Source organism: Hesperophylax consimilis, chromosome 27 (genome assembly GCF_061612785.1).
Source record: "Hesperophylax consimilis isolate HC1 chromosome 27, BYU_Hcon_1.0, whole genome shotgun sequence".
NCBI lineage: Eukaryota > Metazoa > Arthropoda > Insecta > Trichoptera > Limnephilidae > Hesperophylax > Hesperophylax consimilis.
Window position 1 is genome coordinate 10,448,316 of NC_142862.1, and position 122,613 is coordinate 10,570,928.

General features: G+C 34.8%; 5 protein-coding genes across 6 annotated transcripts; 2 read left to right on the forward strand and 3 right to left on the reverse strand.

Moving 5' to 3' along the window:
* Positions 1-7,240: 7,240 nt before the first annotated feature.
* On the forward strand, positions 7,241-52,991 carry LOC149410567 (uncharacterized). Its single transcript, XM_089648197.1, has 8 exons — positions 7,241-7,493; positions 19,694-19,818; positions 21,952-22,118; positions 23,785-23,886; positions 26,622-26,717; positions 51,337-51,508; positions 52,473-52,580; positions 52,750-52,991. The coding sequence occupies exons 1-8, from the start codon at positions 7,350-7,352 to the stop codon at positions 52,859-52,861; spliced, it is 1,026 nt and encodes a 341-aa protein (XP_089504323.1). The 5' UTR covers positions 7,241-7,349; the 3' UTR covers positions 52,862-52,991.
* LOC149410568 (odorant receptor Or1-like) lies at positions 32,266-43,845 on the reverse strand. The gene is made up of 8 exons (XM_089648236.1): positions 43,532-43,845; positions 41,689-41,829; positions 39,421-39,589; positions 37,894-38,087; positions 37,432-37,531; positions 35,482-35,586; positions 33,985-34,140; positions 32,266-32,322 (listed from the first exon to the last, which is right to left on the reverse strand). Exons 1-8 carry the CDS (start codon positions 43,819-43,821, stop codon positions 32,266-32,268), a joined length of 1,212 nt encoding a protein of 403 aa, XP_089504362.1. The 5' UTR covers positions 43,822-43,845.
* Positions 52,992-55,887: 2,896 nt separating the features above from the next.
* On the reverse strand, positions 55,888-81,335 carry LOC149410569 (uncharacterized). The gene is made up of 12 exons (XM_089648289.1): positions 81,239-81,335; positions 79,756-79,870; positions 77,541-77,668; positions 77,361-77,454; positions 75,296-75,302; positions 74,412-74,633; positions 71,569-71,677; positions 69,619-69,689; positions 67,607-67,828; positions 64,764-64,872; positions 56,782-56,966; positions 55,888-56,085 (listed from the first exon to the last, which is right to left on the reverse strand). Exons 1-12 carry the CDS (start codon positions 81,333-81,335, stop codon positions 55,888-55,890), a joined length of 1,557 nt encoding a protein of 518 aa, XP_089504415.1.
* A 4,486-nt stretch (positions 81,336-85,821) lies between these two features.
* Lac (septate junction protein lachesin) lies at positions 85,822-107,982 on the reverse strand. The gene is made up of 10 exons (XM_089647746.1): positions 107,847-107,982; positions 102,718-102,836; positions 99,991-100,113; positions 99,414-99,570; positions 98,010-98,109; positions 96,279-96,435; positions 95,486-95,592; positions 94,512-94,651; positions 92,569-92,710; positions 85,822-89,814 (listed from the first exon to the last, which is right to left on the reverse strand). The coding sequence occupies exons 1-10, from the start codon at positions 107,899-107,901 to the stop codon at positions 89,793-89,795; spliced, it is 1,122 nt and encodes a 373-aa protein (XP_089503872.1). The 5' UTR covers positions 107,902-107,982; the 3' UTR covers positions 85,822-89,792.
* A 4,124-nt stretch (positions 107,983-112,106) lies between these two features.
* On the forward strand, positions 112,107-117,488 carry LOC149410571 (small integral membrane protein 12-A). 2 transcript variants are annotated; one of them, XM_089647755.1, is made up of 3 exons: positions 112,107-112,222; positions 114,744-114,873; positions 115,039-117,488. In XM_089647755.1, exons 2-3 carry the CDS (start codon positions 114,744-114,746, stop codon positions 115,200-115,202), a joined length of 294 nt encoding a protein of 97 aa, XP_089503881.1. In that variant the 5' UTR covers positions 112,107-112,222; the 3' UTR covers positions 115,203-117,488. The 2 variants fall into 2 exon arrangements, with proteins under 2 accessions (XP_089503881.1, XP_089503882.1); XM_089647756.1 differs by lacking the exon at positions 112,107-112,222 and adding an exon at positions 114,157-114,202.
* The last annotated feature ends 5,125 nt before the right edge of the window (positions 117,489-122,613 follow it).

A 122,613-nucleotide genomic window follows, 5' to 3' on the forward strand; every position in this document is an offset into this window, starting at 1 on the left:
TACTTTCGACGGCGATTACGAGTGACGGCGACTGGAGAATCGCTACCCTGTTCTGATATTGTGACTTTATTAAGGCGATCCACTAGTCCAAAATTATTTCGAAATCGGGAGGAGCCTTGCATTTTATGAGGGATTATAAAATACAAATTTGTAAAAAGCATAAACTTTTTGGCTCGCCATATTTTACAATAGAAACAAATACATTTGTTTATGACCATTTTATATATTTTAAAATTTATATATTAAAAATTAATAAATAAAATATTCACTAACAAATTTGTGTAGTTATTTTGTAGATTATAAAATACTTGATAAGTGACCTGCGACTTGAGGAGATTTAACAACCAATAAAAATTTACTTGACTTTGACTTAATTTATTTTTCAGAGTACCTAAACCTAAGTTTACTTGCTCTAACGTAATTATAAAAGGATTATCAAATGATGCTTTACTTGATTCTTAATGTATTTGGAGTGTTTTACTAGAGAACTTAAAAACTATACTGCGACTGTATGCAGGAAAATTCTGTACGATTTATTTTTACGCCTTTAACCGCACACTGGTAAAATTTGTCTAAAATAAAAATAAAATAAGTATATTAAATAGTTACTAAGGATTTTCAAAATATTATTATAATATAAAACTTATTTAAGATTCGTGGATCCCTTATCAGGCATAACCAATGATGATCTAAATTGTAATATTGTTAAATATTTATGTATCTATATTCCTTATATTACAATATATATTTGTTAATTACTAACAATAAGGTTTATGTAATATATTGCTACCCAGACTTATAATATATTAGAATTATAGTAGATTAAGGAAAAGTGAGATACTGGATTTAATAGGACTAAATTCTAAATAAATATTTTTTTTAAAACACAATAATCTTCCTTCCTGCATAACGCTCTTCGGCAACAGTGTCCTTTATTACATCTACAAAAGTATCTTCCCAGTGCGTATAATTAGATTAAATAATATTACTAGAAATTCCAAAGCCCCTAAACACTCTAAGAATATTATGTATGAGATGATGCATGAATGTGAGGAGTCCTATATACACACCGCGCTCCTAATTTCCGAGGCAGTTCCCAACCAACAAATATTTATTTAACAATCAAATCATTTTTATTTCTTCTTTATTCTTTTTATTTTTTTTTTTTTTTTGTCTTCTGCTTTCTACTTTAACATTTTTATATTTTCTATTTCCATTATAATTCATTCTAATATAATCTTTCATACTTTAAACATGTATAAATATTTAATTCATATGTTAACACTAGACCTCACATACTAACTATATACCATTGGTCGCCACGAGACAGGCAGTCGCCTAGTGTGGTGATTTAATGTATCACATGTAAGAAAATGTATTATTGTATTATCATGTATTCTATAAATAAAAAATAAATAAAAAGGGGTAAATTTTAAAAACACGTCTAATTATTTTTTGAGCACATTTTAAATAATATATATTGTCTAATTAATAACATTTATACATACATATCAATCATAATATGTTGAAATTTACCTATCATTGATTTTTATATAATTATGTGGACGTTAAAAATAATTTCATATATCGGCGGAATTTAAAAAAATCACATTAATTATTTGGAAAATAAAATGAACTAATAATAATTTAAGATTTCTTAAAATTTGACCTCTGTGCGTCGATTTTGTAATTCGAAACAGAATTAATTCAGACAGAGCGATTTTAGTTGAACGACAAAAATTGAACAAGAGTTCGTTCAGACGTGTTAGTTTAACTCGAACCTATATTGTAAATCAAAATGGCGTCAAGTGAAGTTATCGCTGCGTGCGTCCCTACAATTTCTTACCTTTTACGGAACGAACTTGGGAATACGGAAAAGCGCAAAAAACTTAGTATGTGGGCCAGAAAATGGATTATAAGGAGAAACGAATTGGGTGCTTCTAACACTTCATCGCACTTAAAATTTTTCAAACACATGTTTGCTGACAAAATGCACAATTTCCTTCTAGAAAACTTTAAAGTTCTTACTGAACGTGTTTTCATAATAAAAAGAATAAAAGCATAATACAAAATTTAAGAGTTTAACGTTGGTTTTTTAATTGTTATGTTTACTGTGTTTTTTTTTTTTAATATCAATAAACTCCTTTTAAAAATTCAATGAATGTTTCCTTTTATTGAAATTACCTTCGCAAAAACTCTGATTTCATAACAAAATTATTTCCAACATAAAAATCAATAAAAAATAATATAAATTTTAATTATTTTGCGGATTCAGCTTATTTCTTGTAATTTTATTGCTTTTTTCTAAATTTTTTTTTATTTTTCGTCAAGTTTTAGCGCATTTAAAGGCGCGTATTTTTGTTCCTAGCATTTTATCCGCTGTTTTAATAATATACAAAATTCTACATCGCAAAATCTGTTGATTATGAAATAAACGTTAAAAAAATAATGTAACCTTGTAATGTACCTACATAGTGATAATGATGATGAGAATTGAAAAAAAACATAAAAATATTGATAAAAGTGAACCGCTTAAAGGTAGAAACACACTGAGTCTACGTAAGCAATGCATCACGATATCTGGACTAATTACAATCCACACATTTTCTATAGAAATAGGTGCTTAAGAAACACACTTGTCACACACAACGCAAAATCACGCTTCCATCGCTGCGCTGATACAAGCTGTCCAGATCGGCGTGAGACTTGTAAGATAGAGGGGGTGGCGTCCGCCTCCAACGAGTTGAATTCACATCTAAGAGTTTTATTATCTATGCATCTACCATTATGTTTGGCATATCTATGGTTATTTGTATGACAGTACAGTTGACTTGAAATAATAAACTATGTATATAGTCCTCAAATTCACTCTCCGAATGGCAAGACTTGACAAAACTACGAATTGCGTCTGCTGACAAGTGAAACAAATAAACACAACCTAAAAAATAAACATCACATCAACCGACTGCCTAAGAACCAGAGACCACTTGTCACGTGGTCACAAGCGTTGCATCCGACACTTGGGAACGTAGTAATGCGTGTATCGCGTACGTCGTCCCAGCGTGTTCTACCTTTAATAAGAGAAAATAGCGGTCACGCACCCAAAAGAGAATTATATGCCTGCTATTTGATAATATAGATATGAACTACTTAATTCCTTGCATAATAATATATTGATAATAATATGTTATTATCTCTAAAATACATATATTGTATGACTGTTATCATTTTTCCGTATTTTGGTAGGTAGTATTTAGTATGATTTAAAAGGAATATTCCAATAATAAACCTTATCTCTTATCGCCAAATAATCGACTTTGTAGATACCTACCCAAAATATAATAAATATTTTGCAAGTACCTACCTAGCAAATAATAAACCCTGTTTTGGGTAGATTGCAAATTCAATATTATTGCCAATTGTTGTGTCCGATAAAAATTTACAATAATGTATTGCCGACATAAGAATTTTTTGCTCCACGTCAATATTATTCGACCACATCATAATTAAAATCGCTGTTTAAAAATCGAAACTTTCAAACCATCTTATGTGGTTATTTTTTATGCTTAATTTTTCGGTACATTATTAAATTCCAAGGAGTACTAGATAACCGGACATCAATGTGGAAAGAATGCCAGATGACCGGACACCAATTTGGAAAGAGTGCCAGATGACCGGACACAAATTTGTAAAGTGTGCCAGATGACCGGACACCAATTTGGAAAGTGTGCCAGATGCCCGGACACAAATGTGAAAAGAGTGCCAGATGACCGGACACCAATTTGGAAAGTGTGCCAGATGCCCGGACACAAATGTGGAAAGAGTGCCAGATGACCGGACACCAATTTGGAATGTGTGCCGGATGTCCGGACACCAATTTGGAAAGTGTATCAGATGACCCCACACCAATTTGTAAAGAGTGCCAGATGACCAGAAACCGATGTGGAAAGAATGCTAGATGACTGGACACCAATATGGAAAGAATTTATTTATTTTAATATCAAAGATATAAAATATACCATATACGGTTCCATGATAACTCAACACAGTGACAATTCAACATACTTTTAAAAAGTGATATAAAGTCATTAGAAACGATGAAAAAAAATTAAACCTAACCTAACCTAACCTACTTAACACGGTTAATAAAGTTTTTGTTTCATCACTTTCCATGACTTTATATAACTTTTTAATTATGTGATGAATTATCATTGTGATGATTTATCCGGTAACCACCATATACGATAAATTATAAACAGTGACATCAGAAAATATACAATTAACAGAAACTCTAGATGGATATAAAAAGTTAGAGATACAATTACATGCAAAACTTATAGGTAGACTAGGTTAGATTAGTATTGATTGAAATATATAATAATAATAATAATAATAATAATAATTGGATAATTTGTAGAGCGCCGTTTTTGTGAAAAATCACCTCAAGGGCGTATGTCATATGTTAGTATATATACATGATATAATATATTACAATAGCTAAAATGTATGCATTTATTTTCAGGTTTTGGTTGAAAGTAGGTAAGTGCCAATCATGCTGTTGGTTCACCTTATTGACTATTATTATTGACCCAAGTTTCCTCAGTTGCCCCAGGCAGTTCATTTTATATACATATTTATTTGACTTTTTACGTAAGTGTGAGTAGACATTTACATTTTATTGGTCATGATTTAAAAGATATGATATTAAAGCCTTTTTGTACCTAGCTTCTGTGCAGTTAAACAGATCCGCTACATCTGCGTACCTATTACTAATTTCATGTAATCTAGGTACAAGCGAGTGTTTTGAAATGTTCAGTCTTAGAATTGTTACAATTAAACAGGGTTTTAGAACGAGTAGCTCTTATGGGTACATGAAATGCAATGAGGTTAATTAAATCAAGGCTGTCTACACTACCATTTACAGTTTTGAACATAAATATTAAGTCCGATATAATTCTTCGATCTGAGAGTTTTAATAAATTTAATTTTTTCATTAAGTAATTATAGTTTATACTTTCAATGGGAATACCGAGATTAAGTTAATGTGTCTTAGGAATTTGTGTTGAATTTTTTCTATTAGAAGTACTTAGGTACCTATTTATTATTATAACAACAAAAAAAATTATTGAACAAATTTTTGTGTTTTTTTAGTTTTGACAGTATTGTTCCTTCCCTCCCATATCAAACCATCAAAGCAGTAAAAATTTAATTATATTTTTATCACATCTGAACTGTAAAAATTAAGTCAAAAATACACCAGTTCTTGTTATCAATATTGTTTGAACAAAATGAAAGTCATTCCGTGCGCACTTGAATCTTGCCTCTTATAATATTACGGTTTCATTGGATTTTTCAAGCAAAACCAATCATTTTAATATACCCACCTATCGAAGGATTAATTAACGAAATTAATTTTAACATCACTGTATAAATACATGTAAATTGTGTTTTTTTTTCATTTGAAACCGCACAAGAGTCCCAATTCCCAACTGTTCTCAACCGTCAAGATACAGTGAGACTATGGTATCCCCAATATTGGTATGTTGTGAGGCTGAAAGTAGTGGAGGTGCGGGAGATGACGAAGAAGAAGGTGGAGAAGTACCTGGCTATTGAGGTCTGGGAACCAAACATGGCCAAAGCCATTTCAAGCAAAGTTTCAATTATGAATGGTAGTCTTACACCAGAGCCATACTGAGAGTGTCTTCCATTCTGGAACGTGCAACAAGTGTACTATATGTATATTATTTTTAAATGAATTATTCGTGAAATAACACAAATTCATCATAAAAAATTTAGTTTGAACCCGCGACCTTCGGATTGTTAGTGGAGAGCCTTTCCCCTCGACAACGGAGGCCATCTACATGGATGTGCAAATCATCACAGCCGCTGTAATTAATTTGTACAGCACCTTTAATTATTAATTATTATAATTCGTTAACGTAAATAATCATACACGCAATAATCAACACTACCGTCTCCGCTGAACGCATATTGCGAACTGAAGATGGGACCAACGTGTGAACGCTCTTGGCGGCTTAGCGCCAAGATCCTTTGACGTGTGCACGAAAATCGACGATAATCGGGTAAAACGTCCATCGCTGGTCGCCAACGCATACAATGGCCAAGTGGACTTAAACTTTGGGCCAGCGTGTTGGCCCAATACATTGGGCGAACGTGTATTATGCCCATAAAAGACGCTTCCTCTCGAACAAGTATTATTATGAACCCTTAACACTAATTGTTAACCCATTACTAAACCCTAATATAAGTATCCCTAACAGAAATCCTTCTAAAAGCAATCCCCATTATCTATAGTAAATAATGTTCCATTATCATTGTTTAACCCTTTCGAACCGTGTATATATTTGAAAATAGATTGATTTTTCCTCCCTATCTAGAGCGAATAAAAATCGACAATTATTATTGACAATGTTGACAACATTGTTAACATTATTGGCTTTGCGTGCGTTTTTTTTCATTGGATAAAATGTCTTTATTTTCACCTGATATTATTTTTTTTTGTAAATATTAATTTAGCCTCCGTGGTCGAGTTATCTTAGTTACGGAGGGAGTTTATTCCAAGCCTTCGGCCCAGATACTCCGAAAGCGCGATCACCATACTTAGAATTTGACTTGCGCTTAGGTTCCATCAGTCTGCCTACAGCTGCTGATGTTGCTGATCATTGTTGCGGGGGATCCACTAGTATATCTATATAAATAAAAATTTAAATGTTCGTTTGTTCAAAATCTTAAATCTCCGAAAGTTCTTGACAAAACGTTACATTCGAATACATTTGTATACCTTTATTATAGTATAGACGTCCACCGAGGTAAAAACATGCTTTTCTAAAAAAAAAAAACAGCGCCATATGTTGGACGCAAAAGCAACACGCGCTATTGTTTCTCTATCTGCACAGACAGACTGAGCCACAGCAATGCGTGGCAGGATACAGCTATTTTTAATAAAATCAATAACGTAATAATTATAATTCATAAACAATAAACAAAATAAAATAATAAATTAAAATACGTGTATGTCCTGGTGTTCAGTGAACAATTACAAAGCGGTCGACAAAAGCGGTAGTAACTAGTTACGAAACAAAAGGTTAAATTAGGCATATTTTAAGAAAAAATGTATTTAGTAGATAACGTTTGATCTTTGAATTATGATGATAATCAACATGATAACATTTGACACTGACAACTACTGTGGAACAACAACTACGTACTTCATCACAGCGGGCTCGATTCATCAGAGTAACTCCGGCCACAGAGCAAGGTGCCCGTCTATCAATCTTTACAATAAACTTGTGTCACTTCGAGTATAGAAACCTCATAAATAGTTCATCATGGAAGCCCTCATATTCGACCAAAAGACCCTGTCCCTAAAATACACTACCAATAGAGATATCCCGAAGTTGGAGCTAGAAAACGACGTTTTGGTGGAAGTCGAGTATTCCGGGATTTGCGGTACTGACGTTCACATTATTGAGGTAAGAAACGTCGTTTAATTTATACGCAATTTTAAAGTTTCAGATCATTATAATTATAATTGTACGTACGTACATTTGCATGCCGAAACGCGAGCCGAGGAACGAATTACACGCTGTTTCGTGACATTTGCGGTCGCTTCGTTTCTTTCCCATAAGGTTCCGTTTCAATATGGACGCCGTTTTGACAGTTCAGAAAAAAAATTCATTTCGTCGTGTTTATTTGGATTTATTTGCATTTTTTTCAATAATATGGTAGGTACCTACTTGCCTCAAGAATGTTTGCAACAAGAATTACCATTGCGACATTGATGTATTATATTATTTAGATGAGACATGAAGCGTAAAAATAGATTCCGCTTTTTCACCTCCAACTGACCTCCAACTCTTCCAACTCTCTAACTAAAACTACCGAATCCGGTCTATGCTCATCGCTTGCCGCATTCTAATAGTGGAACAAGTTTCGATTAAATTTTAGTATGCAATAGCGCCTCTAATTGCAGCTCTATGCATTGAGATAGTGACGTTTCTTTGTTTAAAATGTATAATTCCTTATTTGAAAGAAATAAAAATTGTCGGAAAAATTAATGACTAAAGAAAATACCATAATGCACAAAATATCCATTTTATAATTGTGTACCTACAAATCTTACGATTTTAGGGGAATCGGTTTTGATATATTAAATAATCGAATATTAGGAACGTGCATTTTTGGACGCGTGGTCTACATCAGTGCTCCGCAACCTTTTCTCACATACGACACACCAAATTTCTTCCTAGAATTCCGCGGCACACCAAAAGCTAAAATATATACATATTAAATTGATACACAAATTTTACAATAATTTCTTGTTTTTTATTTGAAAAATATACATACATACATATAACTATAACATATTTATTTATACGCAATCTTAATAATTATTATAAAATAATAATAAATTAATGAGCGATTAATTGTTAAATTAACCTGCGCTTGTTTCAATGAACACAAAAGTTTTATATTCGGCTCGATTTTTGACAGGGCAACCCGAAATTCTTGGTCAAGACCTTTTAAGCATGACCGCTTATCATTTTTAATTAATACAAGCGTTGAAAAACTTTGCTCACATAAATATGTCGTTGAAAATGGAAGTAGTGTTAAGAATGCTTTGACGGAAATGTGAGGATATTCTTTTTTAACGTAAATCCAGACAACATCTAATTGATCTTCGGAAAAGTGAAGTTTTAATGTCATGTCATTATTTAAATCTGTAAATTCCACTCGAATATGGAGAAGTATTGTTCCGTATTAATGGAATAAAAATACTGACCAAATTTCTGGCTAAGCATATTTAAATATTGTTGGGCCAGATCCACAGTTAATTGTTTGTTTTTAATTGTACTATGGTTGATCCTTTGGTACATTTTCAAACATCCTTTTTGCCACTCTTTCTGCCAAAGTTCGTTATTAAGTTCATTCAAATGCTCGAATATATCAGCCATGTATGCAAGTTTGGCTATCCAGTAATTATCATCGAGGTACTGATATAGTTTGGGCATATTTTGATTTAAAAGAAACTCACACACCTCGTGACGAAGCTCAAACAATCTAGCCAAAACTTTTCCTCGGGTTAGCCAACGAATTTCAGTATAAAACAATATAAAGATATATATTCGGCTCCCATTTCTGCACAGAGTATTCCAAAGATCCGCGAGTTTAGGGCTCTTGATTTAATTATGTTTACGATTTTAATGCATTCATTCATCGTGTTCAAAAGTTCCTCCGGTAAATTTTTGACCATCAATGCTTCTCGATGTATGCAGCAGTGTGTAAATTGTAACGTTGGATTTTTTTGTTTTACATAAAAGACAAAACCCTTTTTACTACCCGTCATTGCCGCAGCGCCATCCGTGCAACAAACAGCAATGCAATCGCTCCATTTAATATTATATATTTTGAAGAAATCATCGGTTACTTGAAAAAAATCTTCACCGGTAGTTCGCTCTGGAACCTCCTTACAAAATATATAATGTTCTTTAATAAAGTCCTCGTCAACGAAAAGTACAATAGCTATCAACTGTGCTTGATTTTTAATATCGGTTGTTTCGTTGATCTGAAGCGCAAATTTTTCAGCCAATAACAGTTTTCTAATCAGTGTTTCTAATATATTGTGAATACGTCTTTTAACAGTATCTGCAGACAATGAAAAATAGACAATATTATGAAAAATATTTTGTCATTGTGTATTAAATACATAATGAAATATTGTAAAATGTCAAATACATTGAATTTGACCGCGGCACACCTGTGTCCGGCTCACGGCACACCAGTGTGCCACGGCACACCGGTTGCGGAGCACTGGTCTACATAACTGTTCACAGAACTACTAGTTATAAAACGGTGCAAAACAAATGTGGTTGTCATTTATAATTTATTAATTATTTATTAATTAAGTTATTTAACACAGAAAACATCATTTGGCCTTTTTTAAATGATGTTTTTTCTTTTTCAATCATAGAAAACTTATTTTGTGGCAATTATATATTATATTCTCTGTGTTTTGTGGCACCATTTTTATTTAAAATAAATAAACACAGCATTACTCACGAAACATGTTGATTTCCTAAATAATAAAAAAGTGGTCAAAACTAACTGATTACTTATTTTGATTTTTTACGATTAAGTACGAACTTTAATAGACAGTCAGTTTACATTTTCAAAAAGTCTTGCCATTCTTGAAAGAATTGGGTTTTTATACGGACAAAGCTATTTATTCTAATTCATGGACGCAAAAAAATAATTCGTCGAAAGCAATACTTACAAAAAGTGTATTTTGCAAAAATAATTAAATTAGCGCCATCAATTTTTATTTTTTTTTGTAATATTCATTAAATTTTCTGCAAGGAAGCTTTTGACTGTCCAACTAGGAATGTTTCCCGTTTGAGGACAGTCAAATTAACAGGTTTCAAATTATCCTAGAGGAATACAGGATTTAAGAATAGAGAAAAATAGTAAAAGTGAAGATACACAAAAAGAAACATAAAAGGCGTTCGTGATAAATAATTATCAGGTTAAATTTTTTAGAAATACTTCGGAATCAGTCCTGCCTAGATCTAATAACCATTTTGTTATTTTTGGACCGAAGGATGACAATTCACACAGTTTCAGCTGTGAGGGGATTTTGTTATAGATTTTAGGACCGAGATATGAAAATAGTTTTTGATAAGCCTCTCTGTTGCTTGTTGGTACGGAAAGGTCATTTCTCCCTTACTTCTGGTTTGATGTTTGTGTTCGGCTTAATTAATGCGTAGATTATAACGATGTTCTTTTGAAAAAACGTGAATGTGCTATTGTAATATTTCTAGTCTCGTCTCCTGACATTGAATTAAACGCAATTTATTTTATTTAATTAACTCCGTGTTTAGATTATTTGCTGTGCTAAATTTGTATATGGAATGTTCAACATAAAACGAAAATGTCATTTTATGAGGAACATACCAATATTTTATGAGGAACATACCAATATTTTATGAGGAACATACCAATATTTTATGAGGAAAATACCAATATTTTATGAGGAACATACCAATATTTTATGAGGAACATACCAATATTTTATGAGGAACATACCAATATTTTATGAGGAACATACCAATATTTTATGAGGTACATACCAATATTTTATGAGGAACATACCAATATTTTATGAGGAACATACCAATATTTTATGAGGAACATACCAATATTTTATGAGGAACATACCAATATTTTATGAGGTACATACCAATATTTTATGAGGAACATACCAATATTTTATGAGGAACATACCAATATTTTATGAGGAACATACCAATATTTTAATGTGGACGGTAGAAGAAGTCGGGGACACCCGAGGAAGACATGGCACGATCAAGTGAACCAGATGCTAAAATCAGGCCATTTCAAGAGTCAGAATAACAAAAGAATGTGTGTGAGACTATGTATGAATATGAATGAGGCAAGAAGTGTGTGTGGCGTTGTTTGACGGTCCGTCCTCTCTGCCTACCCCTGCGGAGAAACGGCGTGATGGTTCGTTAGTTAGTTAGTTCAAAATATGATGCTCCGAGTCTTTAACTGCTGCACCAAACTTACTTTAACTGCATTTTTTTATTTATTTAATATTTGAATAAAATATTTTTTTACATAGATAAGTATACAGGATATAAACAAGATATAAAACAATAGAAATTAAAGTAGCCTTTCCTCATCATAAAGAGACAATGCTCTTGTGTTTGGTGAGGGAATTCTAGTTCAATTATATATATGTTAGTATTAAGGTAAATAAATTATTAAGAAACAACACAAGATTTAAACAATATTACTTCTAGATGTAAGTAGTGAACGTATTTTGGACTTATAATAGTTTAAGGTAATTTCTTAATTTAAGGTGAAATTCCTGAATATTTTCGATATTTTTTTAATTTAATGGAAGTTTATTAAAATAAATTATGCCTAGATAAAGATAGGTATTTTGAATGAGCTTAGTGTAAAATTTTGGGATTTTAATAGTTTTCTGGTATCTTGCTGATGTATTGAATTGCAAGTTATGAGTATTTGACTGTATTTCTTTGTAAATTTGAAGTATTGAATATTTTTGATACATTTTGTCTACTGTAGGTACTTTGAAAATTGTAAAAAGAATTTCGGTAGAAAATTTTGACGGTTTTTTCAAAATTACTTTGATTACCAATCTTTGAACTACTTTAAGTGGGTTCAAAATTTTATTATATGTTCCTCCCCAACCAATAATACCATATTGTAATATAGATTGAACAATCGCATAGTAGGTACACTCTTTTTAGGTTTTCTAGTCTAAGAATATTTCTAAGTCTTATAAATATATAAATACATTTCCTAATCCTTTTGACGAGTTCACAAATATGTGTTTTCCATTTAAAATATTGATCTATATATACACCAAGATATTTGATTTTGGATGTTGGACTAAGGATAGGACAAGTTTGATTGCAGTTAGTTCTGCCACATTTGCGTTGGTGTATTATAATGTTTAACTCTGGTTCTGATTTAAATTTATTGATTGAAAATGGGATAAATTTTGTTTTTTCTGTGTTTAAGGAGAGAAGATTTTTATCAAACCAATTTTTCAGTATATTAATATCAGCATTTGCCAAGTTATTAACAGTATTCCAATCCGCACCTTCGATTATTATGACAGTGTCATCAGCATACGATATTATTTTCCCGTTTAGTTTTTGTATCAATATGTCATTAACATAGATGATTGACAGTAACGGACCCAGGACTGTGCCTTGCGGTATGCCGAATTGACTCGTTTTTTGGCAAACTAAACACATTGTTAATTTTTACGATTTGAGGTCGTTTGGAAAGGTAACTTTTTACCCATTCTAGAGCTGTACCATTTAATCCAATGTTGACTATAGTATAATACATGCAACTAATGGCTGCTCCCTATTTAAAAGATAAACATTTGATATCAAGGTCGCATATGTCAAGTATCTAAAGAACACACAGAAATGTCTAACACTGTAGGGACTAAGCAAATATGTATTTGTGTTCTTTACCAACGGTTCCCAAATGGTAGGTTGCGACCTGGGCTAAAGTTTTTTTTATTATTTTAAAACAACACGTCGATTCAACTTAGTTATTATAAAATACAATTATTTACGTTGGGTGAGATGGAAAGTATCGCATTTTATCGCAACTCGGCCACCGGTCGGTGGCCGAGTTGACATCGCGCTTGGGTCCCACTAGGGCGTAGTGTGTTCATTTCCTCGGCTGGCTAAGTCCTCCATCACAACACAAGCAACATTTTCAGCTTACTGTGGTGGTAGTAGGAGATTTTCAAATATTGTCAGGTTATTCGTAACCCGGGAATGTTTGTCTTTTAAAAAAAAAATAATAATAATATTTCACTAATCTTAAATTTGTTTGTTCACTTGGTGGCCACTATTTTTAAAGCGACAGTTTTAAGGTTAGTTTTATTTAACCGAAACTAAGATCCTATCTAAAAACCGAAACTAATATCGTATCTTTTTCTGATTTTTCCATTTCATATTTTCGTTTAGGAATCGCTAATTTTGTTTCAATAATTAAATATTACAATTTGAGGTTTTACTCACTAAGTTATTCCAAAAAATAAATATTCCAGAGAAGTCAATAGATGTCGCACATTAAAATAAAAGATAAGATATGTTTATCTAATGAAACTGTCTACATTGAATTTAGTTCGGGTTGAATCTTGCGATCATACATAAAGATAGTTGCCAATAAAAATGTGCGGTGAGAAAGTTGAAAAATGTTGGTAGTTCTTATTCGAAGTATGATACAGTTAAATATGATCGAAGGAGATAGGGTCCCATTAGCTCAGTGGTAGAGCGGTGCCCCGGCAAGGCAAGGGTCCTGGGTTCGAGTCCTAGACGTGACCGTATCTTTTTCTTATTTTTCTGTTTCAGATATTCGTTTAGGAATCGCTAATAGTGTCTTCAATAATTGAATAGAAGTGTTTTGTCAACCTTTACCAGACTAAAAAACTACCGGAAATCTAGTTGTTTCGGTTATGGATTTTATTTTTCCACGAAACTCTAAAATACATGTAAATAAAGCATATTTACATGTATTTTAGAAGTAATAAGAATATCAATCAAAAAATTATGTTTCTAGAAGGATAACATAAGGATAGAAAGGTTTTATATTTTTTTATTTTACCAGGGAGCTGTTTAACTCGTTTAGGGTTCTTAGCTTAAACAAAATTTTTAAAAAGAATGCACTGTTACAAATTCATAAAGACCATTTCAATTCAACAATTTCTACAAAAATAAGTAACCGATCTAGATCACGTGGTAACTTAGAAATTCCTAAATGTAATACTAGTGCTGGTCAACACCATTATACTTATCAAGGTATAAAATTGTTTAATGCCCTTCCGGATAAAATTAAAACTGAAAAAAATTACAAAACTTTCAAATCACAAATCAAACAACTTTTAGATAAACCCAACGGTAATCACAAGTTTTAATTTCATTGGATACATTTTTCAAATAATTGTTTATATGAACTCATTTGTAATTTTTATTGATTAAATTTTCCTAAATTCACGTTATGAATTTTGGAAAATTGATTAATGATTAATAAAAAAAATATGTATATAAACAAAATTTAATATTTAAAAAAAAATACATATCCTCTAAAGTTATATTATGCGCTTCCTAATATGTGCTAATATGCGTTAATTGTTGTTGCATTTTATTAAGTACCCATTTCATACAAGATTGCCAGCTCGGTCTTTGAACAATTTACAACCAGTACTGTACCTACCTTCTATTATTTCGTACCTAATAAGTACATTTTTATATCTTATTTTTTCTAAGTTTAATAACTATTACATTATTTAAGTTATATTTTTTAGTTTATAATTAAATTTCTTATTTTCTTAATTATATATAGTGTTATCAAATTTATCATCTAGTTTTATAGCTATTTGTTAATTTTTAGCTACATCAACTAGTGAAATTTTACAACCTATAAACCATAATGACTCACAACACTCCCCAACTCAAACACGAGAAATAATTTCTCAATTGAGTTGGGCAATTTTTTGTTAAAAATTTCTAATTTTTTCACAATCAGCCTCGAAATATCTACATTTGTTAATTATTGTAATGTGTTTGTGTATTCAATAAAAAAATGTAGTAAGTTGGCAGTATAAGTTTTCTCTAGATTTGGTAAAGATCTAGAACCTATCTGTTACGTCGTCTTGAAGGATAAGTAAATAAATAACCGGGCTGTGGAATAAAACGTTTAGGAAACGCTGGTCTATATTACGATTGGCATAACATATTTACAATACGTAATAATTACAAGTACTTATTCATCACTGCTCAAGGTTATAATTTATTATTATTGTAAATTATTTAATTGTAGTTGTTATTAGTCGTAAACTTTATGACGTGCTTAATATTATTGTTGAGTTTATGTTGTTAGCACACTGTAAATACATTATTAAATAAATGCACAATTTGCATTGTATTAACAACGTTTCAACAATAATGGCAAGACGGTGTAATGAACTTTAACAACCACTGTGTAGGTTCACTGAGGAATCGGAATAGGAATAGGAATAGGAATAGGAATAGGAATAGGAATAGGAATAGGAATAGGAATAGGAATAGGAATAGGAATAGGAATAGGAATAGGAATAGGAATAGGAATAGGAATAGGAATAGGAATAGGAATAGGAATAGGAATAGGAATAGGAATAGGAATAGGAATAGGAATAGGAATAGGAATAGGAATAGGAATAGGAATAGGAATAGGAATAGGAATAGGAATAGGAATAGGAATAGGAATAGGAATAGGAATAGGAATAGGAATAGGAATAGGAATAGGAATAGGAATAGGAATAGGAATAGGAATAGGAATAGGAATAGGAATAGGAATAGGAATAGGAATAGGAATAGGAATAGGAATAGGAATAGGAATAGGAATAGGAATAGGAATAGGAATAGGAATAGGAATAGGAATAGGAATAGGAATAGGAATAGGAATAGGAATAGGAATAGGAATAGGAATAGGAATAGGAATAGGAATAGGAATAGGAATAGGAATAGGAATCGGAATAGGGACAGAAACAGGAACGGGAACGGGAACGGGAACGGGAACGGGAACGGGAACGGGAACGGGAACGGGAACGGGAACGGGAACGGGAACGGGAACGGGAACGGGAACGGGAACGGGAACGGGAACGGGAACGGGAACGGGAACGGGAACGGGAACGGGAACGGGAACGGGAACGGGAACGGGAACGGGAACGGGAACGGGAACGGGAACGGGAACGGGAACGGGAACGGGAACGGGAACGGGAACGGGAACGGGAACGGGAACGGGAACGGGAACGGGAACGGGAACGGGAACGGGAACGGGAACGGGAACGGGAACGGGAACGGGAACGGGAACGGGAACGGGAACGGGAACGGGAACGGGAACAGGAACGGGAACAGGAACAGGAACAGGAACAGGAACAGGAACAGGAACAGGAACAGGAATAGGAATAGGAATAGGAATAGGAATCACTTGTATCGGTCCTCCCAAAGGAAACGTTATATGTTCCCTTAACCCTTCAAACCTCGGAAGGACATTACTAGCCACAAACATCATATTCCATTAGAGCTAGGTGACAGATCTGGCCGGGTGTCCATACATTATAAAAATAAAAATAAATCTATAATACGGAGGTATGTGATTTGTCCGTCCGTCGTTGTAAAGAAGACTAATTATTTATCTCAGTTTGTCTCGAATATGCAGGGCCGGCCCTGCCCGGGCGCAATTGGATCAGTCCGCTCCAGGCCCCGAATTGCCAGGGCGCTGATAATACTTAACGTCTAACAGTCCGAACACATCACCTTTCAGATTATTTTTCATTAAAACGGCGCTGCACAAAAAATCCAAATCATCCGAAAATTATTGATTACGGTGATCATCTACTTAGGCGTCTACTGGTTTTGACGAGGGGCGCCAATATTTTACTGGCGCCAGAAGCCGTTTGGCTCAGGGCCGGCCCTGAAAATATGTATACTCGATTCCATGAGACAAAATTGTCAAAGTGCATGATTGAAAATTGGCGCGATTTTTTTCTTTGACAATTTGATAGTTTAAAAATTATTTTTTTAAATTGTATTAATGGCATAAAAAGAAAACTAATTTTTACTAATTCATTATACAAAAGAATGTGTTTTCAAAATACCAAATTCTTTAAAAATTACGGAAGTTTCCAGTCAAAATATTTCGAAAAGTTTTTTGTTAACTTTTTAATGTTTGATATTATATATTTTTTTCTTTATTTTGGCTTTCACCCATTAGGGGTGATCTTGGCCATACATAATTAACGTTGTTTCTAATTAACAAATACAACAAATGACAGAATATAATTGATTATACATCATAAACATAACATAACGTAACATAAATAAATATAACATAACGTTACATAAATAAACATAACATAACGTAACATAAATAAACATAACATAACGTAATATAAATAATCTAACACAAATATAACATATAAATAATATTAATAATAAAGAATGAAAATGCTAGGCTTCATTTTTTGAAATTCCAGAGGTTTCAAGAATATTTCAACATTAAAAATTTTGTATACATCCCTGGTTCGTAGTCAAGTCGAATATAACTCCTCGATCTGGTCCCCCCACTACAAATTACATTCAGATTCAATCGAAAAAATTCAACATAAATTCCTAAGACACATTAATTTTAAACTCGGTATTCCCATTGAAAATATAAATTATAATTACTTGATGAAAAATCTAAATTTATTAAAACTCTCAGATCGAAGAATTATATCCGACTTAATATTTATGTTCAAAATTGTAAATGGTAGTATAGACAGTGCTGATTTAATTAACCTTATTGAATTTCATATACCCACGAGAGCTACTCGTTCTAAAATTTTGTTTAAATGCAACAATATCAGGACTGAGTATTCCAAACACTCGCTTGTACCTAGGTTGCATGAAGTTAGTAATAGATACGCAGATGTGGCAGATCTATTTAACTGCACGCAAGGTAGGTACAAGAGGGTTATGCTATCAAATCTTTTCAATCAATATTAATTTAATCTAATTCTATCTTATTTGCACTATAGAAACTTATGTACTTGTATCTCTTGTTTACTTACTTACTTACTCTCTAATGTCATTTCACAATCAAATGCCACATATATTTGTAATTCTTTTTTTAAAATATTTCTACGATTTTAACTGTGATATGTTATCATTGTTTATGGTATATTTATACCGTTGATATTAAATAAATAACTTTACATAAATAAACATAACATAAACATAACATAACGTAACATAAATAAACATAACATAATGTTACACAAATAAACATAACATAACATACCTTACATAAATGGTACAGAGCTGGTAACAGTAGGTAATCACAAAATTATAAAAATAGGAACCTGTGTACAATATTATTAGTGGGCGTTTTTCGTTATTTAACCAGAAATTTTTCTAAAATTAGTAGCGTTTTTAATAAGAAATATCAATGTTTATTTCAAATACCTACAAATATCTAAAAGGTAATTTATTCTAGTTTCTAATGTGGTATATATTTTTGACCCTACTTCAAAAATAAGAAATATACAGCACATTTAACTGGTATTTCGACACATCGCCTTGCGCCGTAGTGGGAGTGATATAATCATATGGTCACTCCTGGATACACTGATCCCTAGATGCCTACCCAACCCTTATACATTTTACCTTTCCAGAACTTCATCCCCTTCCTTTCCTTGAAAAATACTCTTCACACAGCATCCAAAAAGATGACCTCCCGTGTTTCAATGTTACAAAAAAAAATACCCAAGAATTCCGAAATTCCGTGGGAAAGTTTCGCCGTCGTTGGGACTTGTATTTAAAGATATTTAAAAGTCTGAAGGGTTTACCCTTTGTTTTACCAAGAAGGTTTCACCTAGTATTTTCTCTCTCTGGGTTAGCTGAACTTATGTGAACTGTGATTTAAGTTGTAATTACTGAACATTGGTCACCATGAAACAGGCATCCACCTAGTGCGGTGATTTAATATATACAGGGTTTTCCAATAATTACCATCTAATTCCAACCATAAAAAATCATTAACCATCTCTCCATAGCGCAATCCATTCACCGTAACTGTTGCTCCAGCCTCATTTTCGAATAAGGAAGGTCCAATGACTCCGCCGGACCATAAACCGCACCAAACAGTCACACGTTGGGGATAAAAAGGCTTTTCAACAATATCTCCTGAGTTTTCCGAGCCCCAGATGCGACAATTTTGCTTGTTGAGGAAGCCACCGAGGTGGAAATGGGCCTCATCATTCTAGATGATTTGCATTTGATTCACTCAAGTGAATTTTAATAATTTCAGTGCGTTGTTGAAGCGTGTATCGTTCCATTTTTATTAATGGCGTAGTTTCTACTTGTCAAATGTCAAAAAATGACAGCTTCAAAAGTAACATCTACTGAAATAGCGGGCTATTCCAAATAACACCTCTTATTGGAAAACCCTGTATATACATTATCTGTAAATGTCTATGTCAAATATCATGTATTTATAAAAAAAATATATGATTTTCCTCCCTCGGATCGTGTGTAGGGACTAACAACTAACGTTAATTAATTTATTTTTACTGTAGGGTTCCTTCCCTTGCAATGACCGCAACCCCTTCGTGATGGGCCACGAGTTTGTGGGAATCGTCGTGAAGGCGGGCCCCAAGGCCAACTTCCAGATTGGACAGCGTGTATCCGTCGACCCTAATAGGTAAGTCCACAATACTAATAAAAATAAATCCCATACCGCCCCCATTAGTACCGATAGGTAAAATAGGGTTTGAAAATTAGTGTATGTATGAAACTTTGGTGATACATTTATCTTGGCGGCATAAATGAAGATCTGCAGTCTGCCCAAAAAAGTGGCGGAAAACCCATTTTTTTTAAATACAGATTTCCAAATTGGATCTAGTGAGGTATCGTTTACTATGTTTTCATTCGTGCTAAATGGAATGTGACCACTTCCAAGTCAATATTTATTTATTGCATCTCACTATACATAAAACACGCTTTTTTTACATAAAAATCAACCTCACTAGGACTGAGCCTGTATCAAGGTTAACAATTTACATTTGAGTGAAGCAAACATAAGAGTAATCACAAACATAAAGTAATCCTACATACAAACACAAAATATTTCAAAATTAAAGAAAAAATAAGTTATTATTTTTCGGAATAACTTATTGAGTAAAACCTCAAATTATAATATTTAAATACTGAAGACAATATTAGTGATTTTTTCAAACGAAAATCTTTTTTTCAAACGAAAATCTGAAACAGAAAAATCAGAAAAGGAAACGGTCACATCTGGGACTCGAACCCAGGACCCTTGTCTTTCCGGGACAATGCTCTACCAACTGCGCTAATGGGACCCTATCCTATTCGGTCACTTTTAACTGTATCATACTTCGAATAAGAACTACCAACGTTGTCTTCATTTTTTCACCGCACATTTTTATTGGCAACTATCTTTATGTATGATCGCAAGATTCAACCCGAACTAAATGCAATCCTAGACAGCGTCTTATAGATAAACCTATCTTATTGTATATGATACAGTTAAAAGTGACCGAATAGGATAGGGTCCCATTAGCGCAGTTGGTAGAGCATTGTCCCGGAAAGACAAGGGTCCTGGGTTCGAGTCCCAGATGTGACCGTTTCCTTTTCTGATTTTTCTGTTTCAGATTTTCGTTTGAAAAAAAGATTTTCGTTTGAAAAAATCACTAATATTGTCTTCAGTATTTGAAAAAATAAGTATTAGATGTGTTACCAGATGGGTAATTTGACAGTATATTGTAACAATATTTGAACCATAACTAATCATTAATCATTATTCAAAAGAAGAAGCAAAGTAGATAATAAAGACAGATAGGGTGACATTCAGTTTTTAGCAAATAGGACTTATATAAAAACTTATTATTTAAGAAAGGACAAGGATGAAAAATATTAAGACAATCGTCTGTCAATACAAAAATCTTAATTAACTTTTTAAATTTAACTGGGGAATTGGTAGACTTAATATGCTTTGGAAGAATATTAAACATAAGTGGTGCCTGATATAAATAATTTATTTGATCAAAAGAAGTTTTAGTATGTAGAAGTTTTAATATTTGAAGAGATAAGTCAGTTTTAAGCTTTTTAAGAAGATTTAAAAAATCAACATCAAATCCTGTTAGCCATGGGAGCACCAAAATGGATGAGGGTACCTACCCAATAATATGGCGATTCTGAAGTTTCCGCTAGTAAATATTTTCAAAATACTAATTTCGATTGTGTGCCTCTCTGTCTGTCGGTAACTCTGGTTTGATGATAGCCTCTGTGGTCTATGGGTAAGGGGTACAACCTTCTTGTACCTACATTACGTGCAGCTAAATAGATCCATTATTACTAACTTCATGCAACCAGAGTTTTTGAAAGGCTCATTCCTGGTATTGAAAAAATGAGTATTGCTAATTTATTCAGAATCTCTTCAATTTATTGGTAAATCGGTGATAAACGGGATGGCAAGCCTTTAACGAATGAATTAACAGGTTTCCTGATAAGTAAAATTTGAATGTATTATCACGCTGTCGGAAAACGTATACATAAAAATCTTTCTATCTCTGAATTTACTAAAAGTTTATCCGGAATCGGCCTGCAACCCCGTTTTTAACCGGATTAGCAATAATTTGAAGATATTTTTAATAAATTAGTAATACTCATTTTTCTACTTAAACATTTAAACGGGATTTTGGAACGAGCAGCTCTCGTAGGTAAATGAAATTCAATGTGGTTAACTAAATCAGGGCGGTCTGTACTACCATTTACAATGTGAAATGTAAAATTTATTTTGAATGATTCCCAGCGGTTGTGGTGTCTGTCAGGCTTGCCACAAAGGAAACTATCACCTTTGTGACGTGGGCGGAATCAACAACACGGTGGGCATCTGGAGGGACGGCGGCTGGGCTAAGTTCTGTCGGGTGCCTGACACGCAGGTCTTCCTGATGCCTGACTGCGTCACTCCAATGCAAGGTAGGTATCCTTTCTACAATATCAGCCACTTTTGCAATGTAACCTGGTTAACCAATGGTTCGACCATACTCGGGTGTACCCGAATGCTCCAGGTGCCGAATTGCCATGGCGCTGTTAATACCTGACAGCTAACTGTCCTAACACATCGCCCTTGAGATTATTTTTTCATAAAACCAGCGCTACACAAAAATACAAACCATCCGAACATTATTTATTATAGTGACCTAGGCGTCTACTGGGTTTGACAAGGGGCGTCAAAATTTTACTCTGCCCGAAAGATTGTAACCAACGATCCTTGATCATATTTGCTGTCAGATTCAATTTTATTTATTTATTGTTTAGCAACATTTACAGACTATTAACATGAAAAAAAATCATTACATAAGCGCTGTAAAAAACGTATATGTCAACAGTCCACTTAAAAATGTTCACATCGTGCACAGTTTAAGTGTCATTATATACTATGTATTAACAAAAAATATAAACAGCAAAACGTGAGCGAAGGCAAAAAAAAAGAGATATCAAAAACAAACATACAGATCAATATATGATCCAAAAAACAAAAGCAACAGAAAACAAATAGAGTAAATAAAGAAACAAACAAACATTCACAATCTATTGCTAATTTGCTTATTAAAATAAGCGAGACTATTTTCATTATATCTATATAATGGAATTCAATGGACTCAATGGAATTGTACAGACGACACATTCTAGACAATGGATTGAAGTATGCAATATTGTTCTTAAATAATTCTGGATAGAATTTATTCTGACTCCTTAGATTACGTCTAATTGAAAAACAACAACAAAAAGCACATGTTAAAGTTATTTAACATGCTATAGGTATGAAAAAATTTAGTGTTTCTGCCGATTAAGGCGAAGCACTACGTAGTAATCCAAAATAATGAGTTTTTTAATTTGAAAATTAATATATATAGCTTACAAATATTTTGATGGTTTAATTAAACACTGCTATTAGAAATCATCTTTATCTTTAAAATAATAGAGCATTTTTAGTATCGGCCTATAATAACTACTTTAAAGTTGAAAATCTCCTTCTTACGAACCCATTTTCGGTAATGGCTTTATTGTATAGTATGGCAAATGAAGTCCTTTAGAAAATAATCGTAAAACATTTAAATATTTGTGCCTAAACTTCGCAAAATAAAATAAAACTCATTGTTTTGCGATGTTCTTTTCTTGCATAAATCAAAACGGTTGATCAACGGTTGATTTGACAAAATCAAGGCGGCTGGTGTTAAGCGGGAATTTAAACCTTATAGCCATCTACATAAGGAGTGATATTGTTAGTGACCTAATTTCAAATGTTGAGTATTGGCACATTGCTAGTCATCTCTTCTAAGTCTGAACTCGACTCTAATTATCATTATAATTTTGAAATTTGCCTATTTGATAAAATTTATATTTAAATTCACCTTTCATTTCTCCATGTTTTTAAATGATGGCAAGAACATCCTTGAAGGGTGAAAGCCAGAAATAAAGGAAAAAAAATCATTTTCAAATGTTACACGACGTGGTGCATCACCTTAACACATTTGTCGATAGATTTTTACTCTATTTTATACATATCTCCCTTTCAAGCCATCTTCTTCTTCTTTTTGAACGTTTACTACATGATTTTTATATGCATTCTATTTTGTAGGTGCCCTTACAGAGCCACTGTCTTGCTTAGCGCGCGGCTGGGATCGTGCCGGAAGAATTCCGATCGGAGAGGACATCCTCGTCATGGGGGCTGGCATCATCGGTAAATAAAAACCTTAATTTTTACTCTTCCAATCATCCTTTAAGTCATCATCGACGTCGACCAACACCTTCATAAGAAAAAGCCTAGACATTGAGAGTCAAGGAGCAAATTTGACCGCCTATAATCAAACGTAATTTCTTACACAAGTATTTAATTGTATTGGAATAACTTGTTGAAGGTTATTCCCACCAATGTAATATTATCATCGAAGAAAGTGATAATACTAATAAATGTTCACGAAACATGAAACAGAACAAAACGCAGAATAATACAATATAATAATTACACCTATTTTTATTAATATACGTATTTGACTGAGGATTAAACCTTCCTCCCAAGGTATTTTTTTAACATTAGCTCCACACAGAAGTCCCTGCGGAAAAAAATCACTCCCAAATTGAAAATTGGACTCAAGCCAAATCCTAATTGGGTAGGACCGACATTTATTTCGTATATTAAATGTCATCCGATTTCAGAGAAATACGTAGATATATGCGCGTTTGTATGCATGATTGCCACCAGTTGATAGAATGCATTGTCATCGACAACGAGTATATCTACAGAGTTCCAGTTCGATCTGATGTCGGGAAGTGGGTTAATTTCCACTTCCAAGATTCCATTTCATTCAAAAAAGCAACATTGACATTCATAAAGATGTTTTTAAAAAGGTTAAAATATTGGAAAATTAGTTTAAGATAATATTGTTAATTCTGAATATGAAATACGAGATCGGCAAAAAAAAACAATGGCGGAGTGGATTGAGGTATTGTCCCGGTAAGATAAAATTCCTGGGATCGACTCCCAATTGGGACAGTAACGTTTTTTTTATATGTGATTTATTAGTATTTTTAATATTATGAAAATTCTTGAAATTTCTCTACAGGGGGAGTATGGCTACTACCCGTGGCACTATCCTAGCGTTTTTCTTTTGGGTATCCGCAATATATCGTAAGATATCTTTTTAGGGTTTACGCTAAAATTGCTTGATAAATAATAGAGATCTAGCCTTGATATCATTATCTAATCGAACGCATTATATTATTACATTATTGATTTATGATAATTTTATCAGATGGCACATGTCATTTGTAAATCAATCAAAAAACACTCAGCGTAAATATATTAGGCACAGATAATAGACTTAATGCATTCGTCAATAATTACTCATTTTTAATTTACATCTACAGGGTTTTCCAATAAGAGGTGTTATTTTGATATTCAATCATATTAACGCCGTTTTGTTGAAAGTAAACGTTGTCCAGATCAATACCATCCAATTGAATCATTAATGAAAAATCATTAATCATCTCTCGATAGCGCAATCCACTCACCGTAACTGTTGCTACAGCCTCATTTTCGAAAAAGTAAGGTCCAATGACTCCGCCGGGCCATAAACCGCACCAAAACAGTCACACGTTGAGGATAGAGATGCTTTTCAACAATAAGTGAATTTTAATAATTTCTATGCGTTGTTGAAGCGTGTATTGTTCCATTTTTATTAATAACGTAGTTTCTACTTGTCAAATGTCAAAAAATGACAGCTTCAAAAGTAACATCTACCGAAATAGCGGGCTATTCAAAATAACACCTCTTATTGGAAAACCCTGTATAATCAGGAGGTCCAGCACCATAAATAAACCAATTCCGATCCTGCCGATCCTTGTCGTATACCCACCAATCGTTAGCACTTCTGGGACAATTTTCTTCGTTTTAGGAACTGAAAAACAAGACAAGTTTGTTTTAAATTCAGGGCAAATCTAACCTCCGAGTTGATATCATAATTTCACTACATCCAAATGTAAATTTTTTTAGTGTTCCTTTTTAAAAAAAATTTAAGTGATTACAATTTTTTGTGTTCTTTACAACCATCATACTATGCATCATACCCGTATTATGGTAGTCATAATGCTTTAAATTACAATGTTAAGATGTACAGACACAGCATGTTACAAAACAAAAAGTAATTAAATAAATACAAAATAAAATATACAAAATTACTTACAATATTAAGATGTAGAAAAATTGCATGTTGTAAAATAAAATATAATAGGTGTAATAAAACATAAGAAATAAGAGCGAGAAAAAAAAGATATTAAAAAACAAAAAGAAAACATATTTAAGGAAAAATAAGTTTACATACATATTTGGATATATATAATACATAATTGGTTATAAACTAAGATACATAAATATTTTAGAGACAAGGTATATTATTATTCACCATTTTAGTATAAATTCTTGTTTGAATTACAATTTGAAATATTAGAGTGAACAATTATTGTCACAATATTTTCTCAACAATTTCTATAGCGACTCTTCAAGTACAAGGCACATATGAGTGGTGTAAAACATTTTTTTGTAATTAATATGAATAGTTTTTAACCTTTCTGATATATTTTTTTGGAGTTTTTCTCTATTCATTTTACAAGTTTTTTTCACAATTTTCACAAAATAGAATTAGAATGGAATAAAAGAGCAGTTAATTTAATTTAATATACTTAGGTATCATCTGAATCTATATACTTGTCCCAGCAATAGGTCGTAAGTGACATCATTGTTCAAGTATCTTCTGTCTAGTTCGTTTTCAAACAAGACGCGTGGGATGGAAGAGGGCGAACATCGATGTCTTCCGTACGAGCTCTCAGTGGCACTAGTTTACTTTTTTTTGTTATGAGAAGGTATTAATTTACAATGTGTTTTTAATCTTTTGTACTTACCCACTCTGTTTATTGTAGGAATTCTGTGGTCTGAGCTCTTCCACCTACAAGGACACAAGAGAGTTACCATCTCTGAACCTAACCAGGATCGTCGCAACCTTGTCACTAAAATTGGTAAGGTATTATTTACTACTAGCGTGATCCGTAATAAATCAGGGCCTTCTATAATTGTAGGATTTGTAGAGCTGAGCCAAGTGTTTATAAAAAATATTTGCCTCAGGATTATTGGCTTCCAAACTAATAATAATAATAAATGTTTTATTAACCTCCTTTTTTGTAACAAATAGAGATAATCATATCCTCACTGGGATCTCACGTGCTGAGGATTTCGTTTTATACATTATTAAAATTTAGTAGTACCTATGGGTAATATGAAATAATCAATATAAATAAAATTGTAAGGACGGGTTGTTTCGGAGAATTTGAACATTTCATCAAATTTCAACGTTAATTTTTGGGTTCTGTGAATGTCCTATACAAGTTCTGTTATTATATCATTATGGGCTAATTGCTTGACAGAACTGAAATAATAACAGAACTTGAAAAATCTTTTACAGAACTTAAAAATTAACTTTGAAATTTGAAGAATTGTTCAAATTCTCCGAAAATCTTAAATCTCCGAAAGTTAGGATATTTTTTAGTGCGGTTGAATGGTGTTTGGGTTTCAGTGTGTATTTGATTTCAGTATATTTTCTATTTCTCTATGGCTGTATCCAGCTTTTATTTGAGATTTAAATGTTATAATTTTTTTGAGTTTTGTTGAGAGTGGGATTTTTTTGTAGAGTTTAGTATCTACCATAGTAGAGGAAGCTTTTTTGCCCAAATGTTGCATTTGTAGTTGCTTGTCGGATTATTCTTGACCCTGAGATCTAGTATTTCTAATATATGTGTTAGTTGTTTCTTCTTGTGCTTTGTATTTAAAGGAGTTTTGTCTTTAAAAGAGTATTGTATAAAGGAGTATTGTTAAAAAAGTAAAACGAACCTTTCGAATGTTGATAAACTTGAAAGATTACGACATATATTCATTGACATTGAACTAAAATACAAGACAGGTTGTTTTCATACTAATCCAACAAAAAAATTACCGCCCCTTATGAAAAGGATAGTCAATCAAAGAATGTGTGAAATGAATATATTTTAACGGCCCGTTAAAGTATGTCCACTGGACTTAGTTCAGTGAAACCACGCTTTTGTCTCAGTAACGTATTTTCATTCTAATAATTCAGCTGAACAATAATCAATTAAACAAGTATTAATTAATAAAATAATTTTGGTTCCTACTTTATCGTTTGTCTGATATGATTTATACAGTAAGACATTTTTAATTGAACAAACAGTCGGGGTCAGAGGCGGCTCTGCGGGTGGAAGATCAATTAAAAAAATATACGTACAGTATCCACCTATTCTGAAGCCTGTAGTACAATACTGTTTAATTTAAGATTATTTAGCTAATTTTTTGCACATATAACTAATTCTTTTTCTTTTCTTTTAAAAGATCTTTTAATATTAAAAGCTTTTGAATCACTAACTCCAATCTCAGTCCATTGTTTATCAGTAGACATAAAAAGTAAACATTTAAAGCAAACCTGTACGTTAATTTTATGGGGATCTGGTAGTGAGACAATGAAATATGATATGTGGTTTCATGGCATTTATTGCGAGTCAGTATAATTGTGCAGTTGGAAGATGACTGAGACCGATGAGGATGACGGCGGAAGGATGGTCGAGGCGCGAGTCAGTGGGTCGACACCGCGTTGATGGAGACCGGACTCGTGGGCTTGTTCATCATTGGTGAAGACGAGGAGTCTTCTAGTTACTTCAGCGTGGACGAGGTAGCTGAAGGTGCGATGGACCTGGTCGGCAGATGAGCGGGAGATGCGGTACCGATATTTCAATTGAAGTTTCGTAAGTCTGATTGTTAATTCAGCTTTTAACTCGTGCGGTTTGGTTATGATATTATGACCCAGTAGCGGTGACGTAACCGCTACAATTTTATTGCACCCGCAAATCCAATGACCAAAATTATAAATTTTCGTTTTAAAACATCGTTTTGAATCTCTTTATTTTTCTCTCCTGTAAAATAAACTAATTGTCACTTTATTTAAACACGTTTGTCATGATTCAATGAATTATTTGCAATTTCTTTCAATACGATATCCACCGAATTTGACATTTTAAATTATTCCATGCCAATTACGTCAACAATGTTAAACATTATTTCGCGAACTAATATTCAAGCTCAAGATGGCTATCGTTTATCACACAAAAAACTTTTGTCTGACATTTTTTCACATCTCCCTCCGATACCTTAATAATTTTAGGTCGTAGATATATCACCGCGCTCATGTGCAAAAACTCATTTAAAATAAATATTGTATGATACTAATGATGCGTCAGATATGATAGTGTTTACCTCCTTTGTCTGTATAGCAAAGAGAAAGAAAGGAGATACTTTGAGGACATATTTTAAAGTAACCCACGGTAGGTATATACAATAGCTTCTCATTTGGACGCTAGATGGCACTGAAACACGCTATTACCGTACGAATATGCACTTATATTAAAACTAAATTAATAATCGGGTATTTTGTTAAATCTTTTTTTTTTAATATTAATAATATTTTTGAGAAATCATTGACCAAATTACTCCCATAGAAGAGCCGCCACTGGTCGGGGTCAATATGTTATGATAAACTTTAATGCGAATTCAATTATCTGTTTGTCATGATGAATAATAAGAACACTTAATTAATTTGTGAAAGTCATCTTTATTTAATTAAAAAGTAGTCGAAAATTGCGAATTTTTACGAAAGAGAAATATCATAAATAATAATTTAAATTCTTACTAAAAAAATTTTAAACATGAAATGTACTGTTGGTAGGTACATAAAAAAATGCATACGTTAGTTAATATGTAGGCAAAACTTTTGATGTGTTACTGGTGGCCTACTCAGATACATTGAAATAAGATAATAATGGCTGTTGTACATTTATAACAACTAAGGACGGGTTGTTTCGGAGAATTTGAACAATTCATCAAATTTCAACGTTCATTTTCGGGTTCTGTGAAAGACTTATTCAAGTTCTGTTTTTATATCATTGTAGGCTAGTTGCTTGACAAAACTGAAATAAAAACAGAACTTGAAAAAGTCTTTCACAGAACTTGAAAATGAACGTTGAAATTTGATGAATTGTTCAGATTCTCCGAAACAACCCGTCCTTAGTTTCAAAGTTACTTAGTTTCATTTTTATTTAAATGTTAGTATGTTGATGTTTCACTTTGTGAAATGTATTATTTTATTTTATATCTGATTTACTTCCCTGAAGTTATTTCCTTCACCGCCCAAAATTATATATATTGTATTTTACGGGGTATTATCACGAACTATGCATATCCTTAAAAATGTGTGGAAGATAAGTTTATTTTTCTGAGTATGATTATCGTACTAAAATTTTTTAATTTAAATAATTTCTTTCAGAATTATTGATTTCAAAAACGATCTAATACGAAACGGTACTAACTGACTACAACGTCGTTATGACATAAAAAAACGCCGATGTATGGTAAGACGGCTGTCACCAACATCGCCCGGCGTGACGTAAAAGCCACAGAATTCACGAATAAAAACGAACATGTCGTTTTGGCGGCAAATTGAAAATGGCACTAAATTTATAGAAAACTAGATGACCCGGCGTTGCTGGGGGTTATCATCAGAAATGTGCAAAATGGATACCCAAAACCATTTGAAATGAAAAATGGAAATGGGTCAAAACTTTTCCAATTGAAAATGCTGCAAAATGGTTTTTAGAAAAGCATTTCAAATGCAAAATGCAAAATACCTATTTTCAAAATGCATTGAAAATGCAAAATGGTTTCTCAGGTCAAACAATTAAAATAATTATAGAATTTTTAAACAATTTTGTCATTTAATAATGGACATCAATGTAGAACAAACATATTACATGATGGTAAATCCAAAAACACCACGACTACAGATTATGAAACCAGAAAAAATATGCGCGGGACTAATGTTGCCAACGTAAAAACCTAGAAATTGCTATCTAACATTTAATATTACAGCGTCATGACCCCATGTTCAGTATTTGAATCAGCATTTTTTGTAATGGTATCACTCAATTGCCAGGGCTCCTACCAGGGAGCAACTTGACAAATGTAAATTATCTCTCATAGCGAGGTTGAGGACTGACTGATATTGGGGCTTATGAAAAAAAGATGAGTGGAGATAGTAGGAAGTGTGTTGCAAAAAAGCATTTAAAATGGAAAATGCATTGAGAAAAGCATTTAAGCGAAAATACCCATTTTGCATTTTGCATTTCTATTTGAAATGGATTTATTTGAAATAAAGCACATCTCTGGTTATCATTAGGACATGGACATCTGCCATCGCGAACTTTTCTTCAGACCTTTTTAAGATATATAATTCTCTGTTGCATTAATTTGATGCATCTCATAAGGTAGCCAGCGTCAAAAATACAGTGCCTGAAAATATACGACTTCATTTTAAAATATCGACTATTCTCTACTTTCTATAAATATAATATGCATGTATTTTATATGTAAACCTTCCGGAAGAAATTTTCTACATGATATTGATAACACAATTGCGTAGTTTAGAAGAACTAAGCGCACAAACAAACAGACGCGTATGGCGACTTTATTTCATACTATTTAGAGATAGGTATAGGTATATATATATAATATTATAACAATTCAGATCAATATATTTGATAAACCCGAGATATGTGAACGATACGTTAGAAAGCTACGTGTAAGGGTACGTACGCATTTGCGAACCGAAACGCGAACCGAGCCACGAATTACGGGAAAAGAACGGAGCAATTGCAAGCTTCGTTCCTTCCCCATAAGTTGAAATTCAGTTCGATAGTTTGGCTCGCCGATGTATACGTAGCATAAGGTGTGGCAGTCGAAGCCGATATTTACGAATACCAATGATTTGGACAGTGATGCCATGCCAAGAAAATGAAAATCGGTAGATGTTTAAAATTGAGGGTGGGGCGTGGCTAGAGAATTTAGAAATAATTTCCTCTACACAAAACAAATTTAAAAAATTAGTTAATTAATTCTTTGAAGGCCTCCGTGATCGACGAGTAAGGCTCTCCACTAGTAAACCGAAGGTCGCGGGTTCAAATCCCAGCGTGCGCAAGATTTTATTTGAGTAATTTGTGTTTTTTTTTTGTTATGCTTCCGATTTTGTTGTCCGGGTTAAATCTTCCCCATAGGAAAAACTAAACCCTTCCACTCACTTTTCCACAAATGATCAGCTAGTCAATCAACACTATGCAAGTGCATTATATTGGTAAAATAAATACAAAACAATACAAGAACAACAACACGTCAACTCACCAGAGATTAAATGGGAAAAAAAATTCACCGATTCCAGATATTTTCATATCAGAGGGTTCGGCTTCGTAGAACTTCTAACAGGGCCTATAAATCCTACTGATCCCTCAACATAAATATTTAAAAAATCTTTCGTTATCCTACATGTATTCAAAATGACCGACTTTTGCATCTTTATATATAATTTTTTTGATAGATCTAATACGCCTAAATTTTTAATGAGAGAGCTTGATAGATCTTGTGTATTATTATATTTTAATTATAATTATATATAATATTTTAGTCATCATTCATTTGTTGAAGAACAGCAAAATACGAATACGCTGATCGAAGAATCTGAAACAATATGATAAGTATTTATCAACACAAGTCAAATATATTTACATACTTTATACAAGGCACTTAACAATACTACGACTAAAACGATGTTATAGTGTATATTCCGAAGAACTCCATTTTTGTATTTACTGTAGAGTAGCGATGGATCATGCATGACTCATAGACCGGGAACCTTTTTGGGACTGATATATCTCAGCTAGTCACGGTCTCATAAAATATATGCCATCTCATTTTGTTTTTTCATGAGAAATATAATTTAAACAGTGTTAGAAAGAGATACCGCGCTTTCAGGTTGCATTAAAACGAAATACCACAAACGCTGACGAAAAACATTAAATAATTCTATGAAACAACATTTAGCATATGAAAAATAAAGGTTTTAAATGTCTAACTAACCATCACGCCGTTTCTCCGCAGGGGTAGGCAGAGAGGACAAACCGCCAAACAACTCGGTCTTGACACACACTTACTGCCTCATTCACATTCATACATCCTCTCGTACATACACTTCTATTATGTTGACTCTTGACAATATCCGAATCAAGTATCTGATTTACTTGACCGTGTCATGATTTCCTCGGGCGTCCCCGACTTCTGCTACCATTCACATCTGCGTCATATATTCTCCTTACACTCCTTTCTGCACTCATTCGCTCTACATGCCCAAACCATCTAAGCGTCCCTTTCTTAATCTTACTCATTACGCTTACATCAGCCTTTAACTTATGCATGGTTTTACCAGAAATACCCCTCAGGGATCTCATTTCTACAGCATTCAGTCTACTTTCATACTTTTTCTGCCCTTTCCATGACTCACTTCCATACATAAGGATAGGTACCAGCACTCCATTGTGGACTTCTTTGGACATTTTTTTGTTTGCGTCAACTGCATTCAGTCCTCCATTAATGAAGTTACCTGCATTTACCCTTCTTTCAATCTATCAGCCTTCCCATCTCTCGTAAACATACTTCCGAAATACTCAAACTCATCCACCTGCTCCAAGTATTCCTCGTTTACAACTATTTTCGTACTCTCTCTTTCAAACATCATTACTTTAGACTTACTTGCATTCATTAACTCATTCTTCGTGCATACTTCGTTCATCCTAGACACGAGAGACTGTAGATCTTCCATCATGTTAGCAATCAGCACCGCATCATCAGCATGCAACAGGCAACATACTTTCAGATTACTCAAATTCGCGCCCAATCCCAACACTTTTAAATTTAAAAAAAAAATATATATTGATCGAACAAAAGTGAAGTGACAATAACTTTTATATTACCTTTGTCTAATTAAATATGGTTTTTTTAGTTCAGTGTCGATAATAAGCAATCGGTAAGCGAATTTAAAACTTTATATTCGCTTGCGTTCAAAATTTCAATATTTTTAATTGCGTGTATCAATCTGTTATACTAAAATCTGAAAGAGTTGTTCATCTGCTTCCAAGAACAGTATTTTATTTTGAAATGCGTTCAATGCGAAAATCTTTTCCGCGAAATCTATATTCTGACAGTTCTCCTAAGAGATATACATTACAAAATGTCAGAGGCTTGAGGGGTTAAACATTACTTAGAAGGGTTAACCTTCAATAGTTATTCCAATGAAATTAAATAGGGGTATTAATATTTTGTTTAAAAAATATAATATTTCCTCACCGATACAAAAGTTTGCAAGGACAATGGGAAAAAATATCCTGCCCTGGTGACAATGGGTTGCTTCAGTCTTTCCATGAATATTAGAAGTGTCGTGTTGAACCTTTTGCTTCGTTCAATCCACGGGGATTTGTAGGCTGCATCAGTCAATTCTCCACTCTTTAAAAAAAAACAAATAATAATAATTTCACTGATAAATTACCACAGTGATGCATTTCTCTTTTTGTCTTACCTAAAAATAATTATACTAAATATTGGAAATTTATTAAGAATCTCTTCAAATTATACGTAATCCGATTAGAAACGAGATTCCAGTCACTTAACGAATGAATTGATATGTATCATAATATTATTTTACTACGAAAGTATTATAAAATAAAATGTTGGAATAAAAATACTAATATTTGCCCATTCTGTCATTGTTATTATCAACGGCAAATGAAGGTGTATGAACACGTGTTCAGACACATTAGGAATTTACTAAAAGTTAATTAAGAAATGGCCTGCAATCCCAATTTATTTTATTTTATTTGAGACAAGCAGGACATTTAAAATACATTCTTGTGGTTAGTATAAAATAAATTTACATACAAATATAAATGTCCCTAGACTAATGTGTCTGCAGCAATCACATTTACACATTCACTGAAGGAAACACAACAATATCAGTATTTTTTATACAAAGCTTAAAATTACAAGACATAATAATTTTAAAAATATGTTTAAATTGGGTATATAATAGAAAATATCAAACCATCAAAAATCAACAATCAATATTAGTTTATTTTTATTTTTTATTTTGGGGTACAGAAATCGTGGAGATATCTCTTGAAACAAGTTATATTATTTACGAAAATATCTATGCAAGCATGTGTTTTAGCAATATCGTTATATGATCGATACATTCTAGACATAGGATTAAAATAACCAGTGTTATTGGTAAAAATTTCGGTCCAAAATATGTTAAGGTTTCTAGTAAATTTGGGCCTGGCGTTATTTTAACCGTATTACCAATAAATTGAAGAGATTTTTTAATAAATTTGCAATACTAATTTTTCTCCGTGAGTATTCATTTCTCTTTATTTTTTGATTATTGGCAAAATGAACAGGTACAATATTTTATAAGTATGGTAAAATCTATACAGTAATTTAACTAATAATAGATTTTTACTGATGTTTCTTGATTATTATTAGCGAATTTAAAAAAGAAAAAGTTACATTAGCCTATGGGGATGAAATGGTCAGAGAGAGGAGAAGGGAATGGAATTCGTGTGTGTAAAGTAATGTGTATTGTGTGAACGTTATTTTTATTGAGTTTAGGTTTGAAGATGTGAGGTTTTAAATTAGTCGAATTCACTGTATGAAGTGTTAAAAATGGATGAAGCGCGTTGAATAAATGTATTTTATTTTGAGTTCGTGTTGCATTGAGGTATGTTTTTAATGTGTGGTTTTATCTGGTTTGTCAATTAAGGGTAATATAATAAGTAACTTTATACTTACTATAGTTGAAATTTCGTTACCAATCCTGCAAATAAAAAATATTTGTGCCAACATCACCATCATGTAAGTCACCGTTGTGAAGAATTTTATACTTGTTGGACTTATCTAGAAAAACACAAATTTATTTCCTGTAAGTGTATTCAGTATTTTTTAGCAAAGGTATCACTTGGTTTAATTTTAACAGGGTTGCTAACGTATAACAACATGACGGATGTAAACATCTCTCTTAGCTGTATTATAAACATAACTGTAATTTAATAAAACCCAACCAAACTGATTTTTTTAAATCGACAGGTTTAGCAAATATCTAGTGCAAATGCGAACTATTTTTATTTATTTTTGTGTTAAATCGATCATCTCCAGAAAAGTTCCCATAAAAAAACTCAACACATAAACACGCTACAAGGTTCACGGAAAACTTATTAATCCCAAAAGAAAACAAAACTATATTACAAAAAAGACCACACTACATGGCCATTAAAGTATATAACAAACTTCCACGTAGCATCAAACAAATAACCGACATACTTAAATTTAAATCATCACTAAAAACATTTCTTTTAAACAAATGTCACTACACCTTACATAAATTAAATACCTCTGTTTTTTTTTTTATTTACTTATGTTTGTTAACATGTAATTTATTTATTTATTTATTTAACGCCCAGACGGTTTTTACATGGTTGGTAGTATAATTTTAATTTGACAGATACTTTAATTAATGTAATTGTTGGGTTATGTAATATAATATGTATTTGTTGGGTTAGCTGGAAGAAATGGGATGTAACCTAAAAGCTATTTTTTTATTAATTCAAAATTCAAAAAATATTTTTTTGAATTTTGAATTTTGTTAATTTATAAAATTTAGTCTTTATGATTTTAGACGCAAATTTGGCAATTATTTATGAGTAAGGCCTCGTAGTAACCGTTTAAAGGTGGTTTGAAAGGGAGATATGTAAATACGAATGTTAGAGGGAGCGCGCTAATATAAAACGATATAACTATGCGAAAATGGTGAAAATATTTAATAAAACACGACTCGTTTGAAATAGAGCTAAAATTTCTCGACAAATGCTTTAGTTGCATTTAAAGATACACTGCGAATTTTTTCATACCTATAACATATTAAATAACAGAACAAAACGTGTTTTTAATAATTTTCGTAGCTTACTTTGCGTTTTTTTCTATCGAGGGAATTTCATAAAATTAATGTTTCTGCATGACAAATGTATAGATATTATCTTCGAAAATAACTTATTTTTTTGAAACTTAAAACTTAAAGATTTAACGAGAAACTTGCTATAAATCGATAGAAATTAGGTATGAAGATACCTAAAGTTGGCCCTTGTTTATTTCACTCTCCGCAGGTGAGCTTTATTTAAATAGTCCCATTGCTATTGCAGGGCCTTTTCCATAAAGGTGGCTTATTTTTCCCTTGAGGGTAACTTTATCCCTCAATTTATTTGATATTTTGAAAAAATTAGGTGGGTAGGTACCAAAGATATTAGAAGAACGAGATATGCTATGTTGGCCGCCGGACCGTAGCCGGAGTACTACCTAATTAGGGTACTTTGAACGGTATCGGGACGTGTACGCACAGAAATCTGTTCTATGTATTAGTGCGGATACCTTAGCGCAAGCGAAGGTGTGCAGTAGTATTGGTGAACAAAACCGGCGACACTCGGCAAAACAATTCCACTCAGTACGAACTGCGCATAGCACATCTCGTTCTTCTAATATCTTTGGTAGGTACTATTGTTTTTTTTTTCATCAAATTGCATTGAACTCTATGGTCCGGTATTTCAATACGGTTACTCTGGAATATCATTAGTCGGATTAGGTTGACAGGGCTCCTATCATTGAGCAACTAAACGTAAATATGTATATCTCAATCCACGCTTAAACAACTGAAATACCGGACCCATGACTTGCATATGTATATTAGCTCACCAAAGTCAACTGTAAGCCAGTGATGCAAATGATTCCAACGCTGGCAGCAATTTGTGCCAATATTCCCCAGTGAAATATATCTTCAACCTCGTAAACAAACCTAAAAATGTAAGGACAACAGTAAATTAATTATGATTGATTCCAAAAACAACATTTTAAACGGACCCGATACGGCGTACGTAAGCGTACGAATGATCGTACGACTCTTGTACCGGTACGTCGCCTAGTTATTAGGTGTAAATAACAATTAATACTTACTTAATTTAAATTGCGCTATTTTTCTATTGAACTGTGGTACGGTTTACTAGGAGTCGTAAGAATGTGGCTCATCAAAAAGAGTCAGTTCAATTGTGCGACTAATTCACGAACGACTCATCACTAATTTAGATGTGTACATTCATGCAACGTCTAAATAATTAAATGCAGTTTTATTTGCTTTGAATACATTTAAATTGTACCTACTTGACAACAGATCGGTGATGCAATATACTGTTCACCAGGCTTGTCTGAATCATTTCTTCAAGAACGACTTTTCTTTGCGAAAAGTTAGTTTCTTCGTGTTTCGCCTCTTCTTCAACTTGCAGATTTTCTTTTTCATTTCCATTTGTCAGACTTTTTTCAAATTCGTTCAAATCTTCTTGAGCGTAGGTTTCAATCTGATTAAATAAACAATAACTATTACTTCCCTCAAAATTAAATTCAAACCATCATGTATGGATAAATAATTATCATTAAAATGTGTAATTATTAAAAAATCTTTATTATTTATAATACTCATATTCAAAACATATTCCTAGTAGTTACTACCCATAGAATAAAGAATAACACAAGAAGTGCCTTGTGGGTGTGTGTCTCGTGATCCAAATATAAGCCAAATTTGGGCCTATATTAGCACACAAAACAAAACTATGAAATTCAAATGGGATAGGTAAGTGCAAAAGAGACAGACCGCGTGCAAAATGGACTAGAACCAAAAGTTACTAAATTAGTGGCACGTTTATTTCCATTCAAATTTATATGGAAGGCATAACTAGTTTTCTTCTGTATACCATGTAACTACCTAACCTGTGTTCCAAAAAAAATGTTTCCAAACATAAAAAAAAGATACCATAATATAACACGGTGTCCGGAAACTCATCGTATAAGCGGCAAATTGGTGAATCTACGTCACATGCAGATTTTGAAAAATGCTTATTTTCTAACATTATACTATAAGTTTCCGGACACCGTGTTATATTATGGTAACTTTTTATTAGAAACGCTGTAAAGACTGTAGGATAACTGTAATTTATTTTGTAATATACACATTGTTCGGAAACTCGTAGTACTGTACCCACAATTTGCGAGGCGGGTTTGGGTACCGCTGCCCAGGAAACCATTTATTGGATAACACCTCTGCCATAGGTCACCCCAAGTGCTTCGCTACGTTTGGTGATTTATTATTTGCCCGTCACTCACGGACACACTGATCCCCAGATTTTTACCCACCCCTCATACCTTTTTCCATCTCAGAACTTCCTCTTCTTCCTTTCCTTAAAATTTTTGAAATTAGTAATTTTAATTAATTTTTCTTTTTTTTTTAATTTAGTTGAGCTGAAAAAAATCGGTCGCTAGGAGTTAAAATCAGTAGCTGTTTAATGTGTTTTTAAATACGTCGAAACGTAAAAACCGGCTCAAAAAGTTTTTTAAACTTTTATTGGCCGAAAAAAAAAATACGTTTTTTTTTGGTTCATTATGTGATATAGATTAATTAGTTTCCGCTTCTACTACGAATTTCCGGACACCATGGATAATGGTTCGTTCCATAATACATTGCAATGGTTCAATAAGAAAAAAGGTTTTATACAAACATTGCGGAATACTACTTAGAAAGGTTAGTGTTTCCAATGAAAATAAGTAGAAACCGGGTTGAAAAACTAGTTCACATATAAAAATGTTACGCAATTTTAAACGTATCCACCGTGTAAAAGGGAAGTCCAGTGTAATTACATTGATGAGGTTGTCTTTGAGTATTTCAAGTTGGGCACAGCACATAGCCGTCATGCCGGTACATAGTCTATCCACGCTGACGTTAATCAGTGCGCTAAACCAAATGCCGACCATCTGGTACAAGTACAACAGTTCGTAATAGGGCGACTTGTCGGCTGGAATAGGATACCTGAAAAATATTTCAGATGCGTTATTTTCATCAAAATATCTTCTTACATCTCTGATACTTCTTTTCATCAAAATATCTTCTTACATCTCTGATACTTCTTTTCATCAAAATATCTTCTTACATCTCTGATACTTCTTTTCATCAAAATATCTTCTTACATAATATCTGATACTTCTTTTCATCAAAATATCTTCTTACATATCTGATACTTCTTTTCATCAAAATATCTTCTTACATCTCTGATACTTCTTTTTATCAATGATCAAAATATCTTCTTACAATATCTGATACTTCTTTTCATCAAAATATCTTCTCACATCTCTGATACTTCTTTTCATCAAAATATCTTCTTACAATATCTGATACTTCTTATCATCTAAATATCCTACGCATAACTGTGGCCGATGGGGGGGTGGATTAAATCCCCTAATTCCCCCCCCCCCCCCCCCCCCCCCCACCCCCTGAATTGATAGAACCTTGGAAGAAATTAATTCTTGATAACAATTGGTAGAATTATTTGAAATTTTTCAGGGTTTTAGAAGTTATCGCTACTTTCGTTTGAAAACATTAGATCACAGAAGAAAAAAGAAAATTAGAAATAAAGTCATGAAAAGTGATGAAACAAACACTAGGTTAAATAGATTATGTAGGTTAGGTTTAGAGCTTAACTTTTTCATCACTTCTGATGACTTTATATCACTTTTTAAAGGTGTGTTGAGTTATCATGGAACAGTAAAAAAAATCTTGGCCGTTGAAATAATCGAGTCTTTTTATAAATCTAGAAAAAAATTAAAGTATCTGCTTTAAAGTTCAAAATCTCCTACTTGCGAATCCATTGTCGGTTATGCTTTTATTGTATAACGTAGCAAATTAAGTCCTTTATTCGCAAAATAAAATAAAACACACTTTTGTGCGATTTTTTTTCATGTACATAAATAAAAAAGCGATTGGTGTTAAATGGGAATTTAAACCTTACCGCTTTCTACATAAGGAGTGTTATTGTTAGCGGCCCGATTCCAAATGTTAAGGCGACACAATACTCTAATAACTGGGTTCATGTTTTGGCTCACATTGTAATTAATTCGGACCAATTCGTAACGATGAGACATATTTTTTTAGAGCTATCCCTACGGATATAAGTTATTTAAATTTAAGATCAATAAAATCAATACCTAACCATTAAAAGATTTTATATAAAACAGTTTTTTTATAAAACTATAAATATAACAATTTTTATAAAACTATAAATATAGCGGTAAGCACCAGATTTTATTTTTTTACACGATGAATTAGAAACTTCCCGAGAGATCCCTCTAGAAACATCTGAGAATTTAGTAATAGGTTCATCAGAAATAATTAAAATAAACCCCACGGAAAGATCAATTTTCTAGGCCTGCTACGGCAAATTCGACGCCGGGCTACGCGCCGAATATTGTTGTTACACGACTCTATCACTTGCTATCCATGCTCCATACTTTCTTTTAGATATTTGCTTGAGCAAATTCAACCGTGTGTCTATCCAATAACCCAGGACCGCGTGTTGCATATTTGTGTGCATGGCTTCTTCACTTACGTCGTTAAGATTCCGGCTTTAGTTTAAGGTATTGTCTCGTCTTAAGCCCGCGCATATCCAATTTCTACCGATTTATAACAAGTTTCTCGTTAATTCTTTAAGTTTTTAAGTTCCATAAAATATATATGTTATTTTTTAAGATAATATCTATACATTTGTTATGCCAAAACGTTAATTATATGAAATTCTCTCGATAGAAAAAAAATCGCAAAGTAAGCTGAGAAAATTATTAAAAACACGTTTTGTTCTGTTATTTAATATGTTATAGGCATGAAAAATTCACAGTGCATCTTTAAATGCAACTAAAGCATTTGTCGAGAGATTTTCGCTCTATTTCAAACAAGTCGTGTTTTATTAAATATTTTCACTATTTTCGCTTAATTATTATCGTTTTTTTTTTTAATATTGGCATGCTTCCTCTAACATTTATATTTACATATCTCCCTTTCAAACCACCTTTAAACGCTTACTACGGGGCCTTAACTACGTGGTGCATCGCATTAGTTAGTAAATTTGACGGACATACCAGGCTTTCAAAGGGAGAAGTTTTTCCCCTGGAGCTGCATCTACCAAAGGGAAGACCGTCCAAAGAGCAATTGATTGCGAAGCTAAGTAAATAAAAATCCAATACTCCACCACCTGGACTTTAGAAGTAGTATTGATAATCCTTGAAAACAACAATATATTCATTATATTTTATGTACATAATTACAACTATTAGCTACTGAACGAATAAATCTTTTTTTATTTATTCTAGATAAAGAAAATTACATTTTTCACTTATTTACGTAGAAATAACAAATACATTACACAAATACAGGGTGTATCGGCAAGTACCCGACAAACTTTAACCAGCTATTCCTCAGCACATTTGGAGTAAAAAATGTTATGGGCGTTTTGCTGTCCGAAAACATTTTTTTTTCCATTAAAAACAAAAAATAAATAAAAAATCCACACTCCGTCACTGTCATTTGCATTGTTTCTAGTGTTCAACAGCTGTTATTAGCAAGTGTGTCAAAAAGTGTCCTCGCTCTTTCGTACGCACTAAATAATAATAGTTAAAAATGAGACGAATGGTGCCGTGCCATTTCGTTGTGATTGTAAAAGCGCGCTAGCGTAGGTACGTACGTACATTATTCAACGAAACTCGAAAAAAATATTGCTAGACGGGTTTTCAAACTTTGACAAAGGATAAAATATTGGTGACATGTGGTGAAAATATGAATAATAATTTTTTATTAAAAAAAATGTTACCGGACAGCAAAGTACCCAAAACATTTTTTACTCCAAATGTGCTAAGGAATAGCTGGTTAAAGTTTGTCGGGTATGTGCCGATACACCCTGTATATTACACAACGATATTATTCACTTTCATTTTTTTTTGATTGAGCATAAAACTGAACAATTTTTTTTTAAATGTACCTACACTTTTTTCATTTTTAATTTCGTCTGGGAGGCAATTATATATGTTGCTCCCCTCGTAACCAATGGATTGCTTGCCATAATTAGTATGTATGGTGTTTAAATGTATTTTATCGTGTTGCCGTGTAAAGTGTGTGTGTACTTGGGACGTTTTAATGAGTTCTGTATTTGTATTGAGTTTATTATTTATTTTGTAAATAAGGAGACATGTATTATATTCGTATAATTTTCTTAATTTTAATAGTAATTTTAAACTTAATCTTAATTTTAATAATTAATTTTAACTGGGTAAATGCAAAACAGAATATTATTTTTCTTGATTGAATGAATAAATTAATGAAATGGAATCTTGGAAGTTGAAATTAACCCACTTCCCGATATACGAGTTATGAAATTACAGGAGTCAATACGAAATAAAAGCCGGTCCTACCCAATTGCAATTTTGATCAGCTGTTAGCGGGTTGTTTGAAGTGAAACATGTAAATTAAAATTTGAAACCCGGTGCTGTTTTTTTTTTACATTTTTTTTTTCAAAACCAAAAAAAAATATCCGCATGTTGTCACAGGTCCACTCATCCTAGTAACCGACCAACCCCTTACCCTAACTGTCCAATACCTACTGATCTTTTTTATGTATTTTTTTTTAATGTCACCGGTTAAAAAAATTTATTTACAATTTGTACTCCAAATAATGTCAGAAATCACTGGTTAAAATAAGTCAAGTACATTCCTAACACTCAAACAGATGTATTGTAGAAAAACATTGTTCTTTGCGAGTTGTCTTTTTTATAATAATAGTAATAATTGGATGACTTGTATAGCGCCGTTTTTGTGCAAAATCACCTCAAGGGCGCTGTACAAACTTATAATACATCTCTACAGTGATCTATGTTATTACTTAACTATTTATGGAGATATTTATGTTATAAATATATCTTTTTTACTTACGGGTAATGTGCATTTCGACTTGGAGCAAATCTATCACAATTCATTGCATTTGCGAGAAATATCGCCTTGTCTCTCTTTATGATGAACATCGTGATTTTGGTACATAAAGCGATTTGTGTCAGAAGGAAAAAGGAAGCCTCTGCGAACTTTTCAATGTCCCTCCAAACAATGAACATGTAAATTATTTCGAAAAGTGTGTAAAAGTATACATAGGTACCCAATACACAAATGGCGTGGATTTTATAGAGAGTTGGATTGCTTTCTTTTCTCCAAAGTCCTAATAAATGCATCACTATCAAGGGAAACTTTACATATTTCTCTATAAGATTTACTGGCTTACGACGCTCCATCTTTCACTGTTGTATCAACTTAAATGACTTTGTTGACTTCAACTTTGCTATTCAAAAGCAATTTGATTTGATGTTCATTTTCAGGTGGTTTATTTCTCATCAATTGGTGGTTCTAATACAGTAATTCAGGAATGCACAACCCGCGGCCCACGAATTCATTTCGTCGTGCCAACTTGGCTAAATAAAAAATACGTATATTTACCGTAACTCTTCCTTTATACATACCAGAATTCATTGACAAAAACTCATAACCTCAATGTATTTTCAATTGTAGTTCTTATTTTTATATTTCTCACTGAATAAATAGACTGTTGTAATTTAATACTACTAATATTAATATATGCCAGACTGTTATCTTGACATGTTGATTTAAGTGAGGCCCACATTAAAACACTTATAACATCTCTCGGCAATCGACACTTGAGATTATTATCGGTCACGTCGAACTGTATCGTCGTTGCCGATAAAGGGCAAAAGGTACTGTAATAGCGATTCCATTATCACGTCGTGATAAAGCCAGAAATACCTACATCAAGGCTCATCGCAGGCGGCGCGGCGTTAGAACAATCATTGTGCAGATTCAAAATAAAGGTTTTAATCCTGGCAAACTAAACAAAGCTACACGGGCCAATGGCGTCATGAAACATTTGTTAAGTTTACCATTGTTAAGTTTTTAATATTGAAATTTAAAAAAAAACACACATCTTCATCACACGTTCTCCTTGAATTTCTAATACCAATTACACATCCGCATCCGCAACCGCATCCCCATCCGCATACGCATCCGCAACCCCCTCCGCAACCGTATCTGCATTCGCATCCACATCCGCAAGCCCCTCCGCATCCGCATCCGCATTCGCATCCGCATCCACATCCGCATTCGCAACCGCATCTGCATCCGCAAGCCCCTTCGCATCCGCATCCTGCAGCCCTATCCGCATCCGCATCCGCATCCGCAAAAAATAAAAATAAAATAATGATAATATCAGTTATACTTCCGTTACGTGTCTAGTACCTCTTTGCATATCTTAGTCGTAAGCCAATTATATAACTATATAAGGGTGTTTGTACAACACCCTTGAGGTGATTTTTTACGGAAACTACGCTGTACAAATCAGGCAAATATTATTATCATTGTGAGTATCATTTACCTACACAATAATTTGAAAACTTCGATATAACTACTTAATAATTTATTCATTAATATCTAGGCCTGTGGGAGTGACGGGAAATGCTTGGGGTATTATTGAAAACTTTTGTAGTCAAAGTAAATTATAACTTTAACTAGGTGGTTCTTGAACTTTGATTTTGCTTTGGATTTCATATACATAAATCATTAAGTAGTTTTTTTTATGCAACTAACACTAAGTATAGTAAGAAGTCCAAAGTTACTATAAACAACCTCGGGAAAACTAAAATTAACTAAAGTTTAGTATTATTTTTAAGTTAATAGTCACCTATCCACTATCTAAGGCAGGGGTTCCCAACACCGTGCCCGCGGGCACCATGGCGCCCGCGGAACAATTCGTATGTGCCCGGCACTATTCGACAGTGAAATAATTTTTTCATAACCATTAATTAAATGTGAATTATTATTATTTATTTGGTAGAGTTTTAATTATTTGAGCAGTGGCGTAGCTAGGTAACCAAGGGCCCTGGGGCAAATTAAAAAAATGGATCCCCACTGCTATGTAAACCGATTAGGTTTTATAAAATAAAAATATGAAATATACAAACACTTTAAAAATGCTAACCTACTTAAGCTCTTTTTTGTGCACTGCAGACTGCAGGGCAGGTAATGAAAATATTAAACAGTAACAACATAAATTACAATTAATACTTGGTGTAGGTTTGGCTAATAAAACGAAATAGAGAAGATTTAAGGGTTTATTATATAAAGGTCGGGCCTACCAACTGACTAAATAACAATTATATTTACAATTTTTTCCTAGCTTTAGTTTTCGCAAAAGTATTAATGACTTCGTTTAAATCCAGGCTTGATGTGGTTTTGTTTTCAATTGCTATTAGCGATAAATGTCGGAGTCGAGTTTGGCCCATCTTATTTCTTAAATAATTTTTTATTATTTTTAATTTGCTAAATGACCTTTCAGCTGCTGCAGAAGTGACAGGAATTGTAAAGAATAATAACATTGCTGTAAATACTTCCATTAGGTTGCATTCTAGCACTCCATATTTGCTCATTATTTCCTTACATAATTGGTGAACAGTCCATGCTTGAGTTAGTTGAGGTAAAACTAGATGGTAAATATTAATAAATTGAAGTGAAAAACTAGGGCCTATTATATCTGAATATTTTCTTTGGAATTCGTCACACTTTTGTAATAAAGTTGCTTCATCAACATGTAATAAAAAATGTTTTTGAAAATCGAATATATGACAGACTGCACTCATTCCAATAAAACGTGTATCTAATTGAGATATCACTGTGTCTAATACATTATTGAAAATCTCAATTTTAAATATTTTTTCTCGGTTTGGAAATCGGTGATCAGCAGCTAATTCATCAACACGTTTTTAAACTTTTCTTTGCCTTTTTTCTTGAAAATGGGTATCGATACCATATTTTCTTGCAGTTTCACTGGCTTTGCACTTGAATAATTCGAAATCATTTCTATAAATTTGCAACTGTGCTTTGGTCTCTGCTAAAACTTTACTCGCCTCGCCCAAATTGATGTCGCATTTTTGTAAAGTTTTGGATGCATAATTGTTGTCGTTCAATACACTGTGCATGAATTCGGAAAGCAACACGAACTCGAAATTTAGCATTTTTGTTTTAATACTCTCTGCTTCACTACGCTCATCTTTATTAGAACTCTTTAGAACTATTTCTGATAATGCTTTGATAATATCAAAATAACGAAGTTTTATTGCAGATATCGTATTGACCCTACTGGACCACCTAGTCGGATTTAGTTTTTTTAGAGTGGTGTCCGATTCGCCAGTGAATTTTTAAAGTAGATCCCAACGTTTGATGCTGTTTCCTGAATTTAGGGGAATTCCCTAGGAATAACTTTTAAATTTCTCTCAACTGAGTTGTCATGATTAAAGTGGGGTTGCAAGTTGCAACCTGACATATTTATTTTGAAAATGGGAGAAATTTCCAAAAGTTCAGTTCGATCGAGATTTCTGGTAAGGATTCGAGGGCCCCCTGAGCTTGAGGGCCTCGGGGCACTGCCCCGCGTAGCCCCTAGGTAGCTACAGGGCCGTATTTGTACTTTTCACAAGTATAGGCCACTTCGTTTGCGCCGCCCCCTACCCCTATCTTGGAAATTGCCACCGATAATATCTATCATAAAAATATAAAAAAATTTAAAAATTTAAAAAAAAAACATAATCACTCACTTTTAGGCTGCCATTAGGTGACACACAATTTTAAAAATAAATATTCAAATGTAGGAAGTAGGTATCAAAAAAAAAAATAAACAAACGAATTAGTACAATTTAATTTAATTTGTGAAAATTAATAACAAGAATTACAATTTTTTTCGGGTTTTTTTTATTGACAAAATCATCTATAATATCTTCATAGCTTATAGTATTCATTAAGTCTGCTTCAATGCTCAGAAGAGCCAAAGAGTTAAGTTTTTCTTGCGACAGTGAAGACCTTTGGTAATTTTTCACACGCTTTAAACAGGAAAAACTCCTTTCTCCAGAACAATTTGTGGCCGGGGTGCAAAGTGCGATGCGGAGAGCTATATACAAGTTTGGATAAACATTACACAGAGATTGTTTCCTCAAAAACTTAAAATGATTCAGTAATGATGTCGATTCAGGTTTCTCTTCCGTCTTATTAGAGGAAATGTGACTACAAAAGTGTACACATTCCTGAACTAAATCGTCTTCTAAATCATTACAGTAATGTTGCACAAGAGACTGAGCTTTTTCTGAGACTCTTTGTGTTGAAAGTTCACTCATTCTTGTTAAAAATGATTTTTTTTTTAAAGATTATATATGCACCATGTCTTCTCTCTAATTCAGCTCTCAGTCTGTCCAGAATTACCAAAAAGGTGTTGAATCTGAAAGAGTCTCTGGAGGTTGTTTCAATTTCCTCATTTGATGCTTCTATGAAGTTTTTTCTCTTAGGGTTCCTCTTACTCTTAATGTCGCCCTGATATTGCTTAAGTGCGCTCATTTCAATTGCACTTTTTTCGAAAAAATCAAAGTTTTCTCGCTCTGCTATTGTAAATTCGAGAAGAGATCCATAAAGATCAGATACCGTCAGTACATCAACAGATGAGTTCTGAATCTGAGCACTCACTTTATTTAATCTGTCCAAAATAGCATTCCAAAATACGATCATAAATGCCGTTTCCAGTTTTTCCAATTTAAGGCGAATTCCCTTTGCTTTAATTGTGGGATGGGTTTTTGTGTAGCGTCATTTTCAATCATTTTTAAAACCGTAAGTACTTCATCCCAGGAATCTCTTACACTTTGACAGGCATCTGCTCTTGCTGACCAACGTGTGAGGTTTACTCTCTTCAGCGTCTTTCGTTTTCCTATTTCATAAGCCAATTTTTTCCAACGATCGGTTGACTTCACAAAGAAAGTATATACCTCTTCCAGCAACATAAAGAAGTGACAGGCTTCTGTACAAGACTCAGCGGCCGAGGTCTCCACCAAATTTAGTGAATGATCTGCACAAGGGACGAACATGGCAAGTGGTGCTTGTTCTTGAATTTTGGCTTGTAAACCAATATAAATTTCTGACATGTTCGAGGCATTATCATATGACTGACCCCGGCAGTCTTCTAGATTTATGTTCAACTTTTCTAGCTCTAAAGTAATGGCATCAAACATATCTTGAGCCTTGTGTCCTACAGAAGGTAAGAATTTAAAAAATCTCTCACATGGCTCTCCATTATTTAAAACATATCTAATCACAAGTGTCAGTTGATCTACGTGTGCTGCATCCGATGTAGAGTCTACAATTAAAGAAAAGTATTTCGCTTCTTTTATCTCATCACCAATGCATTTCAGTACTTTCTCAGTCATTAAGCAAATGAACTCGTCGCAGACAGTTTTTGATAGGTAGCTAGTAGTTCCAGATCCTTGGTTTGCATGTCTTTCAATATGCTTGGCTAAAAATGGAACAAACTCTGCTATTAATTCAAGTAGCATTATGTAATTCCCACTGTGCGGGTCACCAAATTTTTCATTACTTCCTCTGAAAGCGAGACCTCTTGATGCCAATCCTTTCATTACAGCAAAGACCCTCTTTAAAATGTTCTTCCAATAAGCAATTTCCTCGTTTATTTGGGCAGTTAGTGAAGATTGAATACAGCCGTGAATCAAACAAGTGGCAACCGTGAATCAAACAAGGCAGTGCAAAGCGTGGTACGGTATATTATGTGTTCGTACGGACTGTTAAATACGGACTGTTAGACCCGCCCCCCTTTACCCTTGCCGCCCGGGTAGTATCTAACTAAAGTACTAGGAATTAGCGCCTTTCAAAAATGATATTTATCGTCTAATAGTTATAAAACTCTGTCTATCCACAGGGACTTTTTTGTTTATAATCGCATACACGGCTTACCAAAGCGAGCGAGTGCCGCCCCCTGAACACTGCCGCCCCTAGGCCGCGGCCTATAAGGCCTATTGACAAATCCAGGACTGGGTAGCTACGCCGCTGTATTTGAGTGCCTAGGTTTAAAATACGTTCGTATGTTTTCGATATTGTATGTATGAGTGGTTCCTTTGCTGACACTACTTGTCGCAACCTGTCTAGCGGCGAGCCAGACTGCACTCTTCACGCTAGCCTGGAACGGAGAGTTCTATTTGCATATTACTCGTTGTTTACGCAAAAAACCCGAAGTGAACGAACACCACGAAGTGAGCCTATGAACGCCGAAGGCGCTAAAACACATGGCACATGACTCTGCCAGCTCTGTCTGTCAGTGAAAGCTATAAGCATGGTCCCGACAGCCAAATTGACAGCAGTCACGTGCTCTTACCGTCCCGATCGGTTCGGCGATCATCGGCTCACTTCGGGTTTTCGGCGTGTACAAGGAGTGATATGCAAATAGCATTCCCCACCTGGAACCGCGTTGTTGTCATTTTGATTGTGATTGCTGTCCCGAGTTTGTCGATTAAAAATAGGTGGTGCCCGCCACCCTACCGATATTTTAGAATGTACTCTATAGTACAAAAAGGTTGGGAACTCCTGATCTAAGGTAACGCCAACCTGGTCCAGTTTCAACGTCTCAAAAACCCAAGCGTGTCTGAATTCGGTAAAAAGGGAGATCAATGATTATCTGGTGCCATTCGATGGAAGCACCCTCCCCAATAAAGACTCCATTGAAATGCTTGGAGTAAGTATATTAGACCAGCTCAAGTATAGGTGCTCTATAGAAGCCCGAGTAAATCTGGCTTCCAAAAACTAGGCGTCTTGTATAGGACTAGCAGATTCTTCAATAGTAACCAGCTGCTAACCCTATACAAATCTCAAGTACGCCCAACAATTGAATTAGGGAGCCACCTCTGGGCTGGAGCCCACAATTCTTGACAAACCTACTTTATTCTGTGCAAAGAAGGGCGGTCCGTCTGATTGACTATCCATTGTTAGCAGACGCAATGTGGGCGTGCTGAGTTTGTTATACAGGTATTTTATTGGAGACTGCTCTAAGGAGCTGGCAGCATTGATCCCCGGTGCACCGGTGCACGTGCGTGAAACTCAACGTACACGAGCGGAACACCCGTTCACAGTTGATGTTGGCTTTATGAGAATGGGTCGCTTCTTAGACTCGTTTTTATATAAGACGGCAGGTATGTGGAACGAGTTACCGGCATGTGTTTTTCCTCTTTCATATAATCCGGGCCTCTTCAAGACCCACATTAATAAATCCCTTCCTACAGCCCCTACCACACCTCACAATGCTAATTCCGCTTTCTTCAGGTGTGCATCCCTCCATTGCTTGTTGTCAACTAATTCTATATCTGTCTACAACATATATGTCAAAGCACAATGACATTTGACGCCATTTGCAAAAATTATGGCACATTCACCTTAACATTACTTTAGCCCCAGCTTGTATAATCCAATAAAATGTATGAGAGAAAACCGATGTGCACAACTCATGCCGGTAGGAGACGCAAGTGTAGCATGTTGTCATCATAATGTATGGGAAATGTCAAAAGTTGGAGGTATTATCAATATGTTAGGTTATCTAGATGGTTTATTTATATTACTTTATAGAAATAATATAAAATAGATCGTCTGTAAGTTTGTTTGTCACCGCAGTTTGATAAAGCCTTCAAAAGGCGAAACAGCTGTAACTCGTATAAATAATAACACAGCAGACAGCGGAATTTGTTTATAAATAAACTGTTTTTTATAAATTGATTAACATTATTGAAAATACTTATATAAGAAAAACTTGAAATCAACGTGGTTTTCGCAGAATTTGACTGTAGTGCTATTCTTTGTTTGTTTATTAGGTCTGGACTATACAGCCCTCTCTCCGGCGGAGATCAGCTCCTCGGGAAAGAACTTCGATGTGATCGTAGATTGTACAGGCGTGGCAGCAGCAATGGAGAGCAGCTTCCCGTTGCTCAAGAAGGGCGGGCGCTACATCGTGTTCGGCTGCTGTGACCCCAAGGCCACCACCAAGTAAGGACTCTATCATTCTTACATCTTCTTTAATTGTTGCCTCATTGGGGATCGAGAGCCCACTCCACTTTCCCTGGTGAACAAATCACATGCACTGATGACGGTCTGCATCTCCTGCTTTCCATTTTGCCGGGTTTCTCCAGGTTCAAGTTCTCAGTTTGCCGAGTAACGTGTCCAAAGTTCTTCCATAGAGGTAGGGGGAACGGAGACAGTTGCACCAAATTGATTTTTACCATTTTCTACCTCTAAGGTTTATGAAAAAATACTCATACTCAACGGCAGTTGTCTCCAAAATTCTTTTATTCATATGTTTTCTAAATCTTATGGAAAATAAGCTATAAGCGGGTAAACAGAGCAGGGGAAATATACTACAAATGACCGCTACCCTGAGGTCAGTTGTACCAGTAGCGGAATGTTGATCAAAACACAGAATTTATGCATAATATTGTATAATTTTAATAATTTCGGCGAGGAAAAACAGTTATTTTATTAGTTTCTAAAATTACTAGGTATTCAAAATTTAATAAATATTTTTAGTGATGATTTAAATTTGAGTATGTTGGTTATTTGTTTGATGCTACATACCTTTACACCCTGTATTTTATGCCCTGTAATATGTACACGGTGTCAGGAAACTTGTAGTAACAAGCGGGAAACTGGTGAATCTACATCACATTTGGAGTCGATTTTGTAGTGCAACTTTTTTTGATTTTGAGCTTTCGTTTAGCAAAGTCCGAAGATGGAATTTTTTAAGTCAAATTTGAACAAAATCGGTCGCTAGGGGATTAATATCGGCTGTTTAATGCATTTTATAATGTGTTGAAGCACATACTCGGCTCATTAGGTACCTATAGTAGACCTGCTTTCACGGCTGGCGGTAAAAAGGAGAACTATTATCTTATTTATGCAAAACTCATTTCCTTATGCTGACATCAGCTTCTACATTGATTTGTATTTGTTCCAGGATTAACCCCTTTCACATTTACTGCAAGGAGGCCACCATCATCGGAGTCATGGTGAACCCTTTCACTTTCCCCAAGGCCATCGGGCTCATCGAATCCATGGGAGACAAGTGAGTACCCACGAATCAATGGCTAAACATTATTCCAAAATAGAATAATTATTTTATTATTTAACTACTCCAAGATCTTCATAATGGAAATGACATTTTCAACTGAAAATCATTGCATAAAACCTCTGCAAATTACTGGCGTCAGAAATAATGTTTGTTTTTTTTCCAGGTATCTGAGCTACGAGAAACTGGGCATCAAAGTGTACCCCGTCTCCGAATACGAAGAGGCGTTCAAGGAACTGAAGAAGGGTGCCATCTCCAAGGCCATGTTCAAGCTGTGATTAACTAAATACATTTACATAATTATTATATAATAAGACAAGACTCAAGTAATATTGTTCACTTTTATTCACATAAAACAAAAACTTTATAAATCACACAATACATTAAAATACTTTGCAATATAATCAATCTGTGCTTATTTATTTACATATTTGCAGTGTCCATAAATGGTTTTAATTTCAATACCTCTCCACAGATTAGAGTGTGTATATTTAAGTTATTGATATTTAGTTTATGTAGTTTTAAGGGGTCTCCATTAGTAGTAGTAACACCACATGACAGAGACAACATGTAGGCCATACCCGAATAGTTACGAGTACAGCCGATGCTAGCCGATCTTCAGGTGAGCATCTCTGTACGAGTTCACTCCCCCAACAGAATAACTTAGAGCCTCCTATGTCCAGTTAGATATTCATTGTAAATATGTCACGATAAAATAAACTTACTCGTAATCTCTAATTATTGAAAATCGCGATCATCAAGCGTATTGCAAATTAAGAAGAGAAATATCAGTAACCTTTTTTTAATGGTTTAAATAAATTTTATTCAGTGGTGGTTCATGCAACGAGGCAACTAGAATGTAGTGTCTACCTAAAAAAATAAAGGAGAAAACTAGAAAAAAGATACACAAAATCACCTTCAAAATATATGCAGTACAAGCCTTAAAGTTACTTCAATTTATATATTATGTATCAATTTATAAACTGTATAAGCCTTAACCCTATGGGCAATTTTCGGATATATTCGTCATAGACAACAACCATTGAGTCTTTTTGGCATATATATAATACATACATACATATATCCCAGCCTGACACGGTCCAGTAAAAGTTATGATATTTCATTTCGTATTATGATGAGAAATATGCTTCAAACAGTATTAGAAAGAGAAAGAGAATACCGCGCTTTCAGTTTGCAATAAAAAATTTACAATAAATGCTTCCGAAAATTTTTAAATAATTTTAAATATATTTGTCAAAGTTGGGAAGTTTTTAGTAAATAATACATGATAAAAACCAGGGACTTTACAAACTTTACTTTTTTTGCATTCAAAATTTTAATATTTTTATAGTACATTGCAAAATGTCAGAGGCTTTAGGGGTTAAAGTTAATTCAATTTAAATATTACACATTTGTATTTTCGTATTAGCTAGAACTGGCATCTTTATAATATCGTTGTTTAGTTAAAGGCACCCCTCACAACACTTCTGTAGCAGCACCGATCATAAAAGTTTTTTAAAAAATTTGTATAATAAATCGCCTTGTTGGACAGCGTATTGAGACGGGTTAAGGTAGGGGCTCTAAAAAGGGATTGTATATGCTGGTCTCGAAGAGGCCCGAATTATATGAAGGAGAAAAAACAGATGGCAGTAGTTCGCTCTACATACTATTTACACAAAAACGAGTCGAAGAAATGACTCGTTCTCATGAAACCAACATCAACAATGAACAGGTGTTCCGCTCTTGTCCCTCGAGATTTACGCACATGCACCGGTATACCGGGGATCAATGCTGCTAACTCCATAGAGCAGGCTCCATTAAAATTTCTTCATTCTTTAAATCGGCACAAATACAAATGGTTTTATTTCATCCATACACTAGCCCGCCTAAAGCCCGAATCGGATCCGGGGTTGCTCGTTATTGACCGCTTAAGGGACTGATCACTGGAGCATTGTGGAGGTCGCCAAATCCCACCCTGGGATATACATAGTGATGATGATGAACAGACCTGGTTCTCCCAGGCCTTCATGAGGCCGATCTGGTGCAGCCTCCAGACCAGGGTATCATAGCGGGGGCGGAAGTAGAACCTGTAGAATAGACTCAGCATGCCTACATTGCGTGTGTTCATTAGGAGGTTTAGGATCACAGGGGCATATCTACAAAAACATAGTTTTGCCATAAACGCAAATAAAAATTGGAATGCTCATATGATATGACTGTATACCCAACGGTATGTATGCCCAACTGTGTGAATGAGATAGAGCTTCGTGTCACTAATAAATATGATTATGGCATTACCGAAACCAAGCTAAGTGATCCAGTGATCCTAAGCCATGGCATTAGAGATGCCAATTGGTCTGTTAACAACGGATTGTCAAACAGACGGACCGCCCTACTTTGCACAGAATCAAGTAGGTTTATCAAGTGTACTGAGGTGGTTCCTGAATTCAATTTTTGGGTATACTTGAGATTTGTACAGGGTTAGTACCGGTCATTTTTGAAGAACCTGCTGTACAAAACGCCCACACAGAAGAAAATGCTACAATAACAATATTTACAAAGAGTTTGGCTCTTTAACTCTTGGTGTGCATTTTCGCCATACTATTTTCGTCATAACTTACTTATTTTTTGCAAAATTATATTTTTTGTAAGTTGTACCGTCTTACCAGATAATGTGTTTATATACGTTTGTGCGATATTCGCAAATGTGACTTACGGAAGAGTTGGTTGTGATGTTCGATGATATGGTTCTTTTGGTAGCGCTCGTATGGTGGAGGAATTCACAGGCACTCGTATAAGATTGAGCTAATTATAACTCGGGCTAAAATTCGAATTGACACATCGGTTGCTTTATCGGTACAGTGTTTTGGTCAACTGTCATTAGATGACGTTTTTGTTACGGCGCTGGCGCGACCGGCTAGATTCAACTCAAAGCAACACTGCGCATATTCAAACCAGTGAAATTTGAATCCTAGCCTCCTTATTGGTTGCAGCGAAAAAAGAGTTAAAAAAATTCAGCATCTCGAAACAGCCTATATAATCAAACTTATGTATTTTCTCCAGAATAGCTAGTTATATTCAGAGTAAAGATTTTTAAAGATATCTTTAAGGACACATGTCCGTATAAGAGGTTTAAGGTAAAAAAATGTTTCCTTTATCCTTGAATAAATTTATTTTTTCCAAATTTGCTGCAGTTTTGAAAATGTGATTAAAATCTTCTCAGAAATCCTTCTGGAACTAAAAAAAAATCATAACGCAAGCAATTCGAAATTTTCCAAAATGTGGATGTTAGTATTGGAGTGTGTTAGACCGGCTCTGTTACACAGGCTTGCACCGCCAGCTCTACGAGGAATGTGGCCAGCGCACCCGCTAGCAGTATGCCCCACAGCAGCAGGGCCCCCTGCACATGGTGGAGCCCCAGCACCGTGGGAGGGTTGGACGGGAGAGCCCGGGACCTAATGACCGCCTGCTGCACTGCGTAATTCAGGTACTTGGACACCACCTGAACGGCAAATGAAAGATTCTTTAAATCGGTACAAATACAAATGGTTTTATTTCATCCACACACTGGCCCGCCTAAAGCTTGAATCCTGGCACTGGGAGGAATGGGAAAGGGCACCCGGAATGAGGCAATCCAAAGTACTCATAAACGGACCAGACCCAAGGCGAATCAGACAACTACTTAATATGGACCAGAAACTCACAGAGGGAACTGGTAGGACTACTAACGGGACACTGTCATCTCAGGAGGCACATGCAGTTGTTGTGAGTGGAAAACACCAATAGATGCAGGAAATGTGAAGAGGATGAAGAGACTCCAATTCACCTTTGGTGCCAATGTCCCGCTCTGTTGGGAAAAAGGCTCAGATACCTGGGAAGCCACATTATAGAACAAGAAGACATAGCCACATATCCAATGACCCTGATGAACTTTATTAAAGGGACCGGATTACCGTTAAAGGAATGAGGTAAAATGGGAGATAGCACAATGAGCCTATGGCCTAAGTGCTCACGGGAACTACACGTAAACCGTATCTGCTCTATAAAACAAAAAAAAGCCCGAACCGGGTCCGGGATTGCTCATTATTGATCGCTTAAGGGATTGATCACTGGAGCATTTGTGGAGGTCGCCAAATCTCACCCTGCGATTTACATAGTGATAATGATGAATGAAGAAGAAGGAATGAGTCTCACAGACCTGGTTCTCCCAGGCCTTCATGAGGCCGGTCTGGTGCAGCCTCCAGACCAGGGTGTCATAGCGCGGGCGGAAGGGGCTGCTCTTGCAGAACATGGCGATGTACCAGTCCCAGTAGATGTCCCCGCCCATCAGACGGCGCAGGTTCACGTTGTCAGTGGTGATGTAGTCTGCCATGGCAAAGTTTCCTGGAAAATACCAATAGAAAGTGAGATTTATATCTGGGGGCTAACGCTAAAAGTGCCTATGTCAAATACGTGATTTTTTTATTAAGGTTTTGTTTTTTTATTGTTTTCTTGGCCTAAAATATGCCGAAATATTTTTTTAATATGCTCATTAGATAGGCCACAATAATTCCATTTATCGTGAATGGTTAAAGTAAGTTTTTACAGTTTAAAAAAAAAAGAAAATTTCCAGTACTTTTTTATACGGTGACCGGATGAATCATCACATCTTTAAAAAGTTATATAAAGTCATGGAAACAAAAATTTTATTAACTGGGTTAAGTAGGTTAGGTTAGGTTAGGTTAGGTTTAAATTTTTTTTTTCATCGTATCTAATAACTTTATACATATCACTTTTTAAAAGTGTGTTGAATTGTCACTGTGTTGGAACCTTTTTATACCTAGCTCAAATTAATATGACCTCTAATTTTTTCATTGTGTGTGTGGCACATCAATTAATCTGTGCAAGATATTAAATAAACAAATAGGCTAGAGCTCATATACGCACATTCATGCATAGATAAAATTAAGTAATCATGTGTGTTGGGGACGGATATAGCACCGTCGCAACGCGGAACAATAGGATTGGAAAAGGTTCGGAATGCCGACTTACCCTTTTCTATTCTTCCACGGTTTTCAATTCTTCTTTGCGCTGGTTCACAACAATTCACAAATTTCACCATGCGCGAGCTCACGATGGCTTTGATTTCGACACGGTCGATAAAGGGGGCTCCGTAATCAAACGATGTTGACAGGACGAATATTTTTAATCAACTAAAGTCGGCATAGGAGAGGAGAGGAGTTGGGTAGATAGGCCACAATAATTTTAGAAAGGATATAAAGGTAGGTAGCACGATGCTAGGTGCCAACATTTCCGCCCACCTAATTTGAACAAATTAATAATTATTATACAAAATTTAATAAAAGGTAAATTTAAATATATACATAGGTAAATTGTTCATTCAAGTTGTATCCGTAATGCCTCACAGAAAACAATAAAAAATAAAAAAAACTTTTACTAAATTAAGTATAACTTTTCGAAGAATGGTTCCTGGACCACAACAAAAAATTTTGGTTTTGAAAAATATTTAAAATTGCTAATAACTCCTTTGGTCTAGAATCTGAGTAAGAAACAAAACGAGAATTAGAGTATAGACATCTAAACAACAACAAAAAAAATATATATAGATCCCAATGGTAAATAAAATAAAAATAAAATACAACAAAACTGGAAAATGAAAACGTATTCTATTTTAGATGTATATCTTAAGAATTATCACTAATAATAATTTTATTCTTCCGGTAACGGGCAAAGCTTTATCACTGGTCGAACCAACGAACCAGATTGAGTTTTAACAGTAGCTACCCTAACTATTCCATCCTTACCGGGATGAACGTGGATAATTCGTCCTAATACCCACTTCATGGGTGGAAGACGATCGTCCTTTATTAACACTAATTGACCTAATTTAATGTTTGGATTAATTTTGCACCACTTTGATCGTTGTTGAAGCGTATTTAAATATTCTAAATGCCAACGTTTCCAGAAATGTTGCGACATCTTTTGGAGATGTTGCCACCTACTTAAACGATTAGACGTGGTGTCAAGAAAGTCATATTCAGGCAAACCTAGTAGGAATCCACCGATTAAAAAGTGGCCCGGGGTGAGTCCATTCACATCCTCGGGGTCTGAGCTCATTGAACACAAAGGGCGGGAGTTGAGGATGGCCTCAATTCTAGTGAGAACTGTCGCAAATTCTTCATAAGTTAGAACGGTCTCACCTATCACCCGTTTTAAATGGTATTTTACAGATTTTATCCCTGCCTCAAAAAAGCCTCCGAAATGAGGACTTGCTGGAGGGTTAAAAGACCAAATAATGCCGCTCTGAATTAGATGATTAGATATAACATCACGCTGTGATGCCAAGAATTTATTTATACCGAGTAGGTACCGATTTGCACCGACGAAATTGGTTCCGTTATCGCTTATGATTTCAGAACATAACCCTCGACGATCTGTAAACCGGCTAAGGGCTGCAATAAATGCTTCAGAAGATAAATCAGACACGATCTCTAAATGAACTGCTTTCGTCGCCATACATACAAATAGACATAAATAACCCTTTGACGTTTTTGCTCCCCTACGTTTGTGATCTTTCAAGGTGAAAGGTCCTCCAAAATCTACACCAACTCGAGAAAAAGCACGGCTTTGTTGCACTCGAGAGGGAGGTAAATCACCCATTAGGGGAGGTAACACCGAAGATTTCATTTTATAGCAGACAATGCATTTCGACAGTTGTGAGCGAATTTTGTTCCGTGCAGCCACTATCCAAAATTTACGCTGAATAGTGAATTGAAGGCTTCGTGGCCCAACATGAAGATATTGTTTATGATAATAATCTATAATTAAATAAGCTAAATGACAGATTTTCGGAAGTAAGATCGGAAATTTACTTTCATATGACAAATTTGAATACTTGAGTCGACCGCCCACCCTGATAATACCGTGGCTATCAAGAAACGGTTTCAAGTTTTGAATTTGCGTTGAACATGGACTGCCATTTCGCATATTACGTATATCAACAGAAAAATACGTTTCCTGTTCAATGCGTACGATTTTCATAAGCGAATCATTTAATTCGCGAGAACTTAGATAAGTCGAGTTTGAATTTCCACTACCAGGACGTTTCTGACAATTATTTACGAAACGCATTATCCAAGCGACGACGCGTTGCAATTTATAAAATGAAGAATATTTACTAATAATCGAATTAGGTACTATTTGAGATGATACAAACGTTTTAAGGTTGCATGTTTTGAGTTCTGGTATTTCAGTCAGATTGATTGTACACAGCTGAACAAGGCCAGAGTGCTATTGGTTGGTGAAGCCATTTTGGTCCCGTAAACCACAAAGGGTGTGATATAATGTCTGCTGGGAAAAGCCCCCTTGAGCCAGAATCGGCACAATTTTCCTCCGAGACAACATGCTTCCAAACAGCATTTGGTGTATTTTCCAGTATTTGTACAACCCTATTAGCGACAAATGTTTTCAATAAATATGGCGGCGTTTTTAGCCACGCTAGTACAATAGTCGAATCTGTAAATAGAAAAACGTTTTCTATTTGTTCGGCAAACTTTACAGATGACATAATATACTTTACAAGTTTCGTGAGAAGAACGGCCCCACATAATTCTAGTCGTGGAATTGACAGGGTTTTCAAAGGAGCGACCTTCGATTTTCCCATTAAGATGTGAGTGGTATTGCTATTACGCTCTAATAAATATACCACTGCAGAATAACCCAATTGTGAAGCGTCACAGAACCCTACGAGGAAAAGACGACTTGTCATCACCGTGTTGTAATATCTAGGAATATTCAATGTTCGAAGTAATGAAAGTTGACTTACAAATTTACTCCACGTATTATGAATATGTGGTGGAACATCACGATCGTCCCAATCGACACCTAACTTCCATAGTTCCTGTAATAGACATTTTGCGAAAAATGTCACTGGGGTGATGATCCCAAGTGGCTCGAATAAACGAGCTACCGTTGATAAAATTGTTCTTTTTGTGCATATCTTATTTGAAGGTAGATCGACCTTGTAGGTAAAATTATCAGTCGTTGGACTCCACTGAATGCCTAATATTTTAACAATTTGATCAGTTCCGGCGTTATCAAAAGAATGACCATCTTGCTGGTGCTCTTGCGAAACGTGATCCAAAAGTGACGGTGTATTAGATTGCCATTTACTAAGTTCTAATTTCCCAAGATTTAACAATCCAATGATATCTTGTTTTAGTCTGAGGGCTGTGCTAATCGTTTCTGTCCCTGTTACCAAATCATCTACATAAAAATCATCGCATAGAACTTTGGCAGCGTCAGGATACTTTGATCCTTCATCTTGTGCTAGCTGGCGAAGGGTACGAATGGCCAAGAATGGTGAACTAGACAACCCGTACGTTACAGTTTGTAACTCGAAATCAATAACCGGTTCATTCTGAGATTCTCTCCACAAAATATTTTGGAATTTACGCTGAGATGGAATAATTAATATTTGCCTATACATCTTACAAATATCAGCTGTAAATACATACTTATGAAAACGAAAATTTAAAATCATACGTGGAATTTCAGTTTGCAATTTTGGACCGTTCAATAATAAGTCATTTAGAGATAAGTTATTTGGTTGGGTTTTTGCCGACCCATCAAAAACCACACGTAGTTTTGTAGTTTTACTGTCAGGATTCAAAACACAATGATGAGGTAAATAGAATGCATCTAAATTCCGAGGTACCCGTGTCATGTGTCCCAGACCCTCATATTCTTGTATAAAATTTCCGTAATTAATTGCTAACATGGGATCCCCTTTAAAACGAATTTCTAGTTTGTTCAATCGCGATTCCGCAAGTTTTAAGGAATTTTGAGAAGGCATAATTTCTGATTTTGTTAATAATGGTACAACATATCTACCATCACATTCTCGATAGTGATTCGAAGCGTACATTGTTTCGGCTAATTCGTCGTCCGGATTACTCGTCACAATTGAAGGTGTTTCTTCAATTTCCCAAAATTTTCTAAGAGTATTGCTTAACGAATTTGTTTCAACAAATAAAGACGAAGGCGTTTGAAATGACGAGTTTTCCATCTTCCCCATTATAATGTAACCGAATACACTGTTTACAGCACATGGAGAGCCGTGAATTATTTCATGGCCACTATTAAATATATCCAAGTATACGTCAGCTCCTAACAAAAGGTCTATTTTGCCCGACTTGTAATATGATTCATCAGCTAATTTTAAATTTTTAAATTGTGACGTTCCACTCGATGGTAAATCATATGACGGATGATTAGAAGTGATTTCTGTAATCACGACAGTTTGACATTGAAGAATAGGCCCTTTTTTATTTCGAGGTTTTATAAAACATTTTGTTTTTCCATGACAAGAATTTATACTAGAATTTCCTAAACCGTTCAGTGAAATACGATGTTTTTTAATTGACAAACCCAAGAGCTGGGCACATCTTTCCGTAATCAGAGAGACTTGACTCCCACAATCTACGACGGCGCGGATAGGTATATAATCATTATATTGATTTCGGACCTCAAGTTGTACAGTTCCTAACAAAACGGTAGAAACGCTCGGAATCGCTGTTGCGGCCAGGGTTGCACTTGAATTATTAAATTCATTTTCGCCCGATGGTTCGGCGGCAATGTGCAACATTGAATGGTGTTTTTTATTACAAACCTGGCATGTAAATTTTGATACACAATCTTTTACATGGTGCTGTTTTAAACAATTGAAACAACGGTTTAAAGTTTTAATTTTGTCCCTCCTTTGATGGGGACTTAAAAGAATGATAAAGATGTAAAAGAATGACATTTGTAAAGAAAATGTGCACCTTTACATAATGGACAATGAAGGTTATTATCATTCTTATTGGCAGATAACAACGTTTTAAACGAACCTTTTTTCTCTTTTGTAGTATGTGGAGATAACATTTCTAAAATACGCGTTTGATTTCTCAGAAACTCGAAAATTGAATCCAATTCTGGAATCTCTTCACCGGGCAATTTGGATTCAAATTGACGTTTAGTTGTCAGATCCATCGATCGTATCATAATATGACCAACAAATTTATCAAAGATATTTTCTATCTTCATCGCCTTTATAGCGGCGCAATTCTCTTGAAACGTACTGAGTAACCGCGCTATACCTGACGCAGACTCGTTTTGTAATATTTTGAAATTAAGAATTTCATCAACATAATACGTGAAAAGAATTCTAGAATTTTGGTATTGATTTACCAGAATATTCCAGGCAATGTCATAATTCTCTTCGATAAGAGGCAATGATTGTATAAGTGCCAGTGCCGGCCCTGTAATTACCGATAAAAGATAATGGTATTTTTCTACATTAGTATATGCATTGCTGTCATGTATAAGACTTTTAAATAATGAATGAAATGAGCACCAACTTTTAATGTTACTATCAAAAGTGGGCAGCTTTATCACTGGTGCACGAATCACCGAATTACTTGCCGTTTTAGGAATTGAATTTTCATTATTACTAGTGATAACGCTTTTCATTTGCATGATCTCGAAATACATTGAATCAACATTATTCGCAATGTTTCCTAGTTCTGACATTTCTGTAATCTTGTCTAATGACAGTAATTGTTCCTCAATCTCGTTTTGAACTGATTCAAATTCTTGTAACCAATCTTTTAACTTTTCACATCTAGCAAGAAACGTATCTTTTTTCTTACTATCATCATAAGTGCTCGCTATGAGCTCTTGCGTAATACGAATACGAGATACTATTCGCTCACGTCGGGATTGCAACAAAAGTACTTTTTTCTCAGCCATTGTATTGAGAAATTAATCTGCACAAAAATGAATTTGAGTGAATACAACAATTTATTTTAAATATTAACAAATTTGTCACCAGTTAAGTATTTTCTATTACCTACAGGCAATTTTCGCTAACAGCACGGCTGACGCGAATTTTACACATAGATCAACTTTTATGAACAATTTAACCTTGAAATAATTAAATTAACCACAATTTTTTCAATTAATATAAATTATCAGGCTCTAATGACCAATGTTGGGGACGGATATAGCACCGTCGCAACGCGGAACAATAGGATTGGAAAAGGTTCGGAATGCCGACTTACCCTTTTCTAGTCTTCCACGGTTTTCAATTCTTCTTTGCGCTGGTTCACAACAATTCACAAATTTCACCATGCGCGAGCTCACGATGGCTTTGATTTCGACACGGTCGATAAAGGGGGCTCCGTAATCAAACGATGTTGACAGGACGAATATTTTTAATCAACTAAAGTCGGCATAGGAGAGGAGAGGAGTTGGGTAGATAGGCCACAATAATTTTAGAAAGGATATAAAGGTAGGTAGCACGATGCTAGGTGCCAACAATGTGAATGTACCATGAAACAATAAATTACATTTTTATAATATAAATATGTACGATATTTTTATAATATATAAAAATTAAGCCTGCGTATGTTTGCGCTCGCAAAACTCGAAAAGTAGTTGATCGTTATCGCCAGAAATTTCAATGTTTGTTCTTATTAGTGCCGAGAGTGTTTAGAGAGTGGTTTGAATGGTATAAGAAGTCGGTAACGCAACATATCTGTACCTGAATGAGATATGGAGTCTACTTAAAATTGATGTAATTTAGTTTTTTAACAGTAACATTGTGGTGTAAAGTAATGAATAATAGAAGAAGTCGGAGACGTCCGAAAAAAAAGACATTGGCAATAGCGAAATATTGCGGGGTCCACTTGTCCACAAAAATCTGGTGACACATTCCTACCTTTGAGATGTGTGCAGACAATTTTTAACAAATGCACACGTGAACCCCTTCGAGGGAACATTTCTTAAAACTTGATTGCTTTTTGCAAAATGGTGTTTTTGTAAATTGTACTGTCTTACCAGATAATGTGTTTATATTTATGAAAGCAGTATGTAATCTACCATATGTAGTTTCCCCAGAATAGCTTATTTCCAGAGAAATTATTTGTTAAATTTATTTTTTTATTTTTTAGATATTACCACCAAAGAGACATATCTTAAATAAACTTGCAAGGCAAAGGAGTGTAGGAAGACGTAACCTTAGGTGACTGTATGCTGCGGAAACAAACACAGCAGCTTTAGGCATAAGCGACAGGAGATCTCGAATACAAATGCATGTAATTTAATGATTATTTTATGGTTATTCATACTTAAACTCACCATGTTGCAATCTTTCCACGGCATATGCAAAGTCGTCTCGCTTCCACTGCTTCATGAGTTCCTTTGGAGGCATGTTCACAAAGTTGTTACGCACTGTGATAAGGTCTTTCTGTAAAGAAAAGGATTTATTGTTTTTCACAGGAGGGTTTAGGGTGGGAAAGGTTCTAGAAGGTTTCAAATCAGTTCACCTACCCTGAGAAGTGTGTTGGTGCTCAAACAAAACAAAGAAAGGTACAGCCAACGAAAGTTGGATCCATAGAATAAAGAATATAACACTAAAAGTGCCATCCATACAAATTTAAATGGAAATCTTCCATTTAGCCCAACCATCCAGCGTTCCGTCTCACTTACACTCGCCTGAAATCGTAGATTTCCATTCCGTTTGAATCTCGATAATACAGTTTTGTACCGAAATACAAGCCAAAACCAGGCAAATATTTGGTTCACAAAACACGCTCACAAGGCATTAGCACAGCTATGGACGTCTTCACAGATTTCATAGTTCGAAACTGAGAGCTCAGTTGTAACCTTTCTCTCTTTTGCATCATTTTTTAGAAAGAGAGAGATGTATTGTCAAAAGCGGAGCTATCAGGAGTTCGTGCAAAATAGATAATAAACACAATAACTAACAGTTTTTTTTTTTTTTTTATATTAACAGAAGATAACAAAAAGTACATATTGATAGAAGTAAGTAAGAACATTATAACTGATTTTTGTATTAAAAAGCTTTAGGTATTTTACTCAATTTTTTTTATTAATATGATCGATTATTAAGGCATCTCAAACAACCATAAAAACCTCATATGGTTCATAAATCAAACAGTTATATAAAAAAATTTACATGCATGTCGATTACGTACATTTACCCCGTGTGCGGGGTAAGTATACGCATACCGTAGGGTAAGTGTTCGCACCGCGAAGAGTTACCCCCCATTGCAATTATCACACTTAAATTTCCCCTTATCGCAGTCTGTGCAGTTCTCATGCCACCATGCTTTACACACAATACATTACTATCCAATCTTCTGTTGGTGGATCTCGATATTTCTCCTTGCACATTGTAGGCAAAAATAGTCCATAGAAGCCTGTTTTTGTGCTCTCTTTAAACAGTTATGCACGCTGGAATCTCCCGCCTTACGCTTTGTGGTGATTCTTTGTGGTGTGACTTTCTTGAAAAGAGGTGGTTGTCCGATTTCCATGGTTTTAATTATTGGTTTTCGGACCATTTTTGCATCTGCATCTCTCTGCTTCTGCTGAAGTTTCTTTTTATAGAGACTTGAGGTAATTATTTCAGACTTGCAAGCATTTTTTCGTCGTTTTTGTGTATTTGTTGCTTTTGGCAGAGGACTTATAACAAATATTGGGACGTGAAGGACTGATGTTGCATCTCGTGGTGGGGAGCTGGCCTGAACTTCAATTACATCTTCAATCGGAGTAGTAAGAAGCTGATGAATAATATTTTTATTAGGTCTGACAGACGTTTATGGGCTGCTTGGTGCCGCATGTATTTCGGCATAGCAAGAGATCTGATTGTTCAGAATATCTGAACAATTGCAACTTTCTTGAAGGCTTTATCGAAATCGAGATAACTTGGTATTGGTTGATTGCTCTCCCAGGATGCTGAACCATCCATCTTTTGCATTCCACTGCGTATTGACCTTTAAGAGGACTGAAAAATGCTCTGTCTAGTGGCTGCATTTTATGGCTACTATGAGGAGGTAATGTCAGGACTACTATTCCGTGGTCCCTATAAAATGTGGTTGCTTCAAAACTGATATGAGATGAATGGTTATCAATAATCAAAAGGACAGGGTTGTTGGGACTTGCCCCCACATTGTGTTTAAAATGCTGTAACAAGTTTAGATACAAATTAGCATTTATAAATCCGGAATCGGAAACCATTCCAATATAACCCGCCGGTCCATCGTCCATTAGTTCTCCCTTCAGTCGTTTACGTGGGAAAATGAATGCAGGTTACTCACGTACGCACGCTGCATATTTCACTGTAAAAAAATAACGAGAGTTCAAATATTATGCTATAAAATCAATTTCATCTATCGGGGTAAGTGTTCGCACTCGTCCAACTGTGAACGCTAACCCCAGCACACTTACCCCATCACACCAAAATTCAATAAACTTTAAAAATAAGATTAGTGGTTATCTTTATTAGAATTATCACTTTGCACCCGTCTAACTAACAATATTTCACTAAAAATTATCGTAGACCACGTCGCTCTGACACAGCTGGTTACACAATAGCACACATCGGTAACGGAGGTGAAAATTTTAAGAAACGCATGAAAAAAAGTAATTTACCTACCATTTTTTATTGACAAATCAGCATCCACTGTATACATGTCCTGTTTCGGCGCGATCCAGAACGCTAATGAATTAAGGAACGCGCGGGCGCTTAACAGGCACAATCTTGTCGGAAACATCACTGCGAACACTTACACTCCGCGTACGGTTACCCCACGTGACTCTACAGCAGACAGAGGGTTAATCTTAAGAAAATTGTAAAGTAATAACAAAGAATATAAATAGATAGCAACCGTCCAATGACGGTGTACAACAGTATGTTATTTCAAATGATCTGCAAGGTTAAGTGTATAGTTTATGTTCCAAGTAGTTAATTAATACCTCCCTAATTGAGAATAACTAGTGTTTAGGGAGGGAAAACTATCCACCAGGGAAAACCACATTAGAGGGGGGAATGATCATACATTTCTCAGCACATCGTCCTTACTTCATTCAAATTCATGCATCATCTCATGCTTACTGTTATTCTGACTCTTGACATAATCCGACTCAAGTATTTGATTCACTTAAATTTTGTGATCTACCTGAGTGGCAGCCCTGATTGAGAAGATCCAAGCGTCGTGTGTGGCACCCCATTGCATGCCATGTGCGGCCAGATCGCGAACCGAGTCGATGGGCGTGGAGTAGCGCGGGCGTGTCATGGTGGAGGTTAGCCCGCACGTGTAGGCATTGCACACAAATAGCGCGTAGAACAGCATGGCACTGCGCAGCGCAAGTCCGCGACGACCGCCACCAAAACCGCCTCCCTGGAAAGTTAGCTTTATTGTTATATCTTTGGATAGGGAAAGGGAATTTGAGAAGCATTCTCAAATATCACTTCTTTTTAGTACCTTGTGTCTGACAAGCAGTCATAGTAGATGTGTTTAACTGCACAGAATATAGTTACAAGAAGGCTATAATGACATAATTTTCTCAATAATTATTCTATTACAATTCTCCTGTATGGGTTCCATATTTTAATTTATTTTTACATTAGCTCCACACAGGAGGATATATTTGTTTTTGTCATTTTTGGATATGCTGTGTTGATTTAAGGAAAGGAAGGAGAGGAAGATCTGGGAAGGAAAAGGTCAGTGTGTCCGGGAGTGACAGACATTCCAATTCATCCCTCCCACTGCAGTCCAAAGCGATGGGTTGAGAGTGGTCGAGATTGGCCGAGAGTGGTGGAGAGTAGTCGAGAGAGTCCTTTTGGAGAAGTAAAAAGATCTCCCTCAAACAAGTCTCTCCAAATCCGGCCCGCCATGCAGTAAGTGACAGAAGCTTCCGCCGCCAATACCTAGATAATCCTCACCCACATGAACCCGATCACCCCTGCAAAGTCACCAAACGTAGCTCACCACATGGGGTGACTTATGGGAGAGGTGTTGGTTATCCAATAAATGATTCCGGGGGGCAGCGGTACCATTACCTGCCTCCTAAATTGAAAATTGAACTATGATTCATAAGTGTGACTAGCCCACAGTAACTTTTTGGATTTTGCTCTTATGAGTGGGAGTTTAACTTCACATGCATTCTCTAGAGAAAACCAGTGAAATGTTTGCAGAAACTCTCCACGATAATAGAGTTATACCCTAGTTATTTTTCGAATATTTCAAAGGTCGTGACGGGATAGATTTTGCTATCTAAAAATAGTTAAAAATTCCATATAGAAAAAAAAACTGTGCAAATTTGACTTCTGAAATCACTGTTTGAGAGTTTTTGCTGACAAAAGAAACAGTTTCTTTGCTTCTCTAATCTCTAAATAATATGAAACAAAGTCACTATCCACGTCTGTCTGTTTGTGAACTTAGTTCTTCTAAACTAGGTATATAATCATTATATTGATTTCGGACCTCAAGTTGTACAGTTCCTAACAAAACGGTAGAAACGCTCGGAATCGCTGTTGCGGCCAGGGTTGCACTTGAATTATTAAATTCATTTTCGCCCGATGGTTCGGCGGCAATGTGCAACATTGAATGGTGTTTTTTATTACAAACCTGGCATGTAAATTTTGATACACAATCTTTTACATGGTGCTGTTTTAAACAATTGAAACAACGGTTTAAAGTTTTAATTTTGTCCCTCCTTTGATGGGGACTTAAAAGAATGATAAAGATGTAAAAGAATGACATTTGTAAAGAAAATGTGCACCTTTACATAATGGACAATGAAGGTTATTATCATTCTTATTGGCAGATAACAACGTTTTAAACGAACCTTTTTTCTCTTTTGTAGTATGTGGAGATAACATTTCTAAAATACGCGTTTGATTTCTCAGAAACTCGAAAATTGAATCCAATTCTGGAATCTCTTCACCGGGCAATTTGGATTCAAATTGACGTTTAGTTGTCAGATCCATCGATCGTATCATAATATGACCAACAAATTTATCAAAGATATTTTCTATCTTCATCGCCTTTATAGCGGCGCAATTCTCTTGAAACGTACTGAGTAACCGCGCTATACCTGACGCAGACTCGTTTTGTAATATTTTGAAATTAAGAATTTCATCAACATAATACGTGAAAAGAATTCTAGAATTTTGGTATTGATTTACCAGAATATTCCAGGCAATGTCATAATTCTCTTCGATAAGAGGCAATGATTGTATAAGTGCCAGTGCCGGCCCTGTAATTACCGATAAAAGATAATGGTATTTTTCTACATTAGTATATGCATTGCTGTCATGTATAAGACTTTTAAATAATGAATGAAATGAGCACCAACTTTTAATGTTACTATCAAAAGTGGGCAGCTTTATCACTGGTGCACGAATCACCGAATTACTTGCCGTTTTAGGAATTGAATTTTCATTATTACTAGTGATAACGCTTTTCATTTGCATGATCTCGAAATACATTGAATCAACATTATTCGCAATGTTTCCTAGTTCTGACATTTCTGTAATCTTGTCTAATGACAGTAATTGTTCCTCAATCTCGTTTTGAACTGATTCAAATTCTTGTAACCAATCTTTTAACTTTTCACATCTAGCAAGAAACGTATCTTTTTTCTTACTATCATCATAAGTGCTCGCTATGAGCTCTTGCGTAATACGAATACGAGATACTATTCGCTCACGTCGGGATTGCAACAAAAGTACTTTTTTCTCAGCCATTGTATTGAGAAATTAATCTGCACAAAAATGAATTTGAGTGAATACAACAATTTATTTTAAATATTAACAAATTTGTCACCAGTTAAGTATTTTCTATTACCTACAGGCAATTTTCGCTAACAGCACGGCTGACGCGAATTTTACACATAGATCAACTTTTATGAACAATTTAACCTTGAAATAATTAAATTAACCACAATTTTTTCAATTAATATAAATTATCAGGCTCTAATGACCAATGTTGGGGACGGATATAGCACCGTCGCAACGCGGAACAATAGGATTGGAAAAGGTTCGGAATGCCGACTTACCCTTTTCTAGTCTTCCACGGTTTTCAATTCTTCTTTGCGCTGGTTCACAACAATTCACAAATTTCACCATGCGCGAGCTCACGATGGCTTTGATTTCGACACGGTCGATAAAGGGGGCTCCGTAATCAAACGATGTTGACAGGACGAATATTTTTAATCAACTAAAGTCGGCATAGGAGAGGAGAGGAGTTGGGTAGATAGGCCACAATAATTTTAGAAAGGATATAAAGGTAGGTAGCACGATGCTAGGTGCCAACAATGTGAATGTACCATGAAACAATAAATTACATTTTTATAATATAAATATGTACGATATTTTTATAATATATAAAAATTAAGCCTGCGTATGTTTGCGCTCGCAAAACTCGAAAAGTAGTTGATCGTTATCGCCAGAAATTTCAATGTTTGTTCTTATTAGTGCCGAGAGTGTTTAGAGAGTGGTTTGAATGGTATAAGAAGTCGGTAACGCAACATATCTGTACCTGAATGAGATATGGAGTCTACTTAAAATTGATGTAATTTAGTTTTTTAACAGTAACATTGTGGTGTAAAGTAATGAATAATAGAAGAAGTCGGAGACGTCCGAAAAAAAAGACATTGGCAATAGCGAAATATTGCGGGGTCCACTTGTCCACAAAAATCTGGTGACACATTCCTACCTTTGAGATGTGTGCAGACAATTTTTAACAAATGCACACGTGAACCCCTTCGAGGGAACATTTCTTAAAACTTGATTGCTTTTTGCAAAATGGTGTTTTTGTAAATTGTACTGTCTTACCAGATAATGTGTTTATATTTATGAAAGCAGTATGTAATCTACCATATGTAGTTTCCCCAGAATAGCTTATTTCCAGAGAAATTATTTGTTAAATTTATTTTTTTATTTTTTAGATATTACCACCAAAGAGACATATCTTAAATAAACTTGCAAGGCAAAGGAGTGTAGGAAGACGTAACCTTAGGTGACTGTATGCTGCGGAAACAAACACAGCAGCTTTAGGCATAAGCGACAGGAGATCTCGAATACAAATGCATGTAATTTAATGATTATTTTATGGTTATTCATACTTAAACTCACCATGTTGCAATCTTTCCACGGCATATGCAAAGTCGTCTCGCTTCCACTGCTTCATGAGTTCCTTTGGAGGCATGTTCACAAAGTTGTTACGCACTGTGATAAGGTCTTTCTGTAAAGAAAAGGATTTATTGTTTTTCACAGGAGGGTTTAGGGTGGGAAAGGTTCTAGAAGGTTTCAAATCAGTTCACCTACCCTGAGAAGTGTGTTGGTGCTCAAACAAAACAAAGAAAGGTACAGCCAACGAAAGTTGGATCCATAGAATAAAGAATATAACACTAAAAGTGCCATCCATACAAATTTAAATGGAAATCTTCCATTTAGCCCAACCATCCAGCGTTCCGTCTCACTTACACTCGCCTGAAATCGTAGATTTCCATTCCGTTTGAATCTCGATAATACAGTTTTGTACCGAAATACAAGCCAAAACCAGGCAAATATTTGGTTCACAAAACACGCTCACAAGGCATTAGCACAGCTATGGACGTCTTCACAGATTTCATAGTTCGAAACTGAGAGCTCAGTTGTAACCTTTCTCTCTTTTGCATCATTTTTTAGAAAGAGAGAGATGTATTGTCAAAAGCGGAGCTATCAGGAGTTCGTGCAAAATAGATAATAAACACAATAACTAACAGTTTTTTTTTTTTTTTTATATTAACAGAAGATAACAAAAAGTACATATTGATAGAAGTAAGTAAGAACATTATAACTGATTTTTGTATTAAAAAGCTTTAGGTATTTTACTCAATTTTTTTTATTAATATGATCGATTATTAAGGCATCTCAAACAACCATAAAAACCTCATATGGTTCATAAATCAAACAGTTATATAAAAAAATTTACATGCATGTCGATTACGTACATTTACCCCGTGTGCGGGGTAAGTATACGCATACCGTAGGGTAAGTGTTCGCACCGCGAAGAGTTACCCCCCATTGCAATTATCACACTTAAATTTCCCCTTATCGCAGTCTGTGCAGTTCTCATGCCACCATGCTTTACACACAATACATTACTATCCAATCTTCTGTTGGTGGATCTCGATATTTCTCCTTGCACATTGTAGGCAAAAATAGTCCATAGAAGCCTGTTTTTGTGCTCTCTTTAAACAGTTATGCACGCTGGAATCTCCCGCCTTACGCTTTGTGGTGATTCTTTGTGGTGTGACTTTCTTGAAAAGAGGTGGTTGTCCGATTTCCATGGTTTTAATTATTGGTTTTCGGACCATTTTTGCATCTGCATCTCTCTGCTTCTGCTGAAGTTTCTTTTTATAGAGACTTGAGGTAATTATTTCAGACTTGCAAGCATTTTTTCGTCGTTTTTGTGTATTTGTTGCTTTTGGCAGAGGACTTATAACAAATATTGGGACGTGAAGGACTGATGTTGCATCTCGTGGTGGGGAGCTGGCCTGAACTTCAATTACATCTTCAATCGGAGTAGTAAGAAGCTGATGAATAATATTTTTATTAGGTCTGACAGACGTTTATGGGCTGCTTGGTGCCGCATGTATTTCGGCATAGCAAGAGATCTGATTGTTCAGAATATCTGAACAATTGCAACTTTCTTGAAGGCTTTATCGAAATCGAGATAACTTGGTATTGGTTGATTGCTCTCCCAGGATGCTGAACCATCCATCTTTTGCATTCCACTGCGTATTGACCTTTAAGAGGACTGAAAAATGCTCTGTCTAGTGGCTGCATTTTATGGCTACTATGAGGAGGTAATGTCAGGACTACTATTCCGTGGTCCCTATAAAATGTGGTTGCTTCAAAACTGATATGAGATGAATGGTTATCAATAATCAAAAGGACAGGGTTGTTGGGACTTGCCCCCACATTGTGTTTAAAATGCTGTAACAAGTTTAGATACAAATTAGCATTTATAAATCCGGAATCGGAAACCATTCCAATATAACCCGCCGGTCCATCGTCCATTAGTTCTCCCTTCAGTCGTTTACGTGGGAAAATGAATGCAGGTTACTCACGTACGCACGCTGCATATTTCACTGTAAAAAAATAACGAGAGTTCAAATATTATGCTATAAAATCAATTTCATCTATCGGGGTAAGTGTTCGCACTCGTCCAACTGTGAACGCTAACCCCAGCACACTTACCCCATCACACCAAAATTCAATAAACTTTAAAAATAAGATTAGTGGTTATCTTTATTAGAATTATCACTTTGCACCCGTCTAACTAACAATATTTCACTAAAAATTATCGTAGACCACGTCGCTCTGACACAGCTGGTTACACAATAGCACACATCGGTAACGGAGGTGAAAATTTTAAGAAACGCATGAAAAAAAGTAATTTACCTACCATTTTTTATTGACAAATCAGCATCCACTGTATACATGTCCTGTTTCGGCGCGATCCAGAACGCTAATGAATTAAGGAACGCGCGGGCGCTTAACAGGCACAATCTTGTCGGAAACATCACTGCGAACACTTACACTCCGCGTACGGTTACCCCACGTGACTCTACAGCAGACAGAGGGTTAATCTTAAGAAAATTGTAAAGTAATAACAAAGAATATAAATAGATAGCAACCGTCCAATGACGGTGTACAACAGTATGTTATTTCAAATGATCTGCAAGGTTAAGTGTATAGTTTATGTTCCAAGTAGTTAATTAATACCTCCCTAATTGAGAATAACTAGTGTTTAGGGAGGGAAAACTATCCACCAGGGAAAACCACATTAGAGGGGGGAATGATCATACATTTCTCAGCACATCGTCCTTACTTCATTCAAATTCATGCATCATCTCATGCTTACTGTTATTCTGACTCTTGACATAATCCGACTCAAGTATTTGATTCACTTAAATTTTGTGATCTACCTGAGTGGCAGCCCTGATTGAGAAGATCCAAGCGTCGTGTGTGGCACCCCATTGCATGCCATGTGCGGCCAGATCGCGAACCGAGTCGATGGGCGTGGAGTAGCGCGGGCGTGTCATGGTGGAGGTTAGCCCGCACGTGTAGGCATTGCACACAAATAGCGCGTAGAACAGCATGGCACTGCGCAGCGCAAGTCCGCGACGACCGCCACCAAAACCGCCTCCCTGGAAAGTTAGCTTTATTGTTATATCTTTGGATAGGGAAAGGGAATTTGAGAAGCATTCTCAAATATCACTTCTTTTTAGTACCTTGTGTCTGACAAGCAGTCATAGTAGATGTGTTTAACTGCACAGAATATAGTTACAAGAAGGCTATAATGACATAATTTTCTCAATAATTATTCTATTACAATTCTCCTGTATGGGTTCCATATTTTAATTTATTTTTACATTAGCTCCACACAGGAGGATATATTTGTTTTTGTCATTTTTGGATATGCTGTGTTGATTTAAGGAAAGGAAGGAGAGGAAGATCTGGGAAGGAAAAGGTCAGTGTGTCCGGGAGTGACAGACATTCCAATTCATCCCTCCCACTGCAGTCCAAAGCGATGGGTTGAGAGTGGTCGAGATTGGCCGAGAGTGGTGGAGAGTAGTCGAGAGAGTCCTTTTGGAGAAGTAAAAAGATCTCCCTCAAACAAGTCTCTCCAAATCCGGCCCGCCATGCAGTAAGTGACAGAAGCTTCCGCCGCCAATACCTAGATAATCCTCACCCACATGAACCCGATCACCCCTGCAAAGTCACCAAACGTAGCTCACCACATGGGGTGACTTATGGGAGAGGTGTTGGTTATCCAATAAATGATTCCGGGGGGCAGCGGTACCATTACCTGCCTCCTAAATTGAAAATTGAACTATGATTCATAAGTGTGACTAGCCCACAGTAACTTTTTGGATTTTGCTCTTATGAGTGGGAGTTTAACTTCACATGCATTCTCTAGAGAAAACCAGTGAAATGTTTGCAGAAACTCTCCACGATAATAGAGTTATACCCTAGTTATTTTTCGAATATTTCAAAGGTCGTGACGGGATAGATTTTGCTATCTAAAAATAGTTAAAAATTCCATATAGAAAAAAAAACTGTGCAAATTTGACTTCTGAAATCACTGTTTGAGAGTTTTTGCTGACAAAAGAAACAGTTTCTTTGCTTCTCTAATCTCTAAATAATATGAAACAAAGTCACTATCCACGTCTGTCTGTTTGTGAACTTAGTTCTTCTAAACTGCGCAACGGATTTTGATAGGGTTTTCAATATCATTTAGAGAATTTCTTCTGAAAAGGTTTTATATAAAATACATTCGTATTATATTTATAGAAAGTAAAGAAAAGTTGATATTTCGTATAAAGTCTTAAAAAGATATATTTTCGGGCGCTTACATTGCTAACGCTGGCTAAACCTTATGAGATACATCAAAATAATGTACTACGGAACTGTATATCTCAAAAATGCCTCATAACCTCAAAACGTTACCCCAAACCATCCCCACCAAACCATTCCCAGTCCCCGAACAACGTCAGGTACACGTCAGTTAGTTGACAATAATTAAGATTTAACAAGAGCTTTTTTATAAAAAAGATAACTTACTTGCAAAAACAGTATATCCAAAATGCTCAGGTGAGATCCCATCATGTTGTATATAAAGGAACCTCCCTTAAAAGTGTTTACATTACTTTCAAATCTCTTTTTCCCTTTAACTCGGTAAATTGTAGTTTCATTCGCTTCTTTCACTTCATTCGTAAACTTATTGTTTATGGCCCCTAAAGCACTGCCATCTGCTGGTTTCTCCTCGAAGTTGTCATCATCTCTGTCAAGTAGCTTAGCTTGAGTTTGATTGGTTGATTCCATGACGCAGTAAATGTACAATAGTATGGTTGCAAGCAACAGCACAATGTTATGTAATATCCAAATGTTCATTTTGAAGGGGAGAAATGGAAAGAGAAAATCGTTGATCAATCTGCAAGTATAAAAATATATATTTGATTACTTATTACTTATGTGTTAGGTACTTAACTTTGGTAAATATATATATAAAAATGGAACACGGTTAAAAGCAACATAAAAAATAATAATATATATATATTAGTTAGATAATAATGAGAAGTATTTCAGTCCTAGGAAATGGAAAATGATGAAATTTAATATTTTTTTCGTTAAAATTAAAATGGATTGTTCATTTGGCGGTCATCGTTGTTGATGTGAAATTTTTGAGGTTTGTTAAGAAAAGACATCAAATTATCTTTTTTTAACGAAATAGATGTCAAAATGCATTATTTTCCATTATCGGTTATTGAAATGTGTTGTTTGTCATTTTTATCTAATTTTTAAATAAAATGTGTTTTAACCGCGTCTCATTTTTCTGTATAATTAACCTTAACTTTATAGTAAAACTCTTTAAATGAGAAAGAAAGTATTTTATAATTACATACCAAATTGCTTACATTAATATAACTAAAAGATCACCTATGTTGATTAGGCATCATAAAACATGTTATACAAGAAAGCGATAATTAGCATTATAGTAATAAGTTAGGTTAGAATAGGCTACCATTATTACGACATTAAAAAAATCTCTTTCCCTGCTGCAAATTTACTTTGATTTCAAATTAAATTTGTAATTGAACTTTTTTGGCTTTATTGCAATGATTGCATAATAAAGTTTCACCTTCATTTTCTATATAAAAATTTTTGTTATAATAGTCATATAATTATTGTAAAATTAACCTGCTAACTACTCTGGCAGTTTTTTTTATTATTGTACAAAAGAATATTTATTCAAATTACAGTACAATTTTACATGGATAGCTAGGTGACTCTTCAATAATTTAGTATAGCGGGTTTTATAATGAAGAATCGCAACAACAAAAAACTAAAATGTTTGATATGTAATAGCTTACTTGGGTCGTGGAGCTATAACGGTGATGCCGGTCCGGATATAGGGAGCAGACAGGTCTAGGAAGGTATACTCGTGGAACCACATGCACGAAGACGCTGAAATTACGCCGTAACAAATTCCAAATATATTATAAGCAAATGTTAAAAGAAGTGTTAGTAATAATGAATTGTAGATTCCTTACAGAATCCCACGTCCACCCGATCGTGGTAAACGTTCCCCAGTAGCCCCACCCCCGTCCTGTTCTCAAACATCTCCCCCCACTCCAATTCCTCCTCGTAGTGCACCAGCTCTATGCTGCAATTCACCCACCTGCAAACCATAACATCTCTATTACACTAAAATGAAGTTGCTATCTGCGTTTGGATTGTCTGGATTTTGATAGGGTGTTCACTATTATTTAGAGAATTTCTTCCGGAAGGTTTATATCCTTAAATAGTGTAAAATAAAGTCGCTTTCCACGTCTGTCTGTTTGTGCACTTAGTTCTTATAAACTATGCAACGGATTTTGATACGGTTTTCACTATCATTTAGAGAATTTCTTCCGGAAGGTTTATAGATACAACACGTGCATATTATATTTAAAGAAAGTAGAGAACAGTCGAGCAACACCGAGTACACGTCAGCTAGTCCTATTTAATTAAACCTTCCCCTACGGTACTAGAAAATTCCTCTTTGCACCATTACCGTGTACTCCAGTACAAAGGGTACACATTTAGAATGTTGTCATTTTTAAGTTGAATAGTTTACATTCAATACTTAAAATATGTCAATCATTTAAATTTTACGACTTCGGCTAAAAGGGACATTTTCAAGTATATTTCACCGCTAATTTTCTTTTGTGATGGTTTCACCGCCAATCTTAAAATATCGGAAAAATCTTGCTTTTTGCATTTTTTTGTATGGGATTTCAAGGGATAGAAAAACAAAACTTCTTAAGTGGGAACTTCTCAAACAAGTTTGACTGTACATTACATTTTTTGACAAAACATTTTTTTCTGTTGTTTTCGATAAATACATATTATATTTTATCCAATACATAAACGTATTTCAGTGGAACACCTAATAATCTATAGAGATATTGAAATAATTATAGACATGTCAAATCAGTTGACAGCACCGGCAAGGAAGAATAAATACCGCATTGCCTCTTCTTCTGCCCATGGAATATTTGTGTCTGACATCGTCTTAAAATGGGATAATTCCCAGTAGTAGTGCATTGCATGCAAAAACGCTATTCATTGGCTACGGTCCCTCGCCATTCGCCTGTCGTCCTTCTCGACCTACTCCAATCCTTATCCTCACAATCCATCTATCTCTTCCTCAATCTGCCTCTGGGTCGCTTCCTCTGGGGTACCCGCTTAGCTATGAGTTGTAATGTCCTGCTATCTGGCATTATTTCAATATGTCCATCCTATCGTAGTCTTTGGGCCCTAGAGCAGCTTACAATCAATGGTAATACAAATCATGTTATTGCAATTTTGTATTAATCTTTAAACTGCGGCTGACGTACATGTATGTGACAGTCAAGACCTGTGTGACTATCATATATGTGTGTGCTTGAATGGCACTTCAGTTTTTTTTTAAATCGCAGAATATATAGGTCAATAATTCGTCATTCTGGAGTTTGATAAAACATAATGATTAATTAAAAATATCAAAATCAAGCCACGTAAGGTGGATTTCTGACCTGGTGGGTGAGTCTATATTTGCTGTGATGCGGCAAAAAATGATTTGCTTGTAAACATATAACCACTTGAGCGATTGGTGTTAAAATATGTATTCCTCAAAATATTAATAAGGAAACATATGAAACTGCTTAGTGCGGTTTAAAGCCAATGAATCCACCAAGATTTCACCGCTTATCCCATATGTTTAGGTTCTATAAATTTGGCACATTATGGCAAGCGATCGCTCAAAACGTTTTTGCAAACTTGGCAAGATATGCCAAAAATCGCTTGAGTGGATATACATATAAAATTCTAGGGGTTGAGTCTGTTATGTAAGTTTGTGACTCATTTAACGCCGATTAAATCGGCGTTAGGTAATGCAAAAGATACAGACTTACCCCCCTGATTTTTTGAGCGGTGTTCGGATTAACTAAAAGTTGAAGCCAGTAAACTGTTGTTTCAAAGGCACATCCTCAAAATACTCTGGTTCTTCATCGAATTGCCAAAATTTGAGAAATTGTACAACTTATAAAGAAAAGACCTGATACCTCGATCTCTCATCAGGAGTGACAAATTTAAGGTTACCTTGACTCCAGAGAAAGATTGATTGAAGACTTAGTAGAGAAAGCTATGTTTGGTATGTTTGAAGAGTCTGTAGGATGATGTTTGCTCGGCCATCGATGAAAGAGTTCCGATATTCCGAGTAGGTGCTTCCTACTTCTAACTCACTTGCAGTATTGGATGGCGATCCTAGCCTCTGTGCCATCAAGGTGCACGCCATCTGTATCCTCCCACCACAGGCTGGAAGGCTTGTAGTTGAACATGGACAATCTTAGAGTACGTCCTAAAAAATAAATATTAATTTACATCAATTTGTTAAGAGAAATATCTGCTAGGCCGTTTTCATACAAAACTTAAATTTGGATTGCAGGCAAAAATACCCAACCTAAATGAATAATTTATTTTTGAAAAAAAAGCATATAAAATATCCAGTACGAATATGAGCTATTTAATATATAAATATAATGATTTCGATTTTTCAACAATAAAAAGCATCTTCCGTAATTTTTTTGTGATTTAATAGTGATTATTAAAAAAAAATTATTTTTTCTTTCTGTGATAATTATGAAATATGGAGAAAAAAAAATTCTAATGAAATCTTTTATGTTGAATTTTTTATTGATATATGATAAATTTATGTTGCAATGTTAAACTAGTCATTTGTAATTTAAATTTATAAATTTTTTCAACCTTGTTTTTTATATTTTATATTCGACAGTCCCGAAGCACAATGTTGGGTGTGCAAAATTGTGGTTTTGCAGTAAAGCTGTTTGAAGTTTCGTTTCTCCAAATTTACTGTTTTTGATAATATTTTTCACTAATTAAATAAATAAGGGTTAGTGCAAAATATCAAACACTGAGTTTCTTGATCTCAAAAACAGTAAAAATGCAGAAACGAAAACATTAAACAAATCTACTCCAAAACTACAAATTTGCACATCTGTCATTGTTGTTTGGGACAGTTATTTACATAGTAGGTAGGACAAATATTATTTTTTAAATTTTTGTTGTTAACTCATAATAATTGTCAAAGTTTCCTCTAAAATAATGAAAATTCTATATTTTATAAATTAACAAAAAAATAAATTTTTACTACATATTTGTTATACCTGTAGATAAAAAAAAAAAATCAGTTTGGTTGGTCATTTTGGCCAGAAATTCAAATTTAAGTCATTCCTCTTAAGCTCTTCAAGTTCTGCTATACTTAGGACGGGTTGTTTTGCAGAATTTAAACAATTCATGAAATTTCGAAGTTGATTTTCAAGTTTTGTGAAGGTTCTATTCAAGTTCTGTTATTATAGTATATAATATTATAGTGTCCAGTTGTTTCACGAAACTGAAATGTTGAAAGAACTTGAACGGAAGTTTTGGCGGCGGATGCATCTGCCCACTTACTATGTGGCAGGCTGGATTGGGAGCCTGTTTGAGAGAGACCTTTAGACCTCTCTAGCAGAACTCTCTCAACCCATCGCCTTGCACCGCAGTGGGAGCGACGGATTCATCCGTACGTCACTCGTGGACCCACTGCCCCCCAGATTCCAACCCCTCATACCTTTTTCCTTCCCTGAACTTTTTCTCCTTGAATAAACCCTCCACACAGCACCTATAAAGATGACATAGGATGTGTAGAGCTACTGTAAAAAAAAGTTACCTTGTAAATCTCGCATTTTATCAGGAAAGAGATCAGCTTTCTGTTGAAACGTTTGATTTTCTCCAAACCATATATCATGCAGCACCATATCTTTCATATTCTCTGTTCCTATATAATTAAAACTGTGAATTTCTATGTTTATCAGTTTCTCTTTTAAAAATATACCATATCTTCGATTGTTCTTTGGAATAGATTCTTCAATATCAACTGTTTTATTTAAAAGATTGGATTTTTTCCTGTCAATTGCTTCAGATTGCTGATTGTTATCGGATTCACTTTTTAATCTGACAGATTGTTGAATGTCAAAAGGTTTAGTTAAACTTTTAGACTGTTGATTATTATCAGTAATAATGGTTTCAGATTGTTGATTGTTATCGTGTTCACTTTGTGATCCGACAGATTGTTGACTGTCAACTGGTTTAGTTAAACTTTTCGACTGTTTATTATTATCAACAATAATCGTTACAAATTGTTGATTATTATCGGGTTCACTTTGTAATTTGACAGATTGTTGATTGTCAATAACAATTGTTTTTAAAAGTATAACATCTGGAATATGCTTCACCCAGTCATAATTGAAGTTATTCAACGAGAAATCAACTTCATCAGTAGGCAAAATAATGAAACGCTTCCTTCCATATCTGTGATTAATATAAAGCGTCACATTTCCAAATTGCGTAAAGAATCGATTCAAATTTTTTATTCTTAAAACGTAACCGTGACAGCCCTTGTCCATGACTTCAAAGAGAAAAGGAAAGTCATCATGTTCTTTGGTTTCAAAGAAAATTAAAGGCACATCGGTGTTCGTTAAAGAGAGTTTTGTGTCAGTTATCACTACTGAGCAGTAAAAGTTCTTGAAGTAAGTGTTTATCAGAATGTTTGTTAAAATGGCAATACTATCGGTAGAGATATACATGATGAATGATCATTTTCATGAAAGTTACTACATTTATAGTAATCTTTATCTTAAGACAGTGTTTCTCAACCTCAAAGTAAAATGCTATGGCTTTTTTATGTGAAGTCCCAACTGTCTAGAGCCAGGCTGAAGGTAGTGGGGAGGGGAAGGAGATGGGAAAGAGGAAGGTGGGGAAGTACCTGGTTGTTCAGATCTGGCCACCAAACACGACCAAAGACATTTCAAGCAACGTTTCAATACTGAATAGTGGTCTTACTTAACAGGGAGATACTGAGAGTATCTTCCACTCTGTAACGTGCCACAAATATAATACATGTTATTTTAAATTAGTAATTTGTGAAATAACACAAATGCATCAAATAAAATTTACTTGTGCACACCGGGATTTGAACCTGCCACCTCCAGCAAGCTAGTAAAGTGATTAGGATGGACGACTTTGTGGATACTTATAGAAATACCAAAATTTTCTATCATGTAAGTACCTTGAGCACGGCTAAATAGTTTTTTATGTGATATTGAACATGCATTCCAACTGCTCACAACCAGCGAGACAATGGTATTCACATTTGAGAAATATTGCAAGGCTGAAGGAAGTGAAAAGAATGAGGAAGTTTTAGAAGTTTTTTGAAACCATGCTTGTTCAGATCTTGTCATTAAACATATCCGAAGCCATTTTAAGCAACATCGCTTTTCAGAATTTTTTCTTTGCTAAATCAGCCAATAAATAATTCTGAATTCATACTGAATTTGCTTGCATGTAAAATAATTTGTTTGCAAATATGATTGCAATGTTGATTTGGCAATAAACCTTTTGCAAATAATCCACAAAGGGAATGGCAAAATTCTAATTGGGTTTGAAAAGAAATGCAATTTACTATTCACCTGCATTGGCAGAAAATTATTAACTGGCTGGCTTTTTTTTAGTTTTGAAACTTTTACAGATATTGACTCAAGTGATTGGTTGTGTATATACGAGGCATATCCAGAAAGTAAGTGTACTGAGACTCTCACGACCGAATGAATTTTACTTTCGACATGTTGGCTACACTTCCGTGTAGCCTGACTCTTCCCCTCCGCAACGAGACCAATTCAAGGTCAGTACGTTGAGAAGTGTCGACGCGACAAAACTTTTCGTGAAAAATGTCAATCCAATCTCCCGCCAAGTGCGAAATACGCGGCGTCATCCGTTATCTCGTTTGAAAGGGAAAACCTCCGTTTGAAGTTTATAATGAGGTGAAAACTACATATGGTTATAAAGCTATGAATCGTACGAGTGTGTACAAGTGGTATCGCGAGTTTAAAAACGGTCTTACATCTGTGCATGATGATCAGAGGAGCGGAAGACCTTCAATTGTGACACAATTTCAGCCAAAAAAATCATGGCATCCGTGTTTTGGGACTGTCAAGGCTTAATTTTGATTAAATATCTGCCTCATCAACTCTGCAAGATACTATGAGACCCTAAAAAAATTGCGAAAGGCGATTCAAAACAAGAGGAGAGGCACATGCTGACAAAGGGAGTCAGCATGCTGCCCGACAATGCCAGACCACACACGGCCAACGCCACGAAGAAACTGCTTGCCTCGTTTAAATGGGATGTCCTGAACCACCCCGCGCATTCCCCTGACCTAGCACCTTCAGATTATTATCTCTTTATCTCCCTGAAGCTGTACATGGGTGGAAAAAGGTTTTTAACAGACGAGGAGGTAAAGGAGGAGGTGGAGAAGTGGACGAAGGGGTTGGCGGGAAACTACTTCGAGGAAGGCATCAAAAAGTTGATGCCCCGCTTCACCACCTGCATTGAGAGGAATGGCGACTATGTCGAAAAATAGCTTACATATGTACTACGGTAACCATGTAATTTTTTTGTTTCAATAACAAAATTTGTAACCTACAAAAATTCAGTACACTTACTTTCTGGATACGCCTCGTATATATATACATTTACCATAATATTTAGCTAGCTGACATGTCATATACCATCACGGACTTTTCTGTAGGCCTTTTTAAAATATACAATTCCGTAAAACATTATTTTGATATATATCATAAGGTTTAGCCAGCGTTAGCAATGTAAGCCTCCGAAAATATATTTTTTTGACTTGATTAAAAAACATTTACTTTTCTCTACTTTCTCTAAATAAAATATATATGTATACCTTCCGGAAGAAATGTTCTAAATGATACTGAAAACCCTATCAAAATCCGTTGCGTAGTTTAGAAGAACAAAGCGTACAAACAGACAGACGCGGATAGTCAATATAGATACGATAGACTTGTTTTATACTATTTAGAGATTAATTCCTCAAAATATTAATATGGAAACATAAGAACTGCTTACTGCGGTTGAAAGCCGATGAATCCACCTGGGTAATGAGCTGAAAATAGTTGCATCAACCTAGTAATTTCAAACAGAAAAAAAAATAGTGAGTTTATTTTTATAACCGTCACACCATTTCTAGGCAGGTGTAGGCAGAGAGAAAGGGCCGCTGCACAAATCAGTCTTTGCACACAGTACTCGTTTCATTCACTACCAAGTTCCTTACCAAGCAAGGAAAATCAGTTCAGATCATACTGGAAGATATGTCATCCGTTTGCGGGGACTCTTGTCCAAGTAAAAATATGGTTTACAAGTGCATACCCTCTTTAAACAAGGCAGGGAGTCGCTTAAAGATGACCCACGGCCAGGAAGGCCTATCGAGGTGAACATTCCGGAAATTATTCAAAAAGTCGAAATATTAATAATAGAAGATGCCTGACTAAAGAAGAAACAGCTGGCAGAAATGGTTTGAGTATCAGATACAACCATTTTCAAAATTCTTCACGACCATCTTGGCATGACTAAAGTCAGCGCAAGATGGGTACCGAGAATGTTCACGCCGCCTTAAAAACAACAGCGCGTGGAGTGTTCTCGTGCATTTTTGGACCTCTGTAGGGAATATAAAGATGGAGTGTTGGCTCAAATTGTTACTGGTGATGAAACTTGGGTTCATCATTATGAAACAGGACTCTATGCAGTGGCACAAGAAAGGCACACCACCACCCAAGAAGTTTAAGGTGTCATAATCGGCTGCGAAAATCATGGCGACAGTCTTTTGGGACTCAGAAGGAATCCTGTTGATCGATTACAAAGATGAAGGTGTTTCCATAACCGGAGTTTACCATGCTTCAATTTTAGAGCAATTAAAGGAAGCCATCAAGGAGAATGAAGGGGAAAATTGACCAAAGGTGTCCTTCTGCACGACAACGCGCCTGTTCACAAGAGCCGTGTTGCGATGAATGCCCTGCAGAAGATGGGCTTTGAAATTTTCCCACATCCACCCTACAGTCCTGACCTGGCTCCCAGTGATTATTACCTTTTTCCAAACTTGAAAAAAGAACTTCGTGGGAAAAAGTTTTCAAGTGATGAAGAAGTGAAGGATGAACTTAAAAACGTTCCCTCGTATATATGTACACACGTACATAGATACATACATACACATTTAAATACAAACACACACATAAGCATATATGCATAGATGTGCACACTGTACGCATATTGTATACATACTCTTCGGTTACATTGACTCTTGACACGACCCGAATCTAGCATTTGACACACTTGATCGTGCCATGTACCTCGGGCTTCCAGGCAACTGAATAAGAACAAAAAATAAAACTACAATAATTTTAGATAAAACATTTTATTTCATTAATTCATATTGTAAATTGGTGTCGCAAATTAATCTGAAACTATGTTCATAAAAGGAAACATTGTTTTTATAAATCGTGAAAAATGAAAGAAAAAATTAAATGGTACAAAAACAAGGTAAAACAACAAGGTCCCAGATTATATTTAAAAAAAAACTATCAAAACTTCTTTTTATACAGTGATTAATTAGTATAACAAAAGTGTAAAAACTGAGCTTGGCAGGTAAATAACAATAAATTCATATTCTCAGTAACAGGGGATGTATGAATGTGAATAAGCAATGAGTGAATGAAAAGACAAAGTCATATGGCACTCTATCATCTCTGTCTCCCCCTGTGAATATGTGCAGCTTGTATTTAAAAATGATTGTAACTGGCAATTATTGTGATGTATCAAAAATAAATTTGACAAAATGAAAATGTACGAATTGAAGAAAATGGATTAACTAAACCCTGCCACCTGTTTTACCTTCAAACGGAAATAACCTAACCTTATTACTAAATGAACACACAACATTTAGACACTGCTATCAACATTAGACATATTTGAGGAAAAATAACATTGTTTTTTAAATTAAAAATTACCTAGTCTGAAGAGCTCAGAGTCAATAAATATAATCGATACAATAAAATGGGACTATTGCATCCCCAATTTAATGGAAGCTGTAAGGCTGAGTGAAATGGGACGGGATGAGAAAGGTTGTAAGGCATCTGATTATTCAGATCTGGCCACTGATTCTGAAGGATCTCACCAGAGCGATACTGACGGTAGTTTTTCCCAATCCTACTGATCAACTGTTGAGCCGAAATTTTGGCTCAACACTGCTCAAACGCACAACTACGCTCTTTCCAACAGAAATGTGACGACTGAGTTATCAACCAATTTAAGCATGCCAAACTACTGGATTAAGCTTGCCTCAGTAAATGACTAGTTATAAAAAGTGTAGACAGAGTGAAAAATATTTAAAGCCAAGACACGGTGGCATTAAAGACAAGCTAACACTTTTTTTTAACATATTACATACGTTTGTTTAAAAAAATATTGAATATCGGTTTTTGTATTACAGTAATCAAAAAAATATATGTATTAATAATAAATACAATAATTAATTCGTCAATATAAATTTAACATTGAAAGTACTTACTTTGATGTCATTTTATTGTCTATGAAAGTGGGCGGGACCACTTAAGATAATCAACGGTAAACATGTTTGGAAACAGGCGAATCGAACGTTACTGAACAAATCACTTGGCTGATCGAAGCCTCAGATTGATCGTTCTAAAAGTTGGGAACAACAGCCGTGAGAGCATCTACCATAAAATCGTCAAATTCACCAGAAATATGTCCAATGGATTCGCAACTTAAATTCTAAGGATATGTAGGCCAAAAATATTACACAATATGGCAAATTGTATGTTAAAAACTGCATTTCTAAGTGTATTTATTATTTATTGTAAACAAAAGAAACTGTGACACTTAGATTAAGTCAGACACCAAACTATTGAATCAATGTTCAAAATGTTACAACATTCATTTGTACTCTCAAACTAACACAATTTACTAGTTTATATAGATGAATATGGTTTTAAAGTGACCTACCTACAGCTTGACACAGATAACTCTGCAGGCAACCAGAAGAGAAGCTAAAGAGGCCATGTTATTCAGCCATCAAAATATGTTCAACATGCTTCAAAATGAATTATTTTACGATATAAAGCGGAACAAACGAAAAATCAAAGAAAAATTATTCACAAACTATAGAAAGTACAAACCTATATTCTCAATAATTCCAGCATTAAGATGGGCTCGACAGTTTAAATTGTGATGTCAGCTTTGCGAAAAAAAATTACCCACAATTTATTTTGTATGGAAATCTACAATTTAGTGGTGACATCACGGACTTCAAAGTTAACTGTGTCAAACTGCATACAAAGTTATTGTTTTATTTATTGTGGTATTTTCTCATGAACCAAATCAGGGTGTAATATCAAAGATGGCAAAGTACAACATTTTGAGATTTTTTCTGTGGCAACACAAAGTTTATAGTTAATATTATGTTCTCAACATGGCAACTTTCTATCAAAACCTTATACAATATTTAATTATTGTTGTTTTATGTACTAGCGGGACACAAAATATTTGAATAAGGCTGAAATAATTCAAATAAAAGCGTTAATTGATTACTTGCTGGATGAACTAGGCCATCTTTGACATTATAGGTACTCTGGAAATTAATGACATTTGCTTTTGAAAACATAAATAATAACTTGATCGAAAATGCAATTTATTTTTTTTTGCTTTATTTTAAGTCGCACAGTCAAAACAGTAAGTAAAAAAATATTATACCTTACTATGGTAAAAAATTTTCGTGCTTTTCTAGTTAAAATAAATTATTTGTATTGATTATTCTACTTGTTTTTGGTTGACAATATTAATTACAATTAAAAATACAATAAGTCAATAAAACAACATAATATAATTGAAGTCATAAAAATTAAAAATAAGTTTTATTACATATATAAAACAATGGATGGATTTTGATATTAATATCAAGTGGTAGAGATTACAAAATATCATAATAAAAAAATTAGATCACGTAAATGTTTAAAAAAAAAGTCACAAATGGATACAATAAATTGGATGGAATTTGACTTTTAATAATATCAAATGGCAAAAATTACAACATATAATTTTTTCAAATCATTAATTATTTAAAAAGTCATGAATAAAAATTTTATATTAAATAATGCTAAATATTAAAGGTCAAATAAATAAATACATAAAATATAAATTATTGCTCTTTTTTAAGGATTTAGAAAGTTTAAAAATGGGTACTAATATCGTAAAATGTCAACTGTCATGTATAAATGTATAAAAAAGAGATTCATATTTTTTGTTTTCATCAAACAAGAAAGACTTAAGAGAGAAAAATATTTTTATAGAGATTTACTTAATTTCATTCTACAAATATTATTAATTTATGCGAAGAAAGGCACTCGCCAAAATTATTTCATCGTTTTGTTAAACCGTTCGGGTTTGTTTCGTTATTTACAGAGATAAACTCTTATCAATACTAGAAAAAATGTCACAGGTTGTGATGGCAAAAATCAAAAGATATTTTGCATGAAAACAACCAATATGCGTCACAAATTATATAATATCATCATAGAATTGCGGGCTTTACTGTACTTATGTGTTATACGGCATAAAACTAAAATGGATGAGATTCAAATGTAGTTTTTATATTAGGTCATAATTAAGCTACCAAAGTGTCGCATTGCATTGAGTGGAATGTTCATGATTTGTAGTAATAAAATATGGAATGTCAAATAATATTATAATCATTTCACAACATTCAAGTGTTTATAAGAACCACCACACTCGTGATTCAAATGTGAAAAGTTTTGCAAATAAAATCGATAAAAGGTGTAACTTCCATGATTTTAACTGATTCAAATATGGAATGTCCATGATTCAAACTGATTCAAATGTGGAATGTCCGTGGTTCTAACTGATCCCAATATGGAATGTCCATGATTCAAACTGATTCAAATATGGAATGTCCATGGTTCAGACTGATCCAAATATGGAATTTCCATGATTCAAACTGATTCAAATGTGGAATGTCCATGGTTCAGACTGATCCAAATATGGAATGTCCGCGATTCAAAAGTAGAATGTCCGTGATTCATACTGATTCAAAATAGAATGTGGAATGTCCTCAAGTTCTAAACCTAGAATGTACTATTAACATTCAGCTGGCAAACAGTTGACCGAGTTAGAATGGGTTGTGATGTAAAATCAATCAGTGCCGGCGTAGCGTCTTCAGAAAGCAGTGCGGTATTAACACAAAGGCGACTGTGGTAGCGATATGTAGAGGGGAGCTGGAGGGTGCCGCGCCAAAGTAGTATTGGTACACGGCCGGGTCCCACGTTAGTCCGGGGAAGTTAACGTCCGCCATTTGCGTTTCTGCAACAAATAGTACTGTTAGTTGATTGGGGCAGGGCACCAACTCCCAGAGTTTGTTTGACTCTTAGTGAGTTTGTTCGGCTCTCAGTGATTTCATTCAGCTCTCGGTGAGTTCATTCAGTTCCCAGAGAGTTCGTTTGACTCTCCCGAAAGTTTATTTGACTCTCAGTGAGTTTACTCGGCTCTCAGTGAATTCATTCAGTTCCCAGAGAGTTAGTTTGACTCCCCCGAAAGTTTGTACGACCCTCAGGGAGTTCATTCAGTTCCCAAAAAGTTTGTTTAACTCTCAGCATCATGCAAGTGCAATTCCACCTTGTAAAAGTGTACCAATAGGAGAACCTGATTAAAATTGCTCAGAATAGTCATTTTATTATGTTGGCAACACTAAAAGATTCCCACCTGTCAACTGCCTTTGGATTAATAATGAAGTCATGTTACCAAAGCAACAATACAATATTATTGTGAAAACTCATTGCATTTGTGTTTCCAGAAACAGTTTGCTAAAAGTTCATGGAATTTTTAGTAAATAAAATGCAACAAATGAGTTAACAGTTCGAATAGTAATTGAGAAATTCGAGGAAACAGATGAGAATGTGGACAGTAAACCTGTGCATAATCATACCTGCCGTTCTCTCTACTTCGTTGCCACAGTAAGCGAAAGTGTCACTGATAGTACAGAAACAAACTGTGAGTTCACCATTGTTTACAGAATTGTGACTTTACGAGAAGCACCTCACCTAAGAAATCACACAAAAGATCAGCACGCACATTCAACAGAATTGAAGCAAATTAAATCAGGCACTCTCATGGGCATCATACATACATGTATTAACCCATTGGCCTCCGAATTGTTTTGTACCGAAGTTTTAAATCTGCAGTGGTGTACTAAATCTTACATAACTTTTAAACTAAACATACAAACGAAACAATTTTTTTAAATTTACTCGTTCATTGAATTAAGGTATGCAAAAAATATATGCAGTTTTTAAAAAAATAATAATAATATGTTTAAACGAGGATATAAAAATATTTTTTTTCATAAAACCCATTTTTTTTTCTTTTTTTTATAATTGGATTAAGAAAAGTTTTACATTAATCATACTTATGACCATAATATATTTTATTTCAATTTGGGCTGATGTTAGCCGCCCACCACGCATTTTACGAACAAGCTTGTCAATTCCCGAACCACACGCTATTTAAAAAAAAATTCAATGACGCTGAAATATAACAAAATTTCAATCGTAAATATCAGGAAAAAACTGTACCAACGGAGTCCTGCCAATTACTACGAAATGAATGCTTAATTATCTACAGAGCGATTGGCATTTAAAATTTTAAACACAGATGTCAATAATGTATCCCTTTTTCGTTTTTAAGCCGACGACACCAGACCCGCCAGGATGGCGTCGTTTGAGGCCAATGGGTTAAGTCAACATTTCCCAATGGGAAATCCTTAAAGGGCCTCTGTCTTTTACAAAGAAGATGAATTATTCAATAAATTTTCATATTTTGGAAAAAATATTGGCAGTATAAATATTGTATATTCCTCTTGTTCTTTTCCATTTTTACTTCTTTTTTACATAATATTGGAAATATCAAATAAATTATGGTGCACTGTGTTAGTCACAAAAAACATTATAAATAATATTCAAGCAGGTTATCTTCAGTCTTTGACAAAAATCTAATATCAAGGTTAAACGCAACGTTCGTTATAATCTACATGTTCGTAGATGGCGTTAATTTAATTATTTTATTAAAATATACGTTTTGCTAGTTATGCTTTACAATATAAAGACCAATTATTTGTTTGCGCCTGTACATACGCAATATGATTATGAATAAATATTTTTCCCGTATAAAAACTCAATTCTTTCAAGAGAGGCATATAAATACAATATTGGATTGAATCACCGATACAATATTGAATTTGTATGCCTTTGAGTTTTTATAGGGACAAAACCATTTATTCATATTAATATTGCGTATGTACTGGCGCGGACAAATAATTCATCCTTATATTGTAAAGCTTAACTTGTAAAAGGCGTATTTTAATAAAATAATTAAATTAACGCCATCTATGAACACATAGATTATAACCAACATTGTGTTTACCCTTAAGTGCAAATAAATTTGTGTGCTCTTCAATCAAAATATAATAAGTGCTACGAGTGAAATTGAATAAATATTTTCAAATTTCTTTCTTGAACAAACTTCATTTGCCTGTAGGAACCTAAGCACCGAAAAAGTCAGTATAGATTACACTTCTAAAGGAATTTTCTGTTCAATGCAGCTATGTATATATTTATACATATATATATATAAAATGAAAGAGGACACAAAACGTTATGAAATGAGTTGGTCTTGTCACAAAATTACATTGTTTGCATTCATCATAATAATAGAACACAGATTGCTCTTGGAGCAATGTGTTTTTTGGTACACATGAAATCCAAATACATATATATCTGTTTGTCTAATTTTATTGTAACGGTTTAAAAAAAAAAACATTATTGAGTATTTGATTAAACTATAAAATATATAAGTCCACAAAACACAAAAGTAACATTAGATGCGATAAAGCCATGCGTCAATGTGCGCTATTACATTCTAAGAGACAGACACCTACATGATGGGAGTTTGCGATAAAAAAAACTGAAGTAACCAAGTGTAATATACATACCTGCAAAACGAAGATAGACCTACATGATGGGAGTTTGCGACAAAAACCTCGAGTGTAGTGGTGGTACGTACCTGAAATGCGGCCTGAACGCGTGGTACATCAGGCCCAGCGTGATGATGCCCAGTGCAGTGGTGGTGAGGCGGGGCTGCAGGGTGGGGGCCGCTCCGTAGCGGGCCTGGCCGCAGGCGGGCGGGCACACCGGGATGATGGACTCTGTGCAGGCGGAAGGGGAACGTACGGAGGGGACCCCATGACACAGGTATGGACCAAATTGGTTCAATGAAAATGTAAGAAGTGGGTTGTGAAAGATATGAATCCCACGACATTACAGGAATGGATGAATTGTTGAAGGAAACGAGCAATCAGTTCAATGAACGGAGACGTCAGAAATAGAATAAGGAAATGGTAAGAAGTGGGTTCAATTATGATACAAAGAAAAACCCCAAGTTACAGAAATGGATAAATTATGGATAAAAATGAGAAATCAGTTCAATGAGTGGTAAGAATTAGAATTTATACGTTTGGGTAGATATTCAAAATTGGGATGTAAGAAATAGGAAAAACATGATGAGGGTTCAATTTTGGGATGGAGTTGGAAAAAATAAAAAAATCAAATTGTAAATTAAATAATTCTTAAATGCAAAAGCACATTCATAAAGGCATACCGCAGAGAGCTCAGTTGGGACTTCTCGTTTTATCTAATAAATGACGCATGTAGAAGAGAGAGAGGTTACAACGGAACTCTCAGCGGTAGGACTATACCACTAGGGCGAGGCGGGATGTCATGAATGATGAATCAGCTATGAAATAATGCAGCAAGATCATGATACGTGTTAAGTTACTGGTGGCGAGAGCTCGTCTGAAGATGTTCTTATCGATACTTGCTGCATCATGATCATAACATGTACTCTTCTATTTTCAGGAATGCATTGAAACGGGATGAATATTACTGGTGGAAGGGGTCTACAGACCTTGGAAACAAATAATACCTGTCTTTATAAATCCTAGACACTGGTAGTCATTTATACAGAAAGGTTGTGTTTCATCCCATTTCATCGCAGTATGGATTCATTTATTGAAATTTAAATCAAATTCCTAATACACATTCATATGAAAATGCTAACATTCAGGTAAAAACAAATCATTTAGCAAAAATTGTCAAAAGCTACAAACTAATAATAGAGGAACACGCCTTAAACCCAACAATCATAAATAATTCATTATTAACTTCAGTTGAAGTAATTACACATCGAACTCTAGAGGTTATATATAAATTTCCACTCATTCAAAGCTCAAAGTAAATGCAATGGAAGATCTAATATGAAAAAAATATACATAATCTAAAATGCATAATATTACTTAAATAAAACATAATTATGAAATGTATTAAATCTAATTCAAGAAAGAAACTATTTATATAAATTCATGATTATCATTTTGAAATTTCAAACTTGCTTTATTCTTATGCTGGCCATTCCGCATTAAACATAAATGCAGCAGAATTCATGCAAGGTATTGCAAAGTATTTCTGCACCGAGAAGACCGATCTGTCGACATAACTATGTTGACAACGTTATCGTCACAAAGGTAATCTGACATAGCAAACTCAATGAGATCGCCAGTTATTACACTGCCCCACAGCTATGGTTGGCAAACTCAATGTTCTTGCCACAGCAATTTAACTACCTATCAACAATTATTAGTGCTTGCCTCAGTGTTTTATTTCCACAATTTGGCAAACTCATGGGTTTAAAATAGCAATCGCCCCACGATTGGCAAACTCAAAGTCACGAGTTTTGGAGAAGTGTGACTATACTTTTTAATATTTGTGTTTACAATTTGCAAACAGCGTTTTTACTGCCCCAGAGCTACGAATGGCAAACTCAAAGTTATTCCCAAGAACATGCATTTAATATGCGAGAAATATTCATCAGCAGACACGTAGCCTAGCCGTATTTACTGCAAACAGCATTGAGCACAAGGAGGAGTTGGTGGGGATTGTGGGCATACTGACCAAAGAGCTCCACCTGGGCCTCGTTCTGGCCCAGTTTGTTGGCCGCCTTGCATGTGTACAGTCCGTACTGGCGTTTCTCAATGGTGATTACGCGAATGGTCGTGTCTGTGAACTCGTCGGCTGTGGCAAAGTGAGAGATTCTGAAATTGATAACAAGAGTTAGAATATTGGTTTAACCCTTACTTCAGTTTTCATTCAAATTTGTGTAGATCACAATTCTAGGAAATTATCTGAGCACACAAATCAAGTCTTGTAAGGAAAAGAAGTAGTGAATCTGAGACCTGAAGAGTTCCATGTTATAGGTGAAAGGAAAGATGTTAATTATATTTCAAATGGATATACTGCCGTGGAAGCACTCATTTCGTCTAAATGATGAATACAAAAAGTGGACTGGCTTTGTCACACCAGAGTTGCAAATACTAAAATACAATAGACATCCAAATTGCAATTTGCCCTAACATGAAATCTGGGTATCATTTCAATGAGCTGGGGGTAAACCATGTGACCATATTTTCAACACCAGTAGGGTTCGAGAATGCTTTCAATAAACTACAACATCAGTCATACATTGACCGCCGAAGAGCGCACATTGAAATAACCAGACCCTGCACAGAAAGGTAAAGTTTGCTATAGTGAATAATATTCAATTTCGGAAACAAGTCAAACTTTTTTTACCCGATTTGGGATTTGTAGTTAGGTTTTTTACCCAGCCAGCAATTTGTGCATCATTGTAAAAAAGGACTAGTAAATGATAACTAATAGTTGCCACAGGCAAATTGTCAGATTAATTTATTGACAAATTACAGAAAGGGATGTGATCACGCCGCCTCCCGCATTCCCTTGGTTTGTTCCCCTTTCCCTGATTGGCTGCTCTATCAATTTGAATGTCTATGTAAAATACATACCTATAAAATAAACACAAATTTTATTTAGATAAACCTCGGTCCACAAAGACCTAATAATTATTTAGTTACCTGTAGTGCTGATTATTGGCAAGCTGAACCTCGTCCTTCAGCCAGGTGATGGCCGGGGGCGGGTAGGCCTCCACGTGACACTCCAGATCCATGTCGTACTGCAGAGCCTGCCAAACAACACACAGTCAGCAACACACGCCTTTAGGAATGTGGATTTGCAAGCCTCAAAATATAAAGGGTAAATTTTCTTAATGTCACTAAAGGCTCGGTCACGGTTCCGCTATTAGATGGGTTACACGGAGCTACTGAAACTCCAAAGGTGTTAAGCAGCGAGTGAAAGTGAGTGACTAGCGATTTGATATGTCAGACAAGGCGATACTAGCTACGCGAAGAGATCACATGATGAGCAACAAAGAGGTAACGTGAACAAAAATGTTTATCGCAATCAGAACTGTACATGTTATGTTCTCATCGGAATGCCGCTATGTTTAAAAGTTGCCAATTGAGTTACTCGCAGCGTATACCTTGTCACACAAAGCAATATCGTCACTACCATTCAAATAACAGCGATGAAATCGCTCCGTGTGACTGTAACTTAATATTGGGATGTTCGTTTGATGATTAGCAACATTATAAAGGTCCCCGTTAACCTCTGGTGTTGTAAATTTGAACCCATTGTGTGCCAGAGTTGCCATTAACATTACCTTTTCATGGGTTTTTATACTTTAGAACCTGTTGGTAGCGTATTTAAATGAACCATTATCTCTTATCAACAATATCCAAACAGAAGTTTAATTTTAACAATATTTAAACACTGAATAATGAAAAATTTAAAAAAAATAATGTTTCGAACCTGTCCAAGACGCGGTCTGGGTACGCTGATGACGGGTGCGAACTCCACCTCCACGGCTACATTCCTGCGTGCGCCTTTACCCACTCCGTTTTCCGCCACGCAGTAGTATGTGCCGCGGTCCTCTTTCTTCACCTTGTCGATCTTCAGCACGTTGCCCCTGAAAAATACAACAAACTACAGTGTCACACGCAAATTTTCTTTTTTTGGTTCAGGAAGGATTTTGGCATCTTCTCTACACACTCGGTGTGAAATGTGAAACTGATGGTGCAGCATAGCTCTGGCACTTTCTTGCGTGCAATTATGAAAAAAAGGGAAAAGAAAGCTTTGGGTGAAGAAATGGTTGATGAAACGATGTAATTTGAGCCACACGAATGCAATGGGAGTACTGGAACCAGTAGACCTGAACAACTGAACAATAGTGGACATGGAGTGTTTTGAAGAACTAACGCTCGACGAACTGATATCGTGGGGTCGCCAGTCCCAATTTCAGGGGAATAATAATAACAATTAGGGCGCTCCACACTACTCCGCAATATTGCCACCAATTACAGGAAGGTGTGTAGAGCCTTTAACTTGTAAAACCTTCGAAATTAACAATTTTTTTACAAAGCAGTGTTAGCGGTAAATAAAGGTGTTCTTTATTGGAGTTTGAACAGCAAATATTAAAAAAAAAAACAGCAAAATAAAAAAACCAATGATTAGTTTACAATTCCATAAAAGCATTGTAGTGAAGCTAAAATCGTCAAATGATCAATGAGTCACAGAATCGACAGCTCCAACGAACAATGACAATGTTGATAATGCTGTTATGATATTTTTCATATCATGGAAAAAATTAGTCATTATGGCTACTTTAAACAGTGACATGTAAATTTATTAGTCATTATGGCTACTTTTAACAGTGACATGTAAACTTATCAGTTTGCACATTTAGCATTGTTAGTTGTGTGAATTCCAAAATGTTGACAAGTGTTTTGTGAAAATGTCCATTAATGGAGGACTGAACGCAGTTGGCGCTAACAAAAAATTGTCCAAAGAAGCGAAGCTAGCAGTCCACAATGGAGTGCTGGTACCTACCCTGATGTACGGAAGTGAGGCATGGAACTGGCAGAGAAAGGATGAAAGTAGACTGAATGCTGTAGAAATGAGATCCCTGAGGCGTATGTGTGGTAAAACCATGTACGACCGTGTGAGAAATGCGGAGATCCGCAAAGAGTGCAAGGCTGATGTACGCATAATAAGCAAGATCAAGAAAGGGAAGCTTAGATGGTTTGGGCATGTAGAGCGAATGAGCGAAGAAAGGAGTGTAAGGAGAATATACGATGCAAATGTGAATGGTAGCAGAAGTCGGGGACGCCCGAGGAAGACATGGCACGACCAAGTGAATCAGATACTTGAGTCGGGCCATGTCAAGAGTCAAGAGAATAATAGAAGAGTATGTATGAATGTGAATGAGGCAAGGAGTGTGTGCCAAGACCGAGTTGTTTGGCGGTCCGTCCTCTCTGCCTACCCCTGCGGGGGGAAACGGCGTGATAGTTAGTTAATAAAAAGCATAATAAATCAGATCATTCTCAAACTAAACTGACTTCACAACTTAAAAACACAGATTTATTATTAATAAACAATACACATTTTTTTGTGGGATTTTCGTATTCTTAGTAGAAAATCAATTTAGAAGAATTTGTCTATGCTAATTAAAAATGTATCATTTCATCACTGAGAATCACTTACTTGTGAATGGAGCCCCCCGTGGGCAAGATGGCATTGTTCTCTCTGCGCCAATTGATCCTGGGAGTGGGGAAGCCACCAGCAAAACACTCCATCTGCACACCTGCAACATTCAAACAACATTCGCACTTAGTAATAATGGAATTTCATAAATCAGCTGATGGGAAACATGAAATTAGGAATACATAGGAACGGTCATAAGAGCTATAATCAATATATAGTAAATATGAAAATTTATAAAATCCAATGTCTGGTAAAAATAAACAAAAATCTGGATAATTATTTTAAAAAATATTTTATTTGATTAATTATAGTATTATTTCACAATTTACTCATACAAAATAATATATTGATTTTTTGCGGAATGTTCTAGAGTGGAAGATGCTCTCATTGCACCATTCAGAATTGAAACGTCGATTGAAATGGCTTTGGCAGTGTTTGATGACCAGATCTGAATAGCCAGGTACTACCCACCTTCCTCTTTCCCATCTTCCTCCCCTCCCCACTAACTTCAGCCTCACAACATACACAAATTGGGGTTGTCATAGTCTCACTAGCTCCAGATGGTTGGGAGCAGTTGGGACTCTTATGCGGTTTTACATTAAAAAAATGTATAAAAGTGATTGATTTAAACGTTAGCCTCGAAACTAAATGGAATATGGTAAAGAATGAGATGGAAGAAGAAATAAAATACCTAGATAATAGAATATTAACAAAATTTTATAGCTAAATTAAAAAAAGAGGTCTTGTACAATGAAGGATTGGACTCTCCTAAACGTCTAAGCTTAGATGGAGATAAAGATAGTTAATACCTGAAATGGTTGTCACTGCGGTTCCAGTTACCGGTGTGGAACTTGTTCTTTATCCAGTTACTTTTGGAACCGGTTCCTCATAAATAAAAATAAAAACATGGGGGGGGTTTGCTAGAGAATTTCTGAGAAATTTTTCCCATCCTGGGGGTGGAGTTGGCTATTTGAATTTATATTTCCAGCAAAGAACAAAGCAAAGAACTGATTTCTTGAAACCAGGACAGACAGGTTTTTTTAAACTAATGTACTATTTTCAATGAATGAAAGTTGTATCAACATCGGACACAACATCGGACCAGGAGATCTAGTGTTTTGTACTGCATCGCAAGGACCCGTATTTTATACACACTAACAATTGAGAAAAATTTGGGGTCACTTAGCACGGGCATTTAACCAGAGTTTTTAAAGTAAAAGCGGAGATCTATAATAGCTGGACTGAAAGTAAAAGAAGGTGTGCAGATGCACGCCTCTTGCTTTGCGTAGAAAGGGTGCGTTTTATGAATAGTTCGCTAGCATTCATTTGTAGCTTACAACGTCGCAAGACCACGTCGGAAGACACTGAGGAAGTCTGTAGTTGAAGAAAACTTAGGTAACTCACTCTGTCCCTCGCTGACCACCAGCGATCTGGTGGAATTGTCGGAGATTACGGGCGGTCGACGCACCTGCAGCTCCACCTCAGCCGAGATCTTGTTGGAGATAGAGATCAGGACCTGGCACACGTAGAAGCCCGCGTCCGTCTCCTGGATATCTTTGACCTGACGAAGGACAAAAATACTTTCATTATCAGAACAATTCATATCCTAAACAGTAAAGCATACACGCTGCAAATGAATGACACTAATCCACAGATACTAGAAACAAAAGGAGCTATGGTATGGAAGCGTGTCGACTGTCGCCGACCTACGACCAAACTGCACGGAAGAACAGAGTGGAGCCAATGAAAGTTATGTAATTAGCTAGATCCGTTTTTCAGTAGTATGGTTGAACGATGTTGGCGACACAATCATTCAACAATGTTCATGACCCATCTCCCGTATATCTATTATCTATGGGATTCCCTCAAGGCGGTCTGCTCCAGGAATGCTTTCGGAGAGTACCAGCACACCAGTGGATGCTGCATTTTCTTATTATTGGTCATGTAACGGTGCATAATACAACACAATCCAAGTATATACCTGCAGAGTGTAGGTGGAGGAGGCGACATCATATCGCAGGGCAAACCTCGAGTCGCGCACAATCAGGGTGGAACCAGTGGAGATGGGTAGCAACTCCGTCTGCCTCGTTCGGTCCAGCTTCAACTGCGGAGGGATAACTCGTTAAAATAATTACTTGAAAATTATTGAATAATAATTGCAAATAATTATGATTTTTCATCAGCGTCCAAAACAAAACCAAATTATGCAAAATGCTACAATAAGGAACTCAAATGAAAAATAAAAATATTAAGTTGAATATACAAGTTTTATTGTACATGGCATAAAAAAATATTTTGAAAAATTAAAAAAACCAAACGTAGTAGCAATGTGGAGGGATTGACGACTATTCTGCCGTGGTAAATAAAAACACAGTGTCTTCATTGAGAGTCTCAGGGAAGACACTGTGTTTTTATTTACCACGGCAGTATTGTGATGTCATCTAAATCCAAATGAACTGAATTAATATGACAAAGAAACAACATGCAATATTAATGACTTACCTCCTGTCTCATCAGCTAAGCAAGCAAGAAAAAATAATATAACGTTATATTGTTACAAAGCAAAACATAGAAAAGTGTAGAGATGTTGGATAGGTATCCAAAAGAGTTCCACGTCCAAATATGTAGTGATACAAAACTGTTTATTATTGGGGTGGCATTTTGTGATGTGATGTTTTTGTATATGAAAACTCTAGGAAGCAATAATAACTAGGTTCAAAAAAGCAATAATCTGTAAGTGAATCATCAAAACTGGGATACTTTTACAGGCTTTACAGTAATTTTCAAGTTATAAATAGGTCTGGCTTGAATGGCTTCAAAGTTTTGTTGACACGATAAAGGTTTCAACAATTTCGGTAATTAGTTGACACTCGCTAGCACGGCTGCAAATTGCCAATGAAGTTAATTGTGTCCCGGAAAGACAAGGGTCCTGGGTTCGAGTCCTAGATGTGACCGTATCCTTTTTTGATTTTTCTGTTTCAGATTTTCGTTTAAAAATCTCTAATATCGTCTTCAATAATTGAAGTTAATTGACATTGACAAAAATATAATTAGTTTAACCTTTATATAAAGTTATCTAAATGTCGATAAGCTTTGGCAATAAAAGTTTTGTGCCGATTTTTAATTAACGGGGGCAGTTTTTAACTTGAGAAAACATAATTTAATAGTTATTCATGATATCAAGGCTAGTGGCATGCCAGCAAATGCCGAAAATAAGTTTTATATCAAAAATCACATATCGAAATGACTAACGGCTACACCATAGATTAAATCTGTAAGTGTTTCTGCCAAAGGGTGATTTTTAAATCAATATTGACAAAATTATCGATATATTAATATAGCATATAATATATCGATATATTAATATAGCAGTTTGGGGCACGCTAGGAATATTGATAAACTAGCATCGACTGTTAAGTTGTCGATATGACCGTGTTAGATCCCCAGAACACACAAGTAATAAAAATTATTAACTTTGGCATAATTTTTTTTGTAGAAAACAACTCTGTAACACAAACACTATGTATTATGTACACAAAGTGTTATTTATGACACATTAGAGCACAAACATTGCGTATTATGTACACAAAGTGTTATTTATGACACATTAGAGCACAAACACTACGTATTATGTACACAAAGTGTTATTTATGACACATTAGAGCACAAACACTACGTATTATGTACACAAAGTGTTATTTATGACACATTAGAGCACAAACACTACGTATTATGTACACAAAGTGTTATTTATGACAAATTAGAGCAAACCAGCGGCCTTCTTGAGGTGATTTTTCACAAAAACTGCACTACAGAAATCAGCTAAATATTATTATTGTTGCATAGAAAGTTTAAAAAATACTTGGGCTAAGAGGAACGGCTGTGCAGCATTTTTTATACAAAACTTCGATTTGGATTCAAAGCCAAAAACTTAAATAAACTGAAAAAAAATGTAATCAAAAGATAGCAAATATCTATGGACATGTGAATTTTATTTATTTATGTTTTAAATTATTACACAAAGGCTATTAAAGAATTCAATTTTTCATGATCTTAGAGGCAATTTTGATAATTAGTTAAAAGAAATTATAGTTATAGTAGTACTAATTATAGGTATAGTAGTACTATACCTTTAGATTAAAAAAATATTTTTTTCAGTTTGGTTAAGTATTTTGGCATCAAATCCAAATTTAAGTTTTGTATGAAAAATATCCTCCTCGCCGTTCCTCTTAAATTACTCGGCCTCGTGAAAAGTTGAAACTATAATATATTACATAATATGTACAGTACAATAGTTCCAACGAACAATGTTGGACATGGAAATTGAAACAATAATAGGAGTTTTTCATAAACATCCAAATCAATAGACTTCTCGTCTCGTCGTCCCACTGGCTCGGTAACAGTAAGGAATCGACAAAAACCGAAAACCCTTTGAAGAAAAATAAAGTTCGCTACAGTTTGCAGCGCAGCCATTGTGTAATTTCTCTGCTCGGGGTCTCTGGTTGTTGTAGATTCCTTACCATTCGGTAGCCAGCAGGATGACGGGCTAAGAAGCTGAGCAGAAAGAGAGAAATCTCTAAATTCAAAGAGATGAAAGTATGTGAAGCAGAGTTCTACGACAATATTGAGATGAGCGACATCTGCTGAGAATTTGAACAGTGATCACAACTGCAGTATTATTAAATTGACACAGTTGACATTGACTCACCCATAGGACAGGGTACTCCTGGGCATACTGTACGGAGCAGTCCAGCTCCACAGTTCCTCCAATGTCTTTGATCTGCTCCTGCGTGATGTGGGATATCGTCGGCGTCCTCTGACACAGACCTAAGGACAATTTCACAACAAATTAGAAACATCATAAAAATAAAGAACAATAAATTTAATTGTGGATTTTTTCCGTACAAAAAAAACAATAACTTCAACAATATGGGATATCACATTGAAATAATAACCATATAAAATGGAATAAGAAGCTCAATGATCAGAGTTCGACTAAATATGGAGCCCCTGCTACTCTTTATAGACTAGTTAAAATCGAGGTGGCTTAATCGTGTTTTAACTGCTTGTGGGCCGAATTTTCCTATTGGCAAGGAAAAATTTGTATCGTTTGAACACCTTGCCTATAAGCAAGATAAAAACATAAAATTATTTTTGTGGGATTTTGTATCTTAAAAATGCTCCTGGCGTAGACCAGATAAGAGATCTTTCCTTTCGTTTCGTATAGCACTCACAAGGAAGGAAGGAAGGATACAAGTATTGAAGAAATGTTTCTATTTTTTGCAATCACCATGCTTATGACAAGAAACGAACACTTGACTATTGAAGAGTATTGGAGTACAAATATATTTCTAAGTTCCCCTATTTTTGGCCAGATCTTGAGTTGAGACCGATATCAATTGTTGTTGCAAAATTTACATTTCTGTGACTCAAATTCCCTTCCCATAGATCGTCTTTATAAAATAAGGTTAATTTTAAATCACACCCGAACACTATTTAAAGAGTCTGTTATACCCAAAGATATTAGAAGAACGAGATATGCTATGTTGGCCGCCGGACCGTAGCCGGAGTACTAACTAATTAGGGTACTTTGAACGGTATCGGGACGTGTACGCACAGAAATCTGTTCTATGTATTAGTGCGGATACCTTAGCGATGCCTTAGCGTAAGCGAAGGTGTGCAGTAGTATTGGTGAACAAAACCGGCGACACTCGGCAAAACAATTCCACTCAAACAATACAGTACGAACTGCGCATAGCACATCTCGTTCTTCTAATATCTTTGGTTATACCCTATGAAGACCTATGTATAGATGAAAGCATCATTGTTTTCAAGGGTAGGCTTATTTTTAAGCAGTATTTTAATATCAAAAAGACATCGCTTTGGAATCAAAATGTTTGTTTTGTGTGATGTAAAAACTGGATACATTCTTGATTTCATAATTTACTGCGGAGAAGGCACGGAAATTACAGATTAGCAGAACTTGGCAATAACCGGCGCTGTTGTTACTACACTCCTAACTGATTATTTTGGCAAAGGGCACAATTTGTGGTGTGACAATTGCTACTAAAGTCCAAAGTTATTCAATCTTTTGCATTCGAAAAAAACTAATGCCTGTGGGACGGTAAAAAAGAACCGAAAGAAATGCCAAAATTTATAAAACTGAAAAAAGGCGTATTTGAGTCAAAAAGCCGCGGTCCCCTTTTAGCATTAAAATGGTGTGATAAAAGGAATGTACATATGCTAACTACCTTGCACGATAACTCATTTAAAGAAACAAGTAAAATAAATCACCAAACTAAAAAACCCATCCGCAAGCCCGCCTGTGTCATTGATTACAATAAATCTATGGGAGCTGTTGAAAAAAGCGACATGATGCTGAGCAGTTTATCCTATATGCGGAAGATCATAAAATGGTATAAAAAAGTATTTTTTTACATACTTGACCTATATTTATTGAATTCATTTATTTTGAACACCCAAGTGACAGGTATTAAAAAATCTCTAGCAGATTTTCAATTGGGGGTTATTATGCAACTAATTGAGAAATATAAGCCAGAGATTTCTCAAATACCAAAGCCTAATACATCAGCCCACCTCAACCCGTTTCGGATTTTGCCTAAAGATGCCACTAAGCATACGGCCGAATTGATTCCATCAACCGACAAAATAAAAAAACTGCGCAGACGATGTTGTGTATGCCGATTGAAAAATAAAAAAATGCAGTTAACGAAAAACGTATGTAAAGAATTTGGTGTGTCTAATATCTTAGAAAAAGTTTTCATAACTAAAAATGTTAAGTGATCATGGTGTCCCACTTGTGTCTATCAACGCAGTGGCCTAAGTACACACGAGGATTTGTTTTCATATTGTGGAGAAGCGTTCAAAAGATTAAGATGCACAATTAGATATAATGAACAAAGTGTTATTCGACATAATAACTTATATACTGTATAAAGCATGACAAAATAGGTAGATTGTGACTTCTCAGTTTTGACAAAAATGTCACTTAATGACTTCTGGCAGTAAACCGACAATGTACACTAACAACTTTTGGATTATTTCGATAGCACTGTTTTCATGAGAAAATCGCTTCAAGGGAGCTTGCGTACGTAGAGTAACATTTGATAGTGCCACCGTTCACCGTTCTAGAGTTTCCTACAATAAATAACAAAATAGATTTTTGTTTTTGGGGTGTTATGCCGTGTTGCGCTAACTCCTTCTTTAGCCAACGTTTCGGACAGCATTGCAGTGTCCATCATCAGGGCAGATGTGTTATTTGAGGTTGTGTTAAAATGTGAGCTTATTTAACACAACCTCAAATAACACATCTGCCCTGATGATGGACACTGCAATGCTGTCCGAAACGTTGGCTAAAGAAGGAGTTAGCGCAACACGGCATAACACCCCAAAAACAAATAACAAAAATACTTTTGGCCGTGAAAATCTTAAATCATATTTGAACAAAATAGATGGTATAATAGATTAGTAATTCTTTCACGACGAATTAATAATTCTGTGGTTAACCCACTTTTGAATGTGCTGACTACACGAGTCATACAACATAGAACAGATCGATATAGTCATCTCTGAAAACCCCTGGGTAACCCTAACTGTTGTATGTATAAAAATATATCTAGCGAGTTTTTCAAATATTGTCAGATTATTCATAATAGAAGGAATGCTTTTGAAATGAAAAAAATTTAATATGACTGTACTCTTAAATATATATTTTTTTTAATTTATAAATCAAGGAATGACTGATGGTACTTCATGATTCACACTATTACTCATATGAATTGTATAAAATCAGAAGGAATAGACGTAAGTAGGTACTTGCGAGTGTCATGGTAGAATGAACTTATTGTTATCCCATTTCACATTATAGTCCTGTGACTCAGAGGACTTTTCATTCAAGGTTTGGTGTATCAATCTAACCAATTGGATTACTATCAAAATTGATATGGTTAAAAATGGTGTTGAGTCATAATAAAATGATACAATATTACACAACTGTACCACCCTAGGGATTTAAAAAACAAAGAGTGTCTCGAGTCATAATACGATGATACAATATTATACGATTGTCCAACCCTAGGGATTTTAAAAAAAAGAGTGTTTGATTCATAATACGATGAGACAATATCATTTGATTGTACCACCCTAGGGATTTTTAAAAAAGAGTGTTTGAGTCATAATATGATGAGACAATATTATTCGATTGTACCACCCTAGGGATTTTTAAAAAGAGTGTTTGAGTTATAATACCATGATACAATATTATATGATTGTACCACCCTAGAGATTTTTTTGTCTTACATTCTTTGCTGATTTCTTTTCTATCTTTTTTTCTCTTTTTCCTTTCATTCTATTCATTCTGAGTCTGTTTCAGTAACAGTAGAAAGAATAAACATATGAAAAACAATTATCTGATACGATATTAACCTCAAACTACAAACTTAAATCCAACTAACTAGTATCTATTTTTTGTATTAAATAGGTAGAAAGGATAGTATGCCATACAACTTTCCTGGCTTTTTTTACATTAATACATTCTGTTCTACCGAATCTCAAAATGAATCGACTCCGGTATTTGATTAACTTGATTGCGTCATATTTTCCTCAGGTTTCGCCAACATAAACATCTCTAAATAGTATAAAACTAAGTCACTATCGAAAGTTTATATATGTAATACATGGATATTATATTTATTGAAAGTAGAGAAAAGTCGATCAAAGCCGTGTACGCGTCAGCTAGTTTAATTAATAAATTGGGAAGGTCAGGTGGGAATATTAATATAATTGTTCTTGTTATACTGATATTTTAATGGAAGATGCTACGATGAACTAGCGATATTGATCCCTACGGCACAGGTGTGCAGAGCCATAGAATACACCAAACACTCGTTCTCATTCAACAACTTGGCAGTGGAATGATTTGCTGGCCTTTGCGTTTCCTGCCTCCTACAACACGGACCTCTTCAAGACACATGTTAACTACTTCCTTTCCTCAAAAAGACCCTCCACACAGCGTCTTCGAAGATGACACAGGCCTTGAGAGAAATTATTTCCCTCAGGGCTTCCTGTGTGCGGTTAAGATTTTAAATAAAATTTTAGCTCAATCAAAGCATATTTCAGGAAAAAAAAAATGAAATAAGTACCAGGATATCGATAAATAATAACGATTCAATCCACAATCAACCGTTACGGTTCAACATAATATTATAAAAACAATTTGTTCGAAAAACGACCCCAAAGGAAGAAACGAATTACAGAAGGAAGCTATTATGTTTGTGCAACCAGGTGAGAAGTAAATTCACCCAACAGGTAAACCAAGCACCTATTCCTCTAAGTACAAATAAATGAATACATTAACTTTTAGATTAATTATTATTAGTAATAATTTAGAAAAACGTTGTATGGAAGAAAGTATTAAAAAAAAAAACAGAAAGCGTTGCACAAAAACAACGATTTTCGACACACGGGCGGTATCAACGGGATCGCTAGACACAACATCAAAAATGCTTATCACATTTCAGGTTTTAAATCATTTTCAAACCAATTACATCTTAGTCAAAGAGGAAATATGGGATTCATTCTGCATTATGAAAGGCGTAACTTGCGCAAAAACATGTTATGCCCAGATAAATGGGTGTGACACATTTGTAAGTGATAATTCACACAAGAGAGCATGTAAACAAAATCGTCTTACAATTTGTAAGTTGAGTTTTTGAGTAATATATGAATGATAATAGCAATATTCGTGTTATTTTCTGATAATGGACTGTTTTTGATTAAATGCATAAGTTAAAATAACAAATAAGCGTAATGACTCACCGCAATTAAGTAAAATGCTAAATATCACAGCACTAACAAACCACACGCCCGCCATTTTAAAGGTAAATTACAAAACTGTTTTGTGTTTTCGTTTATTCCTATTTCTCTCGTTGGAAACTAGAAACAAGCGATGCAGTGTTGCGATGTCTAGGGAAAATTCACGAGATATGGGAAAAAAGGGATGCTTAGAGTCCCAGGGAAAATACAAAAAAATAATAATTTCGAATCCAGCCCTTACAACATTTTCAATAAATATGCAGTGCTCTGAAGTGTAAATCCACTAAAAATTACAAATCAAATATATTTTTTTTAAACTAGCCTGAAAACCATTACTGTATTAAATATAAAAAATGTTTTATGCGCTGTTTTATAATAATTAGGTAGTATATTTATTTAAAAAAAAAAACAAGCCTTAAGGCCTACGAGGTTAGGTTAGTATTTTAAACTAAACTAACTTTTCTAGAAACTAAACTAAAAACCTATTTTTATAATATAAAGTGGGTTCTTATGCTAGTTTTTTTTAAGTGATTAACATAATTTTACATATGTTTGAATAAAAAAAATATGTTAACATAACTAGCAGTTAAAAACCAGCTCCGCGGGTTTTTTTGCTGCTAGGCCCTTCGGGCGGCACTTGGATGGGCTTCGCCCAGTTTGAGTGATACTAACAACAGTTACATTTAATAGGTAGATATTAGGTCATTCACAGAGAGAGGATGAGTATATATTGTTAAAACACGGAACAGGAAGGAGTTTAGGCAAAATAAGGATGACAGTTGTCCAGGCAAAACTTTACCTTTCCCGAATAATTGCCTAAAGGGGTAAAGGTAAATTAATATAGGTAAATATTCGGAATCACTGGACACGGAAAATACGAAATATTTTAAAATAAAACCTTCTGATTTACCTTAATTACCATAAAAGGAATCGTACAGCATTTGGGAAATATTTAATTTTTAATTACGTAAAATGAAAATTCGTTTTGTTGTATGGGATAAAAGCCGGAATAATTTCTGTTGATGACATTTTCTCTTGTCGGTATTCCTGATATGAGCGGCTAACCGAACCTATCCTAACCTATAATAACCTACCCTATAATAATCCAATCTAACCTAACCTATAATAACCCAATCTAACGTAACCTATAATAACCCAAACTAACCTTACCTAACCTAACATCACCTGACTTATCCTAACCTATAATAATCCAACTTAATCTAACCTAACCTATATACTAACTTAACCTATACTAACCCAACCTAACCTAACCAAACCTAGCATAACCCAACCTTACCTATCCTAAACTAACCTAACGTATAATAACCTTTTTTAAAATTTCTTTATTTATAAAACAAAACTGAGTACCTTTATTTTAATTTTCGAGCTCGGCTAAAATAGTACCTACCTAGTATTTGCATAGAGTAAATGGTAAAAAATCTAGCCACTCATATCAGGAATACCAACAAAAGAAAATGTCATCAATATAAATTATTCCGGCTGTCATCCCATACAACGAAAGCGAATTTTCATTTTACGTAGGTAATTAAAAATTAAAACGCTAAAATTAAAAATTTCCCAAATGCATTCAGATTCCTTTTATATTAATTAACGTAAATCAGAAGGTTTTATTTAAAAATATTTCGTAATTATCCTTGTCCAGCGATTTCAAATAATAACCATATATAAATATATATGCCTGGCAAACTGATTTTTTTACTATACATATAAATACATGTCAGATTCGAGATTTGTTGGCTAATTTTACAATCAACGAAGCGTTTCTATCTTCCGATTGTATTTCATGTTATTTTATTGGGCTGGCAGTGCCTGTACTTCCTACAAACACACGCGTATTATGCATTAACTTCATATCGGTGTTCTGTCAAAATAGTGCGAAATTATTATTTATGTGAATAATATTAAATATCAATATTTTTCAAAATCGTACATGCAAAGAGTTGTTGTTTATTGTCATTAAGTTGAATCAAATATTTGTTTTATTTGTAAATGCGTATTAAAACGGTAGTTTTACGTAAATAATTACCGTTGTTTGAATAAATGAAATTGTACGTATTTGAATATCGCTTTTATGCGCTCTGTCGGCCAATAGAAAAACTACTCCAGCGGCCGTTAAAGGAGGGATTGACATTTTTTTGTCAATTGCCTGTCAATAATCAAATCTTTGATTATTGACAGACAATATATAAAACGTAATTGTGAATATTTTTTACTGTAATGTAATTAATCCAATGGATTTAACTTTCTAAAACATATTTTCTTCTATACCAAAAATTATATGAGCATAAACGATGTTTTTGAAGAAATCTCGTATTACATGAAGAGTTCCTATTTTAGTATGAAATCGGGTCTTACTTTTCAAGTAAGCGAAATTTACCCGTAACATACGATTTGAATTTGACCAATCAGAGGGCCTTGACCGTCCACACGCTAGCGTCATAATATTATAGATTATTATGAATGTGTTTTAAAAAAAATAATATTAATTTATCAAATATATATTTTATTATCAAAAAATCACCAAAAACTACCCAGAAAACCTACTAGATTAGGCGCAGCACTAGTACATGCACAAATTATCGTATTATTGCAAATAAATTCCACAGTAGACCGAATGAGAAAACTGATCTATATGTTTTTTAGACTAAGAAATATTGTATCATTAAAAATACTAAAAGATATTTATTATGCACTGGCGCACTCTGTACTACAATATGGAATCGTGGCTTGGGGGGGGGGGTGCATATAAATCATCCCTACTCCCATTGGAAACTATTCAAAAAATATTAATAAAAATCATCTTAAAAAAGCCATATTACTACCCAACTATAAATGTTTTTCAAGATTTCCCGGTTCCCCCACTTACAAAAATTTATGACAAAATTGAACTTCTACAAATACATAAAGATTTCTTTAGTAAAAATAATTTACCACAATTGAATATTAGCAGAAGAATAATATCTGTTGGAGGACTAACCGTGCCACTAGCACGAACCAAAACAGCACAGCATCACTATATATTCAAGGGTGTAAAATTATTTAATAAATTACCCCTTGATATACGATCGGAAGAAAACTATGAAAAATATATAAAAAAAATTAAAATACTCTTGTACCACCTCATAACTTTACTTATTGTTTAGAAATATATTTTTGCCTTTTCAATCCTTTGAATCATTTATTTACTAACCTATATTTTTATTACTTTTATTGTTATTTTTTGTTAAATTACTAATATTTTTTGTTTAATTTAAACAAATGTAAAAATATTTTGTTGTCCTCTCCTAAACACAAGCAGCTGCTTTATTAGGAGAGTGATTGAAATATTGGTGTTTATATTGTTATAATATTGTAACCTTGTTTATGGGTAAAAAAAATATAATACTATTAGATCGTCAAAATAATAATAGAAAATCGTGTATTCATTTGTTTATTTATTCGAAAAGAGTATATACGTGTATAATTATAGATTTTTTCACTACATTCACAACAAAAAAACTCACTCCTATGAAGTACGTTCTGGGGAAATTTTATTTCGGTGAAGGGAAAACATGGGCATTGCAACACTAATTCGAAACCATGGAAAGTGGCGAGAATCGATTTGTAAGTTGATAATATGATTTGTTTGGTCATTTTTGGGTAGGTATAGTAGCCAATGTTTAAGGAGTTTACACGAAGAAGCACTAAAACAGATACATTACTTGAGTACGGTACAAGCTTATTAAACGCGATAAACGTGCGCCCAACATTTGTACACGGTTGACATTGTTGTTTTGCAAGAACAACACTGCCGGAAGTACAAAAATACGGCACTGTGTTTGTCGAGTCATTTCTAATAACATTAGGGACGGTACAGTTTTTAAAAGAAAAGACTCATATTTTAGGTACCCAACTTAAGCATTTAAATGTAGAATCATAAACAAGCAAGAAATTGTATGGGTAAAAAAAACTTTGGCAGTGACTTCACCACAGTACCCATGTCACATTTATAGTTTATGCACAGCTATTGACAGAAGAAATTTAATAATAGTGATTGTTTATAATTTCACTATCAACATTTCAAAAATTCCTCAGCAAAATAAGAAAAAATAATGGCCCAGAGTAGCGAGTATTTTCTCATGCAGGCAATACTAACAAAGTCGCATCACGGAAATAACGGAATCGAGTCCGTGGTGAGTGGGACTTTTTAATGAGTGGTTTATTTATGTTTTTAATGTCGGTAAAACAGTAATCTGCATCATGATCTGCATCTGCAATCTTTTTGACTGACATTTATGTCATTTATCTAGATTATTTTTCTAGTTTGAAATATTATAACCTCTCCGCTCTTTCGTCGACTGATAAAATAAACAGAAAAGGTTTCGTATTGTTTTTGATTTTCTGCAAAATTTGTTCTTATTATTTATCTATTGAATTAGATCATCATTATTTAATGTCACAAGTGCGTGATAACTTTTGGCACCGGTTTTAACCTGAAAGGTACAATCCATAAAATAAGTTGTGTAACTGCTTATATTGTTATTGAATTGACAACGTATTGAAAAACAAGCTGAAAATAGTATGCTGCTGTTTTTCTTAACATTACTGATTATATGTTTCTAAATATGTAAATAATATCTTTGGTCTACCTAGAGCTTCAAAGTTTCAAAATAGGGTAATTATTTTGCTAACCGCCAACGACAACAAAGAAACAACTATTTACATGTACAAAATAGATTATGAGGTTCATAGATTGGGTTAATTAAGTAATTTATGCGTATTTAGATTGAAACGAAACTTTGGCAAGTGTCATTCCATACAAAAAAGTCCAAAATTGCAGCAAAGGGATCGTTTTATACTGTGAATTTAGAACTTGATAGAATAAAAATGGAATTTTAATGCATCTTTTACCATTGACGGCCTCCGTTGTCGAAGAGTAAAATTCTCGACTATACGGAACATACTCCCAGTGTCGCCCTGGTGTAAGACCATCATTCAGAATTGAAATGTTGCTTAAAATGGCTTTAAGTACTCCCCACTTTCCTCTTCTCCATGTCCTTCCCCTCCCCGCAACCTTCAGCCTGACAACATACCCCAATTGGGGATACCATAGTCTCATTGATCCAGACGGCTAGGAGCAGTTGGGACTCTTGTGCAGGATTCATATAAATAAAATCTATCCCAATGTAATTTTTTTTTGTTGTAATTGAGTTGAAACGAAACGTAATTTCCATAATATATGCCTGTTAAAAGTGCAGTGGTTAGTGAAATATTTACCCAAAGTAGTCTTAGCCAGTGTTGAATTAAAACTACTTCTTATGGTGCCCGCTTCTCTTCCATTGGAGGTTGGCTGTCATCAGAGCAATCTATTCTGCTTTTATGGATATTTAGGGAGTAAAATATATAACTACAAAGTTCTCATAGATGTAAGTTTAATTTCTAAAATAAGTAAAATCATCCAGTTCATATATTTACAAGATGAAAATATATACCAATGTTTTTATTTATAAATCCATATTACTGTTAAAACAGTTAATGTTGATTTCTATCATTTCTCAACCTGGGGGTCGTGACAATCTCAAAAGTATTTATTAATTTTAATCACATTCGAAATTATTACAGTTTAGGTAATGGGTAGTTGGCGAATAAAGACGCTCATATTATATGTAATCCTGCCTTTACACACCTCAGTATTTTGCATCAGTATTTTACATTAGTATTTACTAATCAGTATACTGATAGCAGTCGTCAGTATTTGTATGGCATTACACAAGCTCAGTATTGTCAATAATATTGTGAGAATCCCATACAAGACGCTTTTAATGTAATGGATCCGAAAAGAAAAGCCTGTGTTGCTATAATTTTTATGCTCGGTACAAAGAAACGAGTGAGCGTAAATTATGGGTGAAGAACTGACTTCTCAACAAAGAAAAATTCTCACATTTGAATTTAATGAATGAAATTTTGATCCATACGACTAAATAAAAATTATTTTAGGACGAACAATGAGAATTTCAACTTATTGCCACATGTATTTTGAAACAAAATACAGCAATGAAAACTTCGATCACAACAGAAAAATTAACTAGCTCTAAATTTCTACGCGTCTGGAATATTTAGAAGCTTAGAGGATTGGAAGTTTTCGGCGATTCTGTCTCGAGCAGAAATAAGTCCCAGCCCGATTTCTCTTGAGCGTATTCTTGTAGTCCTTGTGAGTTGTGTTTCACAGCAGGTCACATATTTCAAATACACCTCTAAATGTCACTAGGAGATTTTCCTTTCGCAGTGGGGGTGCGACATCGCTGTCTGGCCTAGCTGGTGGCGATGGATGCATCGTAGGACTACGCTCTGCAGACAAGGTAGCACCGTCTTTCATGGCACATAAGAAATACTGACATACTGAGGTGGCGAACGCACACACGCATCAGAAAGCGTGTCGGTATCCCCACCACTTTTCGGCCATGCCCTAATACTGATAGGCTGATCCAAATATCTAGATGCATATCAATAATGTTTTCAGTATATACCGATGTGAATACTAACTCGTGTAATGGGGGCATGACAGCGGCAATACATCTATAGGAGTAGACAAAACACAACAATCTTCCTAAGGCAAGGGTCCTAGGTTCGAGTCCTATATGTGACCGTATATTTTTCTGTTTCAAATATTCGTTTAGGAATTGCTAATATTGTCTTCAATAATTAAATATTTCAATTAGAGGTTTTACTCACTAAGTTAATCCAAAAAATAAAAAATATATATTTTTCAGTTTGGTTGGGTATTTTAGCCTCGAATCCAAATTTGTTTTGTACGAAAAAGACCGCACAGTCGCTCCTCTTAAGTTGAACCCGTTGTGCAAATTCTAAAATATATATTTTTTTTTATAATCTCCCTTACAGATGTGGCCGATAATTTGGCAAATCCTAAGAACGAGGGCTCCTTACATCACCCTGCCTTTTGCAGCGCTGGTGGGGGTCATAGGGTACAATCTGGAGAGCATGCTGTCTGATAAATACACTCCATATAAAGGTAACACACTCTGCATTAATTTCCCTCAGGGTCTATATCATGAATAGAAAAAAGATACATAGAACACTTCATAATGTAATAATCTGTATGCTTTTATCCTATTGCATACATAGACCATTGACGTCATAATGTAATACTGTATAAATATGTTTTATCCCGTTTCAGAGGCCGTTCAAGAGCAGAGATTGGAGCGTCTAACAGAAGACGAAGCGCTGCGAGATCCTACCAATGTGAAAAAGCTCAAATACCATGAGAATGTCTTAGGAAGAAACCTTTCTCCGTCTTTGTCCAAGGAATCCACAACACACGCACATGATCACAAAGCATAATTATTAACCTTATCTACGCGGCTGTTGCATATGTGTCATGACGGATAGATTTGATAAGGCCAGCACTGTAAAGGTTAATGATACTCCTATATGGTTACACGACTGTTATGAAGCCGCAAAATAGAATCAAAGATAAAACTGCAAGTTTTTACGTGACCATCTAAATGCTCACAATTGTACTGATCATGATCCTTTTAACTTAACCTAACCCAACAGCGTTCCTATTATTTTTTTTACTGCATCATTTGAACAATCCTCACATGACATGCTCTGTGTACACAATGTGATTGTGAACATGTCAAAATAGCCATGCAAAAACAGCAGTTTTATTTAAAATTATATTTTGCATATTTTTTTATTGTATTGGTATTGCAGTCAAGTCCCTTGCATGTTTTTTCTTTCTCTGGATACCGACGGTGAAGATGGCTGCCAATCTCGTTAAAACAGAATAATTATTTCTCTCAGTATTTTCAATTCAGTGTTTCAGAATTACATAACTCAATTATTAATCAGTGAAATTAAATATGTAACCGTGCAATATAATGGCATTTTAGACATTTTGGCAATTTTTAATGTAAGTGAAACTTCATATAAGTGATAAAAAATTGAGTTATGTGATGACACTTGTTAAGTTCTAAAGTTAATATAAAGACATTTTAAAATTCGTTTTCAAAATGCTTTAAGTTATAACTATAAATGCTCATAAATTAAACAAATAAAATATCAATTTTTAAGGAAAAGTTTTAGTTCTTATTCTAATTTTTTCATCTTGTGATCAGAAATCAAAATATGCATTAAAGGTGGCTAAAATAGGTCCAAATGTGAATTTGGTAATGTATATACATTGCTCAATGCATTTTAAATGTATATGGAGGGCTGTTAACGGTTGGTTTTTAACGGTAAAATATTACTATAATTACTATCAAATTAATTACTTCAAGAAACAACTATTTACTTCGGGAGCAATTGAAAAATGCAATTAAATTAGTATTCGGTAAAAAATATCATAATCAGAATTTATCCTTAGAACTGACGCCATGTTTAACTAAAGTGGTGCCATCTCAGCGTGGCAAATAAGTGTATTGTGACTTCGGGTATTTCCATCTCGCCGAAGATTTCCAAGGATATTTCTCAGTGAGCGATATGGAATCCGCTCGCACCACATGACTAAGACACGTGATACAAAGAACGAAAATTTAAGGCGGTTGATATTTTTATAGTATTACTTTTATTATTGTTATTTGCTTTGATTTTTGGTTGCTCAAGCCGTGGACCTTCTAATTAACAAATCAATTATTCTATGTTGATATCGTTACTTGTGCAATCAGTTTTATATGGTAGAAGGTACTTACTGAGGTTGAGGAACATTCACTTGTTGGGATGCTACTTTCACTATAGTTTTGGTTTAACAACTTTTATTTATTGCGATACGTTTGTGATGATTTTCTGATTGATATGCGATGCTTTATTGGTGGTATAATGTTCAATTCGCGTCACGGCTGTTGGTTTTGGACTGACTGCCCGGGCACGGGGGAGAGATCTCAAGGAGAGGACAAAGGGGGTTGGGAACAAAATTCATTGCCAGTAAACTAATTCTCTATGAATGAACAATTGGTAAATTGGTTGATAATTATTATTTTTAGACTGACCGAAATTAGGAGAGTGCGTAGCTCCAATGCTCCTCAGTGCTAGTCGCCACTGGTTTTGAGTAAAATGCATTCAAAGTGTTTTGAAATACAACATGGTGTCAACTGGAAAGAGCAAATTATGCATATATTAATTTTAACAAAATTTCAACTTAAATGCTTTATTTTTCCTCTCCCTCGATGTTCATAGTTGTTTCTTTTTCTAATTAAGTTGAAAGAAAGTGTTATTTCAACAACCTATGCATATTAAAGACGGGTTGTTTCGGAGAATTTGAACAATTCATCAAATTTCAACGTTCATTTTCAAGGTCTGTTTTTTTTGAGTTCTGTCAAGCAACTAGCCTATAATGATACAATAACAGAACTTGAATAGGACTTTCACAGAACCCGAAAACGAACATTGAAATTGAAGATGAATTGTTCAAATTCACCGAAACAACCCTTCCTAAGAAAGAGGTGGAATAGTAGACTTTTACTGTTTTAAAAAATAATATTGTATTGGCATTAATATCTTCAGGTGTAATTACTTAGTATAGTATTTAATTTTTAATGTTTTATATTATATAGATTTATCTAGAGTTATCTGGAATGATGTACATTTATTTATATACATTCTACTAGTATTCCAAATAAAAGCAATGCTCAGCCAAATCATTTGTGTTTGTTATTTTTTTTTTTATTCTTTTTTTTTTTAATTATTTCCCTACTGAAGGAAGGAATGAAGGACTGAAGTGGAAGTGGGGAAGGTGAAGGATGATGTAAAGGGGATGGTCGGGAAGTACCGTCTGGCTTTTAAAATCTGATCGCAGATAATAATTATATCTGAAGCTGCATTCAAGCAACGATGAAGACCAACATTCAGATTCGAAACATCGCTCGAAATGGCTTTAGCCATGTTTGGTGACCAGAGCTGAATAGCTAGGTTATTCTCCACCTTCCTCTTTCTTATCTTCTTCCCTCCCCATATTTAAATTTAATGTCAATGTGAAAAATATTTAGAGTATTTTAACTTCTGCTGTGATACACGGTAGAGGTGTGTCGTTTCACTTCTTCACATTTTAGGAAATTGACTCCGATTCCTAGTTCAGCCAAATGGATTTGATTCCTCAGACTCGTTTCTTTCGTTCCGCTGGACTCACCAAATCCAGTGGAACACCACAGAGTTTGGGAACGATAGGAGTTACAAAAGTTAATGAACTTACAAACTTACTTTCGGAAACAATTCATAGATTCGTGTAGTATGAAGTAATTTATTTATTTGAGGAACATAAACAGTCTTAGTAATATGTACAAATATACATAAGAGGATAACTAAAAAATAGACCAATTATTAATGTTCACAGATATATATATTCAGAAACATAAAACTAACCTGTAAACGATAAACCTATAATATGCCTACCATAAACAGCAATAAATGAAAGTGATTATAACTATACTTAAATAGACTTGGGTTTGAACGGGAAAGGGGAGGAGAGGGATAAGGAAAAGTTGCCACGCAAGTAATATTAAAATATTAGGTACAATCAATTTAACAGTCGTTAATATGAGTTAGAATGTGATACAATGAAATTCTGTAGTGATAGTAACTAGCAGTGAATATGTCAGCACGAGTGTCTATATTTGCAAATTTATTATTATAGTAGTTACATGTCCTTTGCATAAATTCATTTTGGTTGGAATTGGTATTGCATCTATCAATGTAGAAAAGGGTATTTTATCTGCTATATCGAATTGGCGCATGGAAATTTATTTTGTTCAGCAACTCCGGGCAGTCAACTTTTGAGTTAATAATTTTATACAAGAGCATCTGATCAGCGACAATCCTCCTGTCGAGTAGTTTCGTGATTCGAAAATTTTTCTCGATTTCGTCGTAAGTGTTGTATATGTTAAATGATTTAAAATTGAGGAATTTGAGAAATCGTTCCTGAACTCTTTCTAACCTGTTAACATAAACAATATAGCGCGGGTTCCAAACCGGTGAACAGTACTCCAGGTGAGGACGAACATGTGAATTGTAGAGAGTCAGATATGTCTTGGTATTTTTGAAAAATTTACATGTTCTCAGTACAAAACCTAGACTTTTTGATGCTTTGGTGACAATGTTATCGACGTGTTTATCAAAGGTAAGTTTAGAGTCCATGAAAACCCCGAGATCACGCACATAGTCTTTATTTGTTATAATCCAGCCAGAAATGGTGTAATCGTACAGTATTTTCACACGGTTACGTGTGAATGTGACTTTGCAACATTTGGAAATATTGATAAAAAGCTTATTTCTGAGACAGTAATCCGTCAGTCGATCAAGATCTGCTTGTAAACGCGTAGAACAGTCCGGGGAGCTTATAGGAAGGTATATCTTCATATCGTCAGCAAATAGTAAAATTTGAGCGTTGTGAAAACATGTCGTAATATCATTAATATAGATAGAGAAAAGTAAAGGACCCAAAATGGACCCCTGAGGCACACCGGAAGTAATGATTTTCCAGACGGAGGAAAATCCACCCACTGTCACAGCCTGGGACCTGTTTGTTACGTATGAGGATAACCAACGAAGGAGATCTCCATGAATACCATGATTAGCAAGTTTTCTAAGCAGAATGTTGTGGTTGATCTTGTCAAAAGCCTTGCTATAGTCGGTATAGATTGTATCAACTTGCACACGTTTATCCATGGAGGCAGACAAGAAGTTTGTAAAAGTTAGAAGATTAGTAGCAACAGAGCGACCTGCAAAGAACCTGCAAAGAACGACCTGCAACTTGTAAATTACCAATTAGTGATTTGTTTGTGACTTGTACATAAATGCTATCTCTTATAATACGTGTGATAAAATGCGGGAGTTAAAAATATTAATAAACCAATATGTTTCGTTTTTAAGATCCACTCCACACGTCCAGTCCAGATATTGTTGCCATTATTGGTCGATTGTTGAATGTGAGTTCGGAACCAGTGAGAGTGAATCCGTGATCGTTCCATTATATTTTGTGAACTCTGAGTGGTTAAACACTTTTGGAATCAGATCGGATTCACTCGCTCCTAATACACAGTCAGTTTGTGGTAGGTACTCTCTATGTCACTGATGTCAACACCGATTGAAACGATTCATATAAGTTTATATAAGTCCTTTCAACTCTGGACCCCATGCAGGCCAATGAAATTGACTATCTACTCAATGAAGAATTTTGATATTAAAAATTTCTGACACATCCACAAGACTTTGTTTAGTGGTATGCCATCTTTGGGATGCTGTGTGCAGGAAATTGTTTAAGGAAGTGTACCTGGGTTTTGAGGAGATCCATGTTGTAAGATGGAGGAAACACCGAAGCCTGAACACCAATTCACAACCGAGCTGTTGAGCACTAAAATGAGTCATTAAATTTTCTCATACAACAAAATAAATGCCAACTGTGTGCAAATGCTGAACATACGTTTTGTGTGTCTCCTGGCTGTGCGCCATTACCGAAGAGATCAATAACGATGACACTTGTTCATCAATTTCCGTTGATATACCAGCAGAACAAGCGAAACTTTCCCATCTGACGCCTGTGTCCTAAAGATTAAAAAAAATTTTGTGGTGAAATACCACAATTTAGAATAACTGCATTGCTGGACATGGCTTTAGCCTTGAATATATGTACTTAGGTCATTTTGAATCTCCTTCTTCCCCACTTACTCCACCCCATTTCCTCAGCTTTCCCCAAATTGAGAATGCTTTAGTTTTACTTGCTTTGGACAGGAGGAACAGCTGTGTGGCCTTTATCATGCAAAACTTAAATTTGAATTTGACTTAACTGAATCTTATCTAGTACGGATATTTATTTATTTATTTAAATACAAATGGCACAACGTGTGTCATAAACATAAATATAAAGTTAAAATGTATAAGGTATAAAGTATACAGCATGAAGTTTAAAGTATAGTATACAATATAAAGTGTAAAGGTTAAATATAAATTTAAGTATAAAGTATAATATATGGTATAAAGTGTAAAGCTAAACTAAATATGTGCTATTTTTTTTAATTAAAAATATATTTTTTTTTTATAGTGAATACCTCACAAGAGTCCCAACTGCTCCCGTCTGGAGCCAGTGAGACTATGGCATCCCCAATTGGGGGATGTTGTGAGGCTGAAGGTAAGTGGGGAAGGGAAAGAGGAAGGTGGGGAAGTACCTGGCTATTCAGATCTAGTCACTAAACACGGCTAAAGCCATTTGGAGCAACGTTTCAATTCTGAATGGTGGTCTTACACCAGGGCGATACTGGTAGTATCTTCCACTCTGGAACGTGCCGCAAATAAACTATATATTATTTTAATTAATTAATTGTGAAATAACACAAATTAATCAAATAAAATTTATTTGCGCACGCCGGGTTCGAACCCGCGACCTTCGGAATGGCAGTCCAATGCGTTACCACTGGACTATGCCGGCCGTTAAATTATAGGCCATTAAAGAATTAAATTTGTGAACAATCGATTTCTTTATCTCTAAATAGTTTAAAATAAAGTCGCTATCTGCGTCTGTCTGTTTGTGCGCTTAGTTCTTATAAACTACACAAAAGGAGAGACAAAATAATGTTCTACGGAATTGTATACCTTAAAAAGGGTTCCATGATAACTCCTCAAAATGACAATTAAACAAACCTAGTTTTTGTTTCATCACTTTTCATAACTTTATAGCACTTTTTGTAGGTTGAATTTTCATTTTGATGAGTTATCCGGTCACCCCTAAAAAGGCCTACAGATAAGTCCGCGATGATCTCATTAGAATAAAGCCCAGCAACGCTGGATACACGTCAGCTAATTGGCTATATTTTGTAATTTGAAACACAAAATAATAAAACTGCACGTACATAAAACATATTAAAAAATATATAAAACCGTACAAGATATTTTTAGATTGGTTGTGAATTTTGGCCTCAAATCAAAATTAAAGTTTTGCATGAAAAAGTCCGCGCAGCCCTCTTAATACAAAAAGAAGCCCTACAAAATTAATTATACACATAAAAAAACATTCCATTGTATTTAACTTGGACCTAAAAAGCCCCGTACGGAGCAATTTGAGAATATTTTGAAGCCAGGGGGTGAGGTAGGTGGAAGAAAATGATCCCATTCAATTTCTCATAAAAAATAACAAAAAAAATCATAAGCTGATATAACTGCGTTAACAACACAACATAAAATAATAATAGTTCACTAGCAGTTAAACCCTCTTTTAAATATTTTCCCACTCAACTGGTCTTTCCCGTCTAACGATATTGTAATTCCTAATTCTGATAAGCTCCTCCCACTCTTACCCCCCCCCCCCCTCCTTCCTTTCCAACTGTAATCTATATTTAATTTTTGACTTCAATGTTTACTCCTGATGCGGTGAACTTCGTTCATGAAACATGTAGAGGTTGTATGTAATTAAGTGATGTAAACAAAGTTATTTATGTTTAAATAAAATAAATAATGCCATCACAAAGTGATAAGCTTCCAGAAGAAATCTTCTTATTAAACGCTTGTTAATAGTCAAATAATTTTGCGTAACCATGCGTATTATTAGCTGCATATTTAAATGTTCGCGCCAGTCATTTGGTTCGTTCTTTTACCGTCAGAGGGGCAGAGTGGTCGAATTTTGCCTGCAGACCACCTATTTGGGATTTACCCGAAACATACGATTTGAATTCGACCAATCAGAGTAATAATACTATCAGATTTTGCACCACTTTGTATAAAAATCAGTTCAAACGTTAACCATACAAGATGGCTGCCAAGCAATTTC

Bases quoted from the DNA above. Each gene is read 5' to 3' on its own strand.
- LOC149410569 (XM_089648289.1), bottom strand. From the start codon at position 81,335: ATGAAAGATATGGTGCTGCATGATATATGGTTTGGAGAAAATCAAACG. The intron at 67,829-69,618 runs GTAAATCAATAC...CTAACTTTCCAG, and splicing joins ACATTGCCTGGAATATTCTG to GGAGGCGGTTTTGGTGGCGG. The intron at 56,086-56,781 runs GTCTGTGAGACT...TTTGCCGTTCAG, and splicing joins TGAAGGCCTGGGAGAACCAG to GTGGTGTCCAAGTACCTGAA.
- LOC149410571 (XM_089647755.1), top strand. From the start codon at position 114,744: ATGTGGCCGATAATTTGGCAAATCCTAAGAACGAGGGCTCCTTACATC. The intron at 114,874-115,038 runs GTAACACACTCT...ATCCCGTTTCAG, and splicing joins TAAATACACTCCATATAAAG to AGGCCGTTCAAGAGCAGAGA.
- Lac (XM_089647746.1), bottom strand. From the start codon at position 107,901: ATGGCGGGCGTGTGGTTTGTTAGTGCTGTGATATTTAGCATTTTACTT. The intron at 96,436-98,009 runs GTAAGTGATTCT...TGTATTTTTCAG, and splicing joins ACGGGGGGCTCCATTCACAA to GGGCAACGTGCTGAAGATCG. The intron at 92,711-94,511 runs GTCAGTATGCCC...CCGCCTGCACAG, and splicing joins GGCCCAGGTGGAGCTCTTTG to AGTCCATCATCCCGGTGTGC.
- LOC149410567 (XM_089648197.1), top strand. From the start codon at position 7,350: ATGGAAGCCCTCATATTCGACCAAAAGACCCTGTCCCTAAAATACACT. The intron at 7,494-19,693 runs GTAAGAAACGTC...TTTTTACTGTAG, and splicing joins CTGACGTTCACATTATTGAG to GGTTCCTTCCCTTGCAATGA. The intron at 51,509-52,472 runs GTAAGGACTCTA...TATTTGTTCCAG, and splicing joins GACCCCAAGGCCACCACCAA to GATTAACCCCTTTCACATTT.
- LOC149410568 (XM_089648236.1), bottom strand. From the start codon at position 43,821: ATGCATTTATTAGGACTTTGGAGAAAAGAAAGCAATCCAACTCTCTAT. The intron at 37,532-37,893 runs GTAGGTACAATT...TTACATTTTTAG, and splicing joins CATCACCGATCTGTTGTCAA to GTTTGTTTACGAGGTTGAAG. The intron at 34,141-35,481 runs GTAAGTATAAAG...TTTTTTTTAAAG, and splicing joins GTAACGAAATTTCAACTATA to AGTGGAGAATTGACTGATGC.